At 47.3% G+C, this 144,179-nt stretch overlaps 1 long non-coding RNA gene and 1 other non-coding gene across 2 annotated transcripts; one reads left to right on the forward strand and one right to left on the reverse strand.

The window, feature by feature from the left end:
• The first annotated feature begins 28,761 nt into the window (after nt 1-28,761).
• Nucleotides 28,762-104,104, forward strand: LOC109272919 (uncharacterized). The gene is made up of 3 exons (XR_008424927.1): nt 28,762-29,208; nt 29,900-30,051; nt 103,215-104,104. It is a non-coding gene; the product is annotated as an uncharacterized LOC109272919 (long non-coding RNA).
• TRNAR-CCG (transfer RNA arginine (anticodon CCG)) lies at nt 75,613-75,697 on the reverse strand. The gene has a single exon. It is a non-coding gene; the product is annotated as a tRNA-Arg (tRNA).
• Nucleotides 104,105-144,179: the final 40,075 nt, after the last annotated feature.

Below are 144,179 nucleotides of genomic sequence, written 5' to 3' on the forward strand. Positions count from 1 at the left end.
TACGTGTTGAGCAAAAGGCAGAGTGAGTCACACCAAGTGGTTCCAGCAATTCTCTGTGGGAGTGAGTAGGTCTGGGGGGGGGGGCAGTGTTGCTTGAGACACTTCAGTGTTGTCTAAATTGTTACCACGACCAAATATTGTTCGTGTCATTTCAACGAATAGCATTAAATTATAACTATTTGTGTTCTACTTGGACACTTTCAAAGTATCTCTTGGACTAAAGAATGCCGGGGCTGTTTTGGAAAACAGTTTGGCAGCTTTGCAAGTGGCTTATGTTACCTTATAATCCAGCAGTTTGCCTCTTAGATACATACTGAAAACATATGCCCCCACAAAAACTTGTAGGCTTGTGTTCATAGCAGCGTTCTTCATAATAGCCCTCAAATGGAAACAACCCAAATGTCCATCAACCGATGAACGTCTCAACTAGCAGCACAAACACACAATGGACTATTATTCGGTAATAAAAAGGAATGAAGTAATGTTACAGGCTACAGCACGGACGAAACTTGCAAACGTTATGCTCAGTGAAATAAGCCAGACACAAAAAGACCACATACTGTAGCATTGCGTTTTTATGAAACGTCCCAAGGAGACAAGTCCACAGGGGCTGAACATAGACCGGGGCTAGAGGTGGCGGCTAAAGGATGCGTACTTTTTAAAATTTTTTTTTCAACGTTTTTTATTTATTTTTGGGACAGAGAGAGACAGAGCATGAACGGGGGAGGGTCAGAGAGAGAGGGAGACACAGAATCGGAAACAGGCTCCAGGCTCCGAGCCATCAGCCCAGAGCCTGACGCGGGGCTCGAACTCACAGACCGCGAGATCGTGACCTGGCCGAAGTCGGACGCTTAACCGACTGCACCACCCAGGCGCCCCAAGGATGCGTACTTTTAAGAACTGCAGTAACGAAAGTATTCTCCAGTCGACTCCCGTTGACACAATTCTGTCAATATTCTAAAAGCCATTGAGCTGTTCGCTTTATGTATTTATTTATTTTTTTTTTTAAAGTTTATTTACTCATTTTGAGAGAGCGAGCGAGCAGGGGAGGGGCAGAGACAGGGAGAGAGAGGATCCCAAGCAGGCTCCGCGCTGTCAGCGCAAAGCCCGACACGGGGCTCGAACCCACGAACCGTGAGATCATGCCCTGAGCCGAAACCGCGAGTCAGACGCTTAACCCACTGAGCCACCCAGGTGCCCTGAGTTGTTCACTTTAAATGGGTGAACTAGGGGCACCTGCGTGGCTCAGTGGGTTAAGCGTCCGACTCTTGGTTTCGGCTCAGGTCATGATGTCACAGCTCGTGGGTTGGAGCCCCCCGTCGGGCTCTGTGCTGACAGCTCAGAGCCTGGAGCCTGCTTCAGTTTCCATGTCTCCCTCTCTCTCTACCCCTCCCCCTGCTCATGCTCTGTCTCTCTGTCTCAAAACTAACTAACTAACTAAACAAATAAATAAAACATTAACTGGATGAATTGGGTGGTTTATGAACTACATCTCAGTAAAGTTGCTATAAAACAAAACAAAACCCAAGCCTTTTTGTAAGTTATAAAATCAGTCATTTACATCAAGTTTGGGAGGCAGATATTAAATGAGGAAACCGACCTCAAAAGCTAACTGAGGTCCCTTGAGAAGGAGAAGAATTACTAAAGTCTGGCAGGATTACTGTTTTTTTTCCTCTTTGTATAATTCCCACCAGTAAAATGTCTCACAAAAGATGAGATCAAAAGGACGTGTGAAAAAGGAACCCAAGCATTCCTCATCTAGGGAATACACCCACGAGCTACGATACACCCGTCAAGTGGACTACGACTCAGCAATCAAAAGAGGCAGGTGACGATTTGCGCAACAGCCTGGCTGAATCTCAAGTACATTATGCTGAGCGGAAGAGGCCCAACTCGGAGGCTGGGTACCGTATGATTTCATTTCTACGACACTCCGGAAAAGGCAGAACCGTGGGGACACAAAACAGAACAGGGGTTGGGAGTGAGGGAAGGGTTTGATTTTCAGAGGCAGCCAAGGGAACTTTCTGGAATAGTGGAAATGTTCTGTATCTTGATGATGCTAATGACAACACAACAGTAAGCATTTATCAGAACTTGTGCAACTGCGCTCTAAAAATGGTGATTTTTACCATGTGTAAATTGTAACTTAAAAAATGGGAGAAAGGACACAAAGACCACTTGGATGTTCAGGGGGGTTGGACAGGCACGGAGAAGAGATATCTGGCCAGGGAATGGGGGCTGTCACCATCCAGTGACCCTCACGTGACCCATAGGTCAGCGGGGTTTCCTAAAAATTTGTAGACGCAGACCTGCAAATCCCTAAAACGTGTAGATGGTGTCAGCTCTCGGGCCCCTTTGCCTCCAGCCTGTGCACACACATGGGCTTTTTGCCCCACATCTGCCTGCAATGGTTTCCCCAGAATCCGTTCACATCAGGCCTCCAGGGTTTGGCTGACTTCACAGAGGGAAGGAGTGGGGCCACAGGAAGGCCTGGGCCTGGGTCCCCGCCATCCATCCGGCACACTTGTCTTCCTTCCCTTCCATTTCTGCTCCCTTCCCCTCTTCCCGGTTTGCTCCTGGGAGCTCCAAATTCTTTCCCTATGTTACACGGAGGAGCTGAGCCCCCACCCCCACGCCGCCTCCACACTCCTCTCCAGAGAATTTCTCCAAATGATCCCAGTACCCAGCAGAACAAGGGAGCTGCTTTGCATTAACAATGTCTTTGGTGGGGCGCCTGGGTGGCTCAGACGGTTAAGCATCCAACTTCGGCTCAGATCATGATCTCTGGGTTCACAAGTTCGAGCCCCCGTGTCAGGCTCTGTGCTGACAGCTCAGAGTCTGGAGCCTGCTTCGGATTCGGTCTCTTCTTCCTCTGCCCCTGCCCTGCTCGTGTGTGCGCTCGCGCTCTCTCAAAAATACAAAACGTTAAAAATAAAAAAGAATGTCTTTGGTATTAGAAGTAGAAAACTTCCTCCTCCCTATTAAACTTGATATTTGGGACGTGGACATTAGCCAGGATGAGCACACCCCATACCTTTCTGAGCATGCAGAGAGGACCCAGCTCTGGCTCAGGCCTCCACCTGCTACGGGGACAGCTTCTATAGGTATGGAGCCATCTGCCCACCGACGCAGCCACAATGCCGGTCGGTTCCAAGTACACTGAAGGGCAGGTCCCAACATGGGCTCTGCGACACCCCAGGTTTCTCCCACCTTCAGGAACCTGCCTTGACAATTCATTACAACAATTTGCACTCGGTATTTCCTCTTGTCCACGTTTTCCTTTATGCTCACAGCCCCCTGCCCCCCTTCACTTCCTCCATTTGTCATCTCTGTCAGAAAACAGGCCCTGATTGTTTCAGGCCCAAAGCCTCAGCCGGAGCAACCCCAGCCAGCCCTCATCACCCTGCTAATTACCAGCCGGGCTGCAGGAACCCCGAGGTCCTCCAGGGGAAGGGCCTGCCAGCTCCCCAAAGAGGCCGCTCAGGGAGTGACACACAACCACCCCCCGGCCTGGTCCTTCTTCCCACTCTGAGCCCTTTCCCCTGGTCTCTGGGCGAGCATGAAACAATTTCCTCTTTTCACGGGGGCTCGATGGCAGGCAGATTAATGATGGCGAGCCCAGCTCAGAGGCCAGCCTGCCAGAACCATGTGCGGGGCGTTCTGCAGTCCCCACGGTGGCCTGCAGGAGGGACCGTCACAGGCAACAAAAGACACAGTTGAGTTCCCAGCAGTGGGAGCAGCTCTAACCTGACCCGGAGTTCCACTGTGGGAATGACCTTCCACCTCCGGCCCCTTCTCCCTGCTCCCCCAAACCTCCCGCCCCTGGGCAGCCAGCCCTGAGGCTCCTTGATGCTTCTAGAAATAAAGCACCAGCAACAGCTAGCGGCCCAAGCCGTAAACACCCAGTGTCTAGCATGGCCCCCATTAAGGCTCTGGCTTGGGGCTAGGATGGGTGGCCGAGAGAACGAGGCTCTCTTGCCAGCAGCTCTCTGCCACCGGGCTCTGTAATAAAACCACAGGCAAGCCCAGGACTAGTCGGGAGTTTTCAGGGGGCTGTTTCTTTTCTTCCTTCAGTGACGTTCTTAACAGACTGGTGTGCAGGACTGGCTCCTCAAAATGGGAGACAGTTGGTGCCTGTGTGGGCCCTACGGGTATTTGCTTTGGAAACACGCAGCATGACAGGGTCTGTGAAAAAAGTCTCAGCGGTCAGGGGGACCAGTCAGGTGTCTAGGGAGCCAGCTGTGCTCCGAAGGGCAGCCTGCAGCTCCGGAGTTTCCTGGGAGGGCTTTGTAGCAGTGACTGCGGTATTGAGAGCAAATATTGGTCCTGGGAGCTATCCCCCTTGATGGAGGGGAAGCACTGCTCCCCATTTATGGGGATCTCCCCATCCAGAAGACTGGTTCAGATGCCGAGATCTCATGCGCCGGCTTCCTCGCTGGCAGGATCCTTAGTTTGTTGGGTTGGGCGTTCTTCTGTGGCCAAGTTGCCCGCTTAGATGGTCAGCTCCAGGGGGACAGATAGCGAAGGCCCCACGTAGTACTATGGCCAGATGTGTACAAAAGGAAGTGGGATGGATTTGGAGAGCCCAGAAGCGTTTTGATCACACAGTCATACGTGTACATTTACCCACACACCCCACCTCCCACATACACACACACCTCACCCACATTTCCACCATATCTTTGCCATATTGGTGTTCCTTAGCTAACCTATGGTTTGGTTTTTTATGACCGTATGACTGTTTTAGGTAGGAAAACAGCCAGGCTTCCTCCCAGTCAGATCTCAGATCGTCTTAATGCTTTCAACTTAGATTTCCTATTTTGTCTCATATCAGTATGACCACACCTACTGTATTTTTATCATTCTTTTAACATTCTGTGTCATTTTGTTATCATTTTGAATTCTGAATAACATCAAGCTGGATTTCAAAAATCTGACAGTCTTAGCCTCCCCCTAAAATAATTTTGTCCGTTCATATTTATTGAGATCAAGAATATTTAGACTTCTTTCTGACACTTAAGTTTATGTTCTCTAGTCTCCATATATTGATATTTATCATGTTCCTTTTTTGTGTATTAGGATAGAACTTTTGAGTTTTGGTCCAACTTATTTTTTCCCCCTAAAGTTTAGAAATGTCTTATCTTCAGGGCACCTAGGTCACTCAGTCGGTTAAGCATCAGACTTTGGCTCGGGTCGTGATCTCACGGTTCGTGAGTTTGAGCCCCGTGTCGGGCTCTGTGCTGACAGCTCAGAGCCTGGAGGCTGCTTCAGATTCTGTGTCTCCCTCTCTCTCTGCTGAGCCTCCCCTGCTCACTCTCTGTCTCTGACTTGCTCTCAAAAATAAATAAACATTAAAAAAAATTAAATAAAAAAAGAAACGTCTTGTCTTCTGGGGATAGGAATGACTAGACTAGGAGCCGTGACACAGGGCTTTATTCTGTGTGGTCATGAACTAGTTGTACAACTTTGGGTAAGTTACTTCCCCTGTTTGGGCTTCAGGTGTCTGTGCCACAATGAAATAGTTGGGTGAAATGATTCTGAAGGTCTTATTCACCCAGGTGTTAACATGGTGTGATTTGGGGGTCAGTTGAGGTCCAGCAGAAGCTCTGGTCTCTCCAGGGAACATGCACCTTCACAACGGAGGGAACATCTCCACAGCCACTCTTCCGTGGGGCATCTGCTGCCCGGAGAACTCAGACTTGAACCTCATTGGGACAGCTCATCTTTCCAGGGGGAAGTCAGGCTCAGTTCCTCCCTCATCCGCGTTGATCACGAGTGGGATGTTTGTAACACAGCAGTGCCTATGTAAAAATCCTCACACGTTAGCATGTTTTATTGCATGATAGAAGCCTTTATTGCTCACCAACTACAGCGTTCTCCCCTATGTTTCCTTGCAGTTAAGCAGGTCAGGTGACCAAGCCTGGCCAATGGACTGTGGGCCCAAGTGATTTCTCATTATGAAAAGTGTTTCACTTTTGGGTCAAAGCATTTAAGAGCTAATACCTGACCCCCTACCGCTCTCTTTTCCTGCTTCAGTGTCCAAAGACACATGGATGGTGGAGCTCCTCTGCCTGGGCCCCCGAGTGACTGTGTGGACCAGAGTTCTCTGCTGACTTCCTTTGGACATGTAGCATTAGCAAGAAATAAACTGATGTTAAGCCAGTGAGCTTTTTTTTGTTTGTATTTTATTTTATTTTTTTATTTTTGTTTTTTAAACCACAGGTTCCATAGCCCATTCTAACCATTAGATGTTACAAATGTATTGAGGCCATTATGAAGCATGTGCAGGCTCTGTCTCCTCAACCTGGATATAAAAGGTTCGAGGATAGAGGATGACCAACCTATTTAACTCATTCCTTTTACCCTGGCACCGGTAGCTTAAGTCGCCAGAACCCAGTTACAAACTTGTGAAGCTCCCCCACCTCGGAAAGGTTCAAAGCGTTAGCTCAAGGCACCTCTCTTTCCATGTCTCCTGCTTGCAAAATCTTCATTCACCTCTCATTGTGCAGGGGGTAAACTTCACAATCCCCGACACGGTCACCGTGCCCTGCCCCCTGCGCCGTATCATTCCTCCCTGCTCTCTCCCTGCTCCCCCACCCTGTCCTCTCGCAGCTCCTCACACACGCCAGGCTCGTTCTGCCCTAGGACATTTGCACAAGCCGTGCCCTGTGCATATCATGCTACATCCACAGCTTTTCTCCTGGGTTACTCCTAACCATCTTTCAGGTTTTAGATTTGGGGGGAATATATGCTTTTATATTCAAGCATAGTTAACATACAGTGTTATATTTTTTTCAGGTGTACGATATAATAATCCAACAATTCTATACATTTCTCAGTGCTCATCAAAGTAAATGCACTCTTGGGGCGCTTGGGTGGCTCCGTCGGTTAAGTGTCTGACTTCGGCTCAGGTCATGATCTCGAGGTTTGTGAGTTCGAGCCCCACGTCAGGCTCTGTGCTGACAGCTCAGAGCCCGGAGCCGCTTCTGATTCTGTGTCTCCCTCTCTCTCTGCCCCTCCCCTGCTCATGCTCTGTCTGTCTCTTTCTCTCTCTCTCTCAAAAATAAATAAACATTAAAAGAAAGGTAAGTGTACTTTTTTTTTTGAGAGAGAGAGAGAGAGAGAGGGAGAGAGAGAGGGAGTGCAAGCAGGGGAGGGGCAGAGGAAGCAGGAGAACTAGAATCTTAAGCAGGCTCCGTGCCCAGCCCAGAGCCCTATGTGGGGCTTGCTCTCACAACAGGGAGATCATGACCTCAGCTGAAATCAAGAGCTGGATGCATAATTAACTGAGCCACCCAAGTGCCCCCAGGTAAGTGTACTCTTAATCCACTTTATCTATCTCACCCATCCCCCCACTCTCCTTCCCTCTGGCTCTTAGGAAATATTTTTAATGCCCTCCGCCAAGTCAGGTTATGTGGTCTCACAACATTGTCTTCCTCATGCCGTGCTCAAGGTATAATCTCAATTGTGATTAAATAATGAGTTGTGCAATTATTTGCTTAATGTCTGTCTCCTCATTGAAATCTGAACCCCAAGGGAGCAGGGATGATGTTCCTCTGGTGCCGAGCACAGTTTTAGGCGCACAGAGGTCACGAAGGGTGATGAACGAATGAATGGTCGGCCCTCAGGGTCTGGAGGAATTTTCTCCAAATTTTAGTGTGCAGCAGAAGCACCTAATGGGCTTTAAACAAATAAATAGATAGATAAATAAGTAAATAAATAAAATACACTTATTATATATAGCTTATAATATGTATATATTTATTCATATACAAACATACATATTGAAAAAAATTTTTTTTAATGTTTTTATTTATTTTTGAGAGAGACAGAGGGAAAGAGAGACAGAGTGTGAGTGGGGGAGGGGCAGAGAGAGAGAGAGGGAGACACAGAATCCCAAGCAGGTTCCAGACTCTGAGCCGTCAGCACGGAGCCCGACGCGGGGCTCGAACTCGGGAGCCATGAGATCATGACCTGAGCCGAAGTCGGATGCTTAACCGACTGAGCCACCCAGGCGCCCCACAAACATACATATTTTAAACTGGGGCAAAATATACATAACATACAATTTTAAACATATTCAAGTGTGCAGGTCTGTGGCGTTAAGTACATTCACATTGTTGTGTGTTATTGTTACCGTCGACCCACAGAACATTTTCCATCTTGCAAAGCTGAAACTCAATACCCCTTAAACAATAACTCCCCATTTCTTCCTTCCCTTGCTCCTGGCAACCATCATTCTACATTCTATCTCTATGAATTTTTCTGCTCCTAGAGGAAACACAATTTCCTCTAGGAAATTAAAACCCAAATTCTTGGCCCTGATTCCCCAGATTTCAGATTCCGTCCATCTGGGGCGAAGCCTGAGAATCTGCATTGCTAACAAGCTCCCAGCTGATGGAGATGCCGTAGGTCCAGAGACGGCACTTTGTGAACATGACTCTGGAGAATCCAGGGTAAATACCTCGTAGTAGGTTTTTGTCACATCTCCTGCAGCCCCTGAACACATTAGGAGTTCAGAAAATGCTGGTGACAGATGGGTTGATTACACTCAACTACACATAGAAGGACAAGTGAGTTCTTTTGGCTAAGACAGAGGTCTCAATTCTACTTATTGTATTCTCCTGGGAGATTAAAAAAAATTATTAAGGGATGCATGCACGGGTGGCTCAGTCAGTTAAGCATCCAACTTCGGCTCAGGTCCTGATCTCACAGTTCATGGGTTCAAGCCCCATGTCAGGCTCTGTGCTGACAGCTTGGAGCCTGGAGCCTGCTTCAGATTCCACGTCTCCCTCTCTCTCTGCCCCTCCCCAACTCTGTCTCTGCTCTCTCTCTCTCTCTCTCAAAAATAAATAAAACGTAAAACAAATTTAAAAAACTATGAATATCTAGGCCTCACTGTCGATAAATAAACTAGAATCTCAGGGAATGGGGTCCAGGCATTAGTGTTTATTGATGCTTTCTAGGTGATTCTGTTGTGAAGCCAGGCTTGAGAATCACTAGGCTAAGAAAGAAGTGGGAGGAGGATGATCAGAGGAGGCAGTTGGAAATTAAAAAGACAAACACCCCCAGAGACCGCACCCCTTGAGTTTTGTAGAAACACCTTTGTGACCCGAGCACGGAAATTATTATTTGCCCAACCACTGGGGAGAGGAGACACATCTTCCCAGTGTAAAAACCCCTTCTCTAGGGACCAGTTATGCTGTTTTCAGAGATCTGGAGTAGCGGGAAGAGATATCAGTACGGGAGCTGACCTCTTTCCAGCCAACTTCCCCCGGAGCTATTATTTCCGGACATCACCTCCTATTTCCATGAGTGTACAAAGTCATCCTTGGGTATACGCTGCAGCCTTCTCCTACATTTGCTCACATTCACAGCCATCACCATTTAGTTTTCTCAGCAATACTGGAATAAAGTTCTTCTCTTTATCCGTTTAGGGAACGTCTTGGTTAATGTGCAGTCCATCTTGCTAAATTAAACGTGGCTGAGGCTTCATTCTGCAAAGGAGTCTGCTTACCAGCTTTTTCCAGCTCTGGCCGCCTGAATCCCGGCAGCGTTAGTTATAGGTCAGCACTACTCAAAGTGTGGTCTGCGGACCACTGTTTACCAAGACCTTGTACTGTTCTGCAATACAGAATTTGAGAGTCAATATTTAGACACATCTATGGCACTCTGACAATGAGGTGGCTTTCATTCTGAGTGTGTGATCAGAAGATTTGTCTTGGTGAACAGGAACTGACCAATTCAGGTATCGTTGACCTGAGTGGAAAGTTGCATGTGGTTATGAACTATGGATATGTGCCATGGGATAGGGCGCCATGTTGGTCTGTGATTAAACTCAATTGCTCTTTGCCATTAGTGTATTCAAACAGGACTGTATATTTTATTGTGATTGTTTTTTGGCATTTCCTTGATGACTACTGAAGTTGAGTTCCTTTGCTTATGTTTATTGGCCTCTTGTTTATCCTGGTTTTTAAAAGCGGCTGTTCAAGTGTTTTGCCCACTTTTCTACTGGGTTTCTATCAGGTTTTCTATCTGTTTTTTGTTGGGTTTTCAATCTTTTTCTTATTGAGGAGTAGGAGACATTTCAACATTCTGTATATAATGCCTTTGTTGGACAGATGGAACTAAAAAAATTGATGGACTAGATGGAATTACAAATTATAAAAAGATTCTTCACCCAGATGACTTGAGAAGCAAGACCACAAGGATTAACCCTGTGGTCCTATTCATGACAATACCTTGCAAATTTCTTTTTTTTTTTAATGAAAAATTTTTTAATTTAAATTTTAGTTAACATATAGTATAATATTGGTTTCAGGAGTAGAATTTAGTGATTCATCACCTACATACAACACCCAGTGCTCATCACAAGTGCCCTCCTTAGTACCCGTCACCCATCTAGCCCATCTCCCACCCACCTCCCTCCATCAACCTTCAGATTGTTCTCTATCGTCAAGAGTCTCTTGTGATTTATTTCCCTCTCTTTTCTTTTTCCACCTCTTCCCATATGTCATTTGTTTGGTTTCTTAAATTCCATATATAAGTGAAATCATATGGTATTTGTCTTTCTCTAATTGACTTATTTTGCCTAGTGTAATATATTCAAGCTCTATCCACGTCTTTGTAAGTGGCAAGATATCATTCCTTTTGATGACTGAGTAACATTCCATTGTATATATATATACCACATCTTTATCCATTCATCAGTTGATGGACATTTGGGCTCCCTCCATCGTTTGGCTATTGCTGATAATACTGCTATAAACACTGGGCTGGAAGTCTTAGCCTCAGCAATCAGACGACAAAAAGAAATAAAGGGTATACAAATTGGCAAGAAAGAAGTCAAACTTTATTTGCAGATGATATGATATTCTATGTAGAAAACCCAAAAGACTCCATCAAAAAATTACTAGAACTAGTACATGACTTCAGCAAATTGCAGGATATAAAATCAATGTGCAGAAATCTATTGCATTTCTATACACCAATAACAAAGCAGCAGAAAAAAAATCAAGGAATCAATCCCCATTTATAATTGCACCCAAAACATTAAGATACCTAGGAATAAACCCAATTAAAGAGGTAAAAATCTATACTCTGAAAACTATAAAACCCTTATGAAAGATATTGAAGAGTTCACAAAGAAATGGAAAAGCATTCCATGCTCATGGATTAGAAGAACATTGTTAAAATGTCTATACTAACCAAAGCAATCTGCACACTCAGTACAATCCCTATCCATACCCTGGGTATCCATAAGAGATTTTATAGATTTATTTTTAAGAGATTTTTAAGAGATTAGAAAGAAGAGTTAGGAATTTATACATAATATCCTCAGGTAGGACTATTAAAGGTGCAAGGATAAGATGCCCAATTCAAGTAGTTTAAACAAGAACAGGAATAGATCAGCTGACAAAACTGAGACGGATTAAGACATAGCTAGATCCAGCCAGCTGCTCAAGGGCGCTCTCTCTCTCTCTCTCTGCTCCCCATCTCTTGCCCTACATTCTCTTGTTGGCTTTATTCCCTGGAATATTCTTTCTTTTGGAGAGAATGGCCCTCAGGAACCAGGCTTACATGGTTCTTACTTGTCCTACCTTGAGGGACACCCTCTGTCTCCCAGTGTCCATATAAATTTTCCCAAAGGACTTTGGTGGGCCATGTTTGGATTATAAGCCCACCAAGGGACCAGTGTGAGTTCTGGACCACTCCATCACAGGGTGGGGGGGGGGTGTGGGGGTGCGGGGGTGGGAATAGAACTGTAAGCCTGAGAGCCCTGCCAGAAAATGCTTGGTTAAGGGGGATCAGTACCCAAAGGAAAGGGATGCTGAGTGGGTCCACAAATAATAGACGTTCACAACTTCAACTACAAAGGCAAAGGGGAACCATGGGAAACTCAGGAGTGTGCACATGTTGGCAAAGGAGGAGGGAGATATAACGTGAGAGGTATATCTGGCATCACTGGGTGGTAGGAGCAGGAGGTGACTGGTGGCAAGGAGACACATTAGGTGCATATACATTTAGATATATGGTTCTCTCATTTACTGATTCATCACTTAGCCTCCCAATAAATATCCGTTGAGCACTGATCTTTTGCCAAATGTTCTCTCGTAATGGTATTACCGTGATACATGAGACAGATCAGTCCTCGACTTTATGGAACTAATAGTTCAGTCATTAAATTTCTCAAAAGTGTTTTGTTTTGTTTTGTTTTTTCTAAAAAAAAGTAATATAGCCTTATCACTATGCAGGGCATAAACAAAACCAGTGGACTGGGCCATGCTAAGAATTTAGAGGCCAGCAGTCTTTATCACGAGGGATATCTTCCACCAGAGACTAAGGATGAGATAATCCCTGCTAATAGGTATGGCATTTATCTCTGAGCTTCCTGGCAGCTAAGGCAATAAGGGAAATCTGTTGAATTGCTTCACTCTCATTATCTGATACCAATTCATCGTGGAAAGGCAAATCTTTCCTTGGGTTCAGTACTTGGCAGAATTTATTAAAGGGCCTATATAAAAATATTTGGAGTAACATCATAAAATCTTGTCTCCTAATGTAACAAAATGACCAGGGGCCTTACACGAGTATTCCACACAGCAGCATTTTGTGCCTAGTCCCCCTCAATTTCTCCCCAAATCAGCTTCAAACAACATGGAATCAGAATAATGTCGTATCCCTTGACATAAAATTCTCTTAGGGAAGCCTTTTAAAAACTTCTTTCTGTTGTTTCTATATCCTCTTCTATATACCTGTGGTTCCACTTGTATATCTGCATGTCTCTGAATTCTGATTATTTATTGATATATCTGTTCTCCTCATCTTCTCTCTACTAGATTTCAGTTTCTTATGGACAGGTCTCATGCCTATTAAAATTCTGTATTCCCGGTATCTTATCACTGTATCCAGCCTAAGAGGGTGAGTGTGGTGGCAATGGACAGAAAGAACGAAAGAAGGAAGGAAAGGAGGAAGGAAGGAAGGAAGGAAGGAAGGAAGGAAGGGAGGAAGGAAAGAATGAAGGAAAGGAGGAAGGAAGGAAGGAAGGGAGGAAGGAAAGAATGAAGGAAAGGAGGAAGGGAGGAAGGAAGGAAGGGAGGAAGGAAAGAATGAAGGAAAGGAGGAAGGAAGGAAGGAAGGAAGAGAGGAAGGAAGGAAAGAAGGAAGGAAGGGAGGAAGGGAGGGAGGAAGGAAGGGAGAGGGGGAAAAAGGAAGAGAAAGAGGGAGAGTATTTATCCAAGGACAGAAAAGGAGAAACTTGTCAAAGAGGTCCCCAGGCTATGCTGGAAGAGGCCAGTTTGGTCTAATGGAGCACAGGCAGTGAATAACACAAGGGGATTTGTAGGAAGGCTATTCAGGAAAGCATGAAGAGTCCATGAGAAGACTAAACCTTGTTCTGTTTTAACAAAACTTTAAGAACTTGGCATGTTCAAAAAAAAAAAAAAAAAAATCAGTGCCCAATGGGGATTTCCATTAGTCCGTTAGGATAAAGAGATAAAGAAGTCCTATTTTGACTACATCTTCCTATTGTCTCACCAAGGGCCGTGGTGGTCCCTGGGGTGTGCTGTTTGGGGACAGACAAGGCCAGAGCCCATGGGCATGACAATCCCAGTCTTGTCCCCAGCAGGCTTGGACAAGGTGTTTCAGGATGGGGGAGACGACCACCATGGCGTCACATATAACCAGGGCCATTTTCAGTCTTCTGTTGCTCTCGGCACGCTCTGATTTTGATGGTCCCACCTTATATCATGTCAAAAATGTTAAAAGCACTCACATTATAGCGCCATTTACGTTTTGCTATAAAGGAACTTCAAAGGATCTTTGTGAATCTGCTTTTGAAATGATATGGCTCCAAGTAACTCATTTATTTTGTAATTAGTCATGGTTTTTCAGGTTTCACAGCTAATTGTGCATGGCAAAGCAAGAAAATCTAACCTACAAATTGCATTCAAATGCTGTAAAATTTAAATGCATTCTACAGTTAACAAGCAATGACATTTGTATATATCAATTAAGCATTTACTTGTCTTTAGTTTGCACTTTGCTTTTAGTGTTTTGGAGCCAATGGTAGCTCAGATCTCAAGTATCTCTGTTAGCCCTTGCAAACAAAGACTGTGGGCCCCAGGCCCAGTGCCTGGAGTGTGTCACAGGCAAAATGGCTGGCACGTGTCATGTCAGGCTGGACAAATCTCTCGATGTCAGAGATTTGATGTTACAAGAAGGACACAGTCATTTTGCTTTGAATCCAGGGCTCACTAATGCCTCTCCATCAGGTGAGGGCCTCATTAAGAAGGGGTAGTAAGTTTTATAGCCGACCGTCTTGTTGTAAAAAGAGTTCCGGTTCAGACTTAACATTGTATGTAGCCCAGGGTTCACGTCCCGGCTGTGCTCTAGACAACTGAGTAGAATGAAAGAATCCTTTGAACTCCAGGAGGACTTCGTTTCCTCATCTGTGAAATGGAGCCAATGGTAGAAGTCCATCATCATTCCTAAGGCTGTTGGGAGTTTCAAATGAGATAATCTATGAGAAAATTATGTATTGAAAAACACCAGCTTTTGGGGCGCCTGGGTGGCTCAGTCGGTTAAGTGTTCTGCTTCAGATTCTGTGTCTCCTTCTCTCTCTGCCCTTCCTGCGCTCAGACTCTGTCTCACTCTGTCTCTCAAAAATAAATAAATGTTAAAAAGAAAAAAAACCCACCAGCTATTAAGATGGTGTAGGGCAGTCATTCTTGTTTTAAGTTTACTTATTAATTTTGAGAGAGACAAGAGCGAGAGAGTGCACATGCAAGTGTGTGGGGTGGGGGCAGAGAGAGAGGGAGAGAGAGAGAGAATCCCAAGCAGGCTCTGCACCGTCGGCGAGGAGCCTGATGTGGGGCTCAGACTCACAGTCCCTGAGATCACGACCTGAGCCGAAGTCGGACACTCAACCGACTGAGCCACCCAGGCGCCCCAGGATGGTCATTCTCAATCCTGGCTTCAGTTTCAAATCACCTAGCGGGCTTTAAAAAACAGTACTGAAGTCTGGGTCCCACCTGAGACCAATTACATCGGAATCCCGGGGGAAAGAGAGCGATAGTTGGTTTTTTTAAAGGCAACCCCTTCTGGTGATTCTGGGGTGCAGCTGATGTTGAAGACAGAGGTGTCGAGAGAGGACATCTGTGTCCATGGCTGTAGCAGCTGTGCCCTAACCATACGCATCTTGGCATGACTTTGGCTTGCTCTGGCTGCCCAGCGTCTTGGCAGTTGGTTCTGTGAATTTGGCAGACACAGTAGGGCTCATGAATACACGTGCTTTCCTGGCACACGGCCAGGCTTTGCTTCCCGGGCTCGCAGCTCCATGGGGCCACGGGAGCGAGTTCGGGCCAATGGACGTGGGCAGGAGTGATACGCACCGCTTGCTGGCCTCCCCCTACGTGTGGGTTTCCTGGGACTGCCATTACAAATGACCACAAATAGGCGGCTGAAACAACAGCAATTAATTTTCCCACAGTTCTGGAGGCCAGAAATCTAAACCCAAGGTGTCAGCAGTTTGTTCCTTCTGGAGCCTCTGAGGGAGAATCTGTTCCCTGCTCCTTTCCTGGTGCCTGCTGGCTCCAGAAATCCTTGGCGGTCTTTGGCTTCTAGAAGCCATAGCTTCCATCTTTATGTGACTCCCTTGTGTCTCTGTCTTAAGCCTCCCTCTTTTCTAGACAAGGACACCAATCATCAATTACCTAAATCCAGGATAATCTCATTCCAGGAATCTTAATTATATCTGTGAGACCTTATTTCCAAATACAGTCCCGTTCACAGGGGTTAGGACTTGGACATTTCTTTTCTTTCTTTCTTTCTTTTTTTTTGGTGGTGGTGGTGGTGGGGGGACAATATTCAACCTACTATACCCAATAAACAACACAAACCAAACAAAAACACATAGGTCATCCTCCAGCTGTCCCTCCCCGCACGTGCCGGCTGGAGAACCCTGTGAGGCTTGGAGGAGGGCGGAGCCACAAGATGGCAGGAGCCTGGATCCCTGCATGACTACTGAACTGTGATGCGTGGGAGGAAGTTGTGTGTACCAAGCCACTGTGATTTTGAGTTGTTACAGCGGTTAGCCCATCCTGACCAACGAGCAGATCTGACACTCTTCCAAGAAATTTATTGTCTGCCCAAGTCGTCTGTGAAGTTAAGCACATCTACAGACAGCCCAAGGCTGCTCACCGTTAGCTCAGGAAAGCATCTTGGAGGCCGTCTATTCCCAAACTCCTGCTTCAGCAATGAGGAAATTGAGACTCAGTAGTGGTCAAGGTCCAGTAGTGGAGGCAGGACCCAGTCTCATACTCTGCGTTAGTTTCTAAGACCTGCTGTAACAGGTTTTGTGGCTTAAAACAACAGAAATTTGTTCACAGCTCTGGAGACCAAGCCCACCCTGTTCCCTCTGAAGCCTCTAAGGGGGAAGACATCCTTGCTTCCTCTGGCTGTCGGTGGCTCCAGGAGTCCCTTGGCTTATGGTAGCATCTGTCCAATTGGCCTGCTTCCATCCCCACATGGCCTGGCCTCCTCCTCTGTGTTTCTTCTCTTCGTATTTTCTCCCCTTTTTGTGAGGATACTTGTCATTGGACTTCAGGTCCACCCAGTTAACCCAGGATGGTCTCAACCTGAACTCTTTAACTTAATTATATCTGCAAAGACCCTTTTCCCAAATAAGATCACAATCACTGAGATGGGGGGTTGAGTTGGACACATCCTTCTGGGGGGCTACAGCTCAGCCCATTACTCAACCTACAGGCGGATGTTCTTTCTACCATCATCTCCTTAGCACTTCCTCTGATTGTCTTGTTCCTCATCAGGGTACTAACTGCACATGGTGTGGAAAATATGAAGGATGCCACCAGAGTTCTACTAAATTAAGATTCCCATCAGGGGGGAGGAAGAACTTATTTGGTGTCTGAAATCAGGGTTTGCAAAGGATACGAACATACAGATTGGGAGGGCTACATGCACCCCGATGTTTATAGAAGCATTACCAACAATAGCCAAGCTACGGAGAGAGCCCAAATGTCTACTGACTGATGGTGGGTAATGAAGGCGTGGCATACACATACAATGGAATATTACTCAGCCATCAAAAAGAATGAAATCTTGACATTTGCATCGACGTGGTTACAGCTAGAGTGTATTATGCTAAGTAAAACCAGTCAGAGAAAGACAAATACCGTACGATTTCACTCATATGTGGAATTTAAGAAACCAAACAGACAAGCCAATGAAGGGGAAGAGGAGGGAAACAAACCATAAGAGACGCTTAACTAGAGAAACGCTGAGGGTTGCCGGAGGGGAGGTGGGTGGGTGATGGGCATTGGGGAGGGCGCCTGTGATGAGCCCTGGGCGTTGTATGTAAGTGACGAATCACCGAATTCTACTCCTGCAACCAATATTGCACCGGATGTTGACTAACTAGAACTTAAATAAAACGAAAAATAAAATCAGGGTTTGCCGCCTGGCTTACAAAGAACCCACGCTCTCCTTAGACACAAGTGAGTCGTTCCTTATTGACTTCCCACCACGCCGGTGCCATCATACGGGTTATTTCATTTGGCTCTCAAAACCGCCAGCAGGAGGGCGGCCGCTGTCACCAGTTTTACCCACGGGAAAATCGAGAGTGGAACCGATCGCCCGGCAGACCCCCAAGATAACAATTGCGTGCAAGCTTCTGGAAGACAACAATTGCGTGCAAGTGCTTCTGGAAAGACCTGGGAAGAGAGAGGAGGCGGGACGGGAGGGGAAGGCGCCAGCACCATGTGTTAGTGGGCAGTGCCACAGGCAACCGGACTTGGGTCTGACTGGGGGCCGCTGAGCGAGGGCGTTGAGCCCATCTGGGAGGGGAGGAGAAGCTCTACCCTTCATCCAGCGACTCCCATCTGATACCAGTCTAGGGCTAGCTCCAAAGCGTTAGCCCCCTGGCTCTCCCAGCCTGCCCTGTAATTGGGCAGGACAAGCCCCGGTGGCGGGAGAAACCCTCAGACAGAAAGTTGCAGGTGCTCATAAGAGGAAGCCATCGGTGCCAAGAATACGGACAAGGGCCGGGGGACAAGGGCAGCCTGCCCGTGTGCTTTGCCTCCGAAGCCTTAGCTCCTTCTGCCTTGTTCCTCACATCAACTGGGGGAAGCGGGGGGCAGACATGTGGCCCGAATGCCTGCCCCACGGCCGGCTCTGCAACCAGTGCTTCCTGAAGCCTTCCAGAAGCCTCAAGGCTTTGAGATCAAGTCCGGAAGATTCTTCCCTTGGATGCTTCTGCAGTGTGTGTTTTTGTGTGATGGGTTCTGTGTGACCCAGTGACATGCATCATACTTGAAATATTTCCACTGCTGACAAAATAAATCAGCTTTCCCCGCCGTAGCGCTCAGCTTATTAGGGGAAAATGGAAAAGGGCATTAAATATTAATGCTGCATATTTTCCCCTCCCTTGGCGCCTTCTGTGCCACTGATCACTGCCCAGCTAGCGCAGCCTTCTGTCTTTTTTCTCCCGACGATGGTAGGGGACAGAAGGGACCTTTGACAAGGCAGCGAGGGACAAGAGTGTAAAATGGGACTCCGACTGGTTTTCTAGGTTCCGGCTTTGGCACGCCCCTGTCTCCACCAGACGCCAAAGAGGCACCAGGAAACTTCATCTCCAGTGGGAATCTTGCCACTGTGCTAGTTTTGGTTGGAAGCGTTCACAACACAGAGAAAGCGGTGTCTCGAAGGCAAGGTGGTTTCTGAGGAGGCAGGCAGGGAGAACCGAACCTCAGAGAAGCAGTCGATAAGTCCTGAGCTAACAGACCGAGGAGACCGCTGGCTTTGCCCCTTGTTGGTTCACTCACAGCAAGCATTCGGAAAGGCGTTTCGCTGGTTAGGCCAGGCCACGGAGGAGAGGTGCGGAGGCAGCTTTCAGGCCTCGGAAAGAAAGTCTCCCAGAGACCTTGGTGTTTCATTTGGCTCATTTGCGGAAACCTCCGTGCAAAAATCAAAAACGAATCCTTAAGGAGAATCCTCTTTTTAGGATGCTGGGAAGGTGGATTTCTTAGGAATTTTTTTTTTTTCAATTAATTTTTCATTGGGCAAGTGATGCATTAATCCAGTTCAGTCATTGCGCATAAGGCCGGGGTGGCTTTTTCCCCACTCTCCTTCCCTCGTCCCGGCGCCCTCCCCTCACTGCCTGGAAGGATCACAGTCAATGGTCAAGGGGAGGAGCGCTGGAGACTTGTGTATGTGTTTGTTCGGTTTTTGATGCTTCTTCTCAGAAGAGCTTCCGTAAATTTCAGGCGAGATCTGCTGGGATTTGGCCTTGTGACTGCTCTCTCTTGTCCCCAGGTGTCCCCCCTCCTCCACTCATGCCATTTATACACAGGCCCGGGACCTCTCTTTCGGTGACCAATCCCCTGGCAGGGCTCAGGAGCCTTTGAGGGCTCCGTGTCTCGTGGTATCAGCTTTCCCACACTTCTCACGATGGTCCTGCCCTGCTCCCTCCTCGTCTCCCTGCCCCCCGGTCCTCTGATGTCCGGCCGGGGGTCCTCCCCTCTGGGCCAGCTGACGTGCACGTCGCCGGGCTGGCCTCTGGCCCTTTGCTCATGCTCTTCCCTTCTCCTTCCTTCCTGCTTGATCATGCTCTTATTTCAAGACTGCAAGTCCCCTGGAAGCTTCCTCTTGTCTGTGCTGGTGTCCTGGGTCTTTCTTCTTAGGACTCCTCTGCGGTTAGTCCTGGAGGTTCTGGGAGGTTCTGGGCTGTGTTTGTTTCATTTCATTCCCAGCCACAGGGATCTTAGATCAAGGTCTGTGTCTCAGTCATCAACATGAGCAGTGCTGTGGGGGAGACCTCCCATTTCCCAGGCTGTGTTCCTGGTACTTCACGACGGTCCTCTTACTTTACTCCATTCCTGTTTGTGGCTAAGGATGCCGGACTGGGAGAGGTTGTGTCCCTTGTCAGAAGTCCCGCAGCTAGTACGGGTCAGGGGCGGGATTCAAACCCAGGGCAGACTCCCAAGTGCATGAATGATAAGAATAAATGTGTGATGTGCACCTGCTGACCTGATTTCTCCTAGTTTTGCTGGGCCAGCGGCCCTTTTTTTCCTAGGAGCCTTTTCCTGAATCCATGGACGATTCCTAGGGGGTGATGAGTCCCCGAATCCGTGGCTCCCTCCGCTTGCCCTCCGCCCAGGGCCTCGGCGAGCTAGGATGTAGAGGGGTTGAGGGAGGGCTGCCTCTCCAGCGGGTGTAGGCCTCCAGGGACCCGGCGAAGCTGTCAGCAATTTAGGTTAAATGAGCATCCAAAGGCCAGCACTGCAGAGAGATCATGGGAAGACATTATCCACGGTTGTTTACAAGTGAGAGTGACAAACTCCTTAGCGGGTTTCTTGAGGAGAGGACACGTGTCCCTTGAGGGAAAATTAGGCAAATTGTGCGCCTGTTTGGGCCACACGGGCTCAAATCCTCACTGGGGAAATTAACTTGTCACTGACTTGGCGGCTGTCACTTGGGCTCTTTCCATGGCCCCCTGTGTTTCAGCATCACTGCAGCCGCAGGGAGATGTGGTACCTCAGCGCTTGCGTGGGGGGCGAGGGGGCTTCGCTTAGGGTGCTTTGCAGGCTGGCTGGAATGCTCCAGGTATTCAGGATAATGATAACCTGTTCCCTCTCCCACACCTGCCGAAGCTCCCTGGGCTCCCCTCCGCCGTGCTGCTGTCATATGCCCCTTCTGCCGCTCAGAAGGAAGCGCTGTAACACAGCGTAAGTTTCCCTGCTTCCAAAAGGATCTGCAGATGGCACGTGAGAAGACGGCTCAGTGGTCAGGTAAATGTGGAGAATGCTCTTTGCAAGGGTCTTACTGCGGGACTTCTCAGAGCCTTCAGTGTGCTAATGTGTTGAATCACTCTCCGAGAGAGGATTATCACTTACCTCAAATCTTTGATCATGGGACCCTTTTTTAGAATGAAACATCTATTTCCAGGGAGCGGTGGTCTGTTCCTCACCCTGTGACGCACCGGAATATAGAAAGAATGAGAACAGTAGAGCGGATAAGACCAGGTGAGAAGGTCTTCCTCTGGACCCCTGTTTTCTTGTCTCAAAGCATGGTGGATAGAATATCTTCAGGGAATTGTCGAGAAGGGTAGATGAGATACGGTTCTTGGTGCCCAGTGAGAACTTGATCGACCCTGGGTTCCTCTGCCTCCCCCTCAGACCCAACACGGCTCCCCTGTAACAGGGCCCTTCTCTCAAAGGGGGCTCTAAGGCTGACGTGCATTACAGCCATTTGCATATGCATTTTCCCTTCTCACACAAGATCGGGAGCTGCATGAGGGCAGAGGCTGTATCTCTGTTCCATTAGTCCCTTATGTGTCAGCGAAGTGCCTGACTCACAGCAGGTGCTTGACGTGTGGTAATTACATTCATACCAAGTCTTGTCGCTTTTTCAGGTACGTGGGATCTCAGGAGTCTACAGATCTCTTGGAAAATCTTCAGTCTATACGTGAATAAATGACCTGAGGGAGGGTAAGTGGGTCCCCCTTTCACTTTTCAATTCAGTGAACCTTGCTGTGCATACATAAATTTTAAACACTCTCCGATTTGGAGGAAGGTCAGTTTGTTTTCTTCTGTTCAGGCCTTCAACTGATCGAACGAGGCCCACCCATTTTAGGGAGGGCAACATGCTTATTCTGGCTACTGATGTAAATGTTAATCTCACCTTCCCCACCCCTGAAACACCCAGAATCATGTTTGATCAAATATCTGGGCACTCTATCACCCAATCCAGTTGACACATGAGATTAACCATCAAAATCTCCTAGTTGCCAAATTCAGTCTTGGTTCTTCAAACCTCTTATTCTGCATATTTCAGACCAGATGCCATTTTCACATCACTGGAACTTCTGCCTTTTGTCCCCTTCCCCAGGTTCCTGTAGCATTTCCTTCTCCCCAGCCTGCAGTCCAGTCCAGGGGTCAAGATTGTGCTGTGCAGCCTGGTTTTAAATCCCGGCTCCTTCGTTTGCTAGTATTTGACCTTGAGCCTTGGTCTCACTGTCTGAAAAATGAGTCTAGTCAATGTTTGAGTTCTTTTTTTATTTTAATATTAATATTATATTATTTAATATTTTTAAATTTTATTTTTGAGAGAGACAGAGACAGAGCGTGAGCAGGGGAGAGCCAGAGAGAGAGGGAGACACAGAATCCAAAGCAGGCTCCAGGCTCTGAGCTGTCAGCACAGAGCCTGACGCAGGGCTCGAACTCACGAGCCGTGAGATTGTGACCTGAGCCAAAGTCGGAGGCTTAGCCTACTGAGCCACTGGGGCACCCCTATGCGTGAGAAATTCTTAATGCTATCCCTGAAACATACTACATGCTCAATACAGGATGGTTACTATGTCTTGATGACCTGTCCCGGGGTCTCTTCCCCATCTCCTTTTAAATAACTGTGCTCCCCAGAGCTCTCTTTTCTTTTTATTCTGGCCTCCCTTTCATTGAGAACTACCACTCAACTGGCCAAGCACCACCTTCCACTGCTGGTTTCGAATATAATCTGTGTATATGAAACTTCTGTAAACCTCAGATCATTACTTGGTGGCCAATAATATCCCGGTTTAGAAACTCACATAAACTTTTATCCAAAGCCATCAAATGACTTTGAAAACAAATTGTTAACCTTCCCCCTTGCAAAAATCCAAACTTATAATAAAACTTTTATTTGACTTCAAAAAACACAATTGCTGTTTCAACTTACTCTCCCATCCCCTGCCCCCAACCCACCTCCCTGCCAGAAATCTCTACAGGTAGAGAAGTTCAGATAATTTCATAGGATTTAGATTTAACAGGAACAACACGAGTCCAGTTCCTCCTGGCCAAAGAATGTTTCCAGAAGGTTTGAAGGCAGAACTGTCTCGTCTTCCAAATCATGGATCATCCCCCAAAGTATTTAACTGCAATCAATTTTTGAGTTTTGAAATGTCGCCTGATTTCCCCTACTTCCTATAAAGAAACAAGAAACAAAAGCGAGCGTGCACACACATATATTCCAGGAGAGCTGGCCCTTCTTACTGTGAGCCACTTATCGTGATCCAAAAGATTTACTCAGAGGCATAATTAATTGGAACTTGTTTCAGTGGAACTTTATTTCCCTTCATCTCATTACAGAAACAAAAGAAGATTATAGGCCAGGGGATCCATGAGGTTTCAAGAGAGCCTACTGATGAATGAAGTTGGAAGGAGTTGAGACACGGTCAGAGATGGTTAACATCCAGAAATTCTTACAAAGCAACGGCAATTCTTTCCCGTTAATCCCGCCTTGCCCCTTTGATCTCGAATGGTACCATGGCTGCAAGTTAAGGGCAAAGCTAGCCTGGCATTAAAGAACCCCAGTGACCTTGCTCTGGAGGAGAAGGGTTCTTCAGGAACATGGAAGATGAAAAACAACGACGGCAATAATCATAAAAGCAAAAACAGACACACAGAGCAGCTGTTGAGAAAAACACGAACACGCAGAGAATCGTTTGGGGAGGTTTTCGAACTGGTGAATTGTAAATCGGCCGTCTGTGCTTGTTCTCACGAGGGCATCCGTGTTAATTTATCCCCAGGTCAGTGTGGAAACGGGCCAAGTTGGGCCTGGAAATGTTGGGTCACGGTTGCCCGTTTTTGTAAGATGAGTAGTCGCATGAAGGAGAGGGGAGATACATGAATTTCCCCTTTGTCCTTTGTTTTTCTTGAGATTCTTAAGAGTTTTCAGAGGCTCTCAGAACTTCCAGTAAGGAAGCCCCACCTTTGGGGGGGGATGCGTAAGAGCCCCACCTTTGTGGCAACTATTTGTGATGCCAAAAATGAGGAGGGGCTCAGGGGACCTGTACTCTCATTTGTATCCTCTTTGGACCCAATAGACAGAGCCCCAAATCTTTTTTAACATTCTTTTAAGTCTGGAAGTGGCCGTAGGCCATTAAACATTCCTTTAATTCTGGAAATGGGGAGAGAGGGGTGAATATGGCTATAGAGTAAGGATGTTATCACCCGGCACGGCTGGTGGTCAGGCTTCATGCTCAAAATTGCCCAATTAAAGAAATAAAAAATGTAAGCTCTGTCGGGAAAAAATGCAAATAAGGTGGCTTGGGGTTAAGATTTTGAGTGGTTTGCTGGTTAAAATTATGCACTTGTTTATGGGGGAAATGGATTTAAAAAAAATCTATATACAGTTGGATGAATTAGGCAACCATCTATTATGTAATTGAACAACAACGTAATCCATCATCACGGTGGCGAGGGCAGCCAAAGCCATCGCAAATTCAGGGGACTCCTGCTCTTTCATTCTTTCTACTTTAGCTATTGGAATAGCAAGAGTTTTGGGGAGTTGTCTCTTTTTGTTTTGGAGGGTGATGTCTAACAGTGCTTTCTTGCAAATTTTAATTTGGGGGGGGGGGATGGGGTGGGGCTCCAGGAGCTCGGGCAGGACTAGGGGGTATGTGTGTTCGTGGGCCCGCCCCTGCATGAACTTGCACCGGGCACATCCCAAAAGGATACTGATAGTGGATGTCATGGTGCACCCCGGAACCCTCTTCAGAACTGGGGTGCCCATTCACTTAGCGGCTGGCACTGTCGGCTGTTGGAGGCTCACAACCGAGAACTGCCCTCAGCCAAAGGGAGCTGCCTTGTTGGACTGTGTGCCCCATCCCCGTGGCATCCTGCATGTGATGGCTGGTCCGTGATATGGTGCGGGGGGCGGGGGGTGGGGGCGGTGAGGGAAGGAACCTCAGCCTCCTGCCTGGATTCAGAATGACCCTGGGGGCCGTCCAGCTCCAGAGCTCGCTGTGGGACCAGCAGAAGCCTCTGTTGTGGCAGCACCACAGCTCGACCTCTCCCTCTGCCCCGCTGCCCCCTGCCCCCCTCACACCCCTCCCAGCATGGATCGGAGCGCTGCCCTGGAAACCTCCTGCAGGCAGACCTCCCAGGGTCCATCCAGGAAAACTGCCCTCGGGCCACATGTCCCCTCTTCATTTCAAGGGGGCGGGAAGTGAGAACTGGCCAACGCATCACAGATCCGCTGCTGTGGGACCACAAAGGCACTTGATTTGACGATGCAGTCCCCAAAGTTTCCGGAAACGGGGCTGGTTTCCTCAGGACCTGAGAGCGCTCAACTCTACCACCCATTTAGGCAAATGACTTAGACTTTCTCTGTTTCTTTATCCATTTAATAGTCTAAGTCTCCCATAGGGCTGTTCATGAGAGGGAATGAAGAAATTGAGACAAAGCATCCAGGGCAAAGTTTATGAACTCAAGAGACGTTAGCTTTCGGTAGTGGCAGCATGGAGTGGCCTCCCAGCGCCGTGACATCGGGTGAAAAATGTCACCCTCTCTGAGACTCCGCTTGCTCACCTACAAGATGCAGGGATGCCGCCTATTTTCTCTGCAGATTCTGGAGACAGAAGAGAATGTATGCAAAGGGCGTGTGGTACTAACAGAAACTCAGTCATTAACTATTGTTATTTTGAGGAAGTTTCTCTTTGATTGAGGGTCCCAAATGCACAGCAGCGAACCCATGGGCCCGCGGAGAGGTTGTGTGGATTGTTCCGTATAGACCGCCCCAGACGGAATGGGTCCCAGCTTTCTCGCCGATGGTGGGAAGTTCCCCCATGTCTCTGCCTGCCCAGTTATTTGTTGTTTGTTTTCTAGCAGGGAAATAATACGTGGAGCTTGGCCACCGTAGGCTGGAGTCTCACCATTTTCTGGGAATCACCTCATGCTAGGATCTGCAACCTGAGTGCCGGGTCCAGAACAGGGAGCCCTGCCAGGCCACAGACAAAGGCCCCTTTGGTCTCTGAGCTGGCGTTAGCCACTGCCTTGGCTGGGTGTCTGCCGATGGCATTCAGGTGTCATGTGACCATCCCTCCTTAGAGATCTTCAGATAGAGCCTTGGGCCATTTCTGGGCATCAAGTCCCATCCATGACTTTGTGAGGATATAAGAAAAATCACATTTTCACGATAAAATACCTCCACGGACTGAGTCAATACCAAAGAAACCTGCCCTACTCCAAGGGAGGAAGCCGGTGTTGTGGTGCCATAGAAAAAGCCCCAGGCTTGGTCTTCTCTGGTGACGTGGGCCCAGGGATGGCTGGTTTTAGGGAAAACAATCACTTTAGTTCAAATAAAAAGCAGGGATCCTATTAGGAGTATCCAGGGGCTGCTCTTGGGACTCAGTTGCAGGAAGTTCAGCCTGGCCTCACGGTAAGTGGGAAGTCACCCCCTCTACTGGGCCCCTAGGACAGCTGTCCCCACAGCTCCTCAGATCACCTGCTCAGCTCACCTCCCCACACAAGAATTGACCTGCCTGGCCTTCTTTCTGCTCTGCCTTATTTCATTTGCCCATGGCTTTGGCTGACCTTGGTCATGATTCCAGACTTGACACTTTCCGCTCCTCATAGCCCCTTGGCACAGTCGAGACCAATGATCACTTTGTTTAAACCCCGAGGAAAGAGAATCTGATTGGTTTAACTTGGCTCAGGTGTTAGCTCCTGGTCCGATCCCCTGTGATCAGGGGAAATGATCCCATGAAGACGTCACAGCTGTGCCTTCTGGAGCTGTGGACTATGTCCTCTAGCCAGGGGACATAGCTGGTAAAGAAATCATGAATATTTGGAAAAATTGGTTCAGCTTTCTGGGTCTTACTTTCCCCAACTGTGAAATAATACTAATTGTTATTATATTGGTCATTAAATGTCAGATGTAACCAGTTTACATATGGAAACCAATTGACCTCCACACCCCCACTCCTGTACCTGTTCAGTTCTCTGGGGGCACAATATGATAATCCCCACCCGCAGCTCATAGGATAAAGGAAGGCCATTCTTCAAGGAAGTTCTCTCGGGTATTTCTGGGAACCCTGAGGAACGTGTGTGCATTCTAGAAGTCCATCCAAGGTGGTGGGTTGCCATCCCTCCCAGCCTCCTTGTTCTGTGTGATTGCTTCTTTTGAGCTCAGATGGGAATCTCTTGTCATCGTGTTGACACTCACCCTTGTGTATCTTTATCCCTAACATGGATGTGAATTCCTTCCTTCTGTCCCCAAAGCATAGCTAAAAGAGAATGGAGATGATATTTATTGCACCCCCCTCCAGCTTTATTGAGTTAGGACTGACAAACACAAATTGTATATATTTAAGTTGTATAACATAATTTTTGTTTTGATGGAATGTTTGTGGACAACAGAACTTAACAAAAAGGCAAAGCTTGGCCTGGTGTACCTTCTACTGGGACTTCATGAGGCTAGAGGACCCAAAAGGCATCCTGAGAACATTTCTGCTGAGGGATTCAGGCCACTCTCAGGGAGGGGAAGAACTTCATCCCTTCTAGCTTGAAATGCACCTCAACCCTTCGCCAGGATTCAGCCCAACTCCCAGGAAGTCTGACGGTGGGAACCGCTGTCACCTCTGGAAGAAATGCCCATTCCCACCTGTCAGGTTGCTGTCTGAGCCAATCACGATCATCACCGACCTTTCCGGATTCACCGAGTCTGGCTTCTTCAGCATGAATAGCCCCACAGGAGCAACTCAATGGCCTGGGACCAGCTTTGGGGGCCAAGACTGCCTCTCCCTTCTTGCGGGGGTAGATCTTGGCACTCAATCACTTGTGAGCTCATTTTTGGTCAAAAAAACAAACTAATCTCCCAAGAATATACAGGGATTTTTTTTCAAGTCTTGGACACTGAAGTTCCAAGTTTTACAGAAAAAGAATTTCTAACTTTGGGATTAATCTGGAGAGTCTCCAGCTGACATTTGTAAATGGTATACATTAGGATGAGAACTGGCCTTACCAGTAGGACCAAACAGGCTCGGCGATGTGGCCCTTCCTTAAACAAAGGGACTGTCTGTTCCAAAGACAAATTCATTTTTCCCCTTCATAAACTACAGAGACTGTCTGAAATTCCCAAAATGGATGCTTTCCAACCCCAAATATTTAGAGCCCCAGTCTCTTCCAAGCACCTTGTTCTAATAAATTACTTTCTTTGCTGCTCCCAGCCGCTTTATGAGGTAAGGTATTACTTCCCTTATTTTACAAATGAGGAAACTGAGGCTCAGAGGTGTGTGATAATTAACCTAAGGCTAATAAATTGCAGGGTGGGATTCAAACCCAGCTTGGACTTTTGTCCTACCTCACTCTGTCCCAGGACCCTTTCCAGTTCCAACATATTGAATCCACGGTCCTCGTGGCCCTGGGAAGCTCTGAGCCTGGCATGCGGGAAGGCGGGCTGTGGTCCCCAAGAGGGGAAGCTAAAGGACAGCCCAGGCAACCTAATTTGCAGTGTCCGAGGCAAAATGGAAAGGTGGGCTTTTGTTCAGAAGTCATTAAGAATTCAAGACCACCACAGCAGAGAGTTGAACCCAGCAAAGGTCCCTGTGAGCCTTGGGTCACGTGCAGGTCACAGGCCTGCGGACCTGGCAGCCTGGATGTGTCCCCTTATTCCTGGGAGGAGTACCGGCCGCAGGGTGACCTGGTGCTGGAGGAAAGCAGGCTGGTTTCTTTTCCTTTTTCTTTTTTTTTTTTTTTTAAAGTTTACTGTTTATTTTTGAGAGAGAGGGCAAATGGGGGAGGGGCAAAGAGAGAGAGAGAGAGAAGGAGACACAGAATCCAAAGCAGGCTCGGTGCTCTGAGCTGTCTTCGCGGAGCCCGATGCCCAGCTCGGACCCATGAACCGCGAGATCATGACCTGAGCGGAAGTTGGATGGCCGCTCCCTGGCGAGCCTGCCCCACCGGCTCCCGGGGTCACGTGGTCTGCTCCCGGGGTCACGTGGTCCGCTCCCGGAAGAAAGCGAGGGCGTGAGAGGCTGTGTGCGCTAGAGGTTTGCGGTTTAGCTCCTTTCATTCCTCCCGTGTTGTCGCTGTTTCGAACACTTCGTGTGGCTTTGGAGGCAGTGGCTTGAGCCTTAATAAGATACAGAGAAATCGGAGGCAAGGAGGCCTGGTGGTAAATATGGAGCTTTTATTTGGCGCCGCAGGTGTTCCTCGGTCCTGCCTGCTCCCGGGGCAGGCATGCCTGTGGGGCCGAGATGACCTGGAGGGGGGATGGCCAGAGAGCTGTGCTTGGAGCCCAGCTGCGGAATAACACTTGGAAACATAAAACCCAAGGTGGAAAGTGAGAAAGAAACAGAGAAAAACAAATCCCCGACTCACCCACCGCCGCCTGAATGAAGGAGGAGTCGACAGAGGACACGGCTGTAGGATTGTAAGTGGTCTGCAAGCCCTGCTGGAAGATGGGATTCACCCAGTTGGTTCCCCCAGAGACAGGCATTTGGGCACTTGTCTGGGTCTCCTCAGGAGGCACGGGTTCCCAGGGGGGTTTGATTCCAGCTGAAGCCTCCCCAGTTCTCAGGTGACAGGTGTTTGACCCACACCTCTTGAAAGCCCGCTTCTGGCCTTGTGACTCTGTCAGGGTCTCTGGTATCCTATGGGCAGCCTGGCGGCTAGCCTTGGGGATACAGTGGCTAACAGTCAGGTGTGGGCCCTGCCCTCCTACAATTCTCAGTTGGAGGGAGAGCCAGAAAAATGAGCAGGCAGGTGGACAGACAGGGGAGCCTCACCTCGAGGAAGCCTCTCCCTGCGAAAGCATTATACCCGTAGAAATCTGAAAGAGGAGTAGAATTTATCCAGGTGTTGGAGATGGTGGGGGTAAGGGGGGATTCTGGGCTGAAGGGAAAGTATGCGCAAAGGTCAGGAAGTAAGAAAGAGGATGTTGTATTTGCATGGTGGGTATGACTGCTAGGAGAGACCTTTCTAGCAACAAACGTTAGTTGAGTGCCACTACGTGCTTCGGTAATAGTGAGCCAGCCCACAGAATGGGTTGTGCCACTCTCCAGTACCTGCTTTTCCAATGGTAGACCCTTACTTCTCTGTCCTCCTGCTTCTTCCTCATACAGCTCATACATCGACTGGCTCCCTTCCTTGGGTTTATTCCATGTATTAGCGGAATACAAATAACATTGGAAGAAGCAAGAAAGATGGACATGAATTTCACTTTCAAGAGGTTGCCCAAGAACAAGCAGTTGGTCGATGAGATGGCTCCATAGAGGTAAGGCCTCAGAATCTTGACCTCTTGTTTCTCCACTGCCCCTGAGGAGTTGTTCTTGAATGCATGCTCCAAAATGGCCCTCTGTCATGTCAAATTTCGATGAGGTAAGATAGAGGAACACACACTCTTTTCTTTTAAGGCTGTGGCGTGGAAGTCACAGACATCATCTCTGCTCGCATGCCATTGGTCAGCACTCAGTCATGTGACCACCCCTAGAGGCAGGGCAGTCTGGGAAATGTAGTCAAGGTGGCTCCCGTTTTCAGAGAAAGCTCAGAGGTAAATGGATCTTCAGATGACTAGCCGTCTCTATTCTGTTCTGTTTCTAGTTTGTGATCTTGGAGATGTGTCTTCACAGACTAACGTTGCAGTGATGATTCCTGTTTGGTTTAGCCCTGAGCTCCCCATCTCTCATGTGGACACTAGAAAGGCAGAGAACATCAATGTTGGAAAGCTAAATATCATCCTGTGCCCAAGCTAAAACTTACAATAGACAAGTCAGGGGGTAAAACATTTGTTGGATGTTTTAAATCAATAAAAATTTCTCCTCTAAGGGTCGAGCAAGGGAGGTCTACTCACTTCACTTAGACGAGTTTTGTGATGAGATGAAATGCAAAATCAGTCCTCATTTGGGCCTTAAAAGCTCTCCGTTGAGAAGAGACAATGAAGGCAATGGACTTGCCCACAGCCCTTAATCAAGGCCCGGCCTGAGTTCCTCAGGCTTTGTTGTTTCGAAAGGCGAGGGTGAAGAAAAATGATGGATTGACAAGGAAAGCTGGTGGGGGTGGATGTGTTCCCTCCAAAGAAGGGAGTGTGAGAGATGGGCTATCCCTGAGTGAATGGGTTCAACCAGACAGATGATCCAGATAATCCAATAAAACACTTCGTGTTTTTGTGACTAATCCAACTGTCATAGTCCATGTCCAGGAGCTCAAACCATCAAAAGGTGATTCTGAGTCTTGTGTTCACTTTCTGGTTTGCCTGGAATTAAGTTTTCATCTCAGCCCTATCTCCAAGCTGCCTACTCATGTTCCAGACAATAACGCCCTAAGTAAGAAGAAATTAAGAAGCGACCACGGTCATTTCACACACTCCAGAGCCCAATGCTTATAATTTGGGGTTTATTGGCTGTTGTGGATTGTGCATGTCTCACGATTCCCGGCCCTCCTAGTCATGCTAGGTAGCATGGAGATTGTTTGTGTACGTGTGTCTGGCTCAGATTGAGAGGATTTGGGGAACGAGGCTCCATCCCAGTCCTGGTTTGTTGAATTCATTCTGCTGACCGAGGTTGATTATGGCTCTTTTGGTTAATCCACGTCTCCATTGTCAGCGGCCTAACTTAGCAGAATGCCATGTTTCTGTCGTGCTTGCCTGCCTTCTGGCTGTGACGCCAACCTCCCCCTCCTCCCCCTTCCCTCCAAGAGTCCATTGCAACCTTTGAAAACAGAAGGAGTGCTTCTCAGAGGCTGTGGGGAGTCAACCACACCACAAAAATGAACGATATGGGACCATTGGCAATTTCTTATCAAGTAAACCTACATTTGCCTCTCAACCCAGAAGTTATACTCTTGGATATTCATCCCAGAGAACCAAAAACTTCGGTTTAGACAAAAACCTGTCCATGAACTTAGCAGCTTTTAGCCAATAATCGCCTGAGACTAGAAACAATCCAAATGCCCTCCAATGGGTCAATGGTTAAATGCTCTCTCTTACATCCACACAGCAGAACGCTCCTCAGCAATGAAAAGGAACAAACTTTTGAGATATACAATGTATTAGTCTTGTTGGGGTTGCTGTAATAAAGTACCACAGGACTGAGTAGTTTAACAACAGAAATCTAGGGCCTTACAGCTCTGGAGACTGGACGTCTGAGATCAAGGCGTTGATAGGGACGTTCTCCTTCTGAAGGTGCTAAGGAAGGAACTGTTCTCACCTGTCTCCTACTTCCTGGCAGTTCCTGGGCTTGGCTCCAATCCTTTATGGTGTTCTCCCCATGTATGTATCCGTGTCTAACTTTCTCCTTTTCATAAGGACATCAGTCATATTGAATGAGGGGCCCACCCTACTCCAGTAGGACCTAATCTTAATATCCACGGCAACCCTACATCCAAATAAGGTCACATTCTGGAGTGTTGGGGGTTAGGACCTCGCCATGTGAATTTGACGGGGACACAATTCAGCTCAACATGTAACGACATGGATAAGGGCATTTTGCTTAGTGAAAAAAGCCAATCTCAAAAGATTGCATGCTGGATGATTCCATTTACGTTACATACACAAAATGACAAAACTCTGGAGACAGAGAACAGGTTGATGGTTGCCAGGACACAGGGACAGGAGTGGGGGGGGGTGGTGAGTCTATAAAGGGTTGCATGAGGGAGTTTCTTTGTGGTGATGGAATAGTCTGGATCCTATTTGGCGGTGGCTGTATGACTCTAGATGAGGGATCACATTGTATCGAACTACATCCCTCTCCCCCCAACATGCAGGAGTGCATAAGAAAACTGATCAGTATTGAACAAGGTTTGTGGTCTAGTTGACAGGTTTATACCCATGTCAAGTTTCTGGTTTTGATATTGTACTAGTTATACAGAGATGTCGCCATTGGGGGAAGCCGGGTGAAGGGTTCACGGAACTCTCCTATCTACCATTCTTGCGACTTCCTGTATGTCTGTAATCATTTAAAAATTAAAAATAAAAACAACAAGATGGCTATGTTGGGGAATGGGAGGGAGGAAATTAAAGACTGGGGGCTCTACATTGGGTTAAAAAGCTTCTGATAATCCTGCAAAGGGTCTTTGCTTCCTAAATTCTATGACATGTGCAGTCACCCCACCTTTGTTCTCTGCTCGCAAAATGAGGAGACACGTCCAGGTGACATGGGCAGTGAAGGGCAGAGGTCAGAACACAGATATTCATTCATTTCCCTCCAGACTTTCACCTAAGTTTTGGTTTTCTAGATTTTCAGATTCATGTTAGGCGACATCTGGGCTGGTAGCCCCTCTCAGGACCTCAGCTTCTTAGATCAGCCATTGCCTGACTCATCCACCCACACCTTTCCTTGAAGTCCTTGTGCCTGGGGAGCGCCTCACCTCCAGGGCGCCTGGGGACCTGGCTCCCTCTGCCGGCCTGGGGAGTCTTGTCCGTCCCACCCCCACCCCTGCAGAGAGCAACGCCACCCTCCCAAGCCAGATTTGCTCCGGGCCCTCACCTGCATCACCCTCAAGCCCAGAAAGCTGGTTTTGTGGATCCCAAGCTTTGGTTCAGATGACCTGGCTTCAAGGCTAGCTCTGATGCACAAACTTAGGTCAAGTCATTTGTCTCTTTGCCTCAGTTTCAACTGTTCAGAGAGGGTCAATCCTATCTAATTTGGAAGGCTAGAATATCCTAAAACTTAACCATTACAGTTGGTGGGAAGGTTTCATGTAAATGCAAAGTTCTCTTTTAATGACCTCAGAATGATAATTTAATAGTGATTAATTATTAAGCATCTCTCACATATTAAGCGCAAGTAATACCTGTTAATTCTTTCTCTTATTTAAAAAAGTTTTTTTTAACGTTTATTTATTTGTGAGGGGGGGAGGGGCAGAGAGAGAGGGAGACACAGAATCCGAAGCAGGCTCCAGGCTCCGAGCTGTCAGCACAGAGCCCGACTCGGGGCTCGAACTCACAAACCGTGAAATCATGACCTGAGCCAAAGTCAGACGCTCAACTGACTGAGCCACCCAGGTGCCCCAGTACCTGTTAATTCTTATAAGTGTTATGGACTTCCTGGGACTATACCAAGCATGTCCCATGCCTGCCTAGGAGATTGCCTCTCTGACCCTACTCACTCGGACTGCACCTCTAAAAGCTACGGGAATCTTTGTTTCTGAGTTTTGATCCAGGAGATCAGGAACTTTGTTTGCTTTCAAAAGTCCACATCGATCTTTTACCCATGATCCCTGGGGTGGTGGTGTGAGTGAGCTAGGTCGACAGGCTCTCAAGAACTGATTGTGCCCACCTCTGCCCTGCTCTTAACTTGGTGATGTCATACTGGGGCTTGAAATTGGCCATGGTGAGAGTTTTTATCCCACGGAAGTCAATACATGCTACAAATCAGGATGATGTGTTTGTTTCCCCAGAAGCCTTGGCAGATCCATTGCAAATGGGATTTCTGGAGGCGCATTAAGATATCTCTAAATTCCCAACGTGGATGGGAGAATTTGGCCACCAACATAAAATAGTAATCATGCATGCCCTTGAGAAATCTGCTCTAGAGCTTGCTATCTGTTTTACCATGTGCAATCACTGTCTTCAGGTCTCCATTCCCTCCTCTGTAAAGGCGAGGATATTGATGGGGTCCACCGCCTACCCTCAAAGCACTTCTCAGGTTAGCTTTTCTATTGTACTTTTGGTTGCTACTATTTTTATTATGAGGTTCCTTGTCTCTGTGGGAAGGTAGGTTTTAAGCAGTTGACCATCCCACCTTTCTGAGAGACGATCCAGTATAATGTTGAGAGGACAGATTCTAGAAGTTTCCACCTGCGTTCAAATCCTTACTCTATTACTTATTAGCTGTATAACCTTGAGCAAGTTGCTTAACCTCTCTGTAGCCCAGTTTCCTCATCTGTTGGGTGGAGATTATAGTAATACCTACTTCTTAGAGTCACTCCAAGGATTACATGACTCAGTGTGTATACAGCACATTAAGCAGTGCCTGACTCAGAGTGAGTACTGTTAGGAGTCTGCTATAATTATTCTGAAAGTGATTGTACTGGGTTGAAGATTATCCCCCAAGAATTCGTAACCTCCCCCAGAATGTGACTTTATGTGGAAACACAGTTGCGATACATTCAAGTAGGTAAGATGACAGTGTTGGAGTAGGGTGGGTCCCTAATCCACTGTGAGTAGTAAGAAGAGGCAGGACACAGAGACAGACAAAAAGACACACACACACACACACACACGCACACACACGGAAATGATGCGAAGGTACACAGGGAGAACAGCATGTGATGACAGAGGCAGAGATTAGCTTGGTGCCACCACAAGGAAGGCCAGCATTGTTGGCAAGAGCCAGGAGCTAGGAAGAGGCAAGGAAGGATGCCCCCCTAGAGCCATCAGAGAGCAAATGACCTTGTCTACACTGTGATTTTGGACTTCTAGCCTCAATTTACTGTCAGACAAAAAATTTTGCCATTCTAAGCCTACCAGGGTGTGATCATTTGTTACAGCAGCTGCAGGAAACTAATACAGTAAGGTTTGAATGAGGTTGGAATACCCTGTTCCACAGCGCCCCTTGGGAATCCAGCCCCCCCCCCCCCCCGCCAGCTGTGTTTTTAAATATCTTTTCTGCCTTTGCTCTATTGACTCTTTTAAAAAAATCTTTTCTTAAAGATAATCTCTATGCCCCATGTGGGGCTTGAACCCATGACTCTGAGATTGAAAGTCACATGCTCCACTGACAGAGCCAGCCAGACGGCCCTGCTCTATCGGCCCTTTCCCCAGGGGCAGGGCTCCAGTAGCACGTGACCCCCTTGCAGCTACAAAATGGTAGCTGGGGGTGACTTGGCAGGGATGTGTGTGCGAGGCCGGCTGAAGGAAGGCTCAGGGTTCACGGTGTGGGCTACCCCAGGGATCCCCTAGGATCAACCTCCAAATATCTGCCCTGGAACGATGACAAAAAAAATACACCAGCTGGAAAGATGAATCTGAGTTTATGAATAGCCTTTAAAGGGGCTCACTCGTTTTGTACACACGTCTTCCCCTCTGGGATGGTAGCTCTCTTTGCCAGAAATTCTATTTTGTTGACTCTTTTTATTTTCGTGATCAAAGGCAAAGATTTTTCTAAGCCCTATTGAAAGGTTACTGGCTTTTCAGGGCTACATACGCAACTCTGCCCGTCGCGTGGGGACGTCATACCTCATAGCGTGGCAGCGCCGTGTGCACACCCATAAAACACAAACGCCCGGTGGAGTTTGAATTTCAGGTAAACAGCAAAGACTCTTTTTAGATAAGTATGTTCCAGTTAAGAAAACGTAATGTATTCGGGTGAAATCCGTATACCACACCGGTAACCATTTTAAAGGGAACGAGGGCATGGCGTTTAGTATGTTCACTCAGTTGTGCCACCACCGCTTCTAACCGGTTCCAAAACATTCGCGACACTGGTAAGTGGAAGCCCTCATTTGTTAAGCACCTTCTCCACATCTCTCCCTCCCCCGGCTCCTGACGACCACCAGTCAGCTTTCCGCCGCTATGGGTTTCTCGGTTCTGAGTAGTTCGTGTAAATGGAATCCCCCAACATGCGTACGCGTCTGGCCTCTTTTCACTTAGCATGATGGTTTCACGGTCTATCCGCCGTTGCAGCACTGCATCCCTGTTTACGGTTGAATAATGTTCCTTTGTGTGTGCACGCCACACTTTGTTTCTCCATCACCCGTTGGTGGACCCTTGGATTGTGTCCGCTTTTTGGATATTGTGAGTAGACGGTGGGCTTTCTTGTGAAGCACTTTGCTGGATTTATTTTTCCGCAAGAATTTCGCACTGGTGATGCTACCTAAATGGGGAACACAGAGTCTCAGAGACGCGAAATAACTGCCCTTTGGATCAGGCTGTGGGGAGGAAATAGATGGCCCATTCAAAGGGGGTAGCAAGGAAAGGTTAATGAAGGTATTATTGATAGAAGTTTCCAGCAGGGGCGAGGACACCAATAAGGGATGGAGAAGCGCCCAGTGCTTGCAATAGTGGGAGTCGTGACTACTGCTTGGCCTGTAGGGGTAGAGGGACAACGATGTTAGGATTTGGAGGAGAAGGTAGGACAGGGCTGCCTGGCAGGAACCAAGGCCCTCCGGAAAGAAAGCCATCAGCTGACAATCCACAGCTGATGAGTAAAGAGTAGAGGAATAAACACCAGGATATCCCTTTTCTCATGCCCTCCAATCTCCTACTTCCATTGTCCAGACCCAACGCGGAGTGGAGGGTAAGGGAAGCAGCCCTCCCGTAGCCCAGAGTGGAGAAGGATGGAGAGCATCTGGGGGCTCTGAACCATCTCTGAATGAGGACAGAGTGTTGCACACCGCCGTCCATCGACTGAGGTTCTGGGGGCTTTTCCTCTGCTGTTTCTTCTATAGTTGTTAGGAGATGGGAATATACATCGCTCATGTGCTGTGTTCATCGTGGGCCTCTGTGGGTTTGAACTCTGGTGGCCAAACAGCCCTGGCACCTTGCAGTATGTCTTCTTTTCCTCCCTTCTGCTTTCCTTCTCCTCTTTCTATCTCTCTTCCCATGGCACGTGGCAGGTGCTCACAAATATTTGATGATTCTGATTCCATGATGTGATGCCGACCTTCATTTACTCTGCTATAAAGAGCACCTTGCTGGCACCAGCTGATAGCTGGTAGCTGTCGGACGTAAGTGGGTGACGTGGTTCTGATTCTAATCTCAGTTCAGTTCATCTTACCGTTAGGATCTGAAGTCTCCTCTACGTTGACCTTTCACGCGCGAACAGTGACCCGAGGTGGTTGTCGTAGGAGAAGATGGCTGTGGGCGCATCGTGGGACGGCCTCGGGGATGAAACGGGGGGCAACCTGAGAAAAGGCAGCTGAGTGTTCTGTACCACATGTACTACTCCCAAGCCGAGCGGCTCAGACAATTTCTTTGCCTCTTGGTCTTCAGTTGCCTTAGTTTTCTCAGCTCTAAATAAAGACGGCTCAAGCTGCAGATGTCTTCCAAGGCCAATGGTCCAGCAACCTATCACCACCTTCCCTTGGTGGGGGCGCTCTGCCTTCCTTCAGCTCATCGAGAAACGTCCGAACGCAGCCATTGCCGAGATACCCAAAGCAAACAAGCTGGACAGACTAAAGCCCATGAAGCAACCCATCTCCACCCACGAATACAGTGCTTCCTTCCATTTCTTCTTTTCTTTCTTACTTGCATCCCAACCCCCACTCTTTGCTTTCTTCTTCTTTCTAAATTCAAAACAGTGAGAACTATCTTCTAGCTCAAGACCCAACATGTCCATTAATGCACGTATGGTCTGTTACTTAGCGCTGGACATTTCAGAATCAATTTGTGCGCTTTGGCCAAAAGCTGCAAAGCCTACGTCACGGTCCCTCCTGCAGGGTCGCTATGCATAAAGGAGAAATACTCCTGTCTGCAGCTACGTGTAGCTATTGTGATCTTCTGTAAAGGAAACAATTTTCATTGTTCACATGGGCCCAGTTGTTTATGTGCACTTCATTCACTGTTGTGTTTAGCAACCAAGACTCCTTTAAATCTAGGGCTCAAGATCCATTTAGTTTTACAAGTTAAGCCAAACTCCTTTTTTCTGTAAGTGCCTTTTAAAATTCTTGGATAAAATCAATAAACCATGAAATGTCTCTATTGAAAAATGATATGACCAAGCTCTCCCTGAAAATTCATGGGTTAAAATGTGGTTTGAGGCTTAAAGGCCCATTAAGGTACTACTGGATTATGGTGAAATCGTTCTGAATGTGAACTTTACTGCGTTTGACTTAGAAATGTAATCCAGCCCCGGGTCCTCAACGCACAGATGCCAAACGCTGCTTGTAGGATGTGTTAGTGATGGAGGCAGCAGCTTGGCATGGCAGCTTGACGATACGATGCCTTCAGTCTTTACTGTCAATGATCTGGAAAGAGAACCATCTCCCTACTGGGCACTGGGAGAAAATGATTACCTAATTATCAATGAGGGAGTGTTAATAAATTAATATGTGACATAGATATATTACACATGAATTTTCTTAGGACTCCACCATCTTGATTTTGAAATATACATCACAGGATTTTGTTTTGAGCCAAGGAACCCCTCCATCCTCAAGTTGAATGCCCACATTTCCAGATATGGAGACCAGGGCCCATGAGGGTGTTGATTGGCCCAGGGTCACCCGGTGGTAATACCTCACTCAAACTGGGGATACTGGGATTCAGTGAGTATGATGTTGAGAACTTTTCAGAAGGAGAGATCTAGCCCAGAAGCTTTTGTTGTTGTTGCCCAGTGAAGGACTGGGTGAGAGGGATGGTTATGGATTCTGAAGTTACACAGACCTAGGTTCGAGGCTCAGCTCTGTCACTTGCAGTCCTGGGACATCAGGCAGACCCCTAACTGTTCTAAGTTTTAATTTCCTCACCTTGGTAATGGGAATGATGGGGATGACAGTGGAGGTTGCCTCGTGGGTAGTGGTAAAGACTCAGCAAAACAGGGTGGTAAAACTTAGCTTCATATATGGCAAGCATTGGCTGAAGTCATGGGATCATTGTGAGGGTGCTTCTCGGCTACACCTTTACTAATTCTGATTCGTACGTAGGGTCAACAGTCACAGGGAGAAATTAATGTTCCGTATTGTCATGTGCTGCCGTTGGTCTCTGTGTCGAAGTTTTAGACGTTGAAATATGACATGTGCCTTTGCCCTGTATAGGGAGTTCATAGTGGAATTTGCCAAAAAGCATCTCTCAAATGAGCCAAGATTGATGTTCATAATGGGCAGATGGGCATGTCATAGACATTAAGGAATTTTTTAATGTAAATGCCTGGCACACAGAAAGTAACAAACCCATGTCTGTTGAATTAAATTACACTGAACAAGAGGTAGGGAGGTCTTGCCACCAGATGTAATAGAACCCAGGAAACAGATGCTCCATTTAAACCTTCTTATCCCATGGAGCAGGGATGACATATACCACTTTCATAGTCCATGCCCAGGGCAGACATCACTAATCCATCCCAGCACTCTCATCCTCCCACGGTATATTGTTTTCTATGTGTGACTCTCCCACTAGGTGATGGGTCCTTAAAGAATGCTCTATTTCCCACAAATCGCATAGAATAGATGCTTAGTATTTGCAGAGTGGAGGAGCTCAGAGAGATTTAAGAAGTTGCCCGAGGCCACACAGGAAATTTGGCACTAATTGAGTTTGGCACCAATTGAGAAATAGAGACAGGAGTGGGCAGAAGGAGATGAAAACGTCATCTTTATTACCTTCATAGGGAGGTTGGAGGATGTGACTTGGGTCCATGGTAAGCTGGCAACAGTGAGCTGGTAAGTGGTGAAACCCAGATGCAGACAGACTCACCTCTTAGACACAGGCAGGCAAGCCTGAGGTCCGAAGCACACCTTGACTTAGTGTTCCCCCAAAAGCAGAGCCTAGCGGGTAAACTTAGGGGATGGAAGGGCAGAGCTGAAGCGAGGCTCTCTGCAAGCAGGTGGATCCCAAAGAGAGGCAGGGGAAGGGGCGAAGCCACACATGCTTTCGCCCCCAGCCCCCATCCGCTAAGTAGTTCCTTCTCCCTTGGAGAGCACATGAGCCGTCAGGAGGCTGGAAGTGATATGTTATGCTGAGGGTTTCCCCCCAAAACACGAGGAAGTTAGTGATCCTCTGATAGGCCTTGGGCAGCAAATCAAATACTCACCTGATAAGGGTTCAGCACAGTACTGAGTGCACAGTAGGTACGCTACAAATCTTAGCTTCTAGCCCACACATTACTGCTCTGAAATTCTTTTTTTTTTTAATGTTTATTTATTTTTGAGAGAGAGACAGAGCACGAGTGGGGGAGGGGCAGAGAGAGAGGAAGACACAGAATCCGAAGAGCTGTCAGCACAGAGCCTGACGCGGGGCTCAAACCCACGAATGGTGAAATCATGACCTGAGCCAAAGTCGGACGCGTAACCAACTGAGCCACCCAGGCGCCCTGGCTCTGAAATTCTTATACAAGTGTTCAAAATGCTACTACTTGGAAATATGCTTACTTGGAAATAAAGTAAGAGCTTCCAATATTGTTGGGTCCACTCAGCGTCTCCTCTCCCCTTTCCCGACTTGATCATCTATAAGAAAAAGGAAAAGCACATTCTCGAGGAGCTGAACTCCCAGCGTGCATGAGGACACTGCCGCATGCCAAGTAGATATTGACTTTTGAGCTTGCAACTGGCTCGGTGTGATCAACATATCCCATCCCGGCCCTGCTCTTCACCTTGCAGAACGGGCTTCGCTCGTGGCCACGACTTCAGGGGGCACAGGGTCGGGTTGTTCTCCACCCCGCAGCAGTGTCACGGCCCTCATCTGCAGCGTGGGGAGCTGTACGAACGCTCAGAGAGAAGCCCCGCAGGGTCAAGGGGGGCCACAGCGTTTGGCCCAGCTGGGCCTTTGCAAAGAGCCTCCCTGGGCTTCTTTTCTTCCACAGATCACGCTCTTCACTGGTATCCTACGCGCCGCCCTGCCTGTTTTCAAGTCTGGAGACATAGCAGGCGAGGTCATGCCCTGAGTTATCTGCATCGGAGGAGCATGTAGTATATATATATATAGTGTGTGTGTGTGTGTGTGTTTTGCTCCCTGACTCCCCATCTGCTCTATCAAGGCCAACAGCCCGGTGGGTAGGAACAACACCAGCTCAGGTGCAAGGCCGTCAAAAGCCAAACTTGACCAGATGTTGCACGAGTGGCTCTTTATCCTTCAATTTCCTCATCCGTAAAATGATGATGATGACACCTGCTTCTACAGTGTTCATGATGCATATAAAGCGTTTGGTATGCAGCGCACAAAAATACCAAAGTCTAGTTTCTCCTGGTGCACTGTTCATACTGTCATTTCAGAATGCATTTCAGATGTTCTACAAGAAGTACATGCACCAAAACACGTAATTAAACAAAAATTGCCAGCGAGAGAAGGATGGGAATGGAAAAAAAGCCATGAGGACTAAGGCAAATGTACATGAGAACCAGACAGGTCGGCTGTGGTGGGAGCAGGTAGTGGATGAGGAAGCAAAGGAATGAAACTTAAAAAGTCAGAATGTAAGATCATATATGGTTGCTGTAATAAGTTGTCAATTTAGTTCTGAGTTTCCTGGCAGCCAAATCAAAAAAGGAAACGACTCAGGCCATGTGGTACAACCATAATTGAAAATTTAGAATGTAGAAGGATCTAGCTCACCTACTTTCTTTCGTGAAAGTTAACAACATACAATTCTGGATTAATTATTATATTATTTTTGGGGTGTATGTGTGTGTGTGTACATGTGCTTACCATAAACAGCTGTCTACATACACAATTAAAGCTGTTCACAAATTGTCAGGATATTACCTATTATTCTTTAAAAAAATTTTTTTTGAAGTTTATTTATTTTGAGAGAGACAGAGACAGAAGGAGCAGAGGACAGGCAGAGAGAGAGGGGGACAGAGGGTCCAAAGCGGGCTCTGTGCGGACAGTAGAGAGTCCGATGTGGGGCTCAAACTCATGCACTGCCAGATCATGACTTAAGCCGAAGTCAGATGCTTAACTGACTGAGCCACCCAGGTGCCACAGCATATTACCTACTATTCTCTCTCTCTCTCTCTCTCTCTTTTTTAATTATTTATTTAGTTTTGAGAGAGAGAGCGCACGCTTGAGTGCATGGGGGAGTTGCAGAGAGAGAAGGGGACAGAGGATCTGAAGCAGGCTGTGCTGATAGTGAGCTACATGTGGGGCTCGAACTCACGAACCGTGAGATCATGAGCTGAACCACAGTTGGACGCTCAACCAAATGAGCCACCCAGGTGCCCCTTACCTACTGTTCTTAAAGTCTAGGATCATTTCATTTTGGTCGAGTTATACAGTTCACATTTAAAGGCCACTACTTCCTGTGTCCTGTGGCCTATTTTGCTTCCAGTCTTGAAGCCATTTGCAAAGGAAAGTTGTTCTTCTTGACTCTGTAACTGAAGCTTTCCAGAAAGCCCACTCACCCTATTCCCACTGAAGCGTGGGAGAGATGTCCCAAGCTGTTCATGGTATTGTACCGGCCCCTCCTGCTTAGCCCCGAGTCCTTCCTGTAAGGATTATGCCTCTCCTTGCTTTCTGAGTCTGAGCGTACGACATGGTCTGTTTCCCACGTGCAGCTCCGCTCGTCAGCAGTCGTGATTGGCCTTCTTGTCTCCGCTCGTGGATGCTCCTTCAGGTCTTGGATTAGAGTGATCTTGGTGCCTTCTGTGGTCAGTCTGAGAAGGGGAACTCTGCTAGAGAGCCATTTGGAACCCAGTCCTGCGATAGGATGCCGCCCCTCTGGATCACCAAGGGCATAAGGATTCAGACAAATGGAACATAGGAAGATGTCAGAAACCCATCTCCATCCTGGGAAGAGAAGTGTCATAGATGACTTCTCAAAATGGCTTCTGGGTGCTCCCTCTTTCACCTCATACAGTCACACCCAGGCACCAGTTATGGGCAGCCCGTAAGTTGTGAGAGTACCTTGGTTCTGAACACAGGCTTGTCCTTGCTTCAGTCGAGTTGAATGAACTTGAGATCAGAAGCTGCCGTGCTCTTAAATCCATTGCCGTGTTTGTGCCGAAGGCATGATTCTGACCGACCACTCCCAGCCCATGATACAACAGGGGCACTAAGGCAGGAATGTTCCTGGGGCAGTCAGAACTCCTGTGATGGGTAACTTTGGCTGGAGGATTCTCACTGGCCTTGCCAAGTTTTCCTGAGCCTACACAGTAGTCTAAGATGCTACCATACTAACCAACTGACTAACCAACTAACTAACCGACTAACTAACTAACCAACTGGCCAACCAACTGACTTCTTCCCACTGTGGTCTGATAGCTTCCCCAATCTCTTCTGGCTTCCTTTCCATTCTCTCCCACAGACAGCTCCCCTAACGAATGTCTTGCCATTTGACCCCATCTTGGTGTCTGTTTCTCAGAGCACCCCGTCCGCAGGTGGTTTCTCAGAGCACCACCGTTGACCGGGCTGGATTTAGAAGATGGCTCCTCCACGGTTCTGACTTTGGAATCTAGCTGTTGTTTGAACCTTCAGCTAGAGTCCCTGATGGAAATACCTACACTGACAGGTGCTTCCTCATGGCATGGTGGCCTCAAGGTAGCCAGACTTTGATGGCTCCAAAAGGGGATGCCTCAAGGAATAAAGAGGAAACTGTGTTGCGTTTTTTGACCTAGGCTCAGAACGTCATTCTATAGGTTACAAGCAAGCCACAACCTGCCCAGGCTCGAGGGCGTAGGGGACATAACCCCCAGCTCTTGCTGGGAAGAACGCCAAGGTCACATCGTAGAAGACAACTTGGGATGGGAGATACTGTTGGAGAAGGCAGTCTGGCATTCTAGATTATAACTTTCTATTGCCATGTAGCAAACCATCCCGGGACTCAGTGGCTGAAAACGACAATTCTTTTAGTCTGATTATCCCTAAATGTTCTGAGGGCTGACATGGCTCAGTTAAGACATTCTCACTTGAGGTCTTCATGCCTTTCCAGTGGCTGGGCTGGAGTCATCCAGAAAGGAAGGCTTCCCCGCCCCCACCCCCTTAGGCATCTAGTGGGGCATTCTGACAGCCAGCTGGAACCTCATCTGGGGAGGTCAGCTGGAACAGCCACACGTGGCCTCCCCAGATGGCCCAGGCTTCCTCACTGCATGGTAGCTGGGCTCCAAAAACAAACATCTTGAAAGGCAGCCTGCAGAAACTGCATACCTTCTTATGATCTAGCCTTGGAAGTCACGGCATCACCGAAGCCAGGCCTTATTTAGGGGGAGGGGCACCAGACTGCACCTCTCAAAGACTGTGTGGACCCATTTTAACCCACGGCAGGGGGCGTGGCACATGCCATTTGCAGGACGTCTTCTGGTGCATTCAGGAGAGCTGTGGAGGTGCCACGGGCTCGGGGTAGCTTCACGGCAGCCAAAGATTACTTTGTGCCAGCCTGCTTGTCCCTCGCGAGGTCGTCGATGGGTTTGTTTTACTCATACCCCCAGCCACAGCCGCGTGGTTCGTTGGTGGAAGACGCAGAAGTGGAACACTTGTATCAAGACGGATGGTATCCAGCGATGCCAAATTTTCCTCCCCTCCGTGAAAGCCAGAGGTTCCTTACCACCAACTGCGAGTGTGTGTATTTTAAAAACTCACAGCGGCTTCTCTGTGACTATCTGTTTTCATTTCGCCTTTCCCTCCCCCAGGTCACACACGAAGATGTTTTTCAAAACAGCCAGTTAAGAAAGTGAAATTAAATCAGTGACATTTGCCACTCAATCTCACTCAGCATCCTTGCTCCCTGGACGCTTCTAGGTGGAACCTGAGACGCTGAGTTATTACTAGTTTTCACTGTCCGTCCTCCCAGGGTGTCAGGGAGCGGGTGGTAATGAGAGGAAATGTAGACAGCTCCCCGATTCCACCAAAAGTTTCCCTTCCCACGAGGGTGTAAACGGTTTTTATTTTTTCACCTGATGATGTAAAAGGAAGGCAACGATTAAGGGAAAATATATTAATGACACAAACATTCCGCAATTACTTTGCTAAAGTCAAGAAAAACTCCGAAGACCGAATTATTTATCTGTCAATAAAATCGAATTGAATTAGCAGTTTGTGTTTTGACACCTTCTCCTAAAAGACAGCATCCTGAAAACCAGGTCTGAAATCGCCTTCACTTGCACAAGTGGGGACCCTAGAATCCCATTTCTGCCGTAGTGCTGTTTTCAGACAGAGGCTGCCTCTTGTAACATTTGCAGGTGTCATTCCAGGGGAAGAGGATAGAGACTTAAAGTTTTACTTTAGTTGTGACAATCATTCACATTATGTTAAATGTTGAACCGACCCTAGCTGCTACAAACAAGCTGATAGCATGTCTCCAGAAAATCTGGCAGAGGCTTCGTTATTTTGAACTCATGTTTTCAGGGTTTTTTTGTTGTTGTCGTCGTTGTTGTTTTTGGTAGAGATATTTATGCTCTGTGATACACATTTTTGTCTCCGTGAGAGTTTCCAGATGCATGTATGGTTGTATCTGACAAAGAAAGTTACTAAACGCTTTTATTTTATGAGGTTCTCTGGATGACATATTAGGGTTGCCCTATGAGGGTTCTTGCCAGTCTAAGTGCATGCCCACCATGCCAGCGTTCTGGTACCTCCGTGCCGTTGCTCTGTGCTGACATCCCCACGACTCAAGAGCTGCTCTTTCTAAATACAAGACAGAACCTGGGACGAGGGGCGGACTTGAGTATATTTATCTTCTCCAACGCTACAGGTGGTTCTGGGCCATTCTTAAAAATGCCGAGTGGACATCAGCAGAAACATGATGAAAGAAACAGACTTATACATCTTGGCGTTTCTGGGGGGTGTGAAGGCTACACCCATCAGTTTTCTCATGAGAGGTTTAAGTGGGTTTCCTTGGGAAGCACCTCGAGGACGCAGCAGAGCTGAGACCAGTACCCCGGTAGGACCCAGGAGCTGACCTTGCCCTCGTACTCAGTTCTGTGTTTGGGTCTGTCTCGCTGAGACCGGGACCGGGAAGCAGGGCTGGACATTGTCCCCCGAGGCCGGCAGGCATGAAGTGGAAGAAGAAACACAAAGAAATGAAGAAAGGAACAAGACACAACCTCCTCACGCAGCTCCTGACCCCCAGGATGCATTAGAAACAGCCCGTCCCTGACACTCAAGTCAGAACTGAGAAGCTGGGCCGATTGCTTACAGATGCCGTCTCGCGGTTTATCATTCCGTGAGCTGATGGGCAGCCTGCCTGCGCCTGCTGGTCTGAATTCTGGGCTCTTGGAAGTGCCTAAGGAAGAGGGAAGTTTTTAGAGCAAAGTGCAGTTTTGGGAAAACATAAGAATGAGCAGCAAGCCACCTTGGGGGCCTTGGTTTGCTTGTCCTTACAGGAAAGATGGTCCTTTCTTACTGCCTGCCACAGCAGACTGTCCTGTCCAGCCAGCTTCACGTGCTTTGTTTTCAGGGTTTGCAAAGAGAATGGTAAGGCCTTGTGCAGCTGTGATGAGGCGTGGCTCTAGCCTGTGTGTGCGCCCTGTGCAAGGGAAAGGCAGCCCGCGCTGAGTCAGGTCTGACTGTGCAACACAGATGAGGAAAGTGAGCCTTACGTGCTCTCTGCATAGAGTTCACACTCTGATGCATGAGGTCCCTCCTGATCTTGCCGAACACCCTCTGGATGGATGCTCAGCCTCTTCTGTCCTTCCACTCGGTTCCCGTGTGCCCTGCCTGAGCCGCACTGCCCTCCTGGCCACCTGCTCCTGCCTTCTCCAGGGAGTCTCTCTGCGGAGATGCCCGCCCTCCTCCTGCCTCCAGCTGCTGAACTCCTTACCCTGCAGGACTCGACTTCCGGCGGTCACCTGCCGTAGAGGCCATCTCTAACAACGCCCTCCCTCCCTGCAGGGGTAAAAGGAACAAGAGAGAATCCAGATATTCGCAGACCTGCAGAACTAAAGGTTGTAGCCCCAGACAGCAAAATATTTTTGAATTAAGACACAGCCCTAGGACAAACACCAAAACGGGAGCTTGGCCATCATGCATTTGCTATGACCTCCGAATGGTGTATGCCTCCCCCTTTAAGACCTTGTGTACGTGGAAATATTTTGGGTTCAAGTGTCCTAAGGTACTCCCACAAAGGCCTGATGAGTTTAGAGCACCTGTAATTAAGTCTATAGAATGACGCAGGTCTGGAAAAAGATTGTGCATGCTGCTATTGGCCGATGGAGCTTCCAGAAATCGGATTGATTAAACACACACACACACACACACACACACCCTAACAGAGTTTCTGAGAGAGCTCTATTTCCAAAAGTGCCACCACACTGAACAAAGAGACAGTGATTGTTCAAGATGTAAAATAAACCTTGGGTCTTCACTGGTTATGGGCTAGAAAAGCATGTAGAGAAAGTTGTTCAACCACCAGGATGGGCATATTTTCCAATGCAACAGAAAAGGAAGGGTAATGGAAAAGGAAGGGCTTCCTGGAGAGTGTGGTCAGAAGCCATGGAGAACAATAGGCTATGGAATTTCTTCCAGGAGTCATGACCAAGGTCTAATGGAAGAGCGTTCCTGACCCTCCCTGTAGGGCTTCTCAGATTTGCCAAGAGAGATTTCAGAATTGCAGTGAACCACTATTTGTTAAGGTTCTCCAAAGAAACAGAATCAACAGGAGATAGATAGATAGATAGACAGACAGATAGATGATAGATAGATGATAGTTGGATAGACAAATAGATAATCTCTTTTTCTCTTCTATAATATATATATATATATATATATATATATATATATATATATATATTACACACCAGGAGATATTAAGTATTATAAATATTTAAAAAATATATAACATATGTAATTATTATATAACATATAGAATTTTTAAATATAATATGTATTTATATACAACATAGAGAGAGACAGAGACAGAGACTTGTCCTTTTGAGAATTTGTTCTTCACCATAAGGACTTGAATGAGAAGGCACAAATTGCTGAGTTAAGCTCTTCACAGCAAAGCCCAGCAGACGTCAGCAAAGCCACAGCTGATCCAAAGCTCTCACTGTCCCTGAGCAGGAAATAAAAGTTATTGAAATCACCGAGACATTAGGGATATTTGTTACTGCAGCAAAAGCTGACACATACAATCAGTGTAGCTCACTGATTTGGGTAATCCAGATCAGGTGGTCCAACCCTCCATTCCAAATGGGAAGACTTTAAGAATTATACAGATACTACCCCAATTCCTCACCCTATTTTGTCCTTATTAAAAGAACAAAGCTATTTTAAAGACATATTAAAGCCTTAAAATATATTCTTGTTACAGAATTTTGGACACCTTGGTAAACTCTGAGAGTTCAACATGGATGGCTTAAGGATTTCAGTGTAGAAAGAATGATGACTGTCAGTGGCTATCAAGCTGCTAAATATTCCCCAGTCAGCATCTCAGATTGAATCACCCTAATGTCAAAGCACTAGGCAACCCAGGATGACCTTCACAAGGCAGATTCTACTACCCCTTGTGCTTTGTCACTCCTCCTTCTGTTGGCGTTTGAGTTTAATAAAAAGGAAAGGAATTTGGGGCTTCTCTTCTTAACTGTGTCAACAAATTCCAAAAGCCATCTTCAATAAGAAATAAAATTTGAGAAAGCACAACCCTAGCCTAAATCACTTGGGTAACTTGTTTTCTGGAAACGATAGAAAGTCTTAAATCCCATTCATTTTTTCCTATTTCTTCCTCCAGCTCTTTACTTAATTTGGGCTGGGAAACTAAACTAGTCATTTTCAGTTCTGATCCTGAGGCCCCATTCCTCCATAACTGAGTTTAAGTTTCCAGCTCCGTGGGAGGATATAAAATTATTTTTGCTATTATAACTTGGGTTGAATTTTTTTTATATATATAAATGAGAACATTCTTTCTGAGCAATAAAAGACTCAAATTCACAAATACAAGGAGTGACCTTGCACAAACAGTCATGATACTGGATCTTATACAACCCATCTGGATATTTTAGGAGCAGGGCAGACCAAGAGTGCTCATGTAAAAGGTTTGAGAACTAGGTTAAAGAAAAAAGTATCCTTCTCATCAATGTGACTCATCCACCCTCCCTGGGATCGGCAAAATGACTCAGACTTTCAAGTAGGTGACAATGCTTATAGAAAAATATGACCTAGCGGTTTTCATCAGGACTTCTCAGTGGGCTGGTTGTCACTCTTTTGATTCTCCTGTCCCTGAGGAACTTTGGGTATTTTGGTAAGGTATTTTGGGCCTTTTCACAGAAGGGTCTAAAGGACCCTGCTGACAGTTCACAAGTAACCCTCTGAAATGTCTAGATTCTTATCTTCACACTCAAAGGCTGCAGTAGAAAGAATTGAAGGAAATCTCTGATTAAACTCGTGGGAGAAATCAAGCCCCGAGGCCATATGCACAAGCCCACAGGGCCTGCTTAGAGCAGACCTTACTCAGATCCAGAATCTGTGTCAGTCTTAAACTGAGGTCGGCTCTGAGTGCACAGCCAAATTCCCAGGCTCTGTGGCTGTGCCCTTTGCCTCTGTTTCGTCTATCTGGAAGTAAGAGGCATTGGTTTGCAGAAAGGGGCCACCAGGAGGCTAGGATTTCGTATCAGCTTTGCTCAGGCCAGCTGGGTCACTGCAGACTGATTTCTTCTTGGTTCACGTTCTTCATCAGCTGAATGGGGATGATCCTATCAGCCTCCTTTGTTGGGTTATGGTCACAAACAGTAAGATAATGTTCTTGGAGCCTTTGGAATGTTATGGAACACAAAGGCACTCAGAATTTCAGCTACTATGCTATTGAAAGGCCCTGCTATTAGGCATGTGGATGGCTCTCAGGCAGTTTCTGTGTCTACATGAGGGTGCTCAGATGGTTTATGGGGGGCAAGAAAACAACACTTGGGGATTAGATTTGGTGGACAGACACATGCCAACGGCAAGCTGGCCAAGCTCAAGGTGTAATGCTCTGGTTCCACCGGAAAGCTTTGACCTTTCTCAGTTCCCACTATGGGCACACGTGGACCCAATCCTTGGGGTTTCTCTCTCTCTCTCTCTCTCTCTCTCTCTCTCTCTTTCTGTCTCTGTCTTCCTGTCTCTCTCTCTCTTTCTCTTTCTCTCCCCCCTTTCAGCCACAGCCTTGTCATCTATTCGAGGACAAATCCCAGCTCTGTCTCTCACTGGCCAGGTATAAGGGAAGTGTCTCTCAAGTCAAATCGAGCCCCATTTTGCTGTACTTAATGTTGGTTAGGCATATTCAAAAGGAGCATGATTTTGAATCCAAAGACCTCACAGAGTAAAATCTTTGCAGAAGGGCCTTTGTGAAGGGACAGCAAGGGGGTAAATGAAGGCATCGTACCCATATTAAATCTTCATGAAAATGGTCTCTGCTCCTGTATGGCACCCCATCCTTGCATCGGTGGCTTCTCCCTGACCTGTATCACTTCTCTCCCACCCACCCATCTCTATTGTGTGAAAAACTCTCATTCGCCTTGGGGCTTCTCCTACCTGCATAATGCCTATTATCTAGACAAGGAAACGGGCGTCTGTAGAGATTCGCCTCATGGTGGTGGCAGTGGAGGGGACTGAGGTCTGAGGATGTTGGCAGGAGGTCTTTGATTTACCGGTCAGCTCCGCTCCTCACCGCACTTCCCAGTGGATGGAACTGTTGGCACCTGTTCTGTGGATCAGAAAAGAAAGTTTGACGTGGGCGGGGTTTGACGTGCGGTCCCAGGACCGCAACCTGCAACCTCCCACCTTCCCACCTTCTGCCCAACTCTGCCAGGAAGAGAAGCCGAGGACCAGGGCACAGGTGCACCCGGCACTCAAAGTCAGATGCAGAAGCTGCTGCTTCTTGTCAATCAGCACAAAACCCCACACTAATCGCACTTGACACGGGGTGATACTTTCCAATTGGACGCAGTTTAGAATTCTTACGGCGTTTTTATAGACATAATTTCTTTGATCCTCCAACAGCTCTGTGAGGTAGTCACATCTTTCAATCATTCAACAAATACTTGCTGAAAGCTCTGTTTAGGGCGACCGAGGGGGTTCCTGGGACATGGGGCTTTTACTTTTAAAACCAGGACAGTCTCGGGCAAACTGGGACACGCTGAGCATTCCAGGCCTCAGACCTCCCCTCCCCCCCCACCCCCCACCCCAGGACGAATAGGATGGAAACGGTGCCAGCACACGGCCCCTCCGTGCTGGTTGTTTTCATGCTTTTGATATTCTGCTGGCTGTGGGACTGAGTCAGTGCGATCCGAAGTTCAGAGAGTGTTACATTCTTGTCTCCATTCTTCAGATTTCGAATTCATTCGTCAGGGCTAGAGCTAGACCCTGCATAAGGAAAAGACAGGTGAATTATGTATCGTCTGGCTTTTAAAGAGCTTATGGCTTAGTGCTGGTGGGGGAAAGGGGGACACTAGGACAACCATGACCTGCTGGGGTTTGGGGTCAAGTCTTTAAAGTCTTTTGCCCCACTCTTTTTTTTTTTTTTGCTTTTTTTTTTTTAAGTTTATTTATTTTGAGAGACACAGAGAGTGCGAGCAGGGGAGGGGCAGAGAGAGAGAGAGAGAGAGAGAGAGAAAGCATCCCAAACAGACTCTGTAGAGTACACCGCCTGACCTGGGGCTCAAACTCCCGAAACTGTGAGATCATGACTTGAGCTGAAACCAAGAGTCGGACGCTTAACCGACTGAGCCACCCAGGAGCCCTCCCCCCACACTTTTATTTTTGCCTCTTTTGTCTTCTTTGCTGCCTCCTGCCCACCAGCCCTCCCACCCCATGTACCCTCCACCTCCCCTGACGTTTCTCCCCCCTACCACCACCTGATCCTGTCCCATGTCTTCAATGGTTACCTCTATGCGGATGCCATTTATTAAGATTGAGATTAAAATAACAAAATTGATTAAATGCCTATTGTGTACTTCTGGTGAGAAACACTCTGGTCTCAAATAGACCTCCCAGGAAATCCCTCCTGGGGGAGATGATACGCCGACCAAGAGATAAGAGTTTCTGTCCACTTGTCAAGAATGTCATTTGATTGCTTTTCTGGGACAGAAGAGCTTAGGGTGAATGTGGGCAGCAGGAGCCCGATTCCTTTGTGTCACAAAGCTCCCTCTAAAAGGCAACCACTTGTCCTATACTTTTCGGAACAACCAGGAACCTTGCTAATTGAATAGTGTCCCATTATGTGACCAGATCATGCATTTCCAGGAAGGGCAAAGTAATCCAATTTGTGCTGAAATGTCAGCCCAAGCTGCAGATACTCTTTCGGTATGAGCTGCAGCATTTTCTTTGGCTGTTGTCAACAGTGTGGTTGCTTAACTCTGAAAGCTATCTAAGGCATTTGGCACGGATCCTCATCTGCTTGAAGAAGTATGACTCTCCACTCATTGTTTTTCTGAGGAGTCATGTTTTCTGGTTTTCGCTGGCATTGTGGGCTGGGTGTTGTGTTTTTTTTGGCGGGGGGTGGGGGGGTGGATTGATCTCTCCTTAAACTGCACGAAGAGCCTCATAGAAAGGATTGTTGTCACCCTTTACTGAGGGTGTGGTTGTCAGCCCGTATAAAACTGTGTCCAGTTGTTTTGGCTTTTTACTCATTCACTCTTCCATAAACATTCATGGAGGGCTTACTGCGTGCCAGACATCCTTTTGGGTGCTGGGAAGACAGCAGAGAACAAGCCATTCTGAGGAGGTGACATCCAAGTTGAGATCCCAGTGACACAGAGGAGCCAGGCATGTAAAGATCTGGGTGCAGAATGTATTCCAGGCATTCGGAATAGCAAGCATTGGCCCAAAAGGAGAGAAAGAGCTTAGTTTGTTCAAGGATCAAAAAGGAAAGAGTGGCTGGAACAGGGTAAGCATGGCAGGGGCATGGTATATGATGATGGGGTCCAGACAGGTGGACACGATCTAGAGGACACTGGGACTAGAGATTTTATTCTAAGGGCAGTGACAAGGCACTGGAAGATTTTTTTTTTTAATGTTTATTTATTTTTGAGAGAGAGAGAGAGAGAGCAGGGAAGGGGCAGAGAGAGAGGCAGACACAGAATCCGAAGCAGGCTCCAGGCTCTGAGCCATCAGCACAGAGCCCCAAGCGGGGCTTGAACTCATGGACTGTGAGATCATGACCTGACCCAAAGTAGAACGCTTAACCAATTGAGCCACCCTGCCGCCCCATGGAGGATTTTTAAGTAGGAGAATGAAGGGCCTGATCTGATTTTAAAAAGGAGTATTCTGGGTGCTTTATGGGAGAATGGGTTAGAGAGCAAGAGTGGATCAATAAAAAAAAAAAAACAACTGCAAAATTCTAGGTGAGAAATGGTGGCAGTTTGGAACAGGGTAGTGGCCATGGAATGGGAGAACAGTTGAGTGATTCAAGATCTATTTGGGAGATAGCAACTGGTGATGGGTTGGATTTGGGGTGTGGAGGGGGAGAAAGGGCAAAAGAAAAATCAAGAATGAGATCCATGCTTCTGGCTTGAGCAAGAGGGAGGATGGTGTCCCCATTAACAGAGATTCGAGGGACCACACGGAATCTCGAGTGTGGATTGGGTCTCCAGGCACTGCCGCCACCTTTGGGACACTGCTTTCCTTGAGCCCATGATACACAATCCTTTTGGTGTCTTGTTCTATCAGCAGGAGAATAAATTTCCAGTAAACTATAAGAAGCAGTGAATTGAGACACAGATATGATTTCCTTCCCAGGAAGACAGGAAGACAGAGAAAAACACACACACACACACACACACACCCATTTTGAGCATCTCATGTGTATAAAATAAACAGAAAATTGCCTAAGATGTCATTTTTTGAAGAACTATTTCATTTTCATTATCACGGACAATGAAAGCAGCAAGGATCGCCAGTTTTCAGTGAGTGAATGCCAAGTATCAGGAATGGCTCTAGGTGCTTTACATATATTATTTCATTTAGTCTTTTCATGACCTACGAGGTCCAATGAAGATTTTACTCCACTTTTAGAGGACAAAACTGAGGCTTAGAGAGGTAAAGTAACCGTTCAAGGTCACACAGCAAGGGAGTGGCAGAACCCGGATTGAAACCCAGGTCTTTGACCCCTGGCCTGTGCTCCTACGCATCTCACATCTGGTTCCCCTTGGGCTATTGGCTGAGATCCCTTGCCTATCCTCAAGGCTGGGATAGAGGTATCATCGCAGCTGGACAGACATCCAACTCCAGGCAGCTTGGGTGCATCCACACCATGCCGACAGCCTACGGTGGTGATAATGCCCGGTCTCTCATGAGCAGAACATACTACAGCTATTCTAGAGGCGAGGAGAATTCACCTTGGACTGTGGCTACTGGGAGGGCCTTTTGTTGGAAATGGGTTAGCATCTCCCACCCCAGGAGAGAATTTGGAGATGTTTGGAGGCCATTTTTGCTTGACCCAGCGACAACGTGTCATGTGTGTATGTGGGGAGAGGGTTGGCGTGCATAGATGAACCGTCCCGCCCCAAATGCCAAGAGCACCACTGAGTCTCTGAACTCTAGGCACTATGTGGGAGGCATTTCTCTTCTTCAAAGAGGCCAGAAAATACTGATGGTTGTTGGCTATGCTAACAGAGCCCTGATTTTGGATTTGGACTGATGACCTACCTCTGCCTTCAGAGATCTTATAAAGCCTTGGACAAACCAAGGTAACTTTGGGGTGTCTGGTGGGGCTGAGGTATATGCTCTCTTTTCCTCCATTGGTTTTTTTGGGGGGGGCATAAGGCAAGTACTTAACCGGGGAGCTACAGCTGGCATTGCGGGTATTACAATCCACGCGAGAGTCCTTAACGAGGAATATCTGATTATACGAGGAAACTAGAATCTGTTTGTTTTCTGTTCATTTAATTTGATATTTTAATGATGCTGCTAGTTATTTGAAATATTCTATTTCAATATACCCTTTATTTATTGTACTTGTACCCTGAGGCGCGCTGGCAAAGAGTGACATGTTTCAAAGTCTGCCCTCAAATAATAAATTTCCCTTGGAAACCAGAAGCAGAGAAGTTTTATATTGGGAATGCTTTAGAATATTTTTAAAAAAATCAGTCCAAATTGGATTCCAGAGATAAGTACAGGGAGACTTAAAAAAAAAAAAAAAAACCCAAAAAACAACTAACTCAATTCTTAGGTGGTTTTTTTTGAAATACAGAAACCAATTCAAAATAGAGTAAAGTTGTGGGTCAGAGAAATGGAGATGCTGAGCTTGAATTCTAGCTGTTGGGAAGTAGAAAAATTAACCAGTAGTATCTTTGAAGGCAGCAGCATTACTAGGTTTCTCCCTCTCCTTCCCATTTTCATTTCAAGGCAACTAGGACTATTTGTATATTTGTTTGCCTGTTTATATTTGTTCGCCCCCTGTGGGTTGCAAGCTCTCTAAGCTCAAGAACATCATCTGTTCATCCTGTCCTATATCCTTAGCACCCAGACAGGGTCCGGCACATGGTAGTTGCCCAGTAAATGTTTGCTCATTGTGGTAGGCTGAATAACAGGCCCCGAAATTAGGTCCAAGTCCTAATCCCCAGGATCTGTGGTTATGTTATGCTCCATGACCGCAAGGACTTGAAGTTCCAGATGGAATTACGTTTGCTAATCTGGCTGATGTTAAAGGAGATTATCCTGAGTTATCTGGGTGGACCCAATGTAATCAGAAATGCTGTTAAAAGTAGAAGAGGAAGGCAGAGAAGGTCCTCTCCTCCAACGTGGTCTGAGAAGAACTCAATCCTTCTTTGTTGGTTTTGAAGACGGAGGAAGAGGGTCAAGGCCAAGGACTGTGAGCAGCCTCTAGAAGCTGAAAAGGCAAGGAAATGGATTCTTCCCTAGAGCTTCCAGAGAATTCAGTGCTGCCAACATCTTGACTTTTAGCTCCATGAAACCCATGCTGAACTTCTTTTTAAAAATTGTTTTAAAGTTTATTTATTTTTGAGAGAGAGAGAGAGAGAGAGAGACAGAGACAGGGTGTGAGCGGGGAAGGGGCAGACAGAGAGAGAGACAGAATCCAAAGCAGGCTCCAGGCTCCGAGCTGTCGGCACAGAGCCTGATGCGGGGCTCAAACCCATGAGATCATGACCTGAGCCGAAGTCGGACGCATAACTAACTGAGCTACTCAGTCGCCCCAGCCTGTGTTGAACTTCTAATCTCCAGAACTGTAAGATAATACATGTGTGTTGTTTTAAGCAATTAAGTTTGTGGTAAACTCTTACGACAGCAATGGCAATGAGCGCACCCAGTGAGTGAACCCCAGTCCCGTTTATCCACCTATATGTGATAAGGATTTATTGGAAGACCTACCATTCATCTCCAGGTTCTATGGCAGACGCTGTGATTATCAGCGCCTCTTCCCACCGCAGGGCCTTTGCTCATGCCATTCCCTCTGCCTGGAGCTCTTATTTCATCTCCTTAGTTAGCCGTCTCCCCCAGACTCAGGAAAGCCTTTCTTAAACCCTTTCAGTGCCTGAAACTTCTCCTTAGAAGCATTTATATCAATTGTGGTATTTTAAAATGTATGCAGTGAAGTATGTTAAAACTTTTTTTCCTGTGAAATCTAACAGATAACAGAAAACTACATTAAAAAGTGTGGCTTCATGGCTTATTATAAAGCAAATAACATTGACACCACTCTTCAGCTCGAGAAATAGAATTTTGCCAATAGGCCCTGAAGCTGTCCAGAGGGTGCCCCCCTCCAAAAGTCGCCACTCTCCTGGCATTTATGTTCATCTCTACTTTGTTTTATGAGCTTCCTCCTTTGTTTTAATACCGGAGCGTGCATCCCCAGAACCTCCTTTTTGTCTCGTTTTGATATGTCTTTTAAGTTTTTGTTTATCAACAGCTTCGTCCTCTGTGTCTTTTTCCTCCTTGTCGTTTATTTGTGAACAAACTGAGTTCTGTGAGTTTCCCACAGTCTAGATTTTGCTGACTGCATCCCCTTGGTGCCGTTGAACATGTTCCTCTGTCCCCTGAATCTCCTGTAACTGAGAGTTGGCTTTTAAGGCTTGATTGGATTAAGGGTCAATTTTTTTCCCCCCAGGGTGAGGGGACCGGCAAGACTATATAAGAGGTGATATCTTCTTCCATCAGGAGGCATATAATGTCTGGTTGTCTCTGTCTTTTGTGTTGGTTCTTTGACGCTCAACATCTAGCTCTATTCATTTATTGCAAGGTTGGTGAAATGGTGACACTCTGTTTTTCTTTCTTCATTTACTAGTGAGAATATTTCTAAAATGGGAGACTTGCCTTCAACTTCTGTTTAGTTACTCCAAGGCACAGTTTGTATTGGAAAGGGAGGATAAATGCTGGATGCATTTGTCAGGTTTCAAATGAATAGCTAGGCTAACATTTTTGTAATTAATTGCTTAATGTTTTTCTCTCCTCTAACATGTATCCCCAACCCTTATGAGGGCAAAGCCTGGACCATTTTTTGTTACCACGAACCCCCTGGGTCAAATATGGCCCCGTGATGTCATCGACACTTGTTAGGTATTCATTGAAAGGACAGATGAACGAATAGAATGACCTCTTTTCTTTTCTGCCTCTTCCATTTCACTGCCCCTGCAATTTGTCTTCAATCCTCCTTTAGCTGCATGTAGTTACACTGTGGGTCAAAATTACTTGGATCAAAAACATAAAATTAGCGAGGAAGTACCTGCAGAGGCATCAAAAGGGGCTGCAATACCGTGGCTCGAAACAAAAATATTAATTTAGGGCATTTAATGTGAATACCTTGTAAGAGAGCCAAATGGGTTTTTAAACAACGTCGACTTGATTTTTTTGCTTATCTTCTAAGTGATGTCCCCTTAGGGGGCTTTCTAATGAGGTCCCGAAGAAGACGTAGCATTATTATGGCTGAGAATTAACTAAGTGTCTGCCTTTTGAATGGTTCAAAGTGATTCCATATTGAATATTAAATCTGTCCTTGAAAATACCCTGTGAGGGGCCCACCCTATGAGATACGGAGGGATGAGGATTATCATTCTCTATTTAAAATAGGCCCGGGGCCGTAAAAAGAGTCACCAGTGTCTCATGGCAGGGGTGGGGGTACAATTAGGGCTGGATTAGGTTCTAAGTAGCTGGTAGAGTTTGGACTGGACCGGACCTTAGGAAGCCTCTAGCAGCGCCATCTTTTAGGCATGTATTGTCACAATAATGCTGAATGACAAATAGTTAGGACCTTTAGCAGCACACAGTACCGAGCATTTACCGCTCTCACGTCTGGGCTCTGCAGCACTGCCGATCTTGGCTGGACTTACCACACGTCTAAGGGTTGGCTGGTAGTTGACTAGGGAGCCCACGGGGACTTGGCCTTGCTCCATGTGTCTCTCGTCCCCCAAGATGCTGGGTTAGAGAGCACAAGGAAACCCGAGAGCCTCCCAAGGCTCCACTTGGAGCTGGCGCGTTGTCACTTCTGGGGCATTCTACCGGTTAGGCGAGTCATAAGACTGGCCCAGATTCAGGGAGCGGGGACACGGACTCTGGTCTCTTTGGTGAAAGAAATTGCAAAGTCACTTGGCAAAGAAGACGGATTCGGGGTGATGGTGGTGAGGAATTGGGGCCCTTAGTGCAAACAGTCAACCTCCGTGCCATCTCCCCTAACAGAGGAGCATACCACATGTCACGGGAGGAACAGAGACGTGCCCAAGGTCACTCAGCAGAAAGCGCACTACAGCCTAAGACTCGTGCCTCCCACTCTTGTGGCCTTTCCTTTGATCCCGTGGGCTCCAACTGAAAGCCACGAGATGTGATAGGAACCGGCATTCATTCGGCGGGCAATTCAGCAAGGAAGGAGTGTGCCGCACGTTAAGCATTTAGGGCTCACTAAGGGCTGGAGCGAGTGCTGGGGCCACCTCCCGATCTCCAAGGCTGGGCCTCACTCAATTTCGCCTTCATGCAGCATATGGAGCCAACGGGATGACCCGATGCCCCGGGGGCCATTGCTTCGCCCCATTCCAAGTGAGAGCCCTTGCTCCCTGGCAAGACCAGGACCAGCGAAAACGGGACAAGAAGGGACAAGAAGGCTCCTCTTCGGTTCTTCCTCTTCCTACTCTTTTTCCTTCTGCTGTTCTGCTTCCTCTCCCACCCCCTTTTCAAAACAACTCTTAAGACCGGCTGGGAGACTGGTCAATCACTTGTACCTGAGTGTGAATTTTAGTCAAAGGATCACTTCACCCGTTTACTCAAAGGTTGGCTTCTGGGTAGTGGAATCCCAGGTTCCCCACCTGTCCTTCCTTGGCATCCTAGAAGTCATGCCTACAGGAGGCCGCTCACTCCCCTGAGACAGGAGACTGCCTCTGGCCTGTAGAATAGAATCCCAACGTTTTCCTGCTTTGAATGGAAAGGTCACCTCAGCTCCCCAGGATGATACCCCTTCCCTTATCAGCCAACAGGTGGTTTTAGCAAAAATGGGTTTTTGTACCAGAGTTTCCCTCGGACTCAAGGGGAACATAACACAGTCATTTTGGGGGTCTGTTTAGTCTCAAAGGGAAACAACTTACTAATTAGGCTAAGAGTCTTTACAAAAATATGTTTTCGATTCCACTGATGGTCAGTTACAAGCGATAACACTGTTAAATGTAGTGCCTAATAAATCTGGAAAAACTACCCAATAAATGTAAGTAATAACAATGATTAACAATAAATTAAATGCAGAGAACCAGGAATGTACCACATTATTTTTTAACTAGTTTGGGCCATCGGGTTCTGATTATTCAGTTTGTCCTGTGCACCTGGAGTTTATTAGCATGTAATACAAACTAAAGGGTCCCTCAGAGAGGCCACTGAAAGGACTTTAGTATAAAACAATATACAAGTTTAATAGTGCTAACTGACCTTGCTTTCTTTTACAAAAACATATCTTTGTAACTCGAGCCCCAAGGAAATGTAATGCTTTTTACCTAATCCTGATTGTTAATTTTCCTTTTATTTAATTTAGAAGGTTTCATTTGTTTCGTGAGATAGGAAGATACAATTTATAGTCAGTAATTCTTCCTGCTCTGGAAAGAAATTCAAAATGGCTAAATATTTCGTTCCCTCGTCCGTGTCTATAACAAGGAGAGGGAGAAACAGACAAGCGGTGTATTTGCTATTAATGGCAGCTGGTTAAAAACCCACATTTTAAAATAGCCAAATGAAACGGGTACATGTGTTTATAATCAAGGTGCATTTCACTAATTTTCCCTAAATCTTTAAATATTACTTCTTCTCAAATGCCAGAAAATTGGGCTCCTTCTCAGTTGAGGACAGGAAGGCAATGCCAGGCTCTCTGATGGAGGAACTTTTCTATAATTTCCCTGAATGTTTATCTTGCAGGTGCTGTCTAGAGGGACTGCTACATTTCAGTGACAGCATCTGCCAGTACTAGAAAGTCTCTGTTTGCAGATGTCTCTCCCCTTTTTGAAGGTTTTCTAAGATGTTCTCAACGTCTTCTAGAAGAAGGATGTGTTCAGTGCCCCTCTCTTGGGGGCTGCTCCGTTCTCCTATCCCACACCTTCGTCCCCCAACTGAAGGCGTTTGCAAGAAACAGAATCTTAACTAGGGTCAACTCCTATAAATGTCTGAAACTTGAGGTGCCCCCAGCAAACATGACGTCTGGCAAATAGTCCATAAAACTCTGCTTTAAAATAATTAAATGAAACGGTCGCCAGGGAGGGCAGGAATGGCATTGCCCAGGGGCATCAACAGAGCGTGACACTCTATTTTCTTTAGCCCTGCTAATCAGTATGGTGGCCTCAGACCTCCTGTACCCTTTCGGTGGAGCCTCAAATCCCACATCTCACTGGCTAACAGCCTTCATTTTCTAATCAAAACCATTTTTTGTTCAGAAGCTAGTCTTATTTCAGAAAGACTGAGTGAGTTCCACTTAGGTTTAGAAGAGGAATCTTTGCTCCAGAAGGAGGATGGCTTGACTTTCTAATCAGAAGGCTTGGGTCAAGCAAAAGGTGGATTGATTTCTCTACCTGGGCTCTGAAGGAGCATCGTGTAACCCAGCCCGGCTCCCTGCACTTGGCTGTGTGGGAATGGGGAGGAGGAGGGAGAGAAGGAAGAGAGATGGCGTTTCTAGAGGCTGCAGGCAGGAATCTCCTTGGAAGAACGTGACTATTCTTCCAGGATGAAGAATATTCATATATAACTTCCAAGATGAAGTTATTCCGGGATGGAACTGAGAAGTGAGTACAGTCCCTCATGAACACTTCTATCCTCTATGACTTAACTGCTGTGTGACCTTGGCAAGTTCCTTAACCTCTCTGAGCTTTAGTTTCTTGTAAAGACTAAAGTTCTTGTAAAGACTAAGTGAGGTATTTAATGCAAAGCACTTAGCTCATAGCCTAGCAGATATAAGTGCTAAATAAATGGTAACTATTTCTTGTGGTTAGGGGGCTATTACATTATTGTCTAACCAGCACCTCTGGGGGGGGGGGATCAAAGATAGGAGTCCAGATCAGGATTTCCACTAGTTTTATAGTTTAATTTCTCTCTAAAAAATAAAAAAAAAATCAGAGAGCTTGCTTCCTAAATGGGATGGCGTTAAGGATTTCTGTACTTAGAGTCAAAATTTCTTCCTTGGGATTTGGGGGCTTGGGGTGGGGGCTGAGCCTCTCCATTTAGGTCCTGAGGAAATCTTAGCACTTGCTTGAATGCAATCTTCGGTTTTGTTGCTGTGCGATCCTCTCAAAGAGACACTGTAGAGGAGGGAAGGCTCTCCAGCCTTTCTAGCTTGCTTCTGGGAACAGCTGGAAAGATCTCTGTGGTCCTCCAAAGAAGACAAAAACAACACTCCCAGTCTCTCCCCCCGCTTGGTGTTTGGAGATGAAAGTCAGGTTCCTTACAAAAAGGAATGTTTATTAAAGAGAGACACTTTCCTTCACCAGATTTTGAGTGTGTGCGTGGGGGGTTGGGGGGGTGGGGTGGGTGGGGATTGCATGAATTCCTTTCGAAATTTGCTCAGCGTCCCAGGCAAAGAGGGCGTGCGCTTGCTCCTAAGACAGAGGACATTTTTGAGACTTGGCCATTCCCCCCCGTTTTCTTAGTCACAGTACAGTTTCATGTTGTAACCATTTTTCATGCACCTTGCCGCCAAGAAAATAATTGTGGCGAGATGATTGGGTCTCGGTCCTTAAGTCAGGTAAACCTCCGTGCCGTCAGTGATGTAGGGAAACGCACTCCGGGTTGAATTGTGAGCGACACTGGATGGGAACCTGGTCCTGGGCTTGTGCTGGAATTGTCCAGCTGTTCTTTTATCCTGCATCCAGAAAGCCGGTCACAAGTTTCCTCGGTTCATCTGCGCATTCCTGATGCTGCCTCTAACATTTTATTTCTAATTCCCCTGATGGCCGCAGTGAAAGTTCCCGGCAGAGATTGATTGCAGGGCATGACCCAAATTTGTAACTGGCCACAAAACGCTGTAAAACAAAGTTCACCGAATACCTTCCAGCTGATTGTAAGTGATTTTCAAAAAAAAAAAAAAAAAAAAGATCTGGATATGTTTTTCTCCTTCTTTTTTTTTTTTCTTTTTCCACATAAAATATCGGAAAAGAAGGACTTTTCGCCAAGCGCTGATTTCTGTAGCCTCATCTGTAAAGCATGCTACGTGACAAAATGGGCCGCGTGGACTTGCTCGCTGGGAACAGACCGTGAGGGCAGAGAGGAGGTGTGGTGGCAAGGGAGGTGAGGGACCTGGGTTCTAGGACACCTTGGAAGATTGCTTATTCTCCCTCGTGTGTGCAAAATGCGGGAGAGCATTTGCTAAGCCACATCTTTGCCGAACCCTGCAGCTCTTTCCTGAAAATGGCACAGGGGATGGCTTTTCCAGATTTGCAAAGTATCATGACGTTATTTGAAAGAAGCTTCACAACCTCAAGCTTCTGCCCACACATCTGTCTCATACCTTTAACACCTGCTTACCCGCTACAAATGGGCAAGCATCAAAAATGCTTGCAACACTGAAGTGTGGCCTGGAAGAAAGGATTTACTTTCCCAGGGTGTCCTGAAGGCATGTCGTTTAGTCATATTATTGTCAGCGAAATCGCTCCTGGAACTATCTCCTCCTACTTTCCTCACACCGTGGAATGGAATACATCAGAATGTATTTGCTCTAAGATTCAGGCACATCTGGGCTTGTGGAAGAGGCTGTGCACTGTTCCCCCCATGATCTGTTTTCTGAGGAATCCGGGAGCAGCCTGGTTACAATGTGTCCCAAGAAAGAGAGAGTGTGAGCCGGGAGCAAGGGCCGATGGGCCAGCTCTGGGGAAGGCATGGGAGTCTCATTTAGTCTTATCACTCCACTTCCAAAATCTTGTCCTGAAGTTCCCAGGCACACGGGCTCTGGAGAAGCTGGAGAAGGCACCAAACAGCCAAGGCCTTGGTGTCTTTGTGCTAAGGGTGTTAGCAACCTCAGGAGAATGAGTCATTGAACTCACCTCCATCAGGACAGTAGGTGCAGACTCGGGCTATTTTCAGTGGCACTGAGACCTTCAAGTCAGTTGCCATCAGGATCTACAATACCATCTCAGGACCCTGACCATCAGAAGCCACACTGATGATGTCCCTGCAGAGGAAATGAGCTGACCCACCATGATGTGGCCTGGGCTGGGGGCACAGAAATGCAGTTAGTTTATCCTGCGGGCAAGAGGGAGCCATTGAGAGCTTTGGAAGGAGGGACTCTTGGTCGAGATTGGTCTTCTGGATGATGTTCTGGCCCATTATGGACAGGTCAAATGGAGGGTGAGAGGAGGCTGGAGGCAGGGAGACAAATCGGGTTTTGTTGTTGTTTTGCTATAGTGTATTTTAGAGATTCATACTGAAGGCCCAAGCTAGGCTGAGGAGTAGAGGGGCCCATGTGAAAACTTGAGCAGACACCATGTCCCGCTGAAGGGATGTCTCATCTGATCTCCAAAGGGCATCTTTATACCAAATGAGTCACAGGGCTCATGCTGTCAGAGTTTGGGGCAGTAATCCAGTGAGATAAACCAGAAGCGACTAGACAGTCATCAAGGAACTAAGCAAACTGCTCCAAACCCAGGCCTTTCCCCTGACCTATGTGCCAAACTGCCTGCCCTCCGGGACTTCTCCAGATTAGAAGGAGTGAAAGATGGGGCAGAAATGGCCTGTGATGAAGGACCTTGGTGCGGTGTGGTCTCCTGGGAAATCACTGGGGCCTTCTTTGGGGTAGAAGCTGTCAGAACCGGTATGGCATCCAGGGATCCGGCTCCCATGTAAATGTTGTCTTCTTTTCAACTGGGTTCACCCACTAAACGGAGGTGAGCACAGGATCGACTTCATCTGAGCTGACTTTCCTGGAGCGAGGAGCTTAACACCCCAGTTGCGAGCACTGCTACAATCCCAGCTATCTCACTTCTCTTTATCTCTTACTTTTGGGACAAAAGATTATTTTTTAAAGGCAGGTAAGTATAAAAGTGAAGTTACATGGGCAAAAATGGAGGCCTAGAGTTTAGTAGAAAGAGCCCCAGGCAGGCAAGAAGCCAGGATCCTTGAATTCTTTCCTGGCCCTCGCACTGACTGGCCGCACTGACTTGGGCCCCAGTTTGCTCCTCTGTACAATGGGAAGCTTCTACCTGGCGACAGAGAAGGCCTCTCCCAGTATGCACTCTCTTCAGTTTTAACTCCAAGACAGGCACTTTCCCTGCTCATGGTTACAGAGAAACGAATTGACCCTTTCAGGTCTTTTCAGCGAGAAAATATGCGTGGGGGTTAAGAGCCCAGGCGCTGGGTTTAGGACTTCACTGCGTAACAAACTGTGGCCTTGGGCAAGTTCCTTAGCCTTTCTGAGCTCCGTTGTCCTCTTCTGTGAAATAGGGGCCAGATGTGTACTTCGGGGTTTGAGGTCCTTCTCTGAGCACAGGGTGTGGCACACGTGGGGACCTCGAGCGATGATGGTGCCTGGCATTGGGGATGCTGGCCTGGAATGGGACCCTTTCAGTGTGGAGTGAGCTGTGCTGATGTCCGATCCCGGATCTGGAAGGAATCGGCAGTAACTCTGCCATCCCGCCCCAGCCCCGTGGAGTTGGCTCGTCTTCCGTGGAGTTGGCTCGTCATCATCTCTTTGTCCTCTGCAAGGGGAGGTTCACCAAGAACTGGACCGTAGGGCTCCCAAGCAAGAAAAATTAGATACCGTTTTGATGTTAATATTAAAGAACCAGGCCATGTGTACTGTATAAAATTGGAAATTACACATAAAAACAAAGAGATGAAGAAGTCACCCCCTGTGATAAGCCGAACAGTTCTTTCCTCTTCCCCAAAGATATCTACGTCCTGTTCCCCGGAAGCTGTGGGTGTGTTGCCTTCCACAGTAAGAGGGACTTGGCAATTACAGTTAAGTTTAAGATCTTGAGACGGGACGTTATCCTGGATCATCTGGTGGAGTAGATATCGTCACGAGGGTCACTTTAAGAGGGACGCAGAATGGCCAGAATCAGAGAGGGCACTGTGACAAGGAAGCAGAGGCTGGAGCGATGTGGGGCCAAGAACCAAGGAATGCGGGCCGCCCTTCGAAGCTGGAAAAAGCAAGACGATGGATTCTTCCCCAGAACTTCCAGAAGGAGACTTTGATTTTAGCCCAGTGAGACTGTTTTCACACTATTTTTTTTTTCCTTAGAGTTTATTTATTTAGAGAGAGAGAGCATGAGTGGGGAGGGGCAGAGAGAGAGAAGGAGAGAAAGAATCCCAAGCAAGCTCTGCACTGTCAGAGTAGAGCCCGATGTGGGGCTCGAACTCACGAACTGTGAGATCATGACCTAAGGCAAAATCAGGAGTCGGACGTTTAACCCACCGAACCACCTGTCTTCACCCTCTGGCTTCTTGTTTTCACACACCTGTTTTCACACTTCTGACTTCCAGAACTATAATACATTTGTGTTGTTTTAAGCCACTAAGTTTGTGGTAATTTGTTACAGCAGTGACAGAAAACTAATACACACACACCCCCAAAGTCACCAGTGTAATTTAGTATATGTGTGCATATCCTTCCAGATCTTTACGCACACACACACATGCATGCCTGCACACACACACACACACATTTTTATTTTTATTTTTAAAATTTTAACCAACATGAGATCATACTGCACATCCTCTTTTGTAACTTACTTTTTTGGTCAACTCTACCCTTCCACTTTAGTAAAATCTTATCTCTCCTAAAAGCCAGACCATATTTAATTTCCCCCAACTGGAGCCAGAATATCCATTACAGCTGCCTGTCCAAACTGCAGTATAAACCAGTACTCCACGTTGCGTGCACTTGCGATGGCCTTCAGATCTCTTCTCTATGCCACCGACTTGGTGGAGAGGTCAGGCCAGAGGCTCTGGGACATGCCCTGCTGTCTCGGTTTGTCTGGTTGTTTCCTTGGAGTGGTGTTTCCGTTGCTGCTGTACCGCCCCTATTTCTGATAAGCTGGATCCACTATCTAAAACCTGATGGGCTCTTGGGGCACCTGGGTGGCTCAGTCGGTTGAGCGTTCAACTTCGGCTCAGGTCATGATCTCACACTCGTTGACTTCGAGCCCCGCGTCGGGCTCTGTGCTGACAGCTCAGAGCCCGGAGCCTGTTTCGGATTCCGTGTCTCTCTCTCTCTCTCTCTCTCTCTCTCTGCCCCTCCCCCATTCACACTCTGTCTCTCTCAAAAATAAATAAACATTAAAAAAAAAAAAAAACCTGATGGGCTCAATTACACACTTTGGGCTAAGATACAACATAAATGATGCTACGTTTTTGATGTTACCTCACGTGATTTCCAGCCCATCTACCAACCCACGCACTGCTCTAGACCCTTTCTAGAACCAGAACCCCCAGGGCCGTGTGAGGTGGCAGAGGAATGAGTGATTCACTCTGATTTTGGGGACTAATTGTGTGTAAGCAACTCCACTCCCAGGAACTACTTAAATTCAAGGCAACTCATTTGCCAGCCTAATGGAGCAGAGCCCCAACTCAACTCCAAAGGAGGGCAAACCAGAGGAAACACAAACTTGCAGACCACATTCAAACTCATAAATTACTGGGAACAAACTTGAAGAAAACAAGCAGGTTCAATTTCAACAGACCTTTCCCAGCTAGGTGTACTAACATCTGACTGTTTAGACATCATTAAAATACATTGCACCCAATATGTTTACCCACCGTCATCTATATTACCCGGACAGGCCATTCATCAGCTTGTCAATTTAAATGGATTTCTATATATAAGTGATTGTAATGTGCAGAGGTCTTTAAGGAGAAATTTGTTGTGCCCACATATTAAAAAAATGCAAACTGCCCAACAAAGCCTTGTTCGAGGGGACCGTCTCGGCAAATGAGGGACAACACTATTTTTTGCCCAAACTATAATTTTATTTCAAACCATTATTATTATTAACAACAATAATGAAAGTGTTATAAAGGATATTTTAAATGTTTATTTATATTTGAGAGAGAGAAAGGGAGCATGAGCAGGGAAGGGGCAGAGAGAGTCAGGGACAGAGGATCCAAAGCGGGCTCTGTGCCGACAGCAGTGAGCCCAATGCGGGGCTAGAACTCACAAACCGTAGGGTCGTGACCTGAGCCGAAGTCAGACACTCAACCGACTGAGCTTCCCAGGCACCCCAACGTTATAAAAGATTTGGAGACAAGACTTTTTTAGGTGACGATTCTGAAATTGGCATTAATCCGTTGGCCCACGGTTGAACTATCGCATCTTGCGTATGTGTGTGTGCACTTGTGTGTGTATGTTTTCCATGATGCTATCCAAACGTTTCTCTCACATAATTAAATGTATTGGTGACATCACAGGAACCAAGCAAACCTTTGGATTTATATCACTTTTAGGAGATTATAAACTCAAATTGGAGCTTTCTAAAGTCTTACCAAATCTTAGGCGGTCTCAGCAGGAGTATAGTATTTCGAGGGTCATTGTAATGCGTAATGAGAAACTCTGTGTGCATTCTGCTTGCTAGCTCTCCCTCTTTCCTCAGCCCTAAAGCCTAAAATTTCAATGCGTTCTAGTGAGAAACTTACAGCATAAAAAAGCATGCTTTTGGCAGAAATCAGAAAATAATAATGCTCCGTATTTTGTCATTTGGGAAAAGAGATTTAAAGGGGAAACCTTGAAAATTAAAGATATGAGCAGAATGAAACTAACCAAAGAATGCTAGATAGATTTTTTTAAAAAAGAAGCTTCCCCAAAGACATAGGAAGGCAGTGTATTCTTTAAATTTCTGCACTGCTCTTTAGCATGAATTAAAGATGGAGCCAGTCTATGAATGGACATCACTTGCTTAATGGGAACAGCAGATGCTGACATTTAGGAAATATAAAGAAAGCTAAACCCTTGTAAAATTTTATATATTATCCCTTTCACCAAAATATGAAAAACAGATTAGACGGGGGGAAGGAAAAGTTCTTCTATAAATAAATTTGAAGAAACACTGGACCAAAAGGAGACACTTGTTTAAATACAATGTCCAAGGAAGAAAAATTGTCAAATAAACAAGAATCCCCACTTTCGACTGAGCACAAAACATTCTGGGTCTCCAGGCTCTGAAGCATAATTGTCTCCGCCCTGCCCTTGGAGGATGCCTTTCTGAACCTAGGCTTCTTCGGCAGTCACATTTGTTAGGAATAATAAATAAGAGGAGCTTCGGATCTGGAACTTTCTTTCAAAGACATGTAGACATTGTAAAGACATTTTTTCTCAAGCGTCTGTTGAGATTTATAGGTTTATGTTTAGCCTAGATCCTTGAATTACTTGTTGCTTTTCTTAGCCTTCTTTTCCCCTAACTCCTTCTTCTTCTTCTTTTTTTTTTTTAATGTTTTTAATGTTTATTTTTGAGAGAGAGAGTACGAGTAGGGGAGGGGCAGAGAGAGAGGGAGACACAGAATCCGAATCAGGCTCCAGGATCTGAGCTGTCAGTGCAGAGCCTGAAGCGGGACTTGAACCTATGAACTGTGAGATCATGACCTGAGCCGAAGTTGGGTGCGTAACCGACTGAGCCCCCCAGGTGCTCCACCCCTAACTTCTTTCAATGCGTCTTGGATCCTTACTGCTCTAATGTCATGAACAATTTGCCATTTGCAGGGTTGTCATTGTCATTGAACTGTGTGAGGGAGACGTAGGCGAGAGCTCCCATCAGAGGCCTGGCTGCATAGCTGAGTCGGCAGAACAGGTGCCCACTGCATCTAGCAACAAGGAATCTAACTGCAGGGAGGGAGAAAACACCCTTAATTCTTGCTTGATGGTTTCAAAAAAAAATCACTCTTCTCTGTTCTTGGAAAAGACAAAACAACACAACAGAGACCAGCTCGTTTCCCTTAGTACTGATGGTGTTCAGAAGGGCCACCGAAGGATTGAAACTGAGACATTGAGTAGGAAAGTTGGCAGAGTGAAGCAGAGGGAAAAGCCCTGGGCTGGGCATAGGGCATTTTGGATATAGTCATTTCCAAATTGTGTTGTCTTGGGCAAGCCCTTGGCCCACCTGGAGCTTCTGTCTCCTCATCAGTAGAGGGGAATGGCACGCCTATCCCTTTAAGCCAGCCCTTGAGTGGAGTGCTGTCTGAGACCTGAGGAATCTTCCAGAACCCTTTACTTCTACCCCTTGCTTGCTCTTCACCGGCTTCTGAGTTGGTCCCATCTAAACCCAATGTGGAACTCTTCACGTTGTGATCCGGCCTTGGTTGTGTGCAGGCCGTTTGGAAGGGTGCTCACGGGGGATCCCCTGGGCGCCTGTACCTAGGCCCTTGGCTTCTTCCTTCTACTCAGCTTGGCTTACATCTCACCTCAGCCTCTCTGAATCGGTCAAGTTGGAGCTCCACACACAGCTGGCACTAGCACGCCCTTCTCCCCCCGCTCTGCCACTTGGCAAATTCCAGTCCTCGGGGAAGGTAGCTTAGTAATATTAGCTAACATTTACTGGGCCCTTACCAAGCACTTTATTAATCTCCTAAGGCCCTGGGAAACAGACAGAATTATTATCTCCACTTTTTGAAAATGATCTCCATTTTGCAATAGAGAAAACTGGTCGCAGAGCTGGTAATGGGCAGAGCTGGGATTTGAACCCAGGTCAGGGATTAGCCCACTTCTGTAGAGGGTCAGAAAGCCAGTATTTTGGGGGTTGGCGGGCTGACCAGTCTCTGTGAACAGCTGCTCAACACTGCCGGTGTCGTACAAAAGCAATGACAGACAACATAGAAACGTACGAGCAGGGCTGTGTTCCAATAAAACTTTACTGCTCAACATTTACATTGGGATTTTATTTAATGTTCATGGGTCGCAGCGTATCATTACTCTTTTGGTTTTTTGGCGCGTTTAAAATGATAAACATCACTCTCTGCCACACAAAATGATACGGGGGGCTGGATTTGGCTCATGTGCTGTAGTTCGCTGATCCGTGACCTAGGCTGTTATTCCTGGAGCCCCTGCTCGTCACCACCGAGGGATGCTGCCTCCCATTTGTACCCTTATCATCCCCTTCTACAGATGAAGAAGCTGATGTCATACAGAGCTGGCAGGGAGGGGGCCGTGGAGCCCAGAAGTCCAAGTCCAGTGCCTGGACTTTACCTTTAAGTCATGTCAAGGGGCTGAGGGAAGTCGGAGCGACTGTGTGTGCTTCGTGGCATGAAACATTAAATTAGATCGTGCGCCTGGCATACAGAAGAGATGCTCCCTGGAGTTTTATTTTTTTTGAATGCGTGGAAGCTCTTAGAAGCTATACGATACAAGCGATTAGGCTTGTATCAGAAAACAAATTTCCTAGTGAAAATGTGTTACTACCTTTTACCGGTATTTACCTACTGCCTCATCTGTGCCAGGTCTATAGGGCACTGGTATGCGACGGTGAAGATAACGGGCAGCTTAGTTTGGTGGCAAAGACAGACATGCCCATTAAGTGATTAGCACCCACAGGATTAATTGCTACCACGAATGGGGTGCAGGGGATAGAACCACAGCCACGTCCCAGGGATGCAAACCATGCATGCTGGAGGTGAAGGGACAAGAGACTTGCAGGCTGAGGGAACAGTATGTGCAGAGTCACTGATGTTTGGAGGCTTGGGGTGCCTTTAGTGGGAGGGAGTTGGGGGGTGAGTGGTAGATATGAGGCAGAGGAGGGAGGACCAGCTCTACAAGAACCTGTTAGTCTACGCCAAGCTCTGGACTTGATCCCCTGGGACCTAGCTCCTGAAACTAGGGGGCACACTAGGGAGTGCACAAAGTTGCAGGCTAAAGATGAGGTAGCTTTCCTGGGCATTGATTGTACTCGAAGAAGTTTAGAGAAATACTCCGTTTCTAAATGAAAACAAAACCAAACAAACAGCTAAGAATATATTGAGTAGAGTAAAAAATCCACATTAAAGTTTAAGATGAAGCTCGGTATCTCACAGAAGTTTGGACTCCACCCCCCACCGCCATAACTTTCCTGTTAGAGGGGATAAAATGGAAAGTGTGGAGAGACAAGCAGTGGGGCAGGGGAGACATGTAACATTGTTAAGTCGTGCGGCCAGACACCAGATTTGGTCTGGAGAACTCTAAGGCTGGTGGTAGCCAGGAGGAGAGATGGGGAGGAGACATCAGAGGTGTGGGGCTGAGTCAGGGCCACAGCGGTAACTGTGCCGGAGAAGGTGGAATAGAAGCGACTAGTACAGAGGAAGTTCGATTCTGTCATGAAATGTACATCCCCCTCCACCTAGAGGCAACAGAAAGAGAAATGGCCACTTGCTCTGGAGTCCAGAGACCAAGATTTGAACCCCACGGTTGACTGACTGTGTGACCTTGGGCAAAGCACTCCGTCTCTCCGGAATTTCACTTTTCTTCTTCTGAATGAGGGGAACTCTGCCTGTGTTGCCTTCCTCTAAGTCTTCAGATCATCGAAGATACCATCCGTGAGCGCTCTTTGCAAAGGGTCCAAACACCACTTGTGGGTTTCAAGGGAACAAAAGGCCAGAGCCCTTTCTGCTTGGTGGCCTCTCCAAGAAAAAGGCAATTGCTATTTTCCCCCCGTCTTCGGCTGTTGGAGCTGCGGATCAATTGCGACGAGGCTGAACAAAAAAAGGTAGTCATACGTGATCAGCAAAATGGTCCAAATGATGTCATCCATCAAGATGGACACTGCAATTTGCCAACTATTTTCTCATAAATCAAACCGTGGTCCCTCAAGGAAGAGGGGCAGGGCTAGAGGAGCCAGCATGGCAGTGCTTATCGGGAGACCAGACGCAGGGAAGCCAGGGAAGCGCTCCCTTAAGGATACAGTAATTATTTTCACTCGATGGGAAATCAAGAGGGGCACGATGGGAGGGAGAGCTGGAGAGTGTCTGCCTCACTTCATTACTACTCCCCAGGCAAGGGACACAACATATGCTTTTCATTGGGAAGCCAATAATTTTGAATCGTGGGACAGGTGAAAACTTAAATGACATTTGCAAACCTTGATTTATTTCTCTGCTTAACTCCGGAACATGCTTTAGACTCCGCTCTATAAGTTTCCATAGATTAGTGGTCAATGTCAAGAGTTTTCAATGACATATTCAAGCGTTTCCTGTCCCTATCAGTTAATTAAATATTTTCAGTACTAATCTCTTCTTATTGAAATGGTTTCCCTTCTTTCGGTTACGGGTTGGGAAAACAACGATATGAAGTATGTGCTTTATTGAAAACAAAATAACAAAAATAAAAAAGAATACTTTTTCCCCCACGTGCTATTTGACTTGCTGGAAATCTCATTAAAAGTTATTTATGAGCTGTTAGGGATCCCATAAGGATTACACCTAATTCAGTCTGTAAAGCTTTTGAGTTTCTTTTACATGAAGGACCTCCTTCCCCATTATTCTACTTTGGTTTGCACCCAAATAAATACTGGAGATCAACTTCTTGGCAGAAGAGGGCTCCTCTGTCCCTAACCTGACCGTCACTCACGTGACCCAGGCAAAGTTTGTACCTTCCTCCCCTTTCTGCTGGACGCGATCTGCTGGGACCCGTGTAATCAAATTGAGGGCAAACTTGTGGAAATGATGAAAGATCATTTGTGCTATTCTATGCATTCTGGTGAAGACAGCACTACCCCAGGCATCGTTTCTATCTCTGGGATTTGTACCTTCTGCAACTAACCACGCAGCCAGTCCTCACGGACTATACCATTTTCCTCTCCTCCTCCTCCCGCAATTGCCTCTGAAACAAGAAAAAGGAATTGGATCAGAATGAGTAATTTCCCAGTCCTTTTATAGGCCTACACACCCGTTATTTTGCTGTTTCTTGCAACTTGTGCTCAGGCGTCTGGCCCTCAGTTCACCAAAGACTGACACACCCATTTGGGCATCTTTTGTCCTGCTAGACTCTTCAATGACCTGTGCCAAATAAAGATGCCTTCAACTTCCAAAGAATCTTCCTTGTGTTCGTATTTCTAAGACACAGGGAAGAAGGTAGGCGTTCGAGTAGCCGGATATTCAAAACGGAATTTTGGCCGTTAGAAAATCGGCCTGAAAAGTTAACGATACAGGCGTTCGTACTATAACCATCAGGGGCAAATGTACTCATATCAGTGTTAGCTATTATTAGTGATATTATTATCACTATCAGTGCTCTTGCTATCTTTTCTACCAAAAGCCTGGCCAGCAAATTGTTCATTTTTCTCCAGCTGTCTGCATACCCTCATACACCAGCTCGTTTCTCCAGTGGAAAGGCCAGGCACCGATTCTACCACGTCCCTGGTGAACCAGCCAGCCAGATCGAGTATTAATCTGGAATATCATTCCGGCCACCACAGGAGTAGCCAACAATGGTGTCTTCACTTACAAAACCTTTCCCTCCTGGATCTCAAAGTACTTACTGTGTGCGACTAAAAACTTAGCCTACACTTCTCCCCTTGGGCAGGAGTCGGTACCATCAGAACTAGTCTAACAATAAGGCAACGGCTGCCTGTTTCAAAGGAGAGTCTTTCCTCCTTAATGTCAACCATCTGGAGAAGTTTAACGTTCTATATTCTTCATAAAATTCTACGTAAGAGGTCAGTTTAATTTTTTAAGAGTCATTTAAACATCCTGAGTACATTGTCAGCCCCCAAGCAAGAAATGCCTCTCAGGCTGGACCAGGGAAAAACCACATGGGTTGCTCGTATGTTTAGTCTAGTACAGAGGTTCCCAGCCCTGGCTGTACCTGAAACGATGATGCTTGAAGACAGATCGACTCTGTCTTCCCCCACCTCCGGAAGTGGTAGTTTTTGTCTTGTTTTATTTGTCTTGTCCTTAGGATTCCCAGGTAATTCTATTGAGGCAGGCAGGGTGAGAACCACCAGCCTGAGTCTGAGGAGAAATACAGGTTCAGGTGTTACTATGGTGAGACCCGCTCAGACTTCTCAGCACCCTGCCCTTGCTATAATTAGGCGCGGAATAAACCCATGCGGCCCTGACTTATCCTCTGACTTCAAACATAGCCTCAGAGCTGTTAACCTTGCCGTGCTATAGGTTGAGTTGTGTCTACCCAAAGATGTTGAGGTCCTGACCCCCCCAGCACTTGTGAATGTGACCTTATTTGGAAAGAGGGTCTTTATAGATTAAGTTAAGATGAAGTCATTAGGTAAAATAAATTTAAACGACTTTTTTTTTTTAAAATGGGAGCCTGGGGGGCTGAGTTGGTTAAACGTCTGACTCTTGATTTCGGCTCAGGTCATGATCACGTGGTCCATGAGATCAAGCCCCGTGTCGGGCTCTGCGCTGACAATGCAGAGCCTGCTTGGGATTCTGTCTCTCCCCATCTCCCTCTGTCTCTCTCTCTCTCTCTCTCTCTCTCTCTCTCTCTCTCTCTCTGTGTGCCCCTATCCTGTTCATGTGTGCAGTCTTTCTCTCTCAAAATAAAATAAACATTTAAAAAAATGAAGTCATTGGGGTGGGCCCTAAACCAATATAACGTGTCCTTATAAAAAGAGCAAATTTGGACATGGAGACAGACACGCACAGGGAGAACGCCATGTGAGGATGAAGGCAGAAATCAGGGTGATGCTCCACAAATCAAGGAACGCCAAAGATTGGCAACAGAGCATCTGAAGCTAGCGGCAAAGCCGGAAACAAATTTTCTCGGAGCCCTGAAGGAGCCCACCCGGCTGAGACCTTGATCTCGGACTTCAGACCTCCAGGACTGTGAGGCAATAAATGTCTGTGGTGTAAGCCACTCAAATTGTGGCACTTTTTCTATGTCAGTCCTAGGAAACTAATGCACCGAGTGGGTCAGTGCAACATACTTAAAAAAATTTCTTTTTAAATGTTTATTTATTTTTGGGAGAGAGACAGAGCATGAGCGGGCAAGAGGCAGAGAGAGAGGGAGACACAGAATCCGAGCTGTCAGCCCAGAGCCTGACGCGGGGCTTGAACCCGCGAACCGTGAGATCACGACCTGAGCCGGAGTCGGACGCTCAACCGACTGAGCCACCCAGGCGCCCCTCCATTTTTTCAATGGGTAGGGCGATGGCTCACACCCATGAACTGCGAGATCGTGACCTGAGCTGAATTCGGACGCTTAACCAACAGAGCCACCCGGGTGCCCCAAGTGTAACATACTTCGAAACTCCAGGCAGGTGAAGTTTATCCAGCCCATGCGTCACCCTTGGCCGCACCCTGCCCATAAGGGCGACCAGGCTGTTCAACTAGTTCTAATAGTCTGCAAAGTGAGGACAGTGAGCACAGGGCAAATCATTGGTACTTCTTGGGACTACTAGTGCAGGCTTCTAGGAGGAGGCGACGACTTTGGATCTGAGCTTTGGAAGAGGAGTATTTGCTTCGATAAGAGTGAAGGGAAGCAAAAAATGTGGCAACTTAGGTACTCCAAAGTGAGGGGCTGCCTCAAAGTGAGAGGCTGCAGGTGAGGGATCCTGACAGGAGGAGGAAGGAACAGCCCTGGGGGCGAGGGGGGGGGGGGTGTGGGCACGTGTGCATGTTTGGCGTGGGGAGTTGAGCCAAACGGACAGTAATAAAAGCAACAGGAAATATTCAAAGAAAGCACGCTCTAAATGGAGTACCGCACGAAGCCGTATTCAATCCCAGGATTGCCCTAACGCATCTCGCAGGCTATTATTGTCCCCATTTTACAGATAAGAGAAACGAAGCTCCAAGAGCTGAGTCAGGCCTTCACAATTTACCACTGTACTAACACTGCTCGCTAGTTTATACTTGGGAGCTACTCCCGGGAAGGGGGGTGGGGTGGCGTGGATGGAGATAGAGAGATAAAGGTGGTCTAGAAGCAAATGCCCATCTTTACTTGACCAGGGACTGAAGCAACCCCAAAGCCTCCATCCACGTGTGGGTCCCAGGCTGCCCCCCCTTGGCCATTTCCAGTTGCAGTCCCTCTTCCGGAGGTTACAGATGGGCCAGGGAGATCCATACAGAGCGGGGCGTGCTCTCGGATTGAAATCCGGCTTTGTTCTTCAACTCCAGTGTCATAGGGGAAAGCAGAGAGGGGAAGAGAAGGAAACAAAAAGTTTCAGCCTGTGAGTAGTATTTGCAATGTGATCTATGCGTTCTGAGCCAAGTTACTATACATGCTCTGGGGAGAATTACAAATAAATGACGAAACATTTTGAAACATGGCTTATACCTAATTAATCATGGAACTTGAAGAACAAAGAAAACATTTCTTCAAAGTTTCTAGCATTTTGCCTATTAAGTGGAGAGGGTGGGGGGGGAGGGAGGAGAAATCTCCATGCCCCGTAATGGATACACTGTGCACTTCATTTGGGGAAAGAAGCTCTTAATCTCCCTTGGCCGCCTGCAACCTCGGAATCCTTACATCTTTAATACTTTATGTCGAGCATTTTCATATTAAAGGGACTGAGAGTTTCCAGATCATGAAATCTTCCTTGGCTTTTTGTCCCTTGATCGCTCAGTCCAAACAATACTGGTTTTGAGATTAGGAGATCGTCAGGAATTTCTTAAGTCCCCGTGCTGTCGCACCCTGAGATTCCGGTGTCCTTCTTACCCCCTGCCACTACTCAGTGACATCTGTGGGCATGTGCCGCTTTGAAGCCAAAGCTCTGAGGCCCAGGTTTTGTGCCATGTCTATGTTATTCCGCATGCTCTTAGCCTCTGAACCTTGATTTCCTGATCTGTCAAATAAGGATAATAATAAATACCTTGCTGATGTATTTTGACCGTTAAGTAGAATAATGCCACAAAAGCACTTAGCCTAATGCCTAGAACATAACTGCTCAAAATGGAATATATAACTGAATCTTCCAGTTTTTTGAGGGTACTTTTGGCATCCTCTTCTTATCCGTAGACTTGGCCAAGGCGCCATTTTGCTTCTCCAGCTGAGGCACTTCTGTAAAACTCTGTCTCACCGGTGACGGGTTCAGAAGTCAAAAGTGACTTTGCACTTGGTAGCCAGCGTTTGCAGCTCCAGTGGGGACCCATCGTCCCACACTTTCCTCTGGAATTTTTCCATAGTCACTCCACGTGCGCTAGTGTGGACACAACAGGAATCAGAGATGTGTGGGTTTTCCTTCCAAACATTGTCACTTTTTCTTTATGTGGCTTTGGACAAGCTGAAGAGGTTACAAAAAATATACTATATTAAAGTGGTTGTGAGGAAAACCTGGAACCTGAACGCCGTCTCCCCGAGCTCTGTGTAGCGAACAAGAATGAAGAGAATACTTGGTCAAGGATTTTCCGGAGCTATGGTGAACATCTTCCAAGTTTCTAAGTCTATTTTCTCCTTCTGACTTCTAACAGCTTAGGCATGGCCATGTTGGGGTTGGCCATTCAAAGATGCTGCCAGGGACTTTGAATCTGGAAGGGACAAAGCAGAGGCTCATAGAGAAGTCTGGAGTCGGGTGGTGGCACCAAATGGCCGGTGGTCGTGGTGCCGAGGATAGCATTGTAACCAGACAACGCCCAAGGCATGACCTCAACTGTGTTCGCTGCTCTGCAGCTCTCTCGGTTCGGGGTCATTTTCCATCTCAGCTCTCCAGGCTTCCTGTAGACCCTGTAAGCCATGTGACATCTTCCTTTTAAATTCCTTTTCTGCTTCAGTTAGCCATTGGGCTACTTTGCTCACAAATGAGAATCCAGACTGAGACAAAATCAAGATATGCTCACCGCCCACTACATGCCAAATCCCGTATAGATGAGGAGACTGAGACCCAGAGAGTGGCGGTCATTTGTCAAGGTCACCAGGCTGGTCAGAGGTGGTGCAGTGGTTTGAAACCCTGTCCGCCTTTCCACTGAATTCTTTCAGCGAACAGAGCTAAAAGGTAAATGTAGAACCCATGACCGTCTACATTTGCACTGAATTAGCTTTGAAGATGGGGTTTTTTTTTTTTTTTGCAGGTTTACAGTTGTGACCTGGCGTCTACATTTCCTTCCTCCACCCCTCTTCTTGCCCCACTCCCTGCTCTACACTGGTGACTAGCAGTCTGTAAATTGAGTCAAAAGTGAAATATCTTTTAGTGCCTAGAATCAGTCCCGGTCTGTGCCTATGAATCAGACAGCCACTTGTTCCAAAACAGTGGAACGACTTGGCTTCGTGTCCCTCATCGAACTTGGTGTTGGTTGTGTGTGCTGCTGATTACCCTTCTTGGTTCACGTCCCCTCGGTTGATGCCTTTAGAAATTAAATGCACGTGCCTTGTACGGGGTGGAGTGAGGGCTTGGCTCATTTGGTTTCCATTTTACCCATCGCCCTACACCTGCTGTTGTACCAACAGATGGCATGGTCCACGCACTCTGGCATCGAAGGATGGGACGTTGGATGTTGCCATCTGCCTCTGGACCTGCCGGATTAGTGTACTTTTCTGCAGGGGTGGAGTAGCTTTGCCAAAGAATGGCCAAAGAAGCAACTGGAGTGGATATCCACATGCACACTCCCATCATCTTCTCTGTCTTGAACCCAAGGAGAGAGTTAGCAGCTCTCTAAGCACCTAACTTACATACCACAGCTTTCCTGGAAACAGACGCACATAAAACCACTTTATTCTTGACCTCACTCCAGTGTATCTGCAGAACATCAGTCTGGCCAGGACTTGGTCATCTTACTTCTTTTTCACTGTTTTTTTTTTTCTTTTTTTTTTTTTTTAGAAGTCAATTATTGAAGATATTGGGTAGTAAAAGCATTTTAAACTTTATTACTCTCTTTTCAGTATTAGATACAGAAGGTCTCGGTCAGCGATACAGTGTATAAAATATAGAAGCAGTGAATTAAATGCAACTTGATGGTACATGTTGTACCTTAATGAAAACAAAGGCTCAGGAACACTATTTGTGAACGTGTTACCCAATAAAGTGTTAGCAAAGGAGCCCATAAAGCTGCCAGAGGGATTTAACCATTGCTAGAACGAGAGGGAAACACTATTCAGTTGGGCTGGACACAGAGTGAGGTCTGCTGACTTTATCACAAATGCCAGAGGTTTTTTATTATTATTATTATTTATTTAAAACACATGGAAGAAAAGACAGTTGGGTTTGGCACCAGAAGGTCTTGTGGTAAAGAAAAAAAAAAAAGGAATATCCAAAAGTGCTCAAAATAATCTAAGGGGGAGAAACAGATGTGAAGAAACGAAGGCAGGATGTCATGGGGTGCCGCGCTGGTCCATTTAAAGCGACGGCAAAAGGCGAGAGCACTTCTCCATGGCGGGTGATAGACACGAGCAATTGAACAGTTCATACCCTCTCTGTTGTCCCTGTCACGAGATTTGTAGGTCGCTCTCAGCCAGCCACTGGGGCTAAAGGGCACAGGTCATGACCTGCTGATTTACCAAAGTATGATCAACTCACACAAATTATAGGCGTAAGAGAGTCCTGACAACTTCAATATGATGTGCAAGGAGCACAATTATTTGTGACATGTGAAGCCAGTGTGAGACCATAATTCTGTCGCTGCGTGACAAGGCATTATTAGGCAGGGCAGGCAGCGGCTTGAACCAGGAGCAGCTGGAGGAGAGGTGGAGAGAGAGAGAGAGAGAGAGAGAGAGAGAGAGAGAGAGAGCGCTCCATCGGGAAGGCCTGTGATGGGCTTTCTCTCCCAGAGTGCCAAACAGCAAGGCCCCCTTTGTGGAATGTGGGGCCGCTCCGAGGACGAGGTGCCCTCCTGCTATCAGGTCCTGGGAGGATAAAGAGGAGGGTGGGGGGAAGGGGGGGGGATGAGGCACAGCCCACGGGCCTGTGGGGGGTGCACAACCAAGGTGTTGTCTTTGAAACTGAACTTGGTGTTTTTGAGGAGGCCCGCTGCACCGCAGCACGGTTTCCGGGGGCAGATGAGGTGGGGTGGGGGGGTGCCGGGCAGAAACCTCCCCTCCATCAACCTTCCTTCCCGACGAGTCCTCTCTGGAACTTTCAGTGTGGCTGCTGGGTGAAGGAGGAGATGGTCTAGGGGGCCCTCTGTACTTCAGCAGTTTCTGCAGGGGATCAGTTCAAGGGAGGTGTAGGTAAGCGTTTTCCTCCTGGGAATGGGGACCGGGGCTGTCCCCAGCATCCAGGCCCCAGTAACGCAGGGCTTCCTCAGGCTGCGTGTGGGGGTCACGCGACAGCCGAGGGGCCCACAGGCTTATCTGCGAAGCGAGGAGCCGGACTGTGTTGTGGGTGACTCCTGCAGAGGGTGGCTGCTGTGTTTGGGGGCCGCTTCTTAGCTCGGTGACTTTTGCCCCACTGTTGGGCAGTGTGTGGTCAGGACCCGAATTCACGCAGTTTCCAAGAATGCTCCCTGGACACCTGCTGGGTGCCAGCCACTGCCCCAACCGCAGAGAACCGGAGTGAGAAACACCTCTGAGTGCCCCCGAGAGCTTGCAGTGGGTGAGGGTAGGCAGATGACAAGCGATTAAAATCCACGGAGGGGTGGGTGCTGTAGGGATCGTGGGCGAACCACGAGGGCGTGGCTCACTTCCTCACGTCATTCGGACAGCTGTCGGTGCAGGCCTCCCACCCCACCATGCGATACAGGTCTTCTGCCTCTCGGGCTCTGCCTCCTCCCCTGCTTCAAGGCCATCTGACGTCTGGAGGCCTGACCCGAGGGTCACCCGACCAGAGGGTCATCAGCGGCAGGCACAGACAGTTGCTACAGGCAACTCTGTAGAGTAGCAATCAGCACTGGGATCGTTTTGTTGTTGCCGTTTACTGTTCCTCCTCCTACAATGTGAGCTCCGAGAGGGCGGGGCTCTGTCTGGCTCTCCTCAGTATCCCAGTTGCCTAGAACAGTGTTGGCACAAAGTCCTTGCCCGGGAAATGCATGAATGCCAAGCACTGTTCTTCGTGTTCTTGCCCTTAAATGCACGAGCCCAGGGGCACCTGGGTGGCTCAGTCAGTTGAGCGTCTGACCTTTGACTTCGACTCAGGTCACGATCTCATGGTTCATGAGTTCTGACGGTGCAGGACCTGCTTGGGGTTCTCCCTCTCTTCCTCGTTCTGTGCTCCGCCCCTGCCCTCTCTCTCTCTCTCTCAAAATAAATAAACTTTAAAAAAATAAATATATGAGCCCATTTAATCCCCCCAACCCCCCAGTGAAATAAGCATGTTAGGTATCTGTTGCTGCATAAGTTATCAGCTTGCAGGGTCATGGCTTAAGATGACAATATTCATTATCTCTCACGGATTTGTGCCTGGGCTGAGCCGATTTTTCTTCCGGTCTTGCTTAGAGCTTTTCACGAGGCTGCATGTCCCTGGGAGCTTGGTCAGGGCTTGAACATTCAAGATGTCTGCTCATCCTCCAGGCCCCCTAATTGTGTGCCAGTCGAGCCTCGACTTCCTTACAGCATGGGGTCTGGGTCCCCAGAGGGAAGCAGCAGAAGCTTACGGGCCTGGGCTCAGAAGTTCCACAACATCACTTCCTTCCCATCCCGTCGGCCCCAACAAGTGCTGAGGCCAGCCGGTATTCGAGGAGAGGCGAATGGACCCTCCCTCTTGACGCCAGGAGTGGCATTTGCCTCTGCAGATGACGGGATCGTATCCGGAGGCTCTCTGTTACAGTATTATCAGCCTGCTTCACAGCCGTGGACCCTGAGGCGTGGTGAGATGAAAAGATGCATCTGAAAGTACGTGGGAAGAAAACGGCAGAACCAGGGTAGCAGCCTGGAATAGTCTAACCTCACGTTCGGTGTTTGTTGCTCACTGATGACTCTTCGTAATAGCCCCTCCTGAATCTCGTGTGACAGAGCTGGTCTCTTCGGTGGCTCTCCCTCTGCTGTTTACTTTCTCATCACAGTGGCCAGAGTTTAGGAAGGCTGGGGCTCCTTAGACCCAGAACCTCATCCAGCCTCTACAGCTCATAAACCGTGTGACCTTGAACAAGTGTCTGGACCACTCTGAGTGTCTTTTCTCCATCTGTGAAGTTGGACGGTACCCTAGGGGGTAGCGGCCAGACAGGATTGTGGGTGGTTATAATAAGGCCGTACATGTAAAGCACTCCACACAATACGTGGCACCTAGCAATCACTCAAAGGGTGACTGTTTTAAGGTGACAAGGATGTCTTTAGCTGGCCCGGAGATAAACCCTCACAGACGTGTTTCATAATTATATTTAAAGTGTAAGGATTCCCAGGTCATTGAGCAACACGCTCGTGTTTAATGGTAATCTGAAGATACGTTCTAAAATCAGCAAGAGTATTTTTAGGGACTCTCTTGTTTAGGATGTATTCATCATACTCTTCCCTGCAAGCATCTGACTAGGCATCCTGCCATCCTGTTTCTATAGGGAACTTTCCATCAAAAAAAGAAGAAAAAAAAAGATGAGCAGAATGATATGCTGGGATTGCAGATAGACCTAAATCTAAGTTACTAAGAGAAAACTAAGGCCAAACAAACAAATAAACAAACATCCCCCGAGGGCCCCTTGTGTCTCATCCTTGATTCACTGGATTATTCGAGACTCTTGGGTATTAGAAGTAGCATGGCAGTCCTGATTCCAGCCAGCCTCCGAGAGCGAGAGGGGAATTTAGGGTCAGGCTTTGGGAACTTACGTAGCGTCGTCATCAGAAATCACCGTTCCCACCGCCTAGCTCTGCTTTTCCCATGGCCTCCTTTCCCTCTTCTTCTTGGGCAGCCTCTGCTTTGCTTCCAGTTCCATGACTCAAAGAGGGGGAGGCCCCTTCTTCTCCTGTTTTTTTTTTTTTTTTTTAAATTAAAAAAAAAAACGCCACAGATTATAATCAGTTCAGGTTGAGCCCATGTGTGATGTAACCAGTCACAGAGTTTCAGGGAGTAGAATCTGATTGTCTAGCCTGCGTCAGGGCCAGCTTCTATAGCCCGGGGGTAGGAATTCTGGGATTACTGGTCCCGTGGATTGAGGGACAATTGTGCAAGGGAAATGGGAACCTTTAACAGATTCTCCTCAAGGACGGTTACAATATGGCAGAGCTCTAGATTTACCGAAAGCTCCGGGAAAGAATTCTTGTCAAGATGAACACAGCCCCTGTGTTGCTTGTGGCTTGGGTGGGGACCATTTTTCTATTGATTACCCCTTTGTGCCCTACTGGCTGTGTTTATTTGTGGATGTTTATTTTCTTATGGGCATAAGGAAATGCTCAAAATAAGTATATAACCTTCACTCAAAGTCCCAGCTTCTAATTTAACTTCCCTAACATCACCACATTTATTCCACAGCCCCTAGATTAGCCAGCATTCGCTCAGTAAGCCAAATTTTGTGAAAAATATTTTATTTCTTTTATTTGTCCCCAAATGTTTCCATTGTATACAAAAATGAGACAGTGTTCCTTTCGGGGAGAAGGAGTTTCTACTTTGGGTTTAAACCAAACAAAATAATATTTAAGGAAACATTAAATAAATTATTTATCATGTTGGTCAGCGTTTGGGGGGAATATAGCTTAGATAAACAGATTTTTAAGGTCAGCCACTCTAAGGGCTGAGTTTTTTATGAAAAACAGCCTCTGAGGTGCTTTAATAAATCTTTAAAAAGAAAAAAAAAAAATCAGGCCCCTGTTTTCATTACTGAATCATTTGCTATTGCTGAATAATGGTCATTCAAGAGGTAAGCTTAACCAGCAGGCCCCAATAGCCACGCTGGGAAACTCACAAGTTATGAAAAATCTGTGTTGATAATGAACACTGCTGGTCATGCTTGGATTTCTGTGAAAGCAGCCCAGTCCTTTGGTTGCGTTTTAAATCAGATAAATGGACAGAACTGGCTGATTTGGGTCATAAAATTGTCAAATGAAGATAAATTCATTCCTACTCGATGGGAAACTTCAGAGGAGAATTAGAATAGATGTAAGTAAAAAAAAAAATAATGTGCTGCTTTCCCCTCAAAATAAACGGGTACCAGATTCATCACGTGGCTGTAATTCACCTCCTGGGTCGTCCGTCTTCTCAAAGTGCGGCTGAAGGCATCTTTTGGGCTCGTTTCTACTGCTAAATGGCATTCCTCAGCCAAAGAAGGGTATGGAGAGGAGACGAAAGGATGTTTGGATCCTAAGAAATGGAAGTGGAAGGGGTGGGAAGCAAGGGCATGGACGAGGCCGGAGGAGAAGAAGTGAGAAATGGAGAAAATCCGACGTTGTAGAGACTGGCCAGAGAGCAGCGCTGGAGGCACGGCTCACTGTGGCTCCGGCTTCATTTCTTTCTGGCTCATAATTTGTCCGAAACGTGAAAGCCTCTCATGACCACCTCTCATCTATGCACTGAGGCAACATCCCCGGATGTGGCCCTGAACTGCCCCCTTGGTCTTGAGAGGAGGCGTGGGCTGGGAATGAGCCCAGAGGTTCTGAGCCTCGTCTCTTTCAAGGGTGGAACCTGCAGCAGAATTTCATGGCTTCCAAAAAGAGGATATTTTTTGTTTATAAGCAGGAAGGAATGTCACTAAGGAGTTGGGGGTGGGGGTGGGCGGGGGTTGAGGCTGCCTGACCATAAAGTGCCTCAGGGTTTGAAAGTTCAGGAGAAGAGAGCTTGACTAACCGCATCTGGGACTTGAGGTTTTATTGAACCGGTAATGAAAATAATCTTTGCAAAATATCTTGAAAACATTTGATAAACACAGACTGAAGCTGCCACCTAAACACATGGAAAGAAGATAGCCTCACATTCAGATTCGCAACCTGTTAACAGCAGGTACCATGTTAGGTGCAAAGCACAATGGTTAGGAATGCAGTCTTCAGAGCAATGCAGAACCAAGTACAAGTCCCCCCTCTGTTCGTGGTAGAACCGTGACCCTGCTGCTTTACCTCCCTGTGCCTCAGTGGCTTCATCCATCAAATGGAAACGGATGCTCCCTCGGTGAGCCACCACGAGGACCTGACTGGGTAAGTCGCGTGGAAACGCTACGATGAAAGAGCGTCAGAGTGGCCACAAAGCCTTTCCCTCTCTGCATCCACTCTTGTGGTGTTGCAGGCATCCCATTAAGAGGTAGAGTCTCTTTGGCCACCCCTTGAGTTTTGGTTGGCTGTGTGGCTTGGGACAATGGCAAATGTGAACGAAGCAAGGGAGACTTGAAAATTGTCCACCAGGGTTTTCTTTCTCTCGCCGGGCTTGGATCCCAGGGACTGCTTTGCAGCTGAATCCGAACCAGCCTGTTGGACCGTGAGGCCACATGGAGAATCACAGTGACCCAGCGGACAGCTTGTAGACTGTCGGACATGTAAGGGAAGCCAGTCTAGATCGTCTCAACCACTAGCTGACCTATCATGATACAGGGGAGTGCCCAGCAGCCGGGAGCAGAAGACCACCCAGCCAACCCATAGAATTGGAACCTAAATAAAACGTGGTTGTTGATGTGAGCCACTAGTCGTGGGTGGCTTGTTCTACAGCAAAAGCTAATCGATACAGGTGGCATCCATCCTATTATTCGCCTTGTTGATTAGATCAACCAGTTTTTCAATTTGAGTTTTTAACGCCTTTTTGTTCAGAAGATTTTCTTTCTGTGGAGATGGACTGTGGAATAGCAACATCTCCGGCAGCTCTTGTGAACAGTTTAGTAGTTTAAGATAACTGCAAAAGCCGAGATATAAAACTTCAATGAGATCTTTTTCTGAAGATGTGTTAAAGTTTTTCCTTCCACCGTATTTCTAAAGTTTGCCATCAACATTCTCAAAGCCAGAATAACGTGCAAAAGAAAATACCAAACACTGAAGCTCACTGAAGTTCAGTGGCAAGATGAGTCAAAACAGAAAGTCACTCTTAAACAGTTCTGAAACCCTGAACCCAGGACCCTACCGGAACTAAGAGACAAAACCGGGTAAGAGGTAGGTAGGTCAGTGCTTTGGAAGCCATCCACAGTCTCTGGGGGGTAGTGACAAGCTTTGCCAACTATCCAGGTGTAAAGGAGAGAAAAGAGTTTCTGGACCAAAGCAAAAGGAAGAATCTTCCAGATAATTTAGACCAAATGAACACTCTTGGCCAAATTAATCAGAGACTTGTAGCCCAAGTGCGTCTGATGGCTTCCATTATCTGGACAGCTGTCTCATTCTTCCACTTTCCTTGGAATATGTATGTTCTTTGGCATTCCACCTTCCTTTTAGTGCCTACATTCTTCATCCAGGTTGCCGTTTTCTGAGGTTTTGAGAGTCAGACGCTCGGTAAATTCTGGACGCAGATTTTTGCCTTGAAGAGTCCAAAGCGTTCATTCACTTAACAGATATTTATTATTCAATTATGAGGTGCTAGACACGGTGCTAAGCGCTGAAGATGCAACAGTGGCCAAAGAGACCAGATGGCTTATCTTGCAGTGTATGTCTAGCGAGGGAAAGAAGTTCATAACCGGACAATATCATGCCACGTGAGAAGTGTTGTGGTTGCGGAAGGTCAGGGCGCCGTTGGGAGAATCTTGGATGAGCACCCAATTCAGACCTGGGCTCAGTGGTCAGGAAGCATGTCCCAGAGGCAGTGGCATCTAAAGGTGAAAGATAAAGAGCATGAAGAAACGTGACTCGGTAGAAGAGTCTGGCGGGCCCAGAAAACAGTATCGTATGGCCCGGCCTGAGAGAATCTCAGGGAACTGAAATTTTCAGCAGGGCCAAATGCTTGCATCAGCAGCAGGTGCCAGCGGGACCTCAGTGCCGCTGAGGGGCATGATGGCGAACGCGGCCACAATCTGTCTTCCCAGTTTTACCCAAGAGCCATGGTTAATTTCAGGCGGTAATACTCATCAGTGCTCTTAGCAGTTGTATCTGTGCGGCCAGAGAGCATACAAGTGGGGACATACCAGCTGGCCAGCTGGTGTTCTGAAGGGACGTTGACCCGTGACAGGTGTATACCCCTCAAGGTTAAGCCAGACTCCGTAGCACTTTCGTTATTCTCCTGAACCAGCGGTGAGGGTGAGGGTGAGGCCCAGAACGCAATGAAATTATGCCTGTCATAAGAAAGGACTCTAATTAGAGTTTTGAACTTTAGAAATCCTCGTGGGGCGCCTGGGTGGCTCAGTCGGTTGAGCGTCCGACTTCGGCTCAGGTCATGATCTCGTGGTTCGTGAGTTCGAGCCCCACATTGAGCTCTGTGCTGACAGCTCAGAGCCTGGAGCCTGCTTCGGATTCTGTGTCTCCCTCTCTGTGCCCCTCCCCTGCTCATGTTCTGTCTCTCTCTCTGTCAAAAATAAATAAACATTAAAAAAAATTTTTTTAATGGCTGTTTCAATTCTCTAACACTGCACAACAAACAACCTCAAAACCCAGCAGCCTTAAACAGCAAACATTTATCACCTTACAATTTCTGTGGGTCAGGAATCTCAGTGCAGCTGAGCTAGAAGCCCCTGAATTATGATCTGTCACGAAGTTGGAAGCCAAGCTGTCACCCAGGACTGCACTCTCCCCCGAAGGCCTGAGGATCAGGGGAGGATCCACTTCTAACCTCATTTGTGTGGACTTGACTGTGTTCGGTTTCTCATGGGCTGTTGGGCTGAGAGTCTGGATTCCCTGCGGACTGCAGAAGCCCCTCTCAGTTTTTTACCATGCAGATCTTTCCGCAGGACACTTTCCAGTCTGGCGGCTGACTCCTCTTAGAGCTAGCAGTGTGGACGTGGGAGAGGGCATATGCAAGAGCCTTTTTATAACCTAATGTTGGCAGGGGCTTCTCATCATTCCCGCTATACTCCATTTGCTAGAGATAAGTCAGTAAATCCAGTCCACGCTCAAGGGATTCTCTCTGTGACAAGCAGGAATAATATTTACCCTGCAAAGTTTTTAAAGGATAAAACGAAGTGATATCTGGAAAGTGCTGGACACATGTTAGCTCACGTTAAACGGTGTGGATTCCATAAGGAAATTGCTTTGTTTATGCTTAATATATCCATGAGCTGTTGTCATACATCATCTTCCCCTTACGCTTTTTGGACGAGTCACCTCGCAGGAAAAGCCGACACAACAACTCTTCTCGTACAACTAGTAAGAGGTCTAGAACAAGAACGAAGGTAAGTAGGGGACAGGAGGGAACAACAGATAAACAGGATGTGGTGCTGGTGGGTCTCATCAGAGGACGGGACCCCTGTCCATCCTCTGTTTCGGCTTTCTCTCAGGAATCAAGTTTTGCACCTTGGAGCTGTGAGATCAGGTGTTGTCCTAAGCATTTCACATATATCATTTGGTCCTTAAACCATCCGTTGCAGTAGGTGCCATCATCAACCCCATTGTAAAGTGGAGGATGGAGGAACGTGCCAGAGCTGATGTAGTAGGTAGGAGATGCGGGTACCAGTGACGCCAGAAAAGGCAGCTATCCCCAACTCTATACCACAGCGGTGTCGCATGGGGCACAATGCCTGTGGCTCATTTCAGGGAACTCGCATGGGGTTGGCACAATTTTCTTGCCTCGGTGGGAGACCGGTGTGCCACCCCTGGACTCTGAGGACGCGTAGCCCCTAGGCTCCCCTGAGAACTCAACTCCTGTTGACAGGCCAGTTTGGTCCAATCAGTACGTTGGTTTTCCTCCAATCTGCCGAACAGCTTCCGAAGCTCCTCCCTTCAGACTGTGGTTCTTCCTGATAGCATCCTGGGCTCTCAGGTAGAACCAAGAAAAAGAAATTCATCTGGGGGAAGGCAATCAGGTACTCTAACCTCCTTCATGCAGGCTCCTTGTAAAGTCACCCGTGTGCTCCCCCAGCAGAGGAGAAGTGGACCCTCTCCTCCCATCTCCACTGGAGTCCATTTTTCTGCCCTGTACCCCCTTGGACCATGCCAAGCACCCCAATCTCTTTCTTTGTCTAGACCCTACCTGACCGGTTCCCTGAGCCCCAGGGTGTATACCCCCACCCCCACCCCACTTATAAGGGAATAATAATCAGACAGTGATCTCCATCTAAAGGGGATGAGCCCGCTGGGGGGGCCTCATGGCGACACATGGCATCCCCTCCTCTTTTACAACACAAAATTAATTATTTTTCACTTTTCAGGCCAAGAGAACTTTTAAATTCAATAGATTTAGGGCCTAATTACTCATCTTTGCCCACTGGCCTTCACAAAACCTGCTTTATAACTGCTGCAACCAGAAGGGTGGGCCAGAGTTGGGAGCAAGATGAGATTTTACAATCTGGAAGGAGTTCCAACATGTTTAGCAACGACTGACAGAGAACAACTGTTTCTACCCAGGACGTTCGAATCTATGCCAGGGAAGCAGAGTAGTGGAGTCGTGGAAATATGGAAGGGAATGTGTGATAAAAACAAGGAGGGTTGCAATTAACATCCAAATAAAGGTTGGAAGAAACCCACTGAATATGTTGGCATCTGGTAGATTTCAAGCTCAAGGATTAAAACCTCCAAGTTAAGGGAGCAATTTTTGGTTTTCCAGCAAGTACCTCTAGGGGCAATAATTTTCAGGGAAAGGTAGCTCATAACCCTGAATGTAGTATGAACATTGCAGGCTGCTTGCCCAAACTTATTTTATTTTCATTTGCATTATTGGTTTGAAAACTCCCCTGGGTTCTTGATCCATATCACGCTGGCACATGTCCTCGCAAAAACTGAAATGCTGAGCCAGCGTTTAACTCTGACTGTTTTACTTGACTTGGGAGAGGCCCAGAGAAACTTACGTTGCTACAGGAAGAGTGATAAAACTCTCAGCCCTACTCCTGAACGGATCATGTCACCAGGGAGATATTTAGAGGGCTGGATTCTTTTCAGATGAAACCCAAGAATGTCAGGGGTTGTGCAAAAGTCTCCATGACATATGCATGTGTGTCTGTATGTGCGAGTATATAGGCATGCATATACACGCATCATTTTTGCAAGCGAATTGCAGGGAGAGGTTGGCTACGACCACACACAAATTTGGATCGTTGTTCATGGGGTGCCTCTGATAGTGATAGCCAGATCGATTGCCATGCTGTGTTTTCAGCCACATTTACAGCTGTGACTTGTTTCTCTCCTTGCCAACTGATGAATCAGGTGAGGGATTTGGCATTGCCTATTTTACACTGGAGGAAACTGAGAGATTTGCCTTAAGCCACAGAACCGGAGGGTGAAAGACAAGACTAGGAGTCTGCACTCTGCGACCTTTGCTTCTGCATTCAATTCTGCTTCCCTCTTACTCTGAATATCCTATACTGAGAAAGAAAAAGCCATCTGTGTGATCTCCCAAGGAAAGATCCCAATCAGTATAAGCCATTCACATCTATTGCCCGCAGCAAGACTGGAAACTTACAAGAAAAACCTGCTTCCCAGCTCCACTCCAGCCCTGAAGGGGGCCTCAGAGCCTCCTGCAATCAGCCATCGTGCCTGGCTTCTTAGTGAGATGTGGCCAGGAAGTGGTTTCACTGGCCCCCTGAAGCCCTCTGGTCAGACCTAACCTCTGGCTCGTTCCCCACTACAGGAGACATTTGCTTTCTGGTTGCCTACAGCACCTTGAGTTTCTTATGGGGAATTACCCCCTTTCTCCATCTGCCATTATGTGAAATCTAGGCAAAGGTGAAAGTCCAGGTGCCCACTTGTCATGTGGAAGCTGAGGGCATGGGCTCCTCCCTCTAGATGCCTCTTTGTCCAAGCAGGGCCAGGTAGAGGGCGATCAGATTTTCTCTCCTGGCACTTTGAATGGAGGCTTTCCCAGCATGTGTCTCCTACTGTGTCTCCAGCTTCCTGCTTCCTAGGCCTCTGCAAGTGGGAGATGGCCCGGGAAGCAGAGACCTCTTCCTGTTTCACCCTCGCTCCCAGGCTGCTCAGAAAAAGAGCCAAGATCGTGTTTCCGAGAGGCCTTTTGTTTCCTGGGGGCTATCTGCCTGGCTTCATGGGAGAGGCAGGTGGTGTTGGAACTTGGAAGCCATGGAAGGCTTTCTGGATGGCCTGAACAAAGGTGTGGAGGTGGAAAGCAATGAATCTAGTTTTCAGTACAGTGCATGTATAGGACAGGGGTAGGAGGTAAGGCTGACACATCAGGTTGGCATCAGTCTTTGAAAGGTCCTGAACGGAAAGTCAGGGAGTTCGGAAAGCAGGCACGGAGGAGATAAACACTTCCACAGTCAGCCCATCTGGACTGTCAGCCCATCTGGACCCTGCTCCCCTCCTTCCTCTCCCTGACGCCCTCCTGGCTTACTTTACTCCCTAGCTGAGGTCTGAAAACCAGGTTGGGGTTCTATGGATGACCACTGCATCTCTGGAAGAAAGAATGGACTAGACCTTCCCATTTCCATGATGGGAGGAGAGGAAAAGCCTTGTAATTACTGCTGAATATGGTCACTGTATGAGCTTTCTCTGTTTATACTCTTTTGTCTGCCCACCCCTAGAAGCTGACGACCAGGTTCTGCAATTCTACCCTCCAAATGTCTCTCATAATTGTCACCTCTCCCTCTCTAAGCCCTGAGGCAGCGCATGAGGCATCTAACTGACCTTCTGGCCACAGTTGTACTGCCCCTCCCACAATATGCTTTACCACAATAGAGTTCGGTCTTATGATGCATCACAGATCATTTTTGTCTGACCAACTGCCTTTGGATAGATCCAGTTTCGTAAATTTGGCACGGAAAGCTTGTTGTGATGTCCTGGCCTGAGATCCCTAAGATCTGTCTGCTTCCCCCACTGTTTCCACCAGCCTCTCCCACAGCCTGGCTCCCTGCTTTTGCTGTCTCACACCTCCACGTTTTTACACCCATTCTTCCTACCTGCAACGCTTCCTTCCACACTTCGGTTCCACTGTAGAACTCTTGCTTCTCTTTCCAGACTCTGCTTAAATGTCACAGTGGACACAACGCCTCATATAACAGTCACCCATTGAATATTGAAGTCGGGTCTCAGCAAAACCTTTCTGCCTTTCCTCTGGCCCCAGCTACTCCTTCCTTTGGCCTCCCAGCGTTCCTTGAATGTAGAGACCTCTACTGTAGCACTCCCTACCTTGCATTATAATCTCCTGTCCCCTCATTGAATAGTAAGTAGTCTTCCTGAATCCATAGGTATAGTGTGTGTGTGTGTGTGTGTGTGTGTGTGTGTGTGTGTGTGTGTGCATGCTCCCCCCTAGCCTGCACTCATTCCTCCTTCACAACAACATTGTCTTCTAAGAATTCTCACTCCGCAGAGTCCTCTGTAGGCATTTTCTCTCATTGCCCAATACAGCCAAGTAGAGGTTGTATGACCTAAGTTTGGCTAAGCTGGCCCCATCACCTCTGAATTTTGTCTGGATGGCAAGGATGAAAGAAAAGGCTAGCACTCCTGCACGGTGCCAATCCCCACGTGAGATGATCCAGGGGCTCCCTCCACAGAGGCCTAATACCTAGTTCCTGTCCGTCCCTGGCCGGATGCTGTGGCTTTCCTTTCCACCCCCAGTGTCTCAAATCTTTCCGGTAGATTCAGTCTTTTGTCGTTAAGTTCATCGGTGTGAGTTTCTGTTGCTTGCCACCAAAATAACCCTTGGCTGCTGTAAGGAGATGAGGAGAAAGCTGAGAGAGATTCTCGAAGACACCATGTCTCTGTAGTTGCAGTGCTGGAAGAACGGGAGGGTCCTTTCTTTCTTGGACAGGAAACAACAACTCACTCAAAGCAGCTCAAGGAAATGGGGCGGGTCGTTGAAAAGATATGGCCCTTGTGGGAATCTAGGAAAGGTGGAACGGCCACGTCTCAAGTGGAAAGGAACTGAGGCAAGTCGGGGAGGTAAGTGCTCTTGCTCTGGCTCACTCTCGCTGCACCTGTTCTATTGCCGACCCATCTGTCTGCCTCACTGTCATTGCTTCAGCTCGCACGGAGGCCCGTGCAGTGACGCCGCCTGCCCCGCATGAATGCCCTCGGCGCCCCTCACCTCTGGGCACAGCAGGACACGTCTTCACCGCCAGCACCTACAACCCTTTGTTGCAGGGCAGATCAACGGTACTAGGGAGTCCACGCCCCTGGGAGCAGGGAGCCATCCTCAACCAATGACCAGGAGTTGGCTCCCTCTCCTCTTGGCCAAGATGACTCCAAGGCACACAGCTGAGTTCCCCAGCAAGATGGAACTCCAATTGCCCCCTCTGGAAATGTGTTTGACTGGCTTGCTCCCTCCCCTTCTCTTCCCCGTTCCCTGACCAGTGCTTGTTGGGATTGCCTCTCGAGTAAACTCAAGGGTCTACCTCTGCGGGAATACCTTAAAACAGCCCATAATGGCCCTACCCCAGGGCTTACATGACCATGCAGTTTGAGGACCCCCAGCCCACTGGCACCTTCATTCTGTCTCACCTCGTGCAAATTCCAACAAGAGAGATTGACCCCCTTTTTTAGTGAGAGTTAAGCTCATCCTTTTAAGTCAGGCTGCATTGAGAGATGGCCGGGACGCCATGGATAGCCACCCCCGTCGGCTAACACCCCCGATCCTGGCATCTCTAGCAGGAGGGGAGAGTCACAAGATCGGTTGCTCCGTCCGCAGCTCACACTGTGCAGAACGTACCTTGAGTCTCATCTGGGGCCATTTGGCTTTCAGGTAACTATCACCCAGGTGGTTGCATGGGAAAATCAACAGGAAAGGCTGTTTATTGGACATCAAATAATTATTTTCAAACAGTGCTTTGATAGGTTAAGCACAAAAGAATCGGAAACATATGGATTAAATCTCCATTGAAATGCACATTTGGGTTTGAAAATTAACAGAATGTGTGCTTGGGAAGGGATTCCCCCCACTTTTCTTTTCTTTTTTTTCTTTTCTTTTCTTTTCTTTCTTCTTCTTCTTTTTTTTTTTGCTAAGCCAGATTATTTGGAAAATAAGTCAGGAATTTTTCACAGCTCAAGCACCCTCCCTTCTACGCCCTGCCTCCCTTCCCTTTAGCTTTTCCCTCACAGAGTTAATTAATAAAAACAACATTTATCAAATATGACAAGTCAGTCTATGTACGTGTCACGTGGGGTTGGGGGGAGGTGATAATCTGCAGGATGGATGCATTTCAGGGAGACTGGAGGTCATCAGGGCTGCGATGACTCATACCCATTGCACATACCCCATGCGTCAAGCACACTGTGCTAAGCGCTTAATATGACCATTTAGCCCCAGGAGACCCCAGCACGTAGGCGCTCTGTCCCCATTCCTCATTTACAGATTAGAAAGTGAGATTTAGGGTTAGTGGTATATTTCCCAGGTGCCAATAGCTAGTAAGTAGCAGAGCCAACATTTGAACTCTCTCCTTCTATCTTCAGAAACCACTGGGTTTCTGATCCCACTTTCTCTGTGAGTGGAGACTCCTACAACCTCTGAGTTGGAACAGGGTTCTAATACCAACCGTTCGTTTCACAAAAGAGGAAACTGAGGCCCAGAGAGGTGAGAGATCAAGCTAGATGGGTATGTTTGGGAGGCTTGTTTAGACAGACAAGCTATTAATCAGCAGCATTCATCTGGTAGCTTTTCCAAGTGTTAGAAATTGGAAATACGCAAAGGAGAAAACCCTTGGTTATGGCTGTAATGTCTAGTATTCCAGTTCCTGTCCCTTGCTCTTTGGATGGGAATTGTTTATATGAGATACAGTCAGAAGGGTGAGATTTGTTTACCACCAGGCTTGTGATAATATTGGGAGTTCCCAGGTCTGGTCTTCTACCTAAGCCAAATGGATAACATTACATCTAGTGGAGATCTGAAGGCCAGCGGATGGCCCACAAGGCCTAAAATGTGTTTCCCAACCCCTGCCTTGCTACCCGATATTTCCAACAATAGTCCTTCCTTTTACAGTGTGGTGTCTCCAGGTCGTCCAAGGTCTAATGAAAATGTGTTGCAAAGGAAGGAGAACAGTTTAGACTCTAAAAGTGAATCAACTTAATGGGTTTCTGGTCCCAGAGGTCACAGTTCTTAGGGAGAGGGATGTGCTTTGTCCCTGTCCAGGAAGCCAGAGGGAGGGGACCATTCAGCTGACTGGTGTCCCCTGGTCAGACCCACAGCCACATAGAGACATTGTCATTGTCAAGGTTGTTCTGGCTGCAAGGGAGAGAAACCCGCTCAAACTATGCCAAGCCCTAAGTGGAGGGCTTCAATAAGGACATGGGAGTTTCTTATACAACCCCAGAGAAGGCAAGGCAGCTGAGCCCCAGAACCAGAATGACATCAGGTATCAGGGACACTACTCTTTCAAACTTTCTCTGGTCCAGGCTTGCATGGTATCTTGTCTCTGCTTCTCTCTGAGGTTCTGCAGACCAGTTCTCTGCTTCTGGACAAACTTGGCAGAGGATAACCACACCAGATGGTACCACAAGGAGTCCAGTTTGAAAGACTAATGACAATTGCTGCGTCCTAATTGCCATTTCCTGAGAGAGAACATATAATTTATCCAGCTTCAGTTTCCTATAAACTCTTGGTCCCATCCCCTGCCGCCAGGCAATCTGGATCCCCACTACGACCACAGCTGCATGGGTCAACTCCTGCGGGTGGAAGGGAGCGGGGTGGCCTGGAAAGAAATCCCCAAAGCTGTGATACCTTGGAGAATGTTTCAGAGACTGCTGGCTGCTCCCCAGTCTTTCTGTTCCCTTTTTTCGACAGCAGTAGAGCCCTTTGATGCTTCCTGGGGGATATGCTCTTCCAGAATAAAGACCCTATTTCCCAGCTTCCCTTGTGACTTCCCAGCTAAGCCCATGTGACTCAGCTCCAGCCAATGGGATATAAACAGAGGTGGTGTGTACGAATTCCAGGGAGGGGTCTTTACCAGGAGGAACGATGCTATCTCCCTCCCTTTCATGGCAGATTGGACATGATGTTTAGAGATGAAATAACCATCCTGAACCAGTACAAACCACACGTTCATGATGGCAGAGCGGAGGTTACGATGGAGTCTGAGACTCTGCTGACTGTAGGCAGCTGTGCCAGCCAGGACTGCTCAGGGACTTCCTTGAGGCAGAGAGACAAACATCTGTCTTGTTTGGGTTTCCTATCACTCTCAGCCAAACCTGGTCCTTTAAACTAGAGGGCATACAAGGTAGCAAACTTGGGAATACGCTGCCTTTCCGTATTTTATAGTTCCGGTGCACATGCGTGCTCATGTACACACACACACACACACACACACAGTCACCATAGAGCAAAGGTGGAGAGAGCCTTTCTTTGGCTTGCATCATCTCTAAACTACATCTTCTTTCTTACATCTGCTGCAAGGCCTGTGGCTTCTGTATCTTCCTCCTTGCAGGCATTTGAAGTCCACTGAGGGATTATCTGGGGAGATATTCAAGACTTCTAGGACGATTTCTTGCTAATGGACAGATTCTTTCTCCTCCTAATGATGGGTGAGCTTCTGGAGACCACAGAAGCCCTTTGTTCTCTGTTCTCAAGGAGACAAACTTATTTTTTTTTTCCCCTCTGAAGAAGCTTCTTATCCGATGGGTGCAATATCACAAATAATTATGCCAAATAGCAATACAAGTCCCACTAGAAATAATGCATCCATTATTTCATTTTATCCTTGTCGTTAGAGCTTCTGCTTAATTTAAGTTAGTATAAAGATAGCTGTGGGTATTCCCTGCCGGAGAACTCGAATCATGCTCTTTATTGAATATTTACCATTTCCTATCTGAATCTTCCTCTCTTGATCCATTGTTTCACAATTAAGAAGTTCCGCTGCTATTTTGATCTCACATAAAACCTCTGTAGTTCCACAGATGCCTGTTCCTGGGCGTCCCTTATGTCTTGGGGAGACATCTGAGAGTAGGGTTGAAAGGCTAATGTGTTCTGGTAACTTGGTGGTTTTAGTCGTGTTAATGAAAGAAAGGCTTCGTACAGAGTCACCCGGTGGTCTGAGAAAGTTAAGGAAGTCACTCAGATACCTGAGACAGAGGGCAGGAATGAGGACCATCTGTATGAGTGTCTCTTTCCATAACCAGAAGGTGGGTTGGAGGGACGTGGGGGATCTGGCCAGCAACTGGTCCCCCTCCCCCAACAAATATCTGCTAAAGGGTTGACGTGCGTGGGATATTAAAATAAACAGTATCCACTAGAGACAACATGTTGGTAAAATGCTAGGGAAGGCAATAACATCAAAGGTATAGAATATCTAGTTTATGCTTCCATTCTGTGTTGTTGCTTCTAAGGAAATCCTCATAATGCCATCAGCCAACAAAGGAGTGATAGGTGAAAACCCAGTATGTCCGACATTTGTCAGACGTCATGAATCAGATTGTAAGAAAAGATGCATTTTCTGACCCCCTGAAGGGACCTTCGAATTCAGTCTCAAGGAGGGAGTGATATAACCACGATAGACTGATACATTTATAAATAGTAAGAATGACTCAGTCAGTCGGGATATCTATCACCACATGATGGGGACCAGCTAAAAATAATTTCAGGGGCCAAGATGAAAGGCATGGCCGAGGGCTCCTTAAAGGCATTAGATCTCTCGGCAGATCATATGGGTAGATTCCAAATAAGTATCAGAGATGAGATTATAACATGATACGATATATGATGCATAACGTAATATAATACAACACAGTACAATATAATACAATACGATATAATACAATGTTGGTAGTGCTCTGGAGTCAGACAGACCAGGGATCAAATCCCATCTTCACACAGTAGCTGTGCCTGCAACCTTGACCAAATTACTGAACTTCTCTTTGAAGCCCCAGCTTCCTCACATGGAAAACAGGACCGATAATAACAACAGGACCTATATTACAGGATTTTGTGAGGATTAGATGAGATAACACACATAAAATGGTTGACTTATAGTAATGCCCATAGATCTTAGTTATTGTATATGGGTAGTGATAATAGGCCTAGGGTTAAAGGCTGGAGCAGATACATAGTTAGTTACTCATTTACAACTGTTTACCGAGTATCCACTTTGGGCCAGCCCTGGGGATGCATTGACGAGTGGAAAAGAATGAAGGCTCTGCTCTCTCTGGGCTTCTAGCATAAAAGGAGAGAGATATATCAATCAACAGTGACACTGTGGATCCGTGAGCATAAATGGAGAGACATACTTTCAAAAGAGGGACCACGGTTCGGTGAGAGCAAAGCAAAGGAAGCTGAACCAAACTGGGCATCCAGGAAGGCTTCCCAGGGGATGTGCAGACCGAGCTGAAGGCTAAGGATTGGGTGGAAGCTTGTGAGGGAAGGGGAGAGGAGAGAACGTGTCGCAAAGACAAAAGAGAAGGGCAGGAGCGAAGGCAAGTTGCCGGCCCGGGGAGGGGTGGGTAGCAGGTGGTCGGCTGAAGCTGGGGATGGGGGTGAGGGCCTCTGAGTCGTGGCCAGGGTAGGGGTCGGCAACAGGAAGGTTGAAGATGGAGAGAGGAACGGCAGGAGGGAGACGTCCAGACTATGGTGGCCCCGGAACCCACATTAAGGATGTTGATCTTTACTCCTCCAGCAGGGGGTGCTTCATCTGATTTGAGTTTCAAGAAGGTCCTATGGAGGCAGGCCTCAAATGTCGTTCTGCCTCCTCCTCTCAGTTCATCCTCCCAACCACTCACAGCCAGATTACAGTGAATTATGTGGAAGCCACTTCCATTGCTTCTGTCTGATCTTCCCGCAGAGATCACAGACCCTCCAAGGGCCAGAGATGTGTGCTCCTTGCACTACCCACAGTGACGCACAGTCTTGAAAACAGTAGGCGCTTTGAGGGAGCACATACCTGACTATAATAAGGCAAAGCCAAGTGGAAGGCAATGTCTCACTTTCCACAGAGAAAGCCTACTTGAATATAGGCCCTTTTATGAAATAGTACAACGTTTACTTCCATTCTGAATGGATCAATTTACTTGCATCTTATATAAAGTAGTAATAGTTATATTTAGAAATATCATTCTCTCCAACCTTTTTTTTTTTTTTTTTTTTTTAAAGTTCAGGTCATAAAATAATTGCATTCAGACTCTTCCCAGGCACCTTTATCATTTGCCTTTGTCATCACTAAGGCCGTTTTTGAATAATCTAACACTGCGTATCACCCCCACTTCTAAATTGTTCAAGACACAGCACTTTGAATCCAGGTAAGATGCTGTAACTGAAAATTTTATTCCAAGCCTCAAGAGGTTTTTACATTTGTCTTGTGGGTGGATATTTATGATCTCCACAAGGTCACCACTGGCAATGTGCTTTTTTTTTAAAAGTGAATTTTAAAAGGCTTGCTTAAAATATCTTCAATATTTTTAATGATGAAGTCATATCTTCAGAAATAACAACAAAATCTGTGTTAAATATTTTTACCTCTCTTTTCCCCCTGATGTTATCAGGTGACATCTGTAGGCCTCCAGTCTTCTCTCCCTCACCAACCAGCACCAGCTGAGGTCACTTCAGGCTGATGTCTTCCTCCAAATGCTTCCTTGATGTTCAAAAAAAAGTAATTGAGAAAGTGTCAAGAATGAGGGAACTTTGCAAGAGCTTCTGTTCTATGGAACAGTTGTCAGGGAAACACGTTGCCTTATAATCAGACTTGTATGGTAGTTGCTTGTCAAATGAATATACTTAGCTTAGCTCACCTTGTGATCGTGGCTCAAGGGACACAGGGAAATGTGGAAGCTTTTCCTGGGAAAAGTATTGCATAATTTTTAAGAACATATTTCATTTATCTTAAGCCATGGTTCTCAAATAGGGGCAATTTTGCCCCCCCCCAGGGGACATTTGGCAGTCCCTGGAGACATTTTTGGTTGTCACATCTGGGAGAAGGGTACCCCTGGCATCCGGTGGGTAGAAGCCAGGGGTGTTGTTAAGCATCTGCATTACACGGGAGACCTCCGTAGCAAAGAGTTATCAGTCCCCAAATGTCTATGGTGTCAAGACTGAGAACCCTGGCTTAAACTGAGTTGATGACAATTGGCTTAACCAGAATCCAGGACAATGATTGGCAAAACAAGGAATGTCTGCTTCCTAAGCATCCTCAGCCCCACCCCTTCTCGTCTTCAGGTTCTGTGTTTCCTCTTCTTCTGGAAGCTGGGCTGTGAAAATCAACTCTTCTCTTCTGCTCTCCTCTTTTCTTCCTTCTCTCATATCTGCCCCCCCCCCTCCCCCGGTCTCTCTGTACATGAGTAAATGAGGGAATCCAGAATGCTTGTTTACTCAGGGAGGGTTGGTTTTCAAAAGGTAGGAGTGGTTCTTGGTCCTTCCTACTTTTCTCTCCCAAGTCTGAGCCATAAGATCCAGATGGTTCTAGAAATGGAGCAAGTGTCAAACCAAAGCATGTTGAATTAAAATAGCATCTGTAAGAACATGAGCCCTGGAGCCAGGGGCTGAATCAGCTGTCTGTCACTCACTAGCTGGGTGTCTCAGTCAGCTCAGGCTGCTATAACAAAATACCACAGACTGGGCGGCTTAAACAACAAACATACTTCTCACAGTTCTGGAGGCGGAGAGTTTGAGGTTAAGGTGCATGAAGATTCAGGTTCTGGTGAGAGCTTGGCTTGCAGGGGGCTGCCATTTTGCTGTGTCCTCACGTAATCTTTCGTGTGTGTGTGTGTGTGTGTGTGTGTGTGTGTGTGTGTGTAGAGTGGGGGGGAGGGAGGGAGGGAGATCTTCCTCTTTTTATGAAGGCACTAATCCTGTCATGAGCACCTCCCTCAAGACCTCATTTAAACCTAATTACCTTCCAAAGACTCCGTCTCCAAAATATCATCACACTGGGGCTCGGGTTTCAGTATACGAACTTTGGGGATCTGGGGACACAAACATTCAGTCTAAAACACTGGGTAACCAAGGGCAAGGGGTTTAATGTCTCTGGACTTCTGTTTCCTCCTCCATCTACAAAATGAAGATGGTACCTCAAGGGGGGTGGTGAGGACTTCACGAGATACTGTAAGTGAAGCGTTTGGGACAGTCATGCACACGCGTGCCGAATTTCGCAATTTTTGTGAATCCCAACCGCCACAGAACTCACAATATCCACGAGTCGTTCTGGTGTACTCCGATTATTGGGATTTTCCTTTCTCTGAAGACTTTCAGAGCCTCTCGATAATGCCACACGAGGTACTCCTCAGTTCTGCTGTCTCGTATTACTCATGAAGAGATTGTGCTGATACGTCCGATGCATTGGCCTTCACAACCAGACCATAACCCCCTCGGAGACGGGGCTGCCCTTAATGCTTCTTCATCATCTGTGGTAGTGATGGGACGGAGTATCGGGCTGCAGTTAGACCCACCTGTGGGAGACTTCTGGGTCTCATCCCTGAAAGTACGTGGGAATATGTGTCTCTTCAGTCGATGTTGCTGTCCAGCCAGTTTAGCGAACCTTTTTTGTTACAGGAAGTAATTACCAAACACTTCTTGGTTGTGATTGAGAGAAGACACGAGCATAAGCTGAGGGCCTCCTAGACACCAGGCACTGTGTCGAGTGCTTTCTACGCATGGGTTCCCGAAAGCCTGACAGTCTGCTGGAGTAAATATTATCACCCTACTTTTTGTGCACGAGGAAACTGAGGTGCAGAGAGGTTGAGGTCTGCCAGTCACAGAACTGATGGAGAGTTCAAGCTGTCCCCTCCAGAGCTCATGCCCTCAAAGCCACCCCACACTGCCTGCATGTTGGTGGATTACTGGATCATTTGATGGCTTCCCAGTAGCTGCCCTATTGGTGGGACCATTGCATCAAGCTATATGCCCCATCGCTCACAACCCCTCACAAATTTTTGGTTCTTAAAGTTTTGAATTCCTCTGATCAGAATTTTGCCTGACTGCAGGGCTTAGGGTATGTTGTGGAAAAAAAGAAAAAGAAAAGGAAAAAGAGAGGGCCTTTGGGGAAGAAGGTTCACGATCACACGACCAGCCTCCTCTGAAAGGCGAGCCAAGGAGACCACCCTACATATCCCTTTGCAGGGATCATTTCACCGTTTGCTATTTTGGTTGCTCTTAACTGACTTCCCAGAGTCCTGAGAAACATATCCTCATGCCATTAAAAAATATGTAGTGCTGAACCCCTAGTCCCTCCCTCACCCCCCATGTCATGGATAAATGCACAACCTGCAGCCGTGACGTGGGGAACCCTTCCCCCCTACGTGAAGCTGCTTCCAAGCAGCTCGCGTTAGCTTCCGGCCGGTGTGTCCCCGACGCAGAACAGTAGGGAAGCAGGAAGGTCAATCCATCATCAGTCACGAGTTAACCCCCTTTTTATTTTAACACGGGACTCAGACGATTTGAACATGCTTTTAGGAAAAATTGCTCTCCCTTTCCCAAGTGATCCTGATGGATACTGATGTTTTTATGATTATTAATAAAATCTCTGAGACAGAATTTTATGGGCGCACAGAGACTCTAAAAAGTCATTCTTTGCCTTGGAAAATTGTGTATGGTAAGGGTGATAGAGGAAATTTTTAATAAGTGTGTTCAAGTGGAAAATCAGGGCGCAAAAGACGGAATTTTAAGAATCTGCTCTGGCTCCTTTGGACATTGAACTCGCTTCCTGCGAAGGCCTTCCGGGATGTGTTTCCCGAAGATAGTTCACCCCCAGGAAACAGTTTCAGTTTAGGTGGACAGAAGTCTTTTGGGGAAAAATGCATTGTTAACTATTCGTTGGCTCGTGTATTTTTTTGTTCGTTTGTTTATTTGTTTGTTTTTATCATCTGTCTTGCCTTCTCCCTTCTTCCTCTTTCCTTCCTTCCCCACGTCAGTTCTGTCAACATTCTCTTCGGGATTCCATGGATCTGTTCGCTGAAACGGTGTAAAATCAAAGTGACTAACAAAGAAACCCCCGTTCCTTTTTAGCCTCCAAATGAGATGGGTTGGAAAAGGAGTCAAACACCACGGGCCTGATGACTTAAACATCGATGCGCCCTGAGCAAACAGGAGGGAAAGAGCGGCCGACACCTGCTTGGTAATCAGCTTTGTCATTCATGCAGATATTGTGAGGACAATTCCTTGCCGAAGCCTGGAAAATCTTAGCTTTGTTCGGTGCAAGGCAACAGACAGGCCCTGTTTCCAGGCGCAGCTCTTGCTTCAGCAATCAAGAGTGGCCACGAGTAACTCTGGACCTACCTACCTGTGGATCTCCTTGACCTTCGCCAACACTTCTGCCTCCTCCCCTGCCTCTTCTTCCCCCAGTGTTGGGACTCCTGTCAAATCCTGTATTTAAAACGAGAATCCTGGAAAAGTTGGTCATTGCCAGCACGTAATGACAGGTTGGCTAATTGATAGTGTGCCTTCAAAAACGGGAGTAGGACAAACAAGGCAGCTAATTTTGATAATGAACAGATTCGAGGCAAACAGGCGACAGCGTCCTTTGCATATGGTTCCACACCAGCCGTGTGTTTGTTTGGATTCTATGTTAATTTTAGAAACTGTAAAACACCACATGCCAAATTGGTTGATTGAAATAATGCTACTTCCCAGAGGCTGACAATCTGTTGTTTCTTGCAGGAGGCAAGAGGTTACCCGATGAGTGTTGACTTAGTTGCAGGCAAGAGTCTCATGGAGAATAGAGACAGTTGTCCGGGTAATTCACTGCCTCGGTGAACTGGATGCTTGGAGTATTTTGATTCTGCTTTATGTCCGTCTGTGTATCCCTCGATTCATGCATCTATTTGTTGTGTAATTGGTTCGATTCCCTTTGCCAGTATAGACCTTCACTCTATTTTGATCTGGAACATTGCCTTTTTTTTTTTTTTTTTAATGTCTATTTATTTTTGAGAGAGAGAGACAGAGACAGAGCTCAAACAGCGAATGGGGCAGAGATCGAGGGAGACACAGAAACCAAAGCAGGCTCCAGGATCTGAGCTGTCAGCACAGAGCCTGATGCGGGACTCGAACGCGTGAACCGTGAGATCATGACCTGAGCTGAAGTCGGACGCTTAACCAACTGAGCCACCCAGGTGCCCCTGGAACATTGCCTTTTTAGTCAAAGTTATACAGAGTATTTTTCCTAAAGGCATGTCAAGGAAGTTGGTCATCCTAAATAATCTATAAATATTTATTCCTGAAAGGGAATTGATTTTTTGGACTTTTAAAACCCAACAACATATAAGTTGCTGTGTTTTAAAATGAATGTATGTAAGGGAGAAAGAAAGGAAGAGAGGTGGTTTGGTTTGTGATTTTAAATTTAGACAAACTGAAGAAACATACTCTTTCTTTAAATAAATAAATACTGTCTGCTAAATTACATTGTTGAATTTTAAATCCTGTGATAAAGTGGTACTTAACAGGACTATAAACAATAAAGATAAACATTTCTGCTCTTGTGGGACTTCTATTTAAAAGTAGGAAAGATAATTTTAACAGAGCATCATATAATGGCGAGCATGGTAGCCAGCTGATTATAAAATTATAAATGTTAATTTTTGAATCACATTTTGCAGACGTGGACGCTGGGCACGGTTATATATGTCAGTTTCTGTCGTCAGTCTCACCCAAAGAAACCATTCACTAGTGAAAGACTCAACACTGAGCATTATTTAATGGGAATAAAACAAGACCATTCAGGGCAGGTTTTGCTTGAGAGAAGTCCCCTCAGAATATCAGGGAGATACTTCAGATAAACATTCAGAATTACCTCCTGGCTAAGCAAGCAAGCAGGGAAAAAAGAAAAAAGGAAAGAACAAGGAAAAAGAAAAAAAAAAATCTCACCCAAGACCCCCGTGGCAAGTGGAAAGGATTTGGAAGAGCTCATAATTTGGGCTTTCAGCTGTTTTGCTGGGTTGTTAGTATTTGGTTTTATCCAAGAGCAATTCTGGATTTTAAGGCATCCTTCCTTGTTGCAAAGATAAATAAATAGAAATTCAGACTTTCAGGGAGAATTGGACTTTTATTTCCTTCTTCCTCATTAGAACGTATTTAGACCCCTATCCCCACCTTTTTCAAGCCTTTCTGTTTCATGTTAACTCTTTAAAGAAAAGAAAGAGGCACAAAACAAACAGTAAGAGAACCTTGGGTGGGGGTTCCTGCGAATGTTTTTCGAAATAAAACACAACTCTTCCTTTTTGCCTTAACGAGCATTTAGGAGGCCCTGCGATCAGGCCATCGGTAATGAGAGAGAGGCATGGCTTTGCTTCACTATTGTAGTTTAAATAGATTTGGAATCCAGTGAAATGGTTTTGTTCTAATTCTATCCTTTTTTTCTCAGTTCACTGACTTCTCAAAGAAAGACTTTCCAAAGTAGCTGGCAGTTTCCAGTACGATAAGGCGAGGGAGGGGGACATTTTTGTTGCTGTTTGCTCTGTCCTGCCTTTTCCCCACTTCAAGGATCTGAGGCCCCATGGAAACCCTTGGAGTACTCATGGCCAGTATGGACTGTTATAAATAAAATACAAATCAAAAGCATCATTCCACTGGCTTCTTTAGGTTCTTAAGCAGAAGAATGTTCTGATCACTGAAGCCATTTCAGGGCCCGAAATTAGAAAGTAATAAAAAATATCACACTCTCCCTGGTGGGTAGTACATTTAATTGGTTCCCCAGCAGGAGTCCAGCCTGAAGTCAGAAAGGCTCACTCTCTAGATCTCTGCTTCCAAAGGACCGCATGCAAACATGACCAAGTCAGTAAGACACTGAGTGAAGGGAAACCGGAAAACCAGAGACAAATGCAGAAAAGAAACAGCTCAGGGCCAGGAAGAATAAAGAACAAAAAATGCATTAACCCCAAATTTCTTTAGCCAACACACCAACATATGCACAGACCAGGCAGTAAATTGTTGCGTTTAGAGCGGCCTGGATCAACATGCCTGTTTAGGGCAGAAGTGACTCTTTGGAGTCAGCTCTGGTTGCAGGACGTTCTTCGGAAGAAAACGGACTGTCCTCGCAGACTCCTGACTGTTTGGGATTTGTCTTAGAAGACCGGCCAGAGCCCTGATTCGAAGCTCACTCCCGGCCTCCGGACGCGTGGCCGTGCTGGCCCCGTGAAACACGCTCTCCAGAGTTTGGATGCGGAGTAGTTGGGACTTCACGGCAGTCGCCGGGACCACTCAGCCCCACAGAGCCTGATACTCTGCTGCCACCTTCTGTCCCAGCCTTGACGCCGAGAGGCTGTTCAACTCTGGGCTGTCCAGAAAACTCGGTGACTGTCCCCTCTGCCTTTGAGGGTCAGGCCCTGGGTGACCTGTGCCCTCCCGAGGCATTCGTGCCTCTCTCTTCACGTCCGCCTGGAGGCCTGTCCGCTTTGGGTTTGGCCCTTTGAAATGGCTTCTTCCAGAACGAATCTCAGCTTGTTTGCTTTCCTCCCTCCTCCCAGATCTCGAAGTTTCCATAGGGAGAGGGGTCTGGAAAAAATGCAACTGAAGGCAAAGACAGGGCTTTTTGTTTTCAAACCGTCAGCACACTTCTCGTCTAAATCATTGCCAAAGACAAATGGGATGAAGTGGAGGAAAGGAAAAGTGAGGTTGAATAGCAGGAAAAAAGTCCTGACAGCAAGATCTATTGCCCTGTGGAGAGGCGTCCCCCGGGGGCGAGCTATTGGAGAGATATTTAAAACTTGAGTGGACAAAACATTAGACCCTTCACCGCAGGGAACAATTCTGCAGCAGCTCCTGGGACCTGGCCCCCGTGAGCGCAGAGGTCCTGTCCAACTCCAATTTTTTATGATTTCTCAATTGACTTCCCGTTCTATAAAAAGTGTTCAGTTGCCGCTGAGGAATCCAACTGCTTTAACATCCAGTTTGAGGTCAGGATGGTTTCAGTATACTTTCATTTTAGTGCCACATTAAAAAATGTCCCCACGCCTACTCTCTTTGAGCCAAAGGAAAGCAAATTCACATAATTAAGCCTCTAAATACGTATTTTAGGCCAGAGGATGGAGTAGTTGGTCCTTGCCAACTGGCCGCGACGTGACTCTCAGAGCAACGACGGCTTTGCAGTACGGCCTTCGAGAAATGCTTTGCCCCTCCCGATTCTCCAGTTCGGGTTTGTTGGTCTCGTTGGTCAGGATGATGATACCCGATGCCAGTTGTGAACATTTTGGATGGGCTGGGAGGTGGGAGAAGTGGCTTCGCTCTGCATCTCATTGCTAATGGCTCCTTCTTTGTATGGATTTCACACTTAGCAACCTGCTGGCCCCGACCGGGGGAGACCAAGAGAGCAGGAGAGAGGTAGGATGTGCGGTCATGTTCTTCGCCTGAAGATTGCTGCTCCTTAGGGTGTCTGGGTTCAGCCATCCAACCGGTAATTATCAGGCTCCCCTTAAGTGCTGGGCACTGAGCAGGGAGCTGGGGTGTCAAAGTGGAATTGGGCGAAGACAGACAAGAAAACCAATGGGGTCCCTGGGATAAATCTCTCAGTGGCTTTTTGGCTATTTTTAGGGTACAGTTGAAAATCCCATATTCTGCAAAGCATCCTGTGATCCGGCCCCTGCCTGCTTCTTTGATCTCGTCTCCATCCTTCCTCCGGTCTCTGAGGCATGAGCGAGCTTGGATCTACTCTCATCTCCCTGGTGAGCTCTGTTCCTTCTCATATCAATGCCCTTCCGGGCACTCAGCCCAAAGCCCACTGGTCTTCCTCAACTCCTTCACCTAGTTAATGCTTCTTCCTATCTCTCAGCTTCCAGCTGAAAGGTCACTAGCACAGAGAAAGCCTCCCGGGCCTCTGGGCCTACATCAGGTCTCTCGAGAGTGTCCTGTCTCCATCAGAGCCCTGCAGACAGCTAACGAGTCCAGGGCTGGGGGGGGTTCCTGTCCCTCACCCCTTCCAGAACGTGCTCCGTGTAAACAGGTACCTCCCCTGTCTGGTTGGCCTTTGCCTCCCAGAGCCTCCCTCAGGGCCTTGTCCATAGTGCATGTGCCGAGTGGATGAACAAATGGAAGACTGAATTAAGGAAGTCCTGCAACACGGGTACGTGCAGACGCGGTTGAGTCAACAAAGAGACGATGGATTCCACTGGAAGTGTTTTCTAGCAGAAGTGGTCATGTAGCTGGATTTTAAGGAAAAAGCCAGAGTTTCCCTATTGAGATGGGCCCGGGGGGAGTTTCTACAAGGTGCACCCCCTCGCCAGCCTTGGTAGGGCGCCATCTTGTAATTTCTGATTACATATCTGTGGTAAGAAGTTCAAACATTGCTGAAATGCCCAAGCACTACAGGTTACCAGCCTTACTCCCACCCTGTAGGCATAAACCCTGGTCACGGAGAGTGTCCCCTGGTAGAGTTTTTGTATACCTTTCCCCCAGGGATTAAATTCTTTTAAGTAATGTTTTATTCCACCCAAAAACATATATCTACATTGCCCCAAGGAAGAGGCCGACTCCTTCATTTACTTCAGTGGGAACCTTGGGCAGGTCTGAAGGAGTTCATAGGCCATTGTTTACTTCCCAAGAAACCCAGAAGATGCATTAGAAGAGATTTTTTTACTTTGTCGCAATAAAACAGGTCTGGCCACAACTTCTAAGCCCTGGGAAATGGGTTTTAGTCTGGAGAGAACTTTCCATTGGTGTGGTGACTGTTGGGTCATGAAGATGGTTGGAAGACAAGGCATACCAGGAAATGCCAATAGAATGGAAAACATAATGTGAAGGCGTTGATTCTCACCGATTCCCAAGTTCAGGTAGCTGGTATATGTTGCATGACCCGCACGGAGCTAAGTGCTTTACATGTGTTGTCCATTCAGTCTCCATGACAACCTTGCAAAGTGGGTCCTACTGTTATCACCTCCATTTTACAGATGAGAAAACTGAGAGTCGGAGAAGTGAAATATCTCGCTCCCAAGTCAGCAAAGCAAGTGAGTGTGGGAGCTGGGACTTGGACCCAGACAGCTGGCACCCGCACCTGCCAGCCTCATCACTCGGTTCTTCTGGCCTCTGGCCAAGTCTAAGAAGGGGAGATGTGGACTCAGGAGTCCCGGCTCCTCCCCTCTCAGCTTTGGGAACAGGAAACACTTGAATTTCTCAGTTTCAACCCTTATAAAGGGGGATAATAATTGTCATCCCACAGGGTTGTTGTGGTGACTAAATGGAACTGTACATGGAACTGTCTGGTCAACTCTAGCGCGTTCTGGCATTTTCACAAGTGCCTCTTACTTAGCTAATTTCACAGCATCATAAAGATGGCCATGCTTGGCTGGGTCGTCTGAGAAGAATCATGCTAAATGAGAGGAGTCATTCCCATCAGAGTTGGGGGTGGGTGGGGGATGGTGGCGGTTCTTCCCACCAAGCTACCTACGCCGGCTCTCATCCGCATGCCCCATCTCGAGCTGCGTTAGCAGTGTGGCTCTGTGCCCATGGCCGTCCTTATGATGGCTCCTTTTTTAACCATTATGTTATTTGCCTTTGCTAAGTTATTCATGCTTATTGTGAAAAGTCAAATAACACAAGAAAGTAAAATTGCCCATATTTTTTAACACTCACCTCTGGTTTTCAAAGTCAGTCACTTTTTGGTCCTTTGCATGTGGGGTTTAGACTCCAAATCACCCCAAACAGATTCTTGTTAAAACCTACGAATATCATCCTGCCCTTGAGTCTTGTCGTGAGATGATAGCAGGCAGAGTGAATAAGGAAAGTGAATCTCCTGAATGAATCAGGTGGGTAGTCCCAATCCCAGCAGGTCAGAAGCAGGTTTTTCTCCTGCTTCGGATTGTTCACGTTTCTTCAATACCACGCAGGGGGAGAGCTGACCTTGGTTTATAACATTCCCTGTGAAATGTCTATTTTTTTTTTCTCTAAAAGTCTAAACACTCGCAGAGAACGTAAATATACCTCCTCTCCTGCTCCGTGGCCTCTGTCCCCCAGCAAACATGTGTGAAATCTCACACGTATTCGTGCACAGAGGCCGGCTGTCTGATTCAAGATGACAGGGCTGTTCCCCATGTGTCTGTCAGAGGCACCGAGCCCCCAAAGCCAAACGAGACCAGATGGGAAACCACAAGGCCAGTCCCCTGTCCTCTGCAGTGTGTTGTCACCTCGTTTGGGTGTGCATCGAGTGAGAAGCCCAGTGAGGTCAACTCCGTTTCTGAGCTGGGCTTAACTAACACAATGGCTTTCCACACTTAGCTTGTCGTGAGTCTCTAGCCCGGTTTGTCCTTAGCCTGACCACCTGCGAGCCACTGGTTCACCAGCTTAACCTTCCCCGATACAGGACAGACGCTGGAAAAGAGCTCAGGTACACGGTGGGGAAACAGAACAGGTTGGAAACAACTGTTTATCTTGGGCTCATGAGCTGCTTTCCTGGTTTGGGCCGAGTGAGGAGAGCAGAGATCATGGTGCTCCTCACAGCTTTGGCTGTTTCAACATCTGGGTGGATTCATTGTCCCAGTGGACAAAGGGACGTACTAATAGTAACACACAGAACATCTTCAGACCTTTACAATTTGCCAAGACCTTGCACGTTAGTGACCTCCTCTTAACCTCTTATCTGCTGTAAGGAGAGCAAGGATACCACTCGTATTTCACAAAAGAGGATCTTGGGACTCGGGAAGGTTGAGTGGTTTGCTCACGTTGGATGGAGCTAGCCTTCCTTCGCTCTACTCTCTCCCCCAGACATGTCCAGAGAGCTCCCAATAATCTGACGTTAATGGGGCAGAGCCTGGTCTTGGACGAATGACTGCCAGATGCTGGGCTCCTGACTCCTTCCTGTCCCCTCTTCCCTTTGGGCCCCGTTTTCAGTCCCCTCTTGGGATGTGTGCGGGAAGGATGTGCTAGTCACATGGTCTTCATCTCCTCCCCACTCAGACACTTGTCACGGTCTAAGCAGAAAGTTGACAGTGATTGGCGGCTGACGTGTCTTCTTTGTGGACTACTGGGGAGCAGGCAGGCAGGCGTTCTTTTTCGGGCTGTCCCAGGTGATATTTTTCAAACTTGTTTTTGAAAACCCGAAAAATCAAATCTGGTTAGTGTCTCGCTCTTCCGGAAGGGGTGGCTGTGGGTAGCATCAGACGAGGTGATCCTGAATTGCCCCAGGGTAGAAACAATCGCTGAGAGAGAAACATGGTTTTTGACCTGCAGGAATTTGAAGGAGTGACACACAGGAGATGCGTTGGCCCTTGGTTCCCGCACTCAGGGCCGATCAAAGACCCCAGTGTTAGCCGTGACCTTGGCCACTCGTTCCCATTCGGATGTGCTGGTGACCACACTCAGGGGCACAAACCTACAAAGGCCAGCTACTTGGTTGTAATTTGCATAAAATTCCACCAACTGAGATCTGCCTTATTTAAGCAATCTTCAGTCTTAAATTCTAGAATTATCTTGCCCTCTGTTTGTGCAGCAGGCTTTTCTCCTGATCCTTCCCAGTCACGACTGTCTGTTTATATCATGAGTGGCAGGATCAGGACCGGAAGGGTAGCTGGGCTAGGGCAGCAGTAAGCCCGTCAGTATTTTTATTGGCTGAAGTGGAACAGAATGTTCCTTTTATATTAATGATAATAACGACTCAAGCACTATGCCAACAGCTTTGAAACATGATCTCATTTAATCTTAAAACTAATCAGTTAGGTTAAAGTATGTTACTTGCCCCATTTTACAGATGAGAAAGCTGAGGCTCACGGAAGTTCATTAATTTGCCTCAAAATATATACATCAGCGGGGAGAGGTGACAGCCACACCCAGAACTCTCATTTCAGAACCTTGTACTTTGAGCTGCCACCCAGTGTAGACCAGTGATTCTCAAACTCCAGGTGCGAATTGGAAGCAAAATTTGTACTTTGGTATCATCTATACTTCTGCAAGTAAAATGTTACTAACGAGTAAGTGCCCTCGGTGACAAAGCCTGGAAGGTAGGGCCTTTCTCCCAGTTGAATCTGGGATGAGTCTATTCTGCAGTCAGTAATTCAGTCACATGGTGGGTTCAGCTTGAATTCTCTGAAGGTTCCATGATGCTAACACTACAGGAAATCAAAGTCCTCAGGTACAAAAACTCTTATTTCTTGAACCAGAGATTGCCTGATAAAATACAGATACCCAGTTAAATCTGTATTTTGGATAAACAGTGAATACAATTTTAAGATGAATATGCCCCATGATATATTTGGGATATACTTATCCTTCAAAAACAATTCATTGTTTATCTGAAATGCGAATTTAATTAGGCATCCCGTACTTTTGTTTATGAAATCTGACAATCCTTTTGGAACTCAAAACAAACGTATCTGAACAAGCAAACAAACAAAAATGTGATGTGACTCTGGCATCCAAGTGCCTCTCTGACACACAATTAATATGGTAATAATAATATTAGCTCAACACCGGAACACCAGTATTTCTGTGAAGCTTGAATGGTTTACATAGGATTAACTGGACAGAAACTTGAATTAGAATTGGCCAAATTGTTGCTGTATATATAGGAGGTGGTTTTTGACTTCTGACCAGTGATTTCCAGTCCTTGGCGACACATAGGAATCATCTCTGTCTTGTAAGCTTTAAAAAATACCAACGGTTGGGGCGCCTGGGTGGCTCAGTCGGTTGAGCGTCCGACTTCAGCTCAGGCCATGGTCTCACTGCTCATGGGTTCGAGCCCTGCGTCAGGCTCTGTGCTGACAGCTCAGAGCCTGGAACCTGCTTCAGATTTTGTCTCCATCTCTCTGCCCTTCCCCTGCTCATGCTCCACCTCTGTCTGTCTCTCTCTCTCTCTCAAATACAAAATAAAACATTAAAAAAAATACCAATGGTTGGGCTCTACCTCAGAGATTCTGAAATCATTCATCTGGGGTGTGGCCTAGGCATGGAGATAACACGCTGACAATGAAGATGTCTCACATTCCAAGCCTTCACAACTGGTGTATATGAAACAGTGGTATAGGTATTCAGAAGAGGGAATATTCTATGAGTGGAATGGCCCCAGTCAGTTCCCTGGATGAACAGGGAACCCAACAGGGTGAAGGTTTGGATAAAGAGAGAGGAGCAAGCAGAGTTTTCCAGGGGACGACAAATGGCTTGGAGCAAACGAGTAGAAAAAATGTGCAAGCCAGTGACAGAAAACAGAGCAGTCAGATTAAGGCAGCACTTCTGAGTAAAAGCAAAATTTTTTACTGAATTGTTTTCATTTATGTGTATCAAAATAATATATGAAGTTGTGGGAGTTTTAGTAAGTACAATAAAGCAAGATAAAAAGCATTCAAAATCACTTTTAAATGTTGACTGCTTTTCATGCCTTTTGGACCGTTATTGAGAACATAACTTTATATCATAACCATTTCACCGCGTCACCAGAAATTCTTCATGAAAATTTATACAGGTTGTGGTTGTTGCCATGATAGTGTTATAAGTATCTCAAACTTCCTCCAAGAGTTGGACGTTCAGCTTCTGCCAAATTTTTCATGCATTTGGCGTTTGTTTTTAGATTCGTAAGAAGTGAATGGGAGAGTCCAAATACAGGGCTTTTCCTACTAGCCCATGGACTGAAAGCATGTGCAGACCCCACCCTCACACTGTGCTCTTGCAGGCCCTAGAGAAGAGCCTCAACATTCAAGCCAGACATCAAGTTCATCGCCAAAGTCAAGATGGCGCCCACCTTGGGGCACGCCAAGCAATGTGTCGGGCTTTCTCTCCTCGGCCCCGAATCACAAGTCCTAACAAATGGAGGTGCCACTTCTCTTCATTACAGACTGCTGTCTGGCCAGAGGACTACTGTTGGGACCTAAGATGTTTTTCACACCCAATTAAACTGGTGTAATTGGATGGAATTGCAACTTCTTTGCCTCCAGCTGTGAACCATAATCTGTTTCACACCTGAGTGTTGTTTTACTTGAGTTTTAGGACTTTTCCCAGAGTTGTGGAGATGGAGTAGAAGGAGAGAGCCCGTGCCCACTTTCCAGTGTGTAGATGATTTTTCCTTTATTTGAAGGAGTCACTGGCAGTTGAACTGTCATTGTTAACTTCCCTTGGGCCAAGATTCTACTTTGACCTGGACGTCCCAGCATCTAACTCTCTCTAGGGCCTGCTGTTTAAAATGGCTGAGCAATACAGAAATAGTCCGATCAGGAAAAAACAGTTGGTCAAGCTTGAGACTCAGTTCATGTACCAGCTGTGAACAAAATGGAATCTCATTCAAGGCTCATCTGGCCTTGAATCTCAAAGCTGTGGAAGCGACAGGTAGATCACACTGCTTTGTTACATTATGATCAGTTTTTAAAGACGTGAACCAGATGTACATTTTGTGGGTGGGATGATACATTTAATTGGAGGAGACCAAAGCAGTGTGAAGTGTATTTGATGTAATGATGTTTCATAAGAAGTCTACACCTGAAAAAGAGGGTACGTTGGGAGGGGTGTTATCTGGATCTACGATCTGGACTTGTTTCCTCCCTTGGGACACCCTACCTCTCACGCTGAACTTGTGCTCATTCCTGACCTTGGTGGACAGCCACTGATTCTGTAGAAGACTTACATATTGGATCACTGGTTCTCATACGTGGTGTGCCAGAATCACCTGGAGGGCATGCCAAACTCCAGACGATTGGAGCCTGCTTCTGATGCAGTAGACAAGAATTTGTGGCCCAAGAATTTGGCCCTCTCTCAAGTTCCTAGGTGATACACTTGCTGTTGGTCAAGAGCTCAACTTTGGCAATGACGGCGTTAGGTTTTGAAGTTCCCTTAGGAAGCATCTAATCAGGATGGTAATTCCAGAGCCATGTTCCGCCTCCTTCATTTCCTGGGCAGGCATCACTGATCAGTCATGCTTCTCTTTCCTCATGGGACCTGGCTAACCTCAAAAATCTTTCCAGTAGAGCGACTTAGAACCTTGCTCCCCAAAGTGCTCCGTGGACCAGTAGCATTGGCCTCACCTGGGAATGTGACAGAAATTTGGAACCTCACGCCCCACCCCAGCATCTGAATTTAACAGAGATCCCTAGATGACCTGTATACAGAATAGTTTCAGAAACACGGGTCTAGGCAACTAGAATTACATTGGGGTTGAGGCCTGTGTGTTTGATATGGCCCAACCATATCATTTTTCAGATGAGAAAACACAAGCCCACAGAAGTCAAGTGACTGACCCTCCTAAAAGTACTAGATTTTCCTGGGCTTGCCCAAGTGGCAACTTACTTAGAGTGTTAGCTGATAGCCTTCAAAATGCATCACCAGTCCCAAACTCCACTATCCCTAGTAATATCACTGCATTTTTATATGTTTTTATTTTTTATTTTTGTTGTAGAGAGAGAGTGTGTGTGTACATGCAAGTGAGGGAAAGGGACAGATGGAGAGAGAGAGAGAGAGTGTGAGAGTCCCAAGCAGGGTCCATGCTCGGCACCAGAGCCTCCGTCCCACGACCCTGGGATCATGACCTGAGCCAAAATCAAGAGTTGGACACTCACCTGACTGAGCCACCCGGGTGCCTCAATATCATTGCATTTTTAAATGCATCTTCGAAATGGGGAAGTGTGGACTTCAAGGGCAGATGTGTGAATGACTGAATATTAGTGGGGCTAATTAGTTCCTCCCAACCTCTCACCCCCAACACCTAATTCCTGGCTGGAATTCTGGGCTGCAAGGATCCAAGGCTCCACTCCACTCACTGCTGCTCTCCACAGAATGAAATAGTAGACTCTGGACTCACCAGCTTCATCATCCTAGAAAGATACCCATGTTTCTTTTCTCAAAAACATCCCACAGCATTGTAGGCAGGTGTGGAGAGAAGAGACTTGCTATTTTCTCATCTAACAAACAGGGGTTATTCAATGTTGGGAACTCTATTTAAGATGAGAAGGGAAAGGCCCAGCACTAGCTTGTACATGGAGCTGGATGGGCCCATGGTGATGAGTCAGTTGGTGGGTCCTCAGTCCTGGCCAGCAGAACCCCTAGAGGGGATGTCCAGGCCTAGGAGTAGGAGAGCATGATGCAGGTAACCCCAATTTATGGGTCAGGCAGGCTTGATTTGATCTGTCCCACCACCATCCTCAATTATTAAAGAAACAAAGAGAGAGGTTCTTAACTTTAAGTATGGCGCCCTTAGAGAATCTGGTTGAAGCTGCGGACTCTTTCTCATTAAACAGAAGTGTACATTTGGGTCATGCACATTTGTGAATACGATTTCAGGGGTTTTATAGCCCCTGAAGTCCAGCCATGGACCTCTAGGGGATTCAAAGACGCCCCCCCCAGGCAAAGAACTCTTGATCAATGCTCTCAGTAAGTGCTTGTTCAAAGCACACAGCTGGTTAGTGGCAGAAAGGGCACCAGGCCGCCCTAATTCTCTGCTCAGGGCTCATTAGAGGACCCCAAAGTCTACGATTCAGAGAAACTTAAGGTAATAGCTCAAATTTAGGAGCTTAACCTAGTTGAGCTCAAACCTCAAAATAATATCTTGCCTGTACATCTCTGAAAGTCAAATGAAAAGCAAAGGTCTCAATTGATGTGTTCAATCTATAAATATGGATTAAGCACCTACTATGTAAGAGACTGTGTTCTAAGCACCGACGAAGCAGCAAACCAGTCAGATACTGGCTCTGCCCTTGGGACATCTGTGGTCCAGCCAGGAAGACAGAAAAGGAACAAGTACTAATTATTATAAGTTGCTGCTTAATGAGCATGATAAAGGTTATCTTGAACTCTTTTGGAGAAACTATACTAAATAAATGATTAACTTTAATACTATAAATAGTGTTAAACCCTCGTGTTTATGAATAATTAAAGGTGCTTCCATTATAGAAACACAAAGCTCAGGGCACCTCTGTTTAGCTGTGCCTTCTGTGAGCGGCTTTCCCAACCTGCAGCCTCAGCTTTCGCATGTTCCTGCGGGTTTTCACTCGACGTATGTGCCCTGGTGCCAGTCCTGCCTGTGGGAGAGAGTAAGGGTGAGCCATTTGGAGCCATGGCCAGACTCACCGATCTGAGCAGTCTGTAAATATTTACAGTATCTGGGGCATTCCTCACATCACATGCCGGGGATAATCAGAAACACGAATGAACTCAAGCCGACCCCGTGTTACGCTATGGTAAATATTTAGACGGTGCGTTTTGGATAGATGGCTAGGGGGCTGTGGGGAAGTGGTTGTGGCCGCTTGGTTGTAAAGAAGAAAAAAGATCATCGTCATTCTATTTCCAAATGTCTAGAATGAAGACATCCCGTTTGGGGAAAGATTGGTGCTCAGGCCCTTTCTTACTTTGGCACTCGGAAGCTCACTTTTCGTGTGTGGGTACCGGACTTGTGGGGAGCTGGTGCTTCTCGGCACAGCTCTTGAGTCCATCAGAGATGGGAGATCTGGTCAATGGATCTATGTCTTTTAGCCTCTTAAAGTTTATTATAGATGCTGTTGGCTTTTTTTTTTTTTTAAGTTGCATGTGCATGAGAAGACGGCGAGGCAAATCCACTCCCTGGCTTGGTGACCAGCTCACGGTGGGAAGTGATAACTCGGTGGGCCAATGATAAACGTCTCAGTCCATTTGGGCTATTACAAGATACCACGGGCTGGGTGGCTTATAAACAACGGAAATTTATTTCTCACCTTCTGGAGGCTGGAAGTCTGAGACCAGGGTGCCAGGATGGTCAGGTGAGGGCCCTCTCCCAGACCGCAGACTTCTCACCGTGCAGGGAAGAGGCTGGGGGAACTCTCTGGAGCCTCTTTTATAAGGGCACTAATCCCATTCACGAGGCTCCGCCCTAATACCATACCCCTAATACCATCACCTTGGGGGTTAGGGCTTTGACATAATGAATTATAGGGACACAGAAACATTCAAACTACAGCTGTGAAGAGAGACCCGCAACCTGAGATATGAGCCACACTAGAAAGGGGTCCAAAGCGTCCAGAGAATTTTCTTGGTTTTAAAATATCCAGGTGAGGGGCCTCTGGGTGGCTCAGTCGGTTAAAGGTCCGACTTCGGTTCAGGTCATGATCTCGTGGCTTATGAGTTCGAGCCCTGCATCTGGCTCTGTGCTGACAGCTCAGCCAGCTTCAGATTCTGTGTCTCCCCCTCCTCTGTCCCTCCCCTGCTCATGCTCTGTCACTCTCCGTCTCTCAATAATAAATAAATGTTAAAAAAATAAAATTAAAATAATAAAATAAAATAAAATAAAATACCCAGCTCAGAGAATATGGCTTCGCACCTCTCTCTCTGCCAAGCTGAGTCTCAGAGTACTCTGGCGATCACCATTCGGAGGTGTTGGGGCCTGGCAGGCCTTGCTCTTGGCTCACTGCTTGGCCTGCATTGGGCTTGGCTGCGCGGGGATGCTGGGCTATCTGGGGAAGCTGGGTGAGCTCTCTGTGACCCTCTTCTACCACCACTGAGGAGATCACTGATGTCAGCGTGCTTTCCGGATGGGGACCGGGTCTCCACTCACATCTGGTGTCTTACCGCACATGCAGGAAGGAAGGCCTGAACGAACTCAGGACAGACACATCTGGGAGGGAGCCCAAATACCATCTCCCAGAGCATTTCTTCTCAAGATTTTTTTTTTTCCCCTAGAAAACGTGCCCCCAAACTATCAGAATCCAAACCGTAGGCAGTTCAAGATCGGGGCCCAAATCAACACAGGTGGGGCAGGTACAGGGACAAGGGGAGGCACCCATGTTGTGACCTCAACCCAGTTCGAGACCCAGTTTGGATGATTCATATTTAAATTCATTCTTCCATCCCAAGAACAAGACCGTATTTCCCGCCATGTTTAAAAAAAATTCAGTCACGTCTCCGTTGTGATCCATTCGAATCTACACACGAGGGTGCTGCCCATGTGCATAAGTATACCCCCCACAGGTGTGGTTATTTCCTTGCGCAGATAATTAAGACATTAGAGAGGAAAGTGGTTGTGGCCGTTTTTAATGAAAAGTTGAAAGTAAGTTTTGACTTTGGGGGCACTGAACCAACCCCACAAGATCAGTCAGAAGGATTGAACCAACTTAGAGAAAGAATCAGTGATTCTTGCCAAGCTCCAAGCATACCAGGCCACCAATCTTGGCACACCCACCTATCTATGGGGTGGGGGTGGAGGAAACGCCACTTGGCCAGATGCCTTCTATCCTATCATGCTTCCTGTGCTCTGTCTGTCTCCTCCAGGTATGTCTCTGCCATCCAGGAAAACCCATTTTCCTGCCAATCTCTTGGAGACTTTAAGCAAATGATCTGTCTCATTGTCATTGTGCATTTAGAGTTTACTCCCAGCTATTCTCTAGATTGGCTCTAGGAAGTTCAGGCAAGAAAGCGCTGTGCTCAGCCAAGTAAAAGGAAGCCAAGATCATTTCATGGAGGTAGAAAAAAGAGTCGTGGCTTTGAGGAACATGGCTGAGTAGATTTTCGGACTTGAGCAATGACCTGGGCTGGACGTTTTTAGCAGCAGAAGCCAAAAAGGAAATGCCTGGGCGACACGGTGTCTGCCTCCTCATACATAGCATGGAACCTACCCACTCATTAGTACCATCGGCCGAGTGGCTGCAGATGGAAATGGAGAAGCCCACAAGCACAGCAGAATTAGTAGGAGCAGTCTTTAACTTGGTGGGCTGTGACATAATTTTCCATTATCACTCGAAAAGCCAGAGGATAATTCCATTCTACCTCGATCTCCTAAGCCTCTTTGACTCTCTATTGGACACCAAATTAGCACCTCTTTTTGGCCAAGCTGTGACCTTTGCTGAGGACTCGTTCCCAAGATTTTGTGATTCTGAGATCCCCAATACTGTCCACCCCCTGGGTCAGATCAGCCAAGGGTTGTGGTCTCCTGAGATGTGTCCCTAGCTGGGCCAGTGATACGTGATATTTCTAACAAGAGGGGGCAAGAGTAATCGATTCTTTGGTTTCTTCGTGTGTAAAATGGGGATGATCTTTCTTGCCACTTGGAGCGGCTGTAAGCACACAATGAGACGGTATGTGTGAATCACGAGGAGCAGTGTTGCTCCAGCAGAGAGCAGGTGCACAGGGATTTCAGCACCTTTCTCCTGTGGCGGGGCAGGACCCCACACACATATGACAGGGCGAGGGTGTTGGAAGAAGGTGGAGGGGCCCCATCCTCGGCTGCAGTCACCTGTAGATGGAAAGTGCTTCTTAACTCTTTCTTTGTGACATAACCCCTTTGAGAATCTATTGAGGGGCAACTGGGTGGCTCAGTCGGTTGAGCATCTGACTTCAGCTCAGGCCATGATCTCATGGTTCGTGAGTTCGAGCCCCGCATCAGGCTGTCTGCTGTCAGCACAGAGCCTGCTTTGGATCCTCTGTCCCCTTCTCTCTCTGCCCCTCCTCTTCTCTGTTTCTCTCAAAATAAAGAAATAAACTTAAAAAGAGAGAGTGAGAGAATCAAATGAAATCCATGGTTTCTCTCCATATTAAAAAAAAAAAAAAAAAAGAAAGAAAGAAAAAAGTAGGAATGCTGGCAACCTTTCCCGAGCACTTCTTATGTGCCAAGCACTATGCTAAGTGCCTCCATGGACTATCTGATCTCTGAACAACCCTAGAAGGCAGATACTACTTACTATTGCCAAGTGCAAATACTGAGGCACAGGAAGTTCAGTGAACTTGGCCACAGCTATACTTAGTGCATTAATTTCTTGCGCTGCCATAACAACATGTAACTGAGTGACGTAAAACAACAGAAATTTGTTCTCTCACGGCTCTGGAGGCTGGAAGTCTGAGATCAAAGCGTCCATGGCGGGGCCATGCTCTCTCAGAGGCTCTAAGGGAGAATCTGTTCCATGGCTTGCTCTTAGCTTCTGGTGTTGCTGGCAATTCTTGGCTTTTCTTGGTTCCCGGCTGAATTACTTCAGCTTCTGCCCCTGTTGTCACGTGGCATTCTTCTCTGTGTGTGTGTGTCATTCTGTGCGTCTCTTCCCCTACTTACAAGGATGCCAGTCATACTGGGCTAGGGCCCACGTAATGACATCATCTTAACTATTACAACTGCAAGGGCTCTGTTTCCAAATAAGGTCACATTTTGAGGTCCTGGGGTTAGGACTTCTACATGGTTTCTCCCCCCACCCCAAACGCAACCAACCCATCACATTTAGTGAGTAGTAAAGTCAGGATTTAGACAGGTGGTCTGGCTCCAAAGCCTGACCCCTCAACCACCATACTGAACTAGTTCCATAAAAACACACATACACACATGCACCAAAAAATTGTATGCAATGCCAAGGGTGTCTGGAGCCCTTGAAGCCCACTATGAAATATTAGGTGGTAAGAGTGGCCTTCCCTTCCCATCCAGGGGGCATTGACTCAGAAATCCAGGGCTGTAGGGACAGTGAACCTGGACAGCTGTGAGCAGGAGGCCAGGGCAGGTGATGGAGGGCCGCAAGAGAAGAACTTTGCGAGAAGTGGACTCTAGCTAGAGGTGGAGCTCCGGAGCCCTTAGTCTGGGGAGCGGTCCTGAGGATGCTCCAGACACAGGGGCACTGTCCTCAGAGGACCCAGTAGAAACCAGACGGGATAGGACTTCTTTATTGCCATTATTTATAAGCACCTATTGTGTGTCTAGCCTGGTGCTGGGGTATAGGGATCCTAAGGTGGATCCCAAGCCATCTCGGCCCTCCAAGCTTTGGAGCCTGGTCGTATAACAGTCAAGAGATGCTGTGGCTCAGAATCTTGGTGCCTGGGCAATAGTCAAGCAAACAGACACACTTGAATCTATGGAAGAGCCGGCTCCCTGTCCAAAAGAGATCCCAGCCAAGGGGACAGCATGGCCATGGGGCTGCGAGCCCTGAATGTACCAAAGTCAGGTCACGCCTGAAATCCAAGCCACTCTTCTCAGTTTTCAGTCCTACCTGGTCCTTTTTGTGCCCCTGTGCCATTGTACCTTCTTCTGCATGAAATGCTCTCCCCTCTGTGTCCGGTAAACTCCCTTCTACCCTCCACAGCTCCTAGAGCTTGGGTTTCAATGCTCTACTCTCAGCGAGCTGCTCCCTACTTGGCCCCATTTGTTCTACGGTCATTCGGGACCATCATTTGCCTGTTTCTGACCTGGGTCACCCGGTAGACATTGGGACCCCTGAAGGCAGAGCATCACCTTCTTCATCCATGGGTCTGTAAAGCATTGGATGGTGCCCGTCTCCTTGTTAGATAGTCAGCACGTGGTGATGTCTGTTGACTGAATACAGGAAGGCTTTGTGATAGGCCTGAGCTCACAGGTAAGAGCAGACAGCTGGCCACACCGGGTAGAAAGGAGTGGCCAGTGAGAGATAGGAAATAGGCAGATATGTCTGCCTCTGATGCTCCTATGGAACTATGGGGTCTTCTAATCAATGCCTTCATGGGTAAGGGTGCAGCTTGGTGCCAGATGCCACAGGTTCAAAACCTAGCTCCTAAACTTCTGTGTCCTTGGGCAAATTACTTGACCTCCCTGATCCTCAGTTTTCTCACTTGTCAGGTGGTGATGTTAACTACACTGTCTATCAGGTGGTTGGGAGTCTGCCAGTGCATGGGAGACAGAGAGGAAATTGTGTGACATACTTCATACCATTCCTGACACATAAATTAGCCCTCAATAAATAGTTATTATTTTTTAATTTCTTTAATGTTTATTTCTTTCTGAGACAGACAGAGTATGAGCGGGGGAGGGGCAGAGAGAGAGGGAGACACAGAATCTAAAGCAGGCTCCAGGCTCTGAGCCATCAGCACAGAGCCCGATGCGGGGCTCGAACTCGCAAACCGCGAGATCATGACCTGAGCCAAAGTCGGTCGCTCAACCGACTGAGCCACCCAGGCGCCCCGATAACCAGTTATTATTATGAATAATACCATTGTCATTGTGGTAATAATGACTCATGTTGAAGGCACCTATGCAGACCAGGGCTGGGATCTTAGGATTAGCTTAATAAGGAGCATTTAACCCAGCCCCTTTCACTGGACACGGCTCTCAACGACAGGTACCAAAATCCTTTCAAAGATTGGCAAGAATGTTCTTTCAAATGACGCAGCCTCTTGACACAAAGTGTATTTTCAAGATACAAATGATTCTTTAAAAATTACATTTTCAGGGGTCTCTATTACCCTTTCAGCAATGGTCCACGCATCCTGAAAGTGAGGTGTCTGATCCTTCTCAGAAAGGATCGAGATGAGGAAATAAAATTCACTGTCAGAGTGGGCTGTGTGATCCCTGGGGAGCAGCGGGAGGAAGGCGCTCTGTGGGCGGGCATGCTCCCCGATCTGCCATGAAAAACGAGCCTGGAAGGGACAGCTCACCCAAACTTCTCACCAAGAGACCCTTGGAACTTTCTTCCTGCACATTTTAAAGACCTCTTTTCCTTCCAAATCCAGGTCCGTATTTCCGAGCAGGAAGAGTCCAGAGGCCATTCTGAAGAGACTCAGCATGATGTCCTCATCCAGTCACCAGCTCTCTCTGTGTGTCTTTGGGCAGGTTACTTAACCTCTCTGAGCTTGGTGTCTTCGGCTACAACAGGGGCCTTGGGCTAAGTGATGGAGGCGCTTTCCAGTTCTTGCCTCTATTGATGCTTATGTCAAGGAGGTAGCTATTCGCCCGACGAGCCTTGTGTCCACCTCGTGGTGTGAAACGCCTGTTCACAGGGAGGAGGCTGGTCAGAGGGGCATTCAGATCTCAAGGCAACTGCCTGGCCAGGTGAGGGGCTTGGGGCACGTCTCTCGCTATCACCAAACCTCAGCTTTCTCTCCTGCAAAGTGAGAGAAACCTTCCCTGCCCTACTAGGGAACAGTAGGGGACACTTCAGTGTCCAGCCCAGCACTAGCCAGGCCTTGGGGAAGGTCGGTTTCTCTTTTTTACTCTCTAACGCTCGCCATCGCCAGCTTCTGTTCCTCATCCAGACCCTCCGCTCTTCCCTTCCCGTTCTGGCAGAGCCCAGACCAGGAAGGCGCGAGTCATGGGAAAGCATCCTTCTCCCCTGTTTCCCACCCCTTTTCCCAAAATTGCAGCAGCGAAGTGCCCTTTCCGGATTCACGCACATTCCTTTTCTGATGAGGAGGATGCGAACAGCATCCAGTGCTCGTGGCGGGCTTTGCCCTGCGTGCTTTAGGGGCGTTCTTCGAATCTTTTTGCTTCTCGCACAGCGAGGATGGTATTCTACCCATTTAACAGATGAAGAAACTGACACTCGAGGAAGGCTTGCGAACTCGCCCAGGCAGCAGGATAACAGTCACCATTCTGGGCAAAAGGCCAGCTTCTTGATGGACGAGGTGCTCCTCTCCGCTGCCCTGGTAACAGATTTCCTGCCTCACGTCACCTTGGGCACTTGGGTGGAGGTAAGTCAGAGCTTTCAGCCAGGCAGGAAGGAAACGGATGCGCGAGGACGCTGGGGCCGGGGAGGGTGGGCAGTCAGGGGCGGCGGTGGCTCTGGGCTGCAACCTGGTGACCCCCTTCCCCCAGCACCCCTCTCCCCCCCTCGGCTCTGCGGCTGCCTCATGGAGAAGGGTGACCACCCAGTGGTGCCAGAGGTTGTGCTTCTGGGGGACCCCAGAAGGCTCCGCTTACACCCCCAGTGTTTCTGCCTGGGAATGGGGAGAAATCCGGCCTCCAGGGTGGGAGCTGGCACTCCTGTGTTTCTCTTTGCTCCCAGGTGCTCCCCGGCCTGTGGCGTGAGGGTGTCCGGGAGTGATCGCGGCTTCTCCCCGGCAGAGAACTGTGAGAAAGAGGAATCAGGGAGGGAGGTCCGTGGACCCAGAGGCTGGAGAGGAAGCTGCCAGCTAGGAGTGAACAGAGCGGAGCTCACCAGGCCGTGCGTGAGGGTTTTTCTCCCCCCCGGCGTGTGTATGGGACTGGGTCCCGCCGGGGGTTTGCGCTCTAAGCTTGGTCTGCTTGTCTCCTGAAGCCTGAGGCAGGATTGCTCCGTTCCAGACCCAGTTCTTCTCCAGAAGACAGTCCTGGGGTGGGAGTCGCACAGGGGCAGTATTTGGGGATTGAGTTCACGTTGTCTGGGTTTGAAGCCTGGTGCTGTGGGGCTGGCCGTGTGACCTGCGCAAATTGCCAAAATGCTTGGGCCTCAGTTTCCTCATCTGTAGAATGGGGATAAACACGAGGCCCTGCCTTTTAGGCTCGTTGTGTATGAAGAGGAGGAGTGTAAAGCATTCGGCAACAGCTGCGACCGGGGTTCATTAACTGTCGTTAAGCATTCAGAATTCTTACTGGTAACAGATCCTACTCAGGTGGATCTTTGGGTCATAACATTAGTCCAACCTGGCAACTTTGGGCAAATCTGCTGACCCACGCTCCCAGATCCAACAGTGTGCCCTCCCAGACAAGCAGAGGTCTGCCAATGACGGTCACTAAACTTGATCCGACCCTTACTGACTTGTAGGGGCATCAACAACGGCATTTATTGTTGATGAGCTTATCTGGCCTTCACTCTAACCCGCTGAGTCAAGTCCTGTTCTATCTTTGTCATCCCCTGCGTTGGGGGATGGCGTCCTGTGCTGAAAGTCACGCTGCCAGAAGGAGGCGAAGCCAGCGCTGGAAAGCACAGCGTCCTGAGCCACTGGGGCTCTGCTGCCTCTTCAGTGGTAGCTATCCGTGCAAACTCGAGTCACTTCTCATCTCGTAAAGTAGAGGGCTGAAGAAGATTCCAGAAAGGTGGCGAGGGGGAATTTTGTCTCGAGTTACCTTCCGATCTTGGTAGCTGTCCTGAATCCCCGCGGAAGTGGCTTAACTTTTCCCTTGGCCTAGAAGACAGAATGCGTGAGCTTAACATTCCTCGTGGTCACCTGGGAGCCAACATAAATGCCAAGTTAATCCCCAGTGCAACAGAATGGAAAGAAAACGTATGGTCTCTGGCGTGGATTGGGGATCCCCCCAAAAGATGCAGTACCACCCTGAAGGTCACCTTATTTGGAAGTAGGGTCTTTCCAGATACCATCAACATAAGATTAGGGTGACCCTGTTCCAATCACTGGTGTCCTCACAAGAAGAGGAAAATTTGGACCGACACGGACAGACAAGGGAAGAAGGATGTGTGAGGACAGAAGCAGAGGCTGGAGAGATGCATAAGCCAAGGAATGCCGAGGGTTCCCGCAATCACCAGAAGCTAGGAAGTGGCAAGCAAAGATTCTCCCCTGAAGCCTTCAGAGAAAGCATGGCCTTGCCCACACTTTGATTTTGGACTTGTGGTCTCCAGAATTGTGAGCAAATAACATTTCTGTTGTTTTTTAAAAACATTTTTTTAATGTTTATTCATTTTTGAGAGACAGAGAGAGACAGAGCATGAGTGGGGGAGGGGCAGAGAGAGAGGGAGACACAGAATCCGAAGCAGGCTCCAGGCTCTGAGCTGCCAGCACAGAGCCTGACAGGGGGCCTGAACTCATGAACCGTGAGTTCATGACCTGAGCCGAACTCCGACACTTAATCAACTGAGCCTCCCGGGCACCCCTCTGTTGTCTTAAACCACCCAATTTGTGATAATTTATTAGAAAAACCCTACAGATCGAATACGGTTTGCTAGAAGGGAAATTCTGGGGATACCTTGGAAACTTTCATCTAAATGTACCTGAGAGACGGGGAGATTGAGGCCCAGACTCGTGTGCAGGGCAGTGAGCTTAGGGCAAATCAGCAATCACACCGTGGAGGGCCACCTCAGCGTCAGGATAGAGGACAACCGGGTGTTTTCAAATTCTCAGTGAACATAGACAGTGCCCAATGTCACCAAACAGAGTGAACCTTCTGCCCAGTGAGGGGTTTGGCTCCATGACACCACACGTCTGGTAAGAGTGCTTCAGCCCTGTGGGAGTGGGTCCCCTTCTTGGGCAGACATCACTAGACCTTAAGGAAAGCTGTGTTCTGCTTCCTGCTCAGGAAGATTGGCTTCCGTGCAGATTCCGAATGTCAGACAGGCTTTGTGGGCTCCATTCTTCATGTGGGAAGAAGGCCTTGACTGGAGTGCAATAGTGTCCAACGTGGTTGGTATTTGAAAAGTTTCCATGTGGAAATAAGTGGGCACCATGGTATCGACTTGGCTCCCCTCTCTCTCTCCTACTTTGAGAATACTGAATATACTGAAGGCTCACTAATGATCTTCCGGAAGGAGGCATTAGAAATCTTGAAGTGATCTTCCAGTGCATGGAAGGCCTTTGTCAATAACCCTCTGAGGCCGCCTCTCCCCACCCCACCCCGTTTAGGAAACGTAGCTCCAATTATCTAAATATTGGGGGGAATGGGATCTGGCCACACATATAGTTATCTCCTTGGTTTTACTTTGTAGGTGTAGGTACAACCCCACCCCATGCCCACATCATGTCTGGCATCTTTGGGAAATGGACGATTTCCTCTACTTCCTGTCTTATTTATTTACTTATAATTATTCACCTGTATTATTAAGTTGTTGCTTTTTATACAAATGCATGAGCCATTCATTTGAAAAATTCACTAAGTAGTTGAATGTTTGCCTTTTCTTAGACTTTGCCATCTTTCTAAACTACTATAAGTCCTATTTTCATCTTCAAAAACTCTATTGAAATCTGAAATTACCACTGTTTTCTTCTTAATAAAGATGACAGTCAATTCAGTGGTTGGCTTCAAGATCAGCAATTACTATTTTAGGTTCAGATCACTGCGTGAGACCTGTAATCAGGAAATTAACTCCTCTGAGCATGCAGAGGACTGGGTTCCAGAGGTTTCTTTCCTGGCCTAGAAAGAATTTAAGGAGCAGAGGTGGTCAGTGGCACTCTAGTGGACTTTATCTCTCTCTTTTCTAAGTCTTACCCTTAAAAAAAGAAAAAATAACTGCCCTTACTTTCAATGTGAGGGAAATGGTGTGCTTCTTTCGCTGACAATGGTTGGGGCGGGGGCGGGGGTACTTCCTGAAACAGATACACATAGGAAGCTACTTTCCATGGCCCTTGAGGGACAAAGAATCAATCTCCTTGATTGAATTGATTAGATTCTCCAGGAAAACAAGTATTTTGACTAGGTCTGGGCTTCTCCATTAATTGATCAGCTATTTGCCTGAATTGTCTATTCTAGCTATAGACAGGTAGGTTAGTGTCTGAGTTCCCTGAAGGATAATGCCATGGATTTCTCTAGATCTCTTCTCTCCCTCTCCTCCCTTTCTCCCTCCCTCTCTCCCTTCCCTGCTCCCCTCACCAAGAGGCAACGACTTCACCTCACCGGAATAGCCACACTGGCCCCTTCCTATCAAGGGCCATGAAGAAAATGCTTCAGGGAGGAGCCCGACCCCGTGTGGCCCTGGAGAAGCCAAGCCTAATTCCAGCCTCTCTACCCTACCCCCAACACATGGGCCTTTCTACCCTACCCCCAAACAATGCCTCCCACCCCCTGCAGTCGTATCTAACTACCCCTAAGCCCTACTATGTAGAAATTCTGGTGTTGCCTTGGAGTCCATACTGTTTTCTTGCGTCAGAACCTGCAGAGACATTTTCTAAGGCAGGTAGGGAGCCCTGAGGGTGCTTAGGTGCTAGAGCTGAAGAGAAGCACCATCTCTGCTCAGGGCACTACGTGGACCCCGGAGGCCCTCTAGACGGTGGGCCACGCGGCCTTCCCCCGCTTGGCTTCCCGTTGCACAGGGACCCCATGAGGACCCCTTGGAGCCCTGCTGCCCAGGGCCCTGCCCTCCTCCTACTTTTCTGAACATTAGGCCTCCCTCCCCCACCTCTGACGTCCCTCCCCGCCCCAGAGTGGCCCCTCCTCCACCAAGAGCCTGAACCGGACCTTCCCCCTCCCTAGGATGCCTCCAAATCCCCTCAGAGGCATCTCTTTCTGGAGGTTCTGAGGCGGGTGTCATCTCTCAGTTGCCGGCAAATATATTAAAAATTCTTGATAGCGATGCTTTACTCTTAAATACAAAACCGGCCCTTTTCAAAGGCCCCCTGAAGGGCCAAGAACATGCCCTGACTATAGAGAAGGAAACATTTTATCCCAGTGATTTTTAAGCAGAGAAACGCCCAATTGGACCGCCGAAGTGTGAAATCATTTACGCTGCACGCCGGGCGGGGGCAGGCACCGAGCTCCCAGGCCGAGCCCAGGCCCAGCTGGCTCTTCCTGACCATTGCCTCCCCTCTCCGACTTCCTTCATTAGTGCTCACAGCGCCGGTAGGAGGGCACTGAACTGCCTCATGCCTGCAAATTAATTGCATGTCCACAACTTTGCAGAAACCTCTGCTTTGGCTCTGGAAGCTTCCTTCTGACACGGAGGGAGAGCGAGGCCTGGCTTCCAAGGTCTTTAGACTGAAAATGGGGCAAAATGGGATGGGTGGGTTGGGAAATCGAGGCAGAACTGGGCTTGGGCTACTTCTGGGCTAGCTGTGTGACGTGGGGCAAGTTACCTCACCTCTCTGAGTGCCATTTCCCTACCAATAAAATGGGAACAATACTAGCACCCACCTCCTAGGGTGGGCGTGAGGATTAAGTGATACAAATGCTTATAGCACTAAGCATAGAACGTGTCACCTGCTATGTGCTCAGTAAATGTTCGAGATCGCCAGCACCAAGTTCTTCATTTACGGTTCTAAATTTGGCCTTAAGGTTCTTTGCGTGGAAAGAGCCGGGAACCAAAATGATGACACCCCCACACCACCCACAGCCCTCCCCCCCACCCCCCGCATCCTGCTTACTGCCAGGAGGTTTTGGTGAAGGCAAGTTATCACTGTAATAAGTGCTTGTGAGCAAGGTCCATTCTAGAGGGTATTTTTCATGGAGATTCAGAACAGCTTTGTAGAAAACGGGCTCCTATGGCCCACAATGAGACTACCATGTCGTCAGAGGTGTCCCCGCAGAGGCTGGGGACCCTCATTTATGACCTTGGAGAGGGAGTTTTTACCTGGCAAGGGACATCTGAGCCCCCTCCCTTCAAAACCCCAGGATCCGTGCAGCCATGGAGACCGTAGCATTATGTACTAGCCCATTGACCAGGGGCCACTGGCCTTTTGTCAATTTTGTCATTTTAGATTTTTTTTTTTTAATTGAGTTTCTACTAGTGCTGTACCAGGTCCCCAGGAGCTTCTCATGGAACTTGACTCAGAGAGAGGAGCCATCAGCACTGGAATGAAAATATACGTGAATGAATGGAAGAGGAAGACCCGGGGAAGGGGACGGATTACTGTAAGTAGAGTGGGCAAGGAAGATCTCTCCTGGAGGTGGAATTGGGTCTGAGACACTGAGCCGAGCCAGTTCTGCAAACAGCAGAAAGATGAAGATCCCAAGCAGAAGGAACAGCCAGTGCAAATACCGTGGGGTGGGAATAGTTCCATGGGGTCAAGGGACAGAAATAAGGCTTGGGGGCTGAATCCTGCTCCAAGGGGAGGGGGCAATACGATAAGGCTGGACCTGCAGATGGGGCCGGTCCCCGCAGGGCCTTGGGGACCGTGGCAAAGACGTGGGGTTTTGTTCGGAAGCAGTGGGAAGCCACTGGAGGGTTTGAAGTAAGGGTGACTCCATGGATATTGACCCAGAGTGAACACATTTGAATACAGGACCACCCTTTGTCACGGGCTCTTTCAAATGTTAAGAAATGGTTTTGCAGGTGTAGACCAAAGTAGGGAGGGAAAAACCCCCCGCCAAGGAGTACACGGTACACGGAAGTAAGTGGGGGAGGCACCCTGATTTACGATAAAATGTGCTTTGAAATGCTAGGGACATATTCCCAACCAATTCCTGAGTCTTTGGGACTGCTTTCAGCTCACTTGAGCTGTAATGAAGGTGGCCCTTATCAGCCTGAGCTTGAGCTGCCTTAATTAGACCCAGATTCTCTATCTTTAAATTGGCCTTACATCAAAGCTGGAGTTATAATTGCAGGTGATGCATTTGCAAGTTGCATTGTTATGTAGAATGCGGCTGCCAGCAGGTTGTGCTGGGATTATTGAAAAGCAATTTGCAGGGGAGGTCTATGGGGGAAAGGTAGCTCACCTCACTAAGCCTAAAAAAAAGCAATAGATAGCTGGAGGTCTTGGAGAAAACATGTTTAACAAGAGGCATTAAAAAAAAAAAAAAACCTTCAGTATTTTACCAGCTCTATTTTGCATGCACATCTGGCTTAAGCCACTCCTGGCTCTGAGACACCTGGCTGTGAAAGTCCACGTCGTTAGAGGTCATTGCTGGTCTGCATTCCATATGGCTGTGGGACTGGTCTGTGGGTCAGAACAGGTTATCAGGAAAGCTCAGGCAGCTTGAGGCGATTCTGTGGCCACTCACCAATTCCCCACTCTTGAGTTTTGGAACCGGGAAGATTTTAGGCTTCCAAGGTGCTCACAGAAGACACTTGACTTGATTCTTTGTTTCGAAGGGACGTTGTTTTTTTGTGTGTGACCGAATGCAGAGCCTCACTGGAGAGCCTTTTCTTGTCAGTGAAGGAAGATTGCCACTCAAGCCCTGAGTCCTAATACATGGACGTATTCCTGGGTTTAGAGGGAGGGTGGATGGGGGTGTTGGGGATTTGAGACTAGCTGAGAGGAAGATGTCTTAGAACTTAGGAGAGACCACTGAAGTTAAAGGGTCACTCAACTCCTGAAGCGTAACTTCCAAAACTTCTGGATGGCAATACCATTGAGGAGACCCATGTTCATCCATTAACTACTGAAACGTACTGCTTTGCGTGTTAGCTTAAGATATCCAAAGAGAGTGTAGGAGCTGGATTTCTGGGAGTTCGCCTAACTCCTTGATGTGTTAAGTGGGACATGGCAAACTAATTGCTTCCTCCAGCCAAACCTGACTGGGTGTAGTCGCCGCGAAATTAAGAACCACGCGTCAGATCTCCCAGAAAATGTCAGAGAGGCCTAACAAGGAACCTTGGACGCAGTCTCTCCCTCTTTTCCTATATTATCATTTCTGGAGCTGCTTTGTAAACATGAAGTAGCTTGTCACGGCAGAATCCAATCCTTGGGGTCATCGATGACGTTGTGTTTTTACATTGGTGTCTACAGCCCAACAACTGGCCACTTCTGTGGGGCGAGAAGAGGGTAGAGGGTAGGGGGCAGCCATCTGGCAAAGGTTTGGAAACACTCCGTCATAGGGTTGACTTTCTCACTTTTCAATTTTGTCTGTTCTGGTGGTGAACCATCTTGACCTCTGGAGTGGTAGGTGACCTCTCGCTTCTCAAGTGGGGATAATGTCCCTGAGCAAGAAGCAGCTTTATCTCTAAAGAATTTCTGCTGAGGGAAGGGGAGGTCACGTTAGTCACCGAGGACAGGGAATCCAGGCCTTTGCTCCAAACCACGTTCACTTTTCTAATCAAACTGGCTCATGTGATTCCAATTATTTTTCCATCCTCTCCAAGGGCAGCGGGCCATAGGCTAGGCTGATGACCTGTGAAATTTCAATTTTAAAGAATGAAACTGGTTTTGATTTATTAAACAGCCAGCCCATTCCTCTGGTTCTGTGTGGATGGAGAGAGGGCAAGGAGAACTGCCAAAAGGCTGGGTCACATCTGACGGCTTCTAGAAAACGCGGGTTTGTCAGAGAGGAAGTGACTGGGTCAGCATCCACTGTGCTTGACTTCCACCCCTCCCTCTTCTCCTCTCCCTTTTCTGGTTGACGTTGTTGAACGTGGGGTCTGGGGGAGTCCCTTCTGGACTTTAGTGTGTTGGCCGGAGAGAGCACGGAGCTTCTTCTCTTGGTAGAACCTTCTGGTTTGTTCCCTCAGACTTGGCACTGACTCGTTGAAACAGCCTACGTGCCCTTTGTCTTACTTGCCTCATCCTTCCCTTGGAAAGCTACCCGGTTGTTGGAATGAGTGGAGTCAGTGTGCGTATGCATCTATTGATGTGTGTGGATCTTAAAAACACAATCCTGGGTTTAAAAAAAAAAAGAGGAGTAGAAGGAAGTAGATAAGACACTATGATTTACATAAATTAAAGTAGATGCACATAAAGCAGCCGTACATGTAAAACAAAAAGATTTCACTAAACACATTAGAAGAGCGCCTACAGAGGAGAGGAACGAAATGGAATCTAGGGATCAAGAGGAAGAAGTAAGGGGGAACCCCGGGTAGCTCAGTCGGTTGGGCATCCGACGCTTGATTTCGGCTCAGGTCATGATCTCACGGTTCACGGGTTCGAGCCTCACCTCAGGCTCCGTGCTGACAGTGCAGAGCCTGTTTGTGATTCGCTCTCCTTCTCTCTCTGTCCCTCCTTCACTTGCATGCTTGCTCTCTCAAAATATATAAAGAAACTTAAACATTTTTTCTTTAAAAAAGAAGTAAAATGAATGAATGAATCAATCTATCAATGATGATGAGGCGTCATGAGCTCGAGTATGATTAACTCAATACTGCATCCTAAGGGTAGTGAAAATAATGAAAAGCAATGTAATTTTGACGGTCTTCTAACGTTAGACCTGAGACTGGTGCCCAAGTGACCAGCTCAGCCCAAGATGCCAAGATGACCAGCTCAGCCCAAATCCTTCCATGGGCTTCAGACCCAGATGCAAAGGACACAGCAGAAGACAGGAGACATGCTCCCAGGGCGAGCACCTTCCAGAGGAAGATGTCAGTGTCAGAGGGGGCTATTTTCTCCTTCCCTGACTCTGGCCACTTTTCCCCTGCCTTGTGATGTGAGTTGTCGTGGGGCCAGGAGTAGGTTGGCCTTTATCTTCACCATCTGTAAAATGGGGTAATGCCAGCACGTCCCTCATAGGCGTCTGTCAGGAATGAATGTCTAACTGCTCTGCTCTCAGTACAGTGCCTGGCTTCCAGTAAGTGCTTGCCATCAGGACCATAACCACAATAATACTGGCTAAGAATAATAGGAATGACAATAGTAATAAGTCTTGTCAGAGGAAGCATTTTTTTCCTTCTTGCGTAAGCCTTGCTCCAAAGGTCCATTTTGGGAGTTACTCAAAAGACCTTGGTGTCCAGCCAGACAGGAAGTCAACAAAGTCAGTGAGGTCTTCCGAGATTCTGGAAGAATGTTGTCAACCCTTTCTTTCTTTTTTTTTTTTTTTTTAAGTTTATTTATTTTTGAGAGAGACAGAGACAGTGCAAGTGGGGGAGGGGCAGAGAGAGAGGGAGAGAGGGACTCCCAAGCAGGCTCCATGCTGCCAGCATAGAGCGTGATGTGCTCACGAAACCATGAGACCATCTGAGCCAAAACCAAGAGTCGGACGCTTAAGCGACTGAGCCACTCGGTGCCCCTGGTTTTCAACTCTTGAGTCTCCTGAGGATTCCTAAAAGGCTGGGGCCACAGCAAAGAAAGTCCTGGCAGCGACTCTGGGTACTTTAGTGCGAGTGATCGGAGTCGAGAGTCCCAGCAAGAAGGAAGAGTTGCCAGTCAAGTCCCGGGGTGCTGCGGAGGATGAATAAAGGGTGAATAAAGGATGACCCAAGCTGCGTGCGGTGACTGCCTGCTTGCTCCCAACCTCTTAGAGTCTCTCGTTGTTCAAACTACCTCAACGCTTCTTGTTTCGTTTGGGCCCTGGGGCACTCTCCTGAGGAGGGAGTATGGAACTCTCATTTGCCAAATGGAAAAACAGGCCCAGAATGTCCCAAGCCCAAGATGTACATTAGTTTTAGACCTGGGCCAAGAACTCGGGCGCACTGACTCCCAAGTCCAGGGCACGATACAGTTAATAGTGATGGCCATGATCACGACAATGGCTACTCACAAGTGGTCTGTATGAAGGGTTTTACATTTCATGTAGTCCTTACAATAAACCTGTGATATAGATGCAGTTCCTATCTTCATTTCACAGATGAACCAGCTAAAGCACAGAGAGGCTGAGTACCCTGCCTAAAGTTGCACAGCCTGCAAGTGGTAAAGGAAGGGCACCAACCCGAGTGCACATCACTCCTCTTGCTCTCTGCTGCTGCCAGGCTAGGCATGAGGACCAGTCTCTGCTGCTCTGGGTCTTCTCAAGACGATAAACTCCCACGGACTCGAGTGCGGGTCAGTGCCTACCCTCCCATCCTGAGATTAAGGAACAAAATTTTGTGCCATAGAGCATGGAAGAAGACGTGGCTATGGTTTCTGCAGCAAAGGGCGCTTCTGAACTTGGAGATCTGGTCAACCACAGACCTGTCCGCTATATTCAGTACTCATTCTGAGTTTGGCTGGGGATCTAGGCAATTTTTCAAGGGCACCAGTACTTTACTAAGTTCAGTACCCGGTGCACCCTTTTGTTGGCTGTCTGAGGATGACTGGAGTCCAGCCTGCGCTGAACGCTAACTGCCCTGTGGCCCAGACTATGGGTGCATTGCAGGAGCTGGTCTGAGTGGTGGGATTGGGTATAGAGGAGGCTCATCCTGAAGGCAAAGGCTAATCCCTATCAAGAGTAAGACAGGATTGGGTCAAGTGTGCTTTGTGCCTGAACTTGATACATCATTGCTTAAATTTGCTTTATTTTCTCTTTCTTCCCCCTCCTCCTGTTCACCTCCAGCCTAGAAATGCAGAGAGAAAGCTGGTGACAGCTCCGTGAGTTAAAGTAAAAGTTAGATGTTCACATCCAAGAACACAGTCTGTCCCGGAGGGCCTGGAAGATAGCAGGGGATGGCCACAGAGGGCTACCCTCCCTGTTGTATTGTTCCCTCCCATTCTAGCATACTTTATTTTGCATCCGCTCTTTGCTGGAAAGTCTTTGTGAAAAAAAAGGAGAGATGCGGGCTAGGGCTGCCGATGGGTAAGAGCTGCGGCCTTCAAGAGGGTCAGGGAAAAATCCTAAAAGGGGTGCTAAAAGTATTACGAGTGTTGGGGCGCCTGGGTGGCTCAGGCAGTTAAGTGTCCGACTTCAGCTCAGGTCATGACCCCGCTAAGTTCAAGCCCCATGTTGGGCTTGGTGCTGATAGCTTAGAGCCTGGACCCTGCTTTGGATTCCGTGTCTCCCTCTCTCTGCACCCCCCCAACCCCCACTTGCCATCTGTCTCTCTCTCAGAAATAAATAAATACAAACAAAAACAATTTTTTTAATTAAAAGAAGTATTATGCATACTGAAAGTATAATGCCAGTGGAAGCAAGAGGTGGGAAAGGTCAAGGTGGGATGGCATGAGAGTGGGCACCACATTTGGCTGGAAGGGGAAGGGCCAGAGCGTAAGCCCAGAGTGCCAAGAGGCGCATTGGACTTGACTTTCCTTGTACTTCCCAAAGTGTGAGCAGTGGAACCCTGCACGAGTGGCATTATGCTAAGAGGGGTTCCGGGGAGGAGAAAAGTCTGCTCAAACAACTTCTGGAAACACTGTTTAAATTAAATTAAATTGTTTCTCTTTACTACAGGATATATCAGAAACTTTATTATAAAGATACGCACTGCAAATCTTCATGGGGGGAGGATAGCCTATGTAGCATTTCCCAAATTTATTCCACCGATGAATCCATTTTTTTTGAGGTGAGGTTTATGAGATTAGCTCTAGAAAATGCTTTCCCATATACATGAATTAGGAAGTGACTGGGGAAGGGAACCAGTGAAAAACGAATTTTACTCTTAGTTCCCTATGAGGCCTACATGAACCCCTACCCTCCTCAAACCCACTACTGTACTTCCCCTCAACCCCTACTCCTTGAGAGCTGGTTCTGTGCTTAGTTTTACCAACTTTGGGGACACCTCTGCTCTGTAAAATGCAGTGAGACCTCAAGCCTTGACATGTTTTGAAATTACTGGGCAAGTCCGTGGTTCTAAAACACTTGGAGACATGAATCCATTTGGAAATGTGCTGGAAGCTATGAATTCTGTTCCTGTGCCGTGGGGTGGGGAGGGCTCCTAGATTCATAATTTTCATATAATAGGAAGGGATTTTCTGAACTCCTTGAGACCCATCTATGGAATATCTGTACGTACACACATTGGCTTGTTGGGTCGTCACCATTTTCCTTTGTGCTGGTACCACTTGGATGCTTCAATATGTGGCCCTATTAGTCCTCTCACAAAATTGGCTCTATGGCCTTTATGTGACTTCTTTGCCTGGGGAATTATCTACACTGACCAGCCAGAAGCTATTTTCTGGGATAGTACCGGGAAGAAGCATGGGGAGACCTCTAAAAAAAATTTTTAATGTTTATTTTTATTTATTTTTGAGTGAGAGAGAGAGTGAACGAGCTGGGGAGGAGCAGGGAGAGAGGGGGACAGAGGATCTGAAGTGGGCTCTACGCTGACAGCAGAGAGCCTGATGCAGGGCTCAAACTCATGAAGCGTGAGATCATGACCTGAGCCGAAGTCGGACACTTAACTGACTGAGCCACCCAGGCCTCCCTCTCTAAACATGATTTTAATTTAACATCTTTGCCTTTCTTTGGAAACAGAGAGGAGACAGACAGATTGAATGGCCCATTCAAGAGACTCTGTCCTTCTCCCGACTTCTAAAATTGGAGGGGATGGGAGATAAATGGAGGAGAAACGTTAATGTTGAGCCTGCCCTGGAGATGCCAGTAGGACCCATTTTCCCTAAAGGCTTTTCTTCAAGCTCACTTTGAGGATAGAATCAGGCAGCGTATTTTTTTTCTAAATATATTGTTTCTCAGAGAGCAGGGAGAGGTCTGGTGGCCACTGTCTCTCTGTTTTCCATCCACACTTCCCCATTGTTTAGGAGCCTATTCTATCACCCCTTAATTTCCAAACCTTCTTCTTGTGTTATTTTATTTTAGGTACCGCTCCGAAGTATTAAAGAGCCGGTTTGGGGTATTTTTATTATCCAGTCTGGAAGTCTTCATTCTTAAATATGATGGCTTTGATCCATTCACATTTATTGTGATCACTCAGCAGCTTGGGTTTATTCAAACTGTTTTCTTTTGTGTTTTTTCATTTATCAAATCTTCCTGTCTTCCCAACTTGCTTTGTATTGAACTTAGTGATGAGAGAAAACATTCTGTTTCCTTTTTATCTCAAAGACTACATATGAGCGATTCCCTGACCTCCTTAGGAGATTCTATCCTTTGTGTCCTGAGTCTCCCTATCTCTTTATTTCCCCGGGGCCTGGAGATCTAGTGTAGGAAGGAAAAAAACTGGGTGCAGAGCCAGCAGAGAATGGGGTGTTGCTCCCTTGGTCTTTTGCCCACGTAATAATAGGGGAAAAAGACAAAGAATGAGATCAGAGAGAGCAGCAGAGGAGGTGACAGCAGGTGGCATAGAGAGCTACCAGACAGAGCCAGGGAAAGCGTCACAATCTCAATGGTAGAACTTGATTCACAACAACTTGTGGACTCTGCCTTGGTGGCAGAGGGATTTCAGCCTTCTGAGTCTTTAGGACTGGTAGGAAGCGGGTAGGCTTTCTCTCTGCTCCTGCCCTCATTATCAGCTTTTTACTCCCATGACTGTGACTAATTATCCAGCACTTAGAACCCACTCCCACGGCATCCAGATGTCAGCAATTGCTTTTGGTTTCCCGAAGACTCAGCCAGCCCCCAGCTCTGCCAGCATCTCCAATAGCTGGCCCAATAGACCGGTGGCCACACACTTGCCCTAAATTTGGCCGGGCTCTAGGAACAAGTGGTCAGGGCTGTGTTGAGCAGATTATGTGTGTATGTGTGGCCCAGCCGAAAGCTCTTAAAGCATGCCCCGAAAGACACGACCCATAACAAGCACTTGTAAATTGCTCTATCCTTACGTCTCCAGAGGTCGAGAGTTGCTGTAGTCTTTTAATGGAGGGGGAAGAGTCCGGTGCCTTGGTGCTCCCCACTAGCCTGGGTGCCCCTCCCTGGCCTGGACGAGCTATGCACACATAGACAAATACTTTAATGGACCGTATGAGGCAGAGAGGTTTATAGCAAGGCCAGGAGGCCAGGGTCGCTGAGCTTGCTTATACGGAAGAAAACCAAGTCAAGCCAGTCTGACTGGACTGGCTGACTTCATGCTTTATCCAGATGGACACTGAGTTTTGCTCTACAGTGATTTTCTGAGGCAGTGGCCTGCTGTAAGCTGGCTTGGCCTAGACATAGAACACACACAGGCTAAGCCGGGGGAGGGGGGGTGGCACTCAGCAGTCTCCACATATAGAATGCAGTTGGGCCATCCCGAGGCCAGGGCCCTAGATGCAATTCAATTCAAATGATATCTACTCAAGATATCTCTGCTAGGATGAGTTTTGGGGGCTCAGCAGGATAAACACAGCCCTCTGGGCTTCAGGGAATAACATGGCATGGGGGAAGTGAGATTTACACACGGACACTGGAAAGCAACAGGAGAGAACAGCCAAGAGACCGGCCCTGGAAGGATGTCCCCAGGGCTGCAGACGTATGGGAAGGTATGCACAGAGTGCTTGGCATGCCAGGCTCTGGTGCCCCTCTGGGCTTGACTCTCCATTCTGTTTCTGTTTCTGGACTATGTGGCCTTTGGTAAGGTATTTTCTTCACCTATAAACCCACCTTACTGAATTTTGTGAACATTCAGTGAGGTAATATCCATCAAGTTCTTAGCACGGGGCAGGGTGCATAGTTTAAGTGCTCAGTAAACAAATGAAAGCTATTATTGTTTCTGGAGGAAGTGGTCATTTCAAGGTCACCAAGGCCTCACAGGGAGCAGAGAGAAAGAGAGAACATTTAGAGCAACAGGAGCAAAGAATATGAATACAAGTTAATAAAAAGGACTAACTCCAGTATTTTTTTGGCAGGCAGGGTTCACGCATTCAATAAATATTAAGTTACTATTGGCCAGGCAACATGGAATACAGTGGAGAAGTAGGCAGAAGTGATTACTGTTCTCACTGGTCATTGTGAAGGAAGAATTGGGGGAAGCCATTGGAATATTCTGTCTGATCCAAAACAATAGTTAAGTCAAAGCTGAGGGCTTTGGTATGGACAGGACAGACAACGGACCCAATGCTTACCATCACGTACCTTTGAAAATCTCATCTTCAGAATTCCTTCATAGCAATTTCACCATGCAGTGTGGTTTATGGAATTAACTGACATCATGGAACTTTCTGGAACTCCTAGAAAGTCATACGTGCCTGAACATTACCATCTAATATAATGTGAAGGGCACCTAAACTACAGAATGGTGGACAATTGGGCCACCTCGTCAGTGCCTTTCTGCTTCTCCCCTAATTGAGTCATAGAAGGGCTCTTTTTGATTTTACTACAGCTGTAGGGGTAAGCCCATCCTTCTAGCCGATGAGAGGTTCAGGAACAAGCATGGGACTCAATGGAGGATAACACAATGTGAGAAGAGGTAGACTGGAGGCTTCTGAGAAAGTCTGTCTTGTTTCTTAATGGAGAGCATCCAGAGAACATCTCCCTATGTTATCTCCTGATGGACACAGCAGAGAAACACTCCACTGCCCTGATGCCATGACCAGCCATGTTATAACCACAAGGGAAGCCTGCCTCAGGATGATGCCAACTCCAGAGATGCCACGTGGAAGGAAAGGAAGGACACTGGGTCCTTGATCCAGCTGATCAGCCAGAACCAACTTGGAAGCTCATCTCCCTCTGGACTTTCTGTGCTTGGGATATGACTATACTCCTCAGTGTGTAGGTCTGTGTATGTGGAGTTTTCTGTTATTGATGCTCTAGCATGTCCTAATGGACATACTTGATAAAGCAGAACCAGAAATTTATTTCTGCGCTCGTACCTCCAGTTGGCTTCATCGGGGCTTGGGTCCTTCCCAAAGGAAAAATACTCGGCTCGACCCAATCCCTGCCTATCTTACAGCCTGGGCAGTGCTCGTAGGGATTCCGGTTCTCGTGTGGATGGAGCCCTGTGGGAGACACAAGTTGTGGCGATACCAGGCTTCTGGATTAAGTCAGGTTTGATAAGAGCAAGCACTATTCCAGAGCTTGCTGTACATCAGGGCCACGTCTGAGACGTTTGTATACTTTATTTACTCTTCTCAACAGCCCTGGGAGGTGGGTCCCAGCATTATATACATTTTGTGGCCAGGGAAGCAGAAATGTAGAGAAACTGAGTAATGTGTTCAGAGACACATAACTTCAGCTAAGTGGCTGAAGCTAGATTCGGATTCAAGTCGTCTGGCTTCAGATTCTGTGCCGCTAGCTGAATTGTTTCTCATTCGAGGTGGTTCTATGATCCACAGATAAAAGTGCGTAAGGGAAGAGGCAGAAGTGATCAATTAAAATAGAACTCACTTGAAATTATAAAATGGGAAAAACACACCTTTAGACTTTCATCAGTCTCCAGGGAAGCCACTGCAGCCTTTGGAGAACAGAGCGTTAGTTTGAAGCAATTACCCCTGTTTCTTGCTATTTCTTCATAATCTCGTCTCCATCATTTCTCTGTGACTGTTGTTCTTTTCATCTCTTCATGTGTGTTCAGAACAAGCGAAATAGCAACCTACCCTATCAGACTAATTCTGCAGCGTCTGACCGTAGTTACTTTGATAAGAATTCTATATTTTTCCCTACCATGCAGGCAAAAAGAAAGTTCTGAAACGAAAAGAAGTCCCATGCGAGCCTTCTCACCGCCAAATGGATCGAGCTCACCCCACCTTTTTTAATTTTGCAAAACATTTGTGTTATGTCTCCATGGTATACCAGGGGGCCCGGTAGGGGAAAGAGGGCCTGTAGGGATGAGGCGCCTGGCTTGGCCATACGGTGGGCCGCAGGTGCTTGGGAAGGCTGGCCAATGGGAGAGACCTCTTGGAACAAGACTGACAAGTCACTGCTGGCCCCAGCCTAAGGCCTGATCTCCCTCCAGCTCAGCCCCAGGTCACCAAAAGGAAATGTATCTAATTTTCAAATCCCTCCTGGAGCCAAAGAGAATTCCAGCGAAACAGCCATAAACACTGAAAGAGTCTTGTCTGATTTAGGAAAACATTCCATTGGATTTAAAATGAAATATCCTGTGACTAATCTCATGTAAGACCGGGAACGGGCCTAACTGTTCAAGAAGACTCCAGAGAGAGACTTCGTCCCTCCCCCACACCTCTTTGGGAACGGCAATAAATCAGCCCGGACTGAGTTTTCAAACAAGGATTGGGAAGGGTTTGCTGTTTGATCCTCGAGACCCCCTTCTTCTCAATTTGTCACTGATTTCCCATCAAGAGAGTTTGTGCAACTGAATCCCCGATGCAATTCTGGCACTTTGTAAGCCAGTAAATAAAACCCAAATGTTAATTCTTATGAGCGCGGCATGCCCTGCCAAGACGTGAATAACGTGCTGCGAGAGACCCAGCACCACGAATCTCTATTGAGGCAACAAGTAACAGAGGGGCAGAGTCGGGGGGTAGATGGGGACGTAAAACCAGAAAGGGAGGTACAAAGGGAAGAGGAGGAAGAAATCCAGCTACCTGTTAGGATATTTGTCCTGTCCCCTGGACTTGACCGGAAGTTTCTTCTGGCCGGCCCCAGGCAGTAATAAGAACCAGGGACAACTGTTCCGTGCGCCTGTGCTCTATGGAGCACTTGCCACGTGTGTTCGTTTTTTTTCCCTACAGTGATCTAGGAGGCAGGTTCTGCCGCTGTCCCCTTCTGTAGATGGAGAGTCGAGAACTCGGAGAAGTTATACCACTTGCCCCACAGGATGGAGAAGAGGCGCGGCCCTTGTTGGGTACCCGAGCCAACTGGGTCCCACCGTGTGCTGTCTACCCCAGACGGTTGAATGTGAAGTGTAGGTACAGTGGCCACCTGTCCCAGGGTGCCCAGGATCGAAGGGGGGGGTCCTGGGGAGCGGGACTTTCCAAAGCTAAAACCAGGGCTGTCCAGTCAAACTGGGAGGCGTTGGTCATCCTATGAGTATGGATGGTCTGACGCTGAGGAACCTCCTTAGGCGTTTACATCAAGAGCGTTTTCAGAAAAACAGGCACTCGATGCTCGTAGCTCTGTCTGTCTGAGGTCACCTGGCAAGTCGGCCTAGTAAAGGCAATCGTACTTTTTTGCCTATAGGGCAGGCCCTCCCCCATACCCTCCTGATTTATGACAAAGAAAGAAGCAAATAACAACAATGACACATGCTACTGTTTAACAAGACCAAAATTTCCCCTAAAACAATCTCCTAGGCCAAGACGGGAAGAAATCGTCTTCCATTCCAGTTCCAGAGTGTCTGTAAGCAAATCATGATTTTGGTTTATTACTTTTAACCGGCGGGTCAATTTAAAGGCACAGAGGTACCCTTTTCTGCTTACCGCTGGAACCGTGTGAGGCAGAAGGAAGAATTCCGGAGCAGGGACCTCATTCCAATTTCGGGGCCCCACTTCACGAGCCGAGACCTCTCACTTGCGAATGATGCTATAATCAAGCCTCCGTCTCCTTGAGGAGTAAAGTCAATCTTGGAGTCCATCCAATAATAATAGTTTCTACAACAAACAAAGCCGTGCGTTTGTAAACAGTTTTTACATGTGTCATCCGACTTGCGCTCCTGGCAACCCTGTGAAACAGGGTGGAAAAGACAAGTTCTGTGCTCCGTGTTCTGTGATGGGGAGGCCAGGGTGAGAAAAGGATAAGAAACGTATGGAAAATCATACATTTAGGGAGGGGTGGAGCGGAAAATCAAATCTTTGCCTTAAAAAAAATTTTTTTTGATGTTTATTTATTTTTGAGAGAGGGGGGGGGGGGAGGGGCACAGAGAGAGGGAGACACAGAAAGGAAGCAGGCTCCAGGCTCCTAGCTGTCAGCACAGAACCTGATGCGGGGCTAGAACTCACAGACCGCGAGATCATGACCTGAACCAAAGTCGGGCTCTTAACCGAGCGAGCCACCCAGGCGCCCCCAATCTGTAACTTTTGATTCCACATTCGACGTGCTTTTGTGGCACCTTCCTCTTACGGTGTCAGGATAGTGTAAATATTTCAATACCAAAAAGGCCTGAGGTGAACTCCTGGAAGGAAATGGATATATATAGAAGGTAAATATCTTTCTATTTCCCAAACGGATCACGGTGCTTGGCACCCAGTAGGTAACCAGTTACCCAGCTTGGACCCCAGAGGGGACAAGGGAACGTTCTGGCTACACCACCGACTGGACTGCAGTTTGAATCCTAGCCCAGCTGCCTACCTGAGAAGCACCAGGCGAGTCACATAACCTCCGTGCCAACAGACCCACCCCAGGCAGAGGTGCAGGTGAAAATACCCTCAAAGCTGTTGGGAACGCTTGCAATCTTATCAGTGCTCCATAAGATGTAGCTATTGTGTTCTGGT

This window comes from Panthera pardus, unplaced genomic scaffold (genome assembly GCF_024362965.1).
Source record: "Panthera pardus isolate Hobbes unplaced genomic scaffold, ASM2436296v1 HiC_scaffold_22, whole genome shotgun sequence".
Lineage (NCBI taxonomy): Eukaryota > Metazoa > Chordata > Mammalia > Carnivora > Felidae > Panthera > Panthera pardus.